General features: G+C 43.3%; 1 protein-coding gene and 1 long non-coding RNA gene across 17 annotated transcripts; one reads left to right on the top strand and one right to left on the bottom strand.

Moving 5' to 3' along the window:
- Positions 1-2,464: 2,464 nt before the first annotated feature.
- Positions 2,465-15,815, bottom strand: ATF3 (activating transcription factor 3). 2 transcript variants are annotated; one of them, XM_012459615.3, is made up of 4 exons: positions 15,714-15,815; positions 7,894-8,137; positions 5,024-5,131; positions 2,465-3,890 (listed from the first exon to the last, which is right to left on the bottom strand). In XM_012459615.3, the coding sequence occupies exons 2-4, from the start codon at positions 8,131-8,133 to the stop codon at positions 3,693-3,695; spliced, it is 546 nt and encodes a 181-aa protein (XP_012315038.1). In that variant the 5' UTR covers positions 8,134-8,137; positions 15,714-15,815; the 3' UTR covers positions 2,465-3,692. The 2 variants fall into 2 exon arrangements, with proteins under 2 accessions (XP_012315038.1, XP_012315037.1); XM_012459614.2 differs by lacking the exon at positions 15,714-15,815 and adding an exon at positions 14,040-14,056.
- Positions 15,816-60,640: 44,825 nt separating this feature from the next.
- LOC105722237 (uncharacterized) lies at positions 60,641-119,150 on the top strand. 15 transcript variants are annotated; one of them, XR_010345054.1, is made up of 12 exons: positions 60,641-60,760; positions 67,141-67,329; positions 71,888-71,996; positions 73,255-73,350; positions 75,180-75,307; positions 81,114-86,116; positions 92,750-92,956; positions 95,405-96,006; positions 97,062-97,179; positions 97,645-97,843; positions 109,777-109,895; positions 117,554-119,150. It is a non-coding gene; the product is annotated as an uncharacterized LOC105722237 (long non-coding RNA). The 15 variants fall into 15 exon arrangements; XR_010345055.1 differs by lacking the exon at positions 117,554-119,150 and adding an exon at positions 114,979-116,708; XR_010345052.1 differs by lacking the exon at positions 117,554-119,150 and having other exon boundaries at positions 109,777-114,381.
- The last annotated feature ends 3,387 nt before the right edge of the window (positions 119,151-122,537 follow it).

Raw genomic sequence — 122,537 nt, 5'->3', positions numbered from 1 at the left:
ATACACACACCTGTCCATCAAATGATGAATGGATAAACAAAATGTAGAGTATCCATACAACAGAATACTATTCAGCCATAAAGAGAAATAAGGTATTATTACATAATATGATAGGCTGACACTGAAAACATTATGCTAAGTGAAAGAAGCCAGCCATATTGTGTGAAAGGCCATATATTGTATGATTCTGTTTACATGAAATCCAGCATAGGCAAGTCCATAGAAACAGGAGACAGATAGTGGCTGCCAGAGGCTGGAAGGAGGGGGAATGAGGAGTGACTCCTTAATGGATCCAGGATTTCCTTTGGGGACAATGAAAAGGTTCTGGAACTAGATAGTAGTGGTTATACAGCATTGTGAATGTACTAATGTCACTGAACTGTATACTTCAAAATAGTTACAATGGCAAATTTTATGTATATTTTACCACACACACATACATACACACACAAATGTATATACTGTTGTTTGAAACCATTGTGGTTGAAAAAAATAATAGGCTTCAACTTTGGAAAGATCCATTGTGAGACCTCGAGCAAGCTAGTGAGCTCTCCACGCCCTCATCCGTAAAATGGGGATAGCAGTTGTTGAGGATTAAATGAGAAAACACATGTAAAGTGCTTAGCGTATTGTCCTACTCAATAAATGTTTCTGTTAGCATTAGTCCTCAACAGTCCTTTTAACCTCAGTGTAAATTCCTTTCTGAAAGCAGTGTTTGATGAGACCTTTGAAAGCTTCTGGAGTTAGAGCCACCACAAGAACACAGGATGCTCAGTAGGCAAATGTGACCTCCTTTCAGGTGGATTCTAATTGGAAACACGTTCACTCCAGTGAGAAACAGTACATGAACCCAACCAGAGGCTATGGAACAGGGAAGAGAGGAGAAAGCTCGATATGGGTTGGAGCGTTGAGGGTTTATTCAAAGCCCATGGGAGAAATTAGGATACAAATGGAAAATAGTATTTTAGTTAACAGACAGTGGAAAGATTCAATTCCAGAACTCATCCTGGGCCAGAACCCTTTAAAAGCTCTTGACTCTGAAACAGGTGTCCGGCAGCTCTCAGGGAAAGGCAAGAGGGCAGGAGGAAGGCAAGAGAGGGGAGAGAGGGTGGCTTTCCACACCCTGGTGGTGTGACATCACCACCGCCAGCAGGAGAGCTCGGTGCAAAGACACTGTCAAACAGGTGCTTGATATTGGTGGTGGTGCCATCTAAGCTGATTCCCTCAGATCCCCCCACCTTCCCTCTCCTTTAAATGTGAAACAAAAAAACTAAATGACTTGACAATAAATGCATAGTCATCCTTTTTAAAATTAAAATATCAGAACGTAAACTTGGCTACATAAAACAAAACTATTTTTAATGCATTTGTGATAGATCTTCATTTACACTTCCCATACATCTCAAGTTTTCTTGCTGTAACCACCATCCACCCCCAACTTCCTTCCTCTCTAATCCATTGTTGTCCTTGACAGCTTACAAATTGTCTTGAATTTCATAATGGCTGGTGGCTGGTGCCTCTACCCATAACTAGAAGGTAAATGCAAGGGATGTTTTCCCCTCCACCAAGATAAGGAACATAGATTATCTCCTGAAAGAAGTGGTGAATGGTATTAACACCAGATGGCTCTTGACAGATTAGGAAAGACCCCTGCTGTGCAATTAAAATAAAATGAGGACATCTGTGTCACAAATGATCATTTAAAGAAACCATACATGAGGTCAAAGAAGTAGGCACAAAATTCATGAATGAATCTGACATTTGAAGAGGGCAGTGTCTCTGAAGAATGGCACCCGTGGCGAGTGGCCAGTTTTTATGTCTAGCCTGTGACTGTTATAGAGAAGCACAAAGAGCGAGGGGGCCTGGCTCTCGCAGGCCTAAGGAATCATATGCTCTGGAAATTCCAGCAATTTCAGTGGAATACCGGTCTTTGAATTATCACACCCATGCTGTCTAAAGTTACTCTCTTCCTCTGGTCCCCCTTCCCATTCTTTTCTGACATATATTTCCAACAATGAGACACACATTTAGAAATGATAACAGATTTAACTCAAGTGAGTAACTGAGGAGTTCTGTGGCAGCAAGTTAGGGGTCAAAGGTTCAAGCTGAACAACAGGTGTAGATTTTAGGTGTTTGTACATTCAGAGAAAATGTAGTTAAGGTATCTAGCAATTCAGATTTTATATCAAAATTCTAAACACCAAACTGTTAATCTAAAGGATATATTTGGTACCTTGTTTCAGGGTTTGTCAATGAGAAATGGAGCATAAGGTACCCGGGACTGAGGAACAGGACTGGAAGTCAACTATCCCATCTAGTGATGCCCCAAAGAGCAAAGGATGATATCCGGAGAAATTTAAAGCCAGGCACCCCCCATAATAGAGAGGGAAGGGCAGGAATCACTGGATCTCAACAACCAACAGATTTAAATGAACAGAAACCAGCACAACACACGTTTACCATGTCTTGGTTCCAATATTTATTATTCTGACAGGGTAGGAATACTAGGATAAATAAGTAATATTTTCTCTTACAGAAAATTGTAATGATACTATTGAGTACAATTAAACACTCTGAGAATTTCACAGAAACATCAGAATTTTAACAGACAGTAGCCGCATCCTTGTGGCCAGTGTGAGTGACTTCTCACAGCTGCAAATGCCCTGGGCCAGATTTCTTAAAACAGCTACATGACAAAAACAATACTAGTGACATCCAATAATGCTAACGCCTGGGCACCACCTAGGCTTCACTAACTGTGGTATTCAAACATGTCTCCACCGACTGTGGTTTTCAACCACATCTCCACCGACTGTGGTTTTCAACCACAAGGAAAGGAAAATGGAATATTCTTTGGCTCTTCCAGCCTAGACACAACTCCTAAGTCATTGGGTGGAGAGTCCTAACCCTTTGGAAGTTGAACTTCCTGCTTTCTTCCTGTGACATTGGAACTGAGTTTGCAACAGAGGACCTGCCATTATGCCGCCCATGGATTTTGTGTTAACACTGGGAGAATTCTGTTCTTCAGGGGCAGACAAGCTCCTCCGGCCACCTGAACGTTTTGAGATACTGCACATGGTGACAGCCCTGCCCCCCCAAAAAACTCTTAGAAACCAGATCTAAGAAAAAGCATATAAAAGTCACAGCAGTGTGTGACACAAACATCAAAAGAGCACATTGCCTAGTTTTCTTGCACAGAATTTCTGGACATAGCATATTTGCTAGAAAGCACAACCCTGGCCATTGCACAACTTCACTAAATGCTGTTCTCACTCCACATCCCCTACGAGTGACAATGGTAGCCACGGTGAAGGAGATGGCCCCATACCTCCCACCCAAGGTACAGACACTTCTGCATGAATCCTAATGGTGGGCATCCTGGTTTTTTGTAGAATCCAGATGAAAGGCGGGCAGGACACTAGCTGGGGGCCATCTGGAACATAAGAATGGCCAGTGTGTTAAGGCCTAAATCCTGGAGTTGAGGCAAAGATGCACTTGTCCTGGTCCAAGACCCACTCTGGGGCAGAATGGAAAGGCCCCGCTGAGTCACCGCAGGCCCTCCAGCCTTGATGGTTCTCTGCTGCTGGGATTCTAGAGGTGCACAGGAAGTCAGCTCTCCAATGGCTTCAGGGTTTTGGGTATAAAAAGGAGGATTCAATGAGGACTCCCCAGTCGCCCCCATACCCGGCTGCTTAGCTCTGCAATGTTCCTTCTTTTATCTGTTGGATAAAGAGGTTTCTCTCATCTTCTGGAGTCCTCCCATTCTGAGCCCGGACAATACACGTGGGCCGATGAAGGTTGAGCATGTATATCAAATGCTGCTTCTCATTCTTGAGCTCCTCAATCTGAGCCTTCAGTTCAGCATTCACACTCTCCAGCTTCTCCGACTCCTGGGGGACAAGCAACAGAGACATCAAGAAAGGAGCCAAGGGTCAGTGAGGAGTGGGTGGCCTGGGGTGCTGCCTGGATGCGGGGTGTAATTGGGACACCTTGGGGCTCATCAAGTTGGGAGAGGGAAATAGGAGATGAGAGAGCAGCACTAGGTTTAGGAAAATGTCGACCCTGGAGAAGTCTTTGAACATGGAGGCTCCTTCAGAGAAGCCCTGGAGATGCCACAGATGTGGCCTGTGAGTCTATTAGTACTGAAGCTGCAGAGGAACCAACAGTTCAGATACCTCATTTGCATGAGTCAACAGCCCATGTGCAGGTCTGCTGGACCCAAAAGGGCCTTGGGAGATGGGGATGAAATCCAGACTCATGGTGGCTTAATCAGTTCTGAGTCACAGATCTCAATGAGAAGCTCACCTCCCCAGAAAAAATGTATATGGCAAAACACAAAATTCCTAATTTTCACTGACCCTCCTGAAGCAATCAACAGAACCTTTGGGGACCTGTGGGATCTGGGTTAAGACTGCCCTGGCCTGTCCACATTTGGAGGAGGGACACTGCCACTGAAAAGATTGCTGGGCACCACTGCCCACCCACAAAGGCCATTCCCCAAGGCGGGCCGGCTGAAGGCAGCCAGGGACTCAGCTTGCTGGATAAGCCACGGAGAAGGGCTGTAGAGTTAGGAACTAGACAAGAATGCAAAGAAAATGTAGCCACTGCTTGTGGATTAAGGAAATAACTTGTTTGAAGAGATTAATTAAAGGCTTTTCATAGTGAGCCAAATGAGAGCTGGCAGCTTCCTTTTCTCAGGAAAACAGTCAAGTGAAGCCTCTTTAACTGGGCTGGCATGTCCTACAGCCTGGAAGCTGCTGGACATGTATGAACCAGCCAAGGCTGCTGGGAGTTGGGCATCAGATGAATTCACACACCTGCTTTTATACATCTGTAGTCACATCCATTGTGTTAACTGCTTTGCCACCTCCTCATTCTGCAACTGGCATTTCTGCTACCAGCTACAGGCCCTTCTTGGGAAAATATGGCCAGGTAGGGAGTTTTCTAACTCCGCTTCTGATAGCAACATGAGGCTGGTAGGGACAGGCGTGAGCGGCGAAGGGGAAGGCTAGACGGCACTCACTTTCTGCAGGCATTCTGTCTTCTCCTTTTTCTTGTTTCGGCACTTGGCGGCTGCAATCTTATTTCTTTCTCGTCTCCTCTTTTTCCTTTCATCTTCTTCAGGGGCTACCTATAAGATCCAAAAGGTGCACATTTAAAGGGCAGTAAGAAATGCCACCTACCTCAAATACACTGCCTCTTACTGCCAGCAAAAACTGGCAGACAGGGGCAGTCCTAGCGCTAAAGAACCCCCCAAAAATAAAGCTCTAGACTTTTGTGTGAAACCCCTACACACACACACACACACACAGGCACACACATACATGCACGCACACATACACACACATATACACACACACATGAATGAACAACAAAAAGTTAAAATTATACTGGCAATATATTAATAAAAGTTGGCCAATTTTTAAAATGCATTTGGATTTTGAGTGAGGATGATATGCAAGTTGATAACTATTGGAACTCACTGTAATCATTTAAAGCTGAAACAGATTCTGTTTGGTAAATATGTCCTTTCTTTGAGAACCGGGAATGACCTCAGGATTATCACCTAGCCACCCTCTCCCAGCCTCTTTTTCGATTCAAGACCCAAGGGCAAACCCATTCACCAGCTTCCCAAATCTGGGAGAAGCCCATGATGCTCCTGCAGAAAAGACACCTAAGCCCATTCCAACCAAAGTGGCATTAATCGACCCATGCTGGGGTGACACCTGCAAGTGGTGAACTAGAACCATCTTTTGGGTCAGTTCCACTACTTTTTGCCTAGAGGCTGTAATCATGCCAGTTAACTAAGCTTGAAACACCCACTTGCCACTGTGAGGGAAAGGGTGGAACCTCAGCTCTGACATCTTTAAGCCACTAAGGCATTGCCAGAAGCTGCCTCCCAGACTTCTCACCATGTTGATTATTCCAGGGGTCTTCAGCAAGGTTGTCAAGTGTGGAACAATGCAAGTATGTGAGAGAGAAGTGAACCTGGAGCAACACCTCGTCCTAAGGCTGTGGTCATTGCTACAGGGAAGGGTGAGGCTGGCTGCCTGGTCCTTGCTCTACTGTCTGGGTGCTTGGGTCCTAGTAGTGATAAAAATGGGGACCACCACCCTCCATGCTTCTTCAGAACAACAGGACACAGAAGGTGACCTCATCCTGACTCACGGCTTTAAGTGCCATCTATATGCCAATAATTTCTAACTCTATTCTCTCTAGCCCAGACTCTCCTCTGAACTCCAGACCCACATATTCAACTGCCTGCTTGACATCTCCACAAGGGTTCAGAATAGGACAGACCTCCCACTCTTGCCACCACCCTATTCCCTACAGTTCCGAATCTCGGCAGCAAATGGATGCTCCATTCTTATAGCTGTGCTGGCAGAACACTCGGAGTCACCCTTGAGTCTTCCCTTTCTCTCACAACCCACATCCAATCTATCAGCAAATCAGCTTTACCTTCAAGTCAGAGCCAACGCCCAGCACTTCTCAGCACCTGCACTGCTCCCTCCTCGCACAGGCTCCTCCATTCACGTGGATTCCTGCCACGGCCTCCTTTCTGTGCACTCAGCTTGTTTTACCTCTACTGCCCATTTTGAACATGACAGCCAAGGTGATCATATAAAAATATAAGTCAAGGCTGGGGTGCGGTGGCTCATGCCTACGATCCCAGCACTTTGAGAGGCCGAGACAGGCAGATCACCTGAGATCAGGAGTTTGAGAACAGCCTGGCCAACATGGAGAAACCCCATCTCTACTAAAAGAAAACACAAAAAATAGCCAGGCGTGGCGGCGGGCACTTGTAATCCCAGCTACTCAGGAGGCTGAAGCATAAGAATTGCTTGAACATGGGAGGCAGAGGTTGCAGTGAGCCAAGATCATGCCACTGTACTCCAGCCTGGGTAACAGAACAAGACTCACTCTCTCTCAAAAAAAAAAAAAAAAAAATCTGTATCTATATCTATGTATATGTCAAATCTTGTTGCTTCTCTGCCCCAAAATCCTGTGGTTTCCCATCTCACTCTCAGCACAGGGGTGCATCTATACTATAACCGTCCATAAGACCCAATATGACCAGCCCCTATTTATCTCCTGCCCCTATACTCTGCCCCACTGCACAGCCCACCAGGCACCAATACTCCCACCTCAGTGCCCTTAATTTCTTTTACCAGATACCTACATGGCTTCTTCCCTCTCCTCTTTCCTTCTTCCTTTCCTTTTGACCTCTGCTCGAAAGTCACTATCAGTGAATCCTTCCCTGACTTCCTAATTTAAAACAGCAACCCCAGCTAGGTACGATGGCTCATACGTATAATCCCAGTGTTTGGGAGGCTGAAGCGGGAGGATCACTTGAGCCCAGGAGGCTGAGGCTGCAGTGAGCCATGATCACAATGAAGTGATCATGGCTCACTGCAGCCTCAGCCTCCTGGGCTCAAGCGGTCCTCCCACCTCAGCCTCCCAAGTAGATGAGACTACAGGCATGTACCACCATGCCCAGCTAATATTTTTATAGAGATTGGGTCTCTTTGTGTTGCTCAGGCAGGTCTCAAACTCCTGGACTCAAGTGATAATCCCACTTTGGCCTCCCAAAGTGCTGGGATTACAGGCGTGAGCCACCACACCCGGCCTGAAAATTTTTTAAATCCAGCAAGCCCACCCCTACCTGTCCTCTCTGCCCCGCTCCCTACTTTTTTCTCCTTTGCACCCATCTCTTACATATTATATTTACGTATGTGATGTATTGCCTGTCTCCTCCCAGTGGAAGGTAAGCTCCCTGAGGGCAGTAGTTTTGTTTCACTCTCAACAACTGCCCTCTGCCTAGAACACACCTAACACACAGTGCCTGTGAGAGAAACAACTGCTGAAAGAATAAACACCTGTGGTAGAACCCACCTCGGCTTTCGTGATGGAGACCCCAAGGGGTCTGTCGCTGACAGTGACTGACTCCAGCGCAGAGGACATCCGGTGGCAGAGGTGCTTGTTCTGGATGGCAAACCTCAGCTCTTCCTTGACAAAGGGCGTCAGGTTAGCAAAATCCTCAAACACCAGTGACCCAGGAGGAGACAGGCAGGGGACGATGGCAGAAGCACTCACTTCTGAGGCAGAGACCTGGCCTGGGTGTTGAAGCATCATTTTGCTGAAAGACACATTGAAACCCAAACTGTTTCAGGGGCTCTGGGGCACGGGATCAAGTCCCCCTCCTCAACCAGACCTGCAACACCAGAACCCCACCCTCAGAAAAAAGTCCCATAAGCCCTTAGGTTTCTGTTTTGTTTTCATTTCATGCCATCCTCATCTTGAGTAAAAGAGATTATTAAAATACACACAGCTCAGTGACGTGAACAAAATGCCTATTTGAAATTTATAAGGGTTGATGTTTCAGGCCACTCTGAACTCACAAGAGCTATGAGTTTTGGCTGGTGTGCCTATGTGCAAATGTGGCCTCAAACAGTCTTGAAAGAGGAAGAACTTTAAAAAAAAAAAAAAAAAATCAATGAGGCCATTCTGTAACCTCATTTTCGGCCTCTTTTGCAAAAAGGCTTGACATCAAGCTGAAACTGTCAGTGAGTGGAAGTAAAAGCAAAATGTAAGGAATCCTTGAATTTAGCAACTACATTGCTGAAGCTTCTCCCCCGGAAGTTGGACACAAGCAGTGGGAATGAGAAAGGTAACTACAGCCAGGTGCGTTTCTTCACCCCAGACTTTGGCAGGGCATGGGGAGACGGATTCTTAAGGTTAAGGTTGGTGAAGCAAAAGGCCTTAAAGAAAAGTGAGGTGCTAAGACATGGGTATTGTGGGGGAGTTGTTCAGGTCTGTGGTATAGGGATAGACTTAGGCAGGGTGTGGGGGCAGGGAGCCTGGGACTGGCTCTGGCACTGAGGAGCAGTAACTTGAGCCAGTCACGTCAGCTCTCTAGGACCCAGTCTGTGCCTGGTAAATGACTGAGAGCTCCTCAATGCAAGGACTGAGTCTCCACCATTGCTTTACTCAGAGCCTGGCCCAGCGCCTGCCTCGCAATGCCTCATTGGCCAATTGAATAAATGAAATGGGGATGGGGTCATCAAATCACATGGCCCCCATGGTCCAAGGTCCCATCTCCCTCTATTATTCTATAGCTCAGTGAGCCCAAACGGATGACAAAAGAAAAATAAAGAGTAGAAAGAGTGACAGTTCCATAGCCCCAATTTGGAAGAGTCCCCCATAAGTCTTGGCCTGCTGTGTACTCCCTCCAGCGGTGGCCATTCCCCCTCCTCCCTGCAGTTGGTTTCCAAGGAGCAATGAGTGTAGGATGAGTGTGATCTGGGCATTCTTCTCAACCAGGGATCTGTGGTCTTTAGCCCAGCCCAGACAGAGAGGAAGCCCTCTGGCAAGTCTTGACATTTAAGGAGTGCCTCCTTCAGACCAAAAACTTTATGGACACTATCTCATTTAATCCTTATGAGAACCCAGTGAGTTAGGACCTAGCCCCATTTTATAGATGAGATAACTGAGGTTTAGACAAACTAAGTCATTTGCCCAAAGTCACAGAATTAATGTAGGGCAGCATCAGGATTTGGAATTAAGTTAGTTTGGCTCCAGAACTCATGCCCTTAATTTATACATTGCAAAAATGAACAAATATTATTCAACATTACAAAAATAAGTATTATGTTATATTGCACAAATAAAAATCCAGAGCAAATTTTGCGGGGGCAGGCCTTGGGGTTGGTGGGGGGCCTGGAAATGAAGTGATGGAGAGGAGGCTAAGTAAAGATTCCTGGGGAAAACTTGAACTCTGTTTAATGAACTGCTAATCTTTATGTCAGGGTACCTACCCAGGCTGCTTGCTACCTGCCTTCTGGGAGGGTGAATAAGTGGGTCTCTTATTCACAAAATTTCCAGACCAGGGTCAGAAGACGAACATTTGAAGCCCACTTTGTTATGTATTATCATTATACCTCCCAGTGCCTTTTTCTTCTCTGTTAAAGAAGGCTTATAACAATGCCCTATTTTTCCGTAATATCCTATGAGGAATTGAGGAACTAATACATGAGTATGCCCTGGAAAATATTCTTCAGCCGGGAGCTCCATGATTACCAGGCCTCCCAGAGATCTCTCCAGCCCAGGGCTGGCTCTCTGACAGAGGCTCTGTGGGGTCCAGGTGGGAGGGCGGCTGGTCACCCTCTTTGATCTCAAAGGCTTCTGAATAGAACACCCTGCCTCAAACTCCCCCTGGAGATCTAACATACACCAATGGAGGCAAGAATTCCAGGCCAACGAATGCTGCTCTTGACTAGTCAAAGAAACCCAGGCTATGTATGTAATTCTTTTCCCAAAGCCCTGTGTCATGAGTCAGAACTGAAGTTCTTCTCTCAATTTAATCCTATAATCTTAGGATGCTGGGAGGATACTTGTAGCTGTCAGGTGATAAACTCTGAGAAACTAGCCTTCTAAAGCCAGAGGCTTAAGATTCTCCCATGCATTCATGTTTCCCTTCCCTTTCCAACTTTATTAAAAACCCAGTGATTCAGGGATGGCATTCAGAGCTACCACTGGGCTGGTCTTTGTTTGGAGGCCTGGATGGCTCTCTTCTACTTGGGTACTTTGAATTCCACTGCAGCAGAGTGTAGTTATATTTTGCCACCCAACTAAGTTTAATAAGCTCTCAGGGCTTGGGGTCTGCTGTTTGTGACTCCAATCCCCAACTCTTCCTCTTAATTGTAAAGTCAGCAGTCCCAATGAAAGAAGCTAAAGAATGTCAGTGGTATGGAATGCTTTTATGAAAAGCATTGGGTGGGCTTACTTGGGTACATAAATGGTTGTAAAAATGTTAAAAGCCTTTCAGAAAATAAAACAGATGTATCTGTAGAGATCTGGGTTTTCTCGGCACTAGGCTAAAGCTTAACTTATTGGGATATTTTCTAGTTACTCGTGTACTCAGTCTCTTGAGGTATGATTCAACCTAGACTCAGGCTGTGTCCCCACAAGGAAATGAAGTTAAATATTCAGACAATTTTTTTCAGAAAGTTGAGATCCTCAAACATCCTGGTCATTGAAAAAAGTTGTTTGGGGGCCTCAGATCAGAGTTCACTTTCTATGCTGATCATATAATTGCACAGACTTGCTACCAAGAACTTGCATTTTGTTTCTGCTTGATGATTTCCAATCATCAGAAATCACGTTGTATCATTGGTAGTTTCATCATTTTCAAAAAAGTGAAACTTTACTCATGTATTTCTTTAACTGGAAATTCAGCTCCCGGATTATTATTTCCTAGTAGCCACAGCTACATTGAATTTTCACTTTTAATTTTCATCTCTTTCCACTAAGCATTGCTCACTAACCATCTTATGTTATTAGGACGCCAATACTGGCCTTTCACTAACTTCATATCTTGATCTTCCTCCCAGACCTCTTAAAGATTGTAGGTGCAAAGCCGGGCTTCAAGGGCCAGAGACAATGTTTCCAAGCCTATCAGTGCCACCCACAAGCTGAGCACCCACCAACAAATCACTTAGGCCTTCTGGGCCTCTCAGTCTCTTGTCTGTAATATGACACCGAAACTGCCTGCCCCAAAGGGCTGTTGAGAAGGACATATGAGATTTACATACACACTGGGTAGTCATTATTACTGTGACTCCATCTTCTCCCTTTCAAGAGAAACTCATTCTGTTGTTATCAATTCAATTAAGCCCTATTAGGGAGGAATTAACTGGAAGCTTCAAGAAATTCAGGTCAGCGAGAGCCTCGTTTGTACTGATTGACCCCAGGCTCTTGACAGACCAGGTAGACTCCACCCCACTATTTGCTGACACCAGCATTTCTCCATTAACGTATTTGAAAGAGAACCAATTTTCACACATAAACCACTTATCCTTTGGAAAGCTTCTGCGGCATCATGGCTATGTCCTTCCTCCTCCTCTGGCTGGGTAACACTGGAAGCCACCAACCCTGTCCCATGCCCAGCCAATTTTAAAAAGAAAGGAATCATGAACTCTCTCCAATGGAAATCATACAACATTCAATATTAGAATCGTCTAGGTCAGATTCTCATTTTGTAATGAGTACATTGGCCCAGGGAGGTAAAAATGACTTGCCTAAGGTCATGAAGCTGGTGAGTGGCCCAGCCCGTGCCAAGCTGCTGACCACCCACCCACTGCTCATTTCGCTCTATCACCAATAGGGATCCATCGCCTCAAGGGATCAACCAACAAGGCAACCAGAGAACAGAGCCATTAGCCAGGCAGATGAGGGGTCAAGAGTCCTGGCACCTGGTACCAACCACAGAGGAGACTTTGACAGGACTGAGACAGGGAGGGGCTATAGCAGAAAAGGGCCATGGAGAGAAAGGAATTCGATAATAGCTAAAGGGCAAGGAGGAAGAGAGAGAGAAAGAGAAGGTGATGGGTGCTGTACCTTCTCCACACTGTGGGCGTGGAGTGCTGCCTGCTTTGCTGTCTCTGAAACCATTCAGACAGTAAGTGCAATCCCCACCACACCCCATCTTTGTCCAGGATATCCTCAAAGCAGAAGCCTGGATGTTATAGCATTATTCTACAACCAATGCTAACTGCAAAACAACGGGGACAGTTAAAACCAATCTTTTGCCTTCACTTTAAGTTGCAGAGACAAACTTCAAACAGGAGATATGACTGTCATCTACACCAAAAGGGGTACATTGAGAGAACATCCAGATTTTCTGGCTCTCCTTTTTTTTCTGGCGTCATCAAGGATTTAGTAACAATTTTATGTGTAAAGAAAGCATATGTGACCTATGCAATGAAATTAGGGAAAAGAAAATGTTTAGGAGGAAAGGAAGTAGATGAGAGACGAAAATGAAGGGGGCGGGGTGGGGAGCAGAGAAGGAGAACGAATCCAGTGGAAAGAAAGCTGGGGAGGAAGAGATGCCCCGCAGAAAAGTCCCCTTTCCCCCACTGTGTGGACACTGGTGAATGACATTAGATAGAGACCCACCCCATTCAAGTCCCCTCACTGGCTCCTTTTCTTTCCACCACTCTGAAAGATTTTCCAGATCTGAAAATCTCCAGACAGAAAGGACCTTAGCAGTCAGCATTGTGCCCTCCAACACGCAGAGAGGGCCGGCACTGCCCATGTGCCCTTATTTCCCGGCTGGACATACTGAAGCTCAACGACATCGACTGCAGTGCAGGCGCTCAGAATCCTGGCACTAGACCGCAAAGCCATTCTCTCAAGTATCTCCACAACTGGCTCCACACACACCCTCGCTTCCCCGCCACGGTGGGTCTCCATGGATGCAAAGCCAAGAAATCGGAGGACCCGCCGAAGGAAAAGCCAGAGAGTCCCAGGTATGCAGGAGTCCCGGGCTCGGGATCTCGACCCCAGCCGGCGCCGGGAGCCCTCCCCGTCTTCCACCCTGGGACAGCGCGGCACCAGCGCTCGCCACTTCCAAACTTATCCAGCTAACTTTTTCTCGGGGCAGACTTCGCGGTCCTGCAGCCAGCGCTCCGGGGTGCCCAGGGCGACCCCCAGCGGCCGCGCCCACCACGCCGCCCTCCTGCCCGCCCCCTTCCCCATTCATTCCTCTCGGTGCGTGGGGCAGCGCTCCCGCGAGCCTCCAGCCTTCGCGCCCCTCTGCCGACCCCGGGAAGGATCGGCTCCGGCAGTGCCGGGTCTCGAAGCGAGGGATGGAACGCGACGACGAGCCAGACAGCCTCGGACACCCCTGCGCACCCACCCACCTCACGCCCTCTCCCAGCCGGGCAAGCCAGCTCCGTCGGCGGAGAAGCGGCACTGGAGGCGGGCGGCAGAGCGGACGCCAGACCGCCGTCACCAGGAACCTTTCGCTCCCCAAGTCAAAAGAGAAAGTTAGTTCTTGCGCTTTGCGAGAAACTTTCCGAAGAGCCGAGGAGCAGCCGTGGCTTAGAAGAAGTTCAAGCCAGAGCTATTTCCAAATTGGAGGCTAGGGGCGAGGGTCGGGGGTGAGTCAGGGGTCGGCGGACTGGTTACTTAGAGGCGCGCGAAGGGAACGAAGGCGAGCCACCCTCGTCGCGCTCAGTCCCTCGGCTTCCAGCGCTCACCTCCAGGCTCCGCTCGGGGCGGCCAGGGTCCGGAGGACGGGCACGGTCGGGACGGGGTCGGGCTGGCTGTTGGTCTGGCCGGCGGGCGAGCACCAACGACTCACGGCCGGCGCGCGGGCTGGCGGGCGCGCTCGGGCGGCGGCGAGGGAAGAGCTCTGTGCAGTGCGCGCCTGGCTGCGTGCGACTGTGGCTTGGAGCTCGTTGCATCACCCCTTTTATAGCTCTCTGCCGGCGGCGCGGTCGATTACTTCGGGTTGCCAGTCCCAGGCTGACGTAATGCTATTAATAGCTTCCCGGGAGAACCGGCCGAACCGAGCAGAGGAAGGAGGGATGGGGGAGGGGTCAAGGCGGGGCGAAAGGCGGGTGCGGGGGGGCACTGGTGATGCAAGTTCGGGGAGGAGCCAGCCGAGGCGCGTTCCCCCAGCCTCGCTCACTGAGACGCTCACCCTCCCGCCCTCTCTCTCCATATCAGGACTGGAGCCGCCCGGGATAGCCGCCAGATGTGCGTACTCGCTGCTGCGTGTTCCAGGCATGACCAATGGTGCCCAAGCCAGCCGCATGACTCCACCGCGCTGGCATCTCTCCCTGCGCTAGGTTGAGGAGCGGGGGGGCGGGGAAGGTGGGGAGGCGGATCCCGGCCCCAGCCCAGACTAGGTGAGGCTGGGAAGCGGGCACGACCTTTCTCTAAAATGCGTGGTCATTTTCTGGAGCTTCAGAAAAATACCTCCTCCCCCACTGACCTCCCACTTCTCTAGCAAGGGGCGGAGTAGGGCAGAAGCGTTAGTCTGGTGTGGGGAAGGTGTCCAAAGTCACCCTTCGGTGTTTCCACGCCGTTACCCGCCGGGTGTGACCTCCGCGTTGGAGACCGCGAGAAGCCGGCCGGTTAACACAAAAGCGGAGGGCAGCCCTTGGCTGGCACCGTGCGCCCGAGCCCGCAGCCCCTGACACTCCACATGGGCACACACGCGGGACGGCTCCGGGCTCCAAGGCTAGGGAGAGTGGTGGGACCGTAGCGGTTCGATTTTTGTTTTTGTTTTTTTTTTTAATAATCACAAAGCGTTTGAAATTGACAAGAACGTCTCAGTAAAACCAGTAAGAGAGTGAAAAGATAGAGTCCAAGAGGAGACAGAGACAACCCGGTGGGAGGGTAGGAGGGGGCTGAAGCCAGAGGCCAGGAGGAGCGGGAAAGAGAAGGTGCTTTGGTGTCGGTGAACCTGCCCAGGCCTGGGGGTCGCCCCGCTCTCAGGCAATATTTAGGGAAAACCCATCCTCAACTTTTCACGTGCTCTTCTGCGTCCAGAGCCGATTGGGCTGAGACCGGACGGCCGGGAATGGGGACCCACTGACCACAGGCGGAACCCGCAGCAGAAATCCCCTCTGCCCTCAAGCCAGGGTGGCGGGAAAGGCGGGGCCCCATGGCCTGAGATTCGGTCTGAGACCTCAGCAGCACTGGGTTTAAACCTTAAAAACTATTTCCTGGTTCCTATTTCCCTACCCCAACAATTTCTGCTCAGAGAGCAGCAGAACCAGGAACCTTCTTGACTGCCCGAGGATGACTATTTGCGGACACAAGTGTGTCCCGGGACTTTCGCACCTGCCTAGGAGGGACACCTGCGCGGCCGCAGGGTGTGGGGGCACAGCCAAGGGCAGAAACACCTGCTCATTTCCACCTACCTCTGGGAGAGAGGCGGCCGAAGATCATAGTTTAGTAATTTGTGGTAGAAACTAAAGGTGTCTAGAGTCCGGGTCTCACTTGAAGTCCCCAGTTCCCCGCATCGGGGTTCCTCGCCGCCAAGCCAGACCTCACTCAGAGCACCCCCTTCCCCATGGGCCTGGGACCACGCGGAGAGCTGCCTCCGAAGTCTTTGCGCCCCGGCGGGCCCAGGACCCCTGGGGTTCCACGCGGGATCATTGGCGATCCTGCTCTGGACCTGACCCGATTTCCAGCAGCGTCGCGCGGGAAGTGCAGGGCAGGTGTTTTCGCTTTGCTTTTCGCCCTGGTAACGGCTCTCCCGGTCCCACCCTCCGCTCCCACGCCCTCACCCCCGCGCTCCGCGCTGCACACCTCCACAATCCGCCCTCCCGCTGGAGTGCGCTCAGGTAAACCTCGGGCAAGCCGGAGCAACCCTGGGGAACGCCGGGCGGGAGTAGATGGAGGAGTGTTTTTGCATTTGAATGAAGTTATTTGGAATCTCTACTTGGTTATTTTATCTACTTATAGACTGCCCTGGAATAAATAGCACCATTATAAAGTGAAGCAAGGAAAGGAGGGAGAACACGTGAAGCTTTTTACTCTTTTTCGGCTGTGAAACAGAAATTTTTGACCAGTTTACAGATTGAACTGTGATTCCATTAATGTACCCAAGCCAGATCTGTGGAGATCTAGTCCTGTTCTTAAGGGGAAATTCAACTTGTTTGTAAACAAACAAACAGACTGGCCTCCACAAAACAATTGCAAAGGAAGGGTAATTGGGGCAGGGGAAGCCCCCGCACCCTGGTCAGGTTATTTTTATCACCATTGTGCCTCCAGTTCCTTTTATCAATCTTGCTTCATTCTAATTAGTCTGAGTTTGGAATCTCCAAGTCACACCTGGTTAGAAATGCTGTCAGCTGTTCACAGAAGTCTGATCCTGACATTCTAAACCCTAAAAGTGATACGAATCTTGACAGAGAACTAAGTCCACCCCCACTTGAATGAAGCTCTTATCCAAGGAAAACAAAAACTACTCCTGCCTGCCTCCCTCCCCTCAGCCCCTATGAGAACCCGTGAAATGCCTGCTGAATTGAGAGACTGAAAAAGAACAGAGCAAGGCAGAGCCCCTGAGGTCTTTGCCACAGGAGAGTCGTTTGCGTCTTCATTTTACCCTGACTTAGGTTAATGCCACCAATGTCCAGTGTGCCCACTCTCAGCACACACACAGGCAGTGCCATACAGAGGAGGGGACAGAAAAGCTTTCCACACCAAAACATTTCTTGACACAAGCCAAAGAATGGCTCTCCCGCCTTAGAAGGAAGCCCTGGCTAGGGTGATTTCAGGGGTTAATCCTCAATGAAAGGGCATTAAGCAGAGACTTGAAGATTGCTGAGGTTTTATGCTGGTGAACTGCCTGGGGAATCCACATTCAGATCGGCTTTGGTATGTTTTGCTGAGTGAGATAAGAACTGGAGGCTTCATGCTGGGACATGTGCAAAAGGAAGGGGAAAAAATTAAAAAGGGAGGGGAAGGAACTAGGCAACTAAAAACAGCCCACTCGTGGCAACCAAATCTAAACATAAAAACATTACATGGAGCCAAATGCAAAAAACAAAACAACAAAAAAATTCAAGATATTTAAAGGTTCTAGCAGTTTCTTAGTTCAGTACACAGTCTCTTCCCACATTCCTCTGCCCCATTACTCTGTTCTCCAAACCCTAAGACTGTGTTCGTGCCCAGAACTCTAGAAACACAAGATAAAATCCAGCAGAGAGGCAGCCCTGTCTGCCGGGCTCAACCTACGTCTTCACCGTGGAACGGGAGTAGGGTCGATTTTCTTATACTTTATTCTGTTTCTGAAGCCCACTCTTTCTACAAAGTCAGTTTGAATGTAGGGATTGCTAGTTTAATAGTGTCCAAAATAGGTATTGTCAGGAAACAGGGGCAGCATCACCCAGTAGGCACCGAAGTGTGGAAGGTACTTGGATTCTGGATTCAGCACTTAGATGCTGTGTCACCTTAAGTAAGGCATTTCCTCAAATGAAAAATGACAATAACAACACCTACTGCCTAAGGTTGTTGTGACATTTCTCCGAGGATCAGCCACCCAGTCAGCCCTCAGTGGTGGTATCATTAATTATGAATCAGGAAGAGCTCTCTGAGGTACCCCTAAATCTCTCCAGGAGCTCATTCAGTCCCCCTTGTCAGTGGCAAATAGTGGATAAAGTCAAGCGATTTCCAGGAATGACAATGTGGGAATGAGAGCCCAGGCAGACGATGAGAACGGTCCTCGTTCTCCATCACGGCAACTCCACCACACACCTGGGGCTTTCCTTAATGCTGTGTGGCCCTGCAAAGTATCCTGGGCTGGGAGCCGGGGATTTGGGTTCGGGTATGGTTCTGCCTTTGGTATTCTTGAGCAAGGCACTCCCCCTTTCTAAGGCTCCCAACTTTTCTGAAGTGAGGAATCTTGGGCTGAGCTCTGACAGTCCTGAATGGAGACCCTCTGCCAAAGCCACCCAGTGAGCCTCTGGCAACTTCCCCTAAAAGAGATGGGAGAGAGAAGACATCATAGGCAAGGCACTGAATAGCACAAGGACAGACCCATTTCTGCAACCTTTCTTCCCCTCCAAAATCTAGAATTAAGAAATGTTGTCCAACTTGAATCTCAAACACAGCCTGTCCTTCTCCCACCTCCAATATTTCCAAGAGTTTTCACCCCCATGGACTAGGTGCCTTGTGAGAGAGGGACGTGGGAGAGCACCCCAGGCATGGATTGCATCTTTAGGGACTTCTAGTGTGTAGTCCATCATCGACAGCCATGGACCTCTACCTTGGTCCGCTGGGCCAAAACCCAGGTAGCAGATATTCCCATTTGAGAGATTGAATCCTGGAGACCCCAGAATCCAAGAGGGAGTCCTGGAAATCAGGGGATTAGCAGGACTCAGGAGACCTGGGATCCATCCACAGGTTTACTTTCAGTCAACTAAGTGAGTATACAAGTCATAACCACAATGTCTCGGTTTCCCAGTCTATAAAACAGAACTACTTAGCATTAACTCCCTCTAGATCATTGTAAGAATCAAATGAGATCGTAGATGTGAAAGTGATTTGAAAATAATTAAAAGATTCATAGTTCTAAAGATTTCTTTGGGGAAAGTTTTACTATAATTTTTTTGTCATTATGAAAATTTGGGAAACAGACAATAGAAAAATATTACCCACAATTTCAACACTATTAGCACTATGGTGTGTTCCCCTCCAATCTTTTTTCATGTATATTATTTTAAAATATAGTTATGATTTTAGATTGCACACACCTTTGAAATTTGCTCTTTTGCTTATTACCCCAAAATGGTATATGGTCTTTCTTCTTAAAAATATGTTTGATTAAAAATATAGCGTATATACAAAAGATTACATAGAACATACACACACACACACACACACACACACACACACACACACACACACATACATATATACACATTTTAATAATAAAGCACATTGGGAACCCACTCAAGTTAAGAAGTAGTCCTCTTTGCCTCCCAGAAGTAACCACTATCTTGATTCTTATTACCATAACTTGCCAGTGGATGTTGTATGATTTACTTAATCATTTCCCTACTTTTAGCATTTAGAGTGTTGCTAATATTTTGCTTGAATGCTATACAAATTTAAATCTTTGCATAAGGGAAGGGGCATTAAATACCATCATTGCTCAGGATGCTTAAATGGGGTTAAAGAATGAGTCTTGATGTCTTCCTTCAAAATGCTACACAGGGGTATATATGGTGGAAGATGAAAGGACCCCCAAAGATTGTGATTACCTGTACATTTTCCTTGTTGTCTAACATCCAGACAAAAGACCCTACAGGCGCGTTTTCCCATGGAGCATCTCCTTTAATCCCCACCCCTCTCTACTTTCCCATCCTCCTGTATTTTCTCTTCATCCACCTTGGAACAGAAAATGCAGTCTGCAGCATGGGCTAGTGGTACAGAGGCAGAACAGCCAGGCTGTGCTTCTCCCTGTGCCTTCAGGCAAAATTCTCACTGTAGCTCAGGCAGCTCTGGAATCTCTATGCCACTTTGGTGACGTGAGTGGCTACCATGTATCTGGTCACCTCAATCTCTCCTGAGCAGGTGCAGATGTTTGGCAGTGATTCTTAGAACTAAAAACACCATAGCCAAAAGGACCCTAGAATTATTCACTTCCGTCTTTCTCAAACTGGACATGAGCAGACATGGTGTACCAGGGCCATTAGATAAACAGAGGGGATCTTAATGGAGTGTCTGCCTTAAATAAAAAATCCTGCTGGGTGTGGTGGCTCACGTCTGTAATCCCAGCACTTTGGGAGGCTGAGGCGAGGAGATCACAAGTTCAGGAGTTTGAGACCAGCCTGACCAACAAGGTGAAACCCCGTCTCTACTAAAAATACAAAAATTAGCTGGGCGTGGTGGCACGTGCCTGTAATCCCAGCTGCTCAGGAAGCTGAGGCAGGAGAATCACTTGAACCTGGGAGGCGGAGGTTGCAGTGAGCCGAGATCATTCCACTGCACTCCAGCCTGGGTGACAGAGCGAGACTCCAAATCAAAAAAAGAAATAAAAAATCATTAAAATATTGTGTTATATTAAACATATATAGATATGTGGAATTTGAATGTAAGTCATACAAGGATTTCTAAGGAAAGAGAGATGTCAAATACATTTTGGGTTTAGCATAAGCCGCTAAAAGTCATATTCCTGGGACCTTGAGAGGATTAGTTCCCTCCATTCTTCCTAAGTGTAAAATGCTACTATGTAGCATTCAGGGTGTGCCAGCCTATGTACTAAGCCCTTTACATACAGTTAATGCTTTTAATTATTGTAACCACCCTTTAATGGACTGTAAACATCTTTATTTTATAGATGAAGAAACTGAGGCATAGACAGGGTAAATAACTTGCCAGAAGTTACCTTGTTAGTGAACAGTAGAGCAGGATTCAACCCAGGCAGTCTGACTCCCGAATCTGAGTGCATAACCATGATACATACTACCTCCTGGCAAGTGCTCATGGGAAATTTGGGATGCTCTGATGCAGTTCAGGGCCCTCATTTGATTGATGAGGAAGCCGAGCTCACAGAGGAAATGTGGCTTTCCATGGTGTCAGAATCATAAATTCTCACACCAAAAGGTACCTTAGCAGCCACTGAGACTCCTAAACTCCTTTTTTACCCTCTGCCCGGGGAGATGCTGCATTTGCTAAGATTAGGGCCAAGGTGAAAAAAAGAGCTGACTGTAAGAAGAGCACCCTAAAACATTTCGGGGGCATCCTCAGCTAGTGGCTGGCCAGGCATACTATCCTTGGGGCTGAAAAGAAGATGCTGCAGGGTAGAAGCCAGGAATGGCAGAAAGAACCTGTGGTCAGATAGAACTGAGTTCAAGTCCTCCTTCTGCCACCTCTTATTTGGTTTTGAGTAGGTCCTATAACCTCAATTTCTCCTGTAAAATGAGGATAATATCTATTTCACAAGGTAATATTGAGGATTAAGGAACAATACACCCTTATTATACGTTGTATGCCTGTATCAAAATATCTCACATACCCAATAAATATATATACCTACTATATACCCCCCAAATTAAAAAACAATGCACCCTCAAAAGTGACATTCAATAAATTTTACTTTTTCCCTCTTCATGCCTTTCTCTTGAAGCTACCAAGTCATATGGAAACCGCAGACACCAAAGTGTCTAGACCCTCATGGAAAGTTCCATCCTTCAGGCTGACTTACTGACTGATTTGAAAATAAATTTTTAAAAACTTGATGTGTGGCCAGGTCATATTTAGTAATTACTATTTACTGAGCACATACTACATGCCAGGCACAATGGTAAGCACTTTTAAAAATACCCAATATCTTATTTCATCCCTATAATAACCTGCGAGGTAGGTTTTTTTTAATCTCGGTTTTACAGATGAGGAAACCAAAGCGCAGAAAGGTTAAGAAAGTTGCTCGTAGGCACTTGATTTCAAGACCGATCTAACTTATTTCAAAACTTATATTAAGCAATACTATCCTCAAAATCTTAGACCGCATGATGTGTTTTCTTTAGCCTCGCCTCCCTTGTTGAAAACGGGCACCCTCGCTTTACCAAAGTCTTACTGAATGCACAGATGCTTCTAGAGTTGACCTTACCAGAAAATTCTTTCTCCTGATGTCCCAGAAGATTTGTGCTTAACAAATTCCAGATTCCTGTGCCCTCAGGGATACTTTCTCCTCTGCCAAATTTGCAATTATTTGATAATTTGCTTTAACCACAAACATAAGCCCTGTTATTGACTGAGTAAACTGAGTAGGGCTTTTTGGACTTTTATTCTTTTCTCAAAATATGACGAACTTGAATCATCGGATGATGAACTTGTACTTGAAACTAGAGTGGCCGAGGGCAAAGTGAGTCACTCCAGTGAGTTTATGCCTATCAATCAAGGCATCAAATTGTGCCCTATTGCCAGACACTGCTCTCAGCAGTCTACTTAGACACCTTGGGGTTACAAGGGCAATATAAGAGCATTTCTTGACCTGAGGAGTTTAAATATTGTTGAGGTGGCAAGTTAATATACATGAAGCAGATGTCCAGCAATATAGGAGGCACTCAATGTATGTATATACATCTATGTTTAGTCCTCCAACATTTTAATGAGCACCTACTATGTGCTGAATATCGTGTCAGAAGCTGCAGGTACAGAGTGATGCATATCTGCCTTCCAGGTGCTCATAGCTCATGGGGAAACAGACTTGACAACAAATAGTTACAGCCCGATGCAGCGAAGGCTAAAGTGGGACAGGACAGCTCTGCCCAGGAGAGCTGGCAAGAATTGATGGCAGAGATGACTTTCGAGCTGGATGTTGAGCTGAACATTTTCTAGGCAGGGGAAGTGGACAGGCATTCCAGGCATAGAGAAAGTCATGTGAAGAGGCTGTGAGTGCCAGGAAGGGGCTGTGCCCTGCTCATCTCTGTGCTTATTTCCAGCTCTCTGCACAGTTTCAGGGACATACCAGACTCACAGTGAATATGCATTCAGTGAATGAAAAGATGGAATGGAGAGAACATGCAGCATGTTTGGAGAACAGGGAGGCAATTGCTGAGCAGGAATATTGGTGGAAGGGAGGGGAAGTTAGGGAGGCAAGTCGGGGAAGAACCAGACTGTGATAGGCTTTGAAGATGTAATAATCATTTTGGACTGTGTCCCCAGGGACAAAGGGAGGGGATCACAGGGTCTGTCAGTGGCAGATGGATACAAGCAGATGTTTTTTGGGAAGACTGTTGGTAAGGGGCTGAGGGTGGGCTGAATAGGAGAGGAAGATGCCCATGGAGGGGCATCAGGGGGCTGCAACACCAGTCAGGTGAGGCCATCAGAGGCCAGATAAACTGAGAAGATGGTGGTATCCCCACTCTCATATGTTGTTCATTCAAAATAAAAATTGTCCACGAAATGCAATTCTCATGTGTACTGAAATTAAAACAGCCTTTTCCCCCTGGATCTTTTAATTGCAAAATTCAGAATTTCTTCATTAAAGCTGAGCTTCCCTCACTTTTGGGGACCCCCCCCATTACAAATACCCTAAGCAGGTGCCTGGTCAGTCTTGGGAGTGCAGCAGTGTTGCCTCACCTGAGGCAGGACTGGTGAGGGGAACAGGAGGGGATTATTTGGGAAAACTTCCAGGGAGACATCTTTGGATTTTGGCACCAGCTTGGTGTTAGGACAGATGGAGAGGGGAGGAATCCCCCTATCTCAGATGTTATAGAGCATAGCATTGGGGTGGGAAGTAACTGATTGGGTATTGTAGGGAGTAGAAGTGGGAAGAGACTAATAAGTACATTTTGGGACAAAATGCTTAGCAGTGGGATGTCAAAGAAGGGAATGGCCCCTAGGTATCAGCATGTTGGGGATATCAAAGTAATAGACTCAGAGGAGAGGAGAGAGGGAGGAAGGAGAGCCAGGTTGGGCCTTAAGGCTCAATGTAGGAGTCAGTGTGGACTATTGGAAAATTACTAATAATTACCAAGTACCATGAAAATCTACCTCACTGGTTCATAGCTGGAATCTGTGCTTTCCCTCAGGCTTTGGATAACAATATTTACCACAGCCAGCTTTCTGATAAAGTAATTAATGAGGACCAGGAGTGGTCCCTCAAGAACCAGGAAAAGCCAATGATCCTCAGCCTGACATAATTGAGACTGACATAATTGAGAATTGACAAACTAGACAATTAATTAAATCTTCTTTTTTATTTAATTAAGACACTTAATTAAATAAGTCTTTTTTTCAATGCTATGCCACTTTAAATGATATTCACAAAGAGGTTACAACTTAGGGAATGCTGTAGAGATAATGCAAGTTTTAGGTGCAAGTTACATATTATCTCACCCCAGTTAAAATGGTTTTATCCCAAAGACAGACAATAACAAATGCTGGTGAGGATGTGGAGAAAAGAGAACCCTCGTACAACCGTTGGTGAGAATGTAAATTAGTACAGCCATTATGGAAAACAATTTGGAGGTTCCTCAAAAAACTAAAAGTAGAGCTACCATATGATCCAGCAATCCCACTGCTGGGTATATACCCAAAGGAAAGGAAGTCAGCACATCAAAGAGATATCTGCATTCCCATGTTTGTTGCAGCTCTGTTCACAATAGCCAAGATTTGGAGGGAAACTAAATGTCCATCAACAGATGAATGGATAGAGAAAGCATGGTACTTATATACAGTGGAGTACTATTCAGTTATAAAAAAAGAATGAGCTCCTGTCATTTGCAACAACATGGATGAAACTGAAGGTCTTTATGTTAGGTGAAGTAAGCCAGGCACAGAAAGACAAACATCACATATTCTCACTTATTTGTGGGATCTACAAATAAAACAATTGAACCCGTGGACATAGAGAGTAGGATGGTTACCAGAGGCTGGGAAGGGTAGTGGGGTGGGGGAAGGTGAGGATTGTTAATGGGTTACAAAAAAATAGTTCAAATGAATAAGGCCTACTATTGATAGCACCACAAGGTGACTGTAGTCAAAATAATTTGCTTGTACATTTAGAAATAACTAGAAGAGTATAATTGGATTGTGACCCAGAGAATAAATGCTTAAGGGGATGGATACCCCATTTCCCAAGATGTGATTTTTCCACCTTGTATGCCTGTATCAAAACATCTCATGTACCCCATACACACCTACTGTGTACCCATAAAAATTAAAAATAAAATTTAGAAAGATATATATAAACACAAAACACTCACAACTCAATAAAAGCTATAAACAACAAAATATATAGGGTAGAGGAAATAAATTTTCACAAAATATTAAAAGTATTTCATTGTTGGAAGTACGGTGGGTAACTTTTTCTCTCTTTTACTTATACATTTCTGAATTTTCCAATTGTTCTGTAGTGGCTATGTGTTAATTCTTAAAAGATGAAAGTGTAAGTTTTTATGAAGGCAAAAACTAATATTACTGTGTGTCTTTCAAAGGGTATATTTGCCTACTTTTTTCCAGTCCTGCCATTAAGGGGTACTTAAGACTGAGATTCCATCCAAATCAAATCCTGGCTTAATTAAATGTATCAAGCACTCCTTGAAAGCCTACCATGTGCCAGGGGACGAAATGGAATCCAGGAAAGAATAAAATCATTTATAAGGTAGGAGATAGAATGATTAATTAATCTTCAATAAGCTCAGTTTTTGTCCTGCTAAACCTCACAGTGACTTAGATAAGCAAAACAGAAAGAAATCCAAAGTGTCCTCATCTAGACTGAGAACACCGTGTGAAGTGGAAACAACGCCGGGCTAAGGTTCAAGATCTGCTTCTGCACTAGCTGAGCAACCCGAGGTAACTCTCTACGGGTCAAATTCCTCCTGTGTTAGTCAAGGAGGCTGTGCTAAGGGAAGGGCTCCAGAAGGCAGCAACAGTCTCAACCTCTGCCACTTGCTGGCCTTGGACATTGAACATAAAGCTAGTGTGACCCACCTTGCAGGGCTGATATGGGGCAGGGGGTAAAAAGATAGATGATTGCTAGATAGATGAATGGATGGATAGCTAGCTAGCTAGAGATAGATTAGATAGATAGATAGATAGATAGATAGATAGGTAGATAGATAGATAGCTCAATACCCAGAATATAACAACACATTAGTAAATGGGAGCTTCTATTATTATAAATTCTGAAATTCCTTACAGTTCCTCAATTCTGTGATTTTAAGCTTTGTGTCTACAGTCAATGATGATGATCACAATGGTGACATTATTTTCAAAGGGCCCCTTTTTTCTTGTTGTCATTCCCTATTGACCAAGGTTCTACAGAAGAGATATGTACCTGGCCACATAAAAGTGAGTCACCGAGGAGGCCCCATATTGTCTCCCTCTGTGTTGGACGTGACTTGCTGGACACACCACCTCTGTCCCTCAATTTCCAGCATTTAGTCTCTGTTTTCTTATCTGAAATGTTGCCCCCGCAACTTCCTCACATAGAAGTGCTGTGAGGAATAAATTCATACAGCTATTCATGTATTGAGTGCCTGCTGCATGCTGGTGTTGTTCAAAGAGCTAGAAATCCAAGAACGAACAAGACAGAGCCTTCACACGGGGCACGTAGCAGACACCCCAACATTAATTTCTCCTCTAAGGTTAATTTAAATAGAAATAAGGTAGCAGTGGAAATTCAAAGAGATTCTCAATTCAGAGGAACCAATATTATCCCTTCAGCATTCCTTTAAAGAATTCGGGAACAAAACACTGACTGCTACTAGCTCACCATTTATGTGCTAGAGGGAAGCCGCCATCATTTTTCCCCCTTCGCATTGGCCTTGAAAGGGGAACCAGTGGGTGAGAGGGGACCTTGTCCTTTCTTTCCGATATATAGAGCCTTAGCTTTAACTTTCACATTCTCCACAGCACTCTTCTGCCTTGGCTCTATTACATGCCCTGACATGTAGAACCAAAGGCAACACAAAATGAAAATGAAACAAATGTTCCACCTGAGTCACTGTCTGTGTTTCTCTTTATCACCAAAGCAATGAACTCCCACGCAACTGAGGCTTGTTCTATTTAGGTTGTAAAACGTCATCTTTGCAATTAAAGCACACTATTATTGTTATAAAGTAAACAATTGGAAAACATGTTCTTAGAAACATCTCTCTGATTCATAAATATTTGGGTGGTGAGATCACAGAAGTGGAATGCTAACTTTGCTCTCAGGCTGGTGATAAAGATCGGTAGGCACTTCAGTTACACAGGGAAAAGTTAGCCTTAGTGTGCAGTGGAAGAGTGAGATGGAAAACAGGAGTTACCTTGTAATGGCCATTTGGAATCATGGAGATTTAAAAAATATAAACTCTTTTTCTCATGTTAAATTTCACTTCACTTGTGTTTATTAATTCGTTGAAGGAATATTTTGTTGAGAGCTTCTCTACCTCTGTCCTTCCCACTCCGCTGGGGCCACACCCCACAGGCACTTTAAGCCCCAACCACTTGAGGCGCTAGTGGTTTTATTTTTTCTCATCAAGCCTCTTTTATCCAACATTCTTGCCTATGACAGAATTTCCTCCTCCACCTGCCACCCAACCCTTCCCATTTGCAAAACTGCGATTTCATTTTATCTTTCAAAATCCAGTTTGAAAGTCACTTCCTCCTGTAGATAATATAATGTTAGTCACATCCAGGACTAGCCATACAGTTAGCGGGGCCTATTACAAAATGCAAATGTGGAGCCCCTTGTTCAGAAATTATTAAGAATGTCAGGTCAGTGACAGCAGAGCATTAAGCCATGTGAATCCTGTTAAAGGTGGGATGGAACAGGCCTTCTGGCTTATGAAGCTAGCGTGGACACACCTTTTCTGTGTCCCCATAGCTCTTAGTGGATATTTTTGTTTCTTCATTTAGCATCTAACATCTCAATTCAAGTAATGGTTTCCCAGTTTTCCTCTGAGAAAGCCGCTCCCCTCACATTCCTGGTCCTTATGCATTGGGTGATCAGTCAGAGCAAACCAGGCCAAGGACCACTGTGGTTGGTCCAGGAAGGGGCTCAGGATCCATTTAGAGCCAATGCGCTGCTGGAGCACTGAGCTGGGGCTGCTGGAGGCAACTCACTAGCTGAACTTGAAGGCAGGGGGCTGTAGCCTGGGACTGCTGAGGTTGCCACGTGCAACTGTGAAAAAGGACAGAGCCAAAAGGCTCTACATCAAGCTGAGTGGCAGTCACATATTCTGTTGAGTTTTCAGTTATATGAACCAGCAAATCCCCACTTTGTGTTTAAGCCATTTGGTACTGTTTTTTTTAACAAGCGAGATTCCTAGGGGCTACACATCTATTTGGTCTTTATATACATATTTTTATACATGTGTTTCCCTACAGTTTTATGAACTCCTTGGGGGTGAATATCCTATTTTGCTCATCTTACCATCCTCAGTGGTTGAGATTAAAATATTCTTTCACTTTTTAAAAAGATAGAATTGTAATAGTAGATGGCAAAACAATAATTGACAACTCTGCAATTCTCCCCAATATTTGTTGTGAAACTTAACCAGTCTGTAGAATCGGAATGGCTGTGAGCCCCTGCACATGTATTCAGTTCAATACATGCTAAGTCCAGGTGGCTAGGCAATCAACCACTGGGTTAATGCTGCTCACAGGCGCTGGCAACACTCTCTTCTTTCCCCTGACTTGGAGGCCTGTAAGGGTCCCAGTAGCTTCAACCAACAAAACACGTTCACACCCATTAGCTCCTCTGCATCTCCCACAACCCTAAAAAGGGATCAGGTAGGGTGCATCATCTCCATTTCACAAACTGGAGATTGAAATGAAGAGTCTGGGCAGTTTCAGCAACATCTGGAGCAGTGCTAGCCCCCTTGCCGCTGTGATAGCCCTTTGCACGTGTGGCCGCCAAGGCCTTGAAATGTGGCTCAGCCAAACTGAGATGTGCTGTCAGTGTAAAATACACACTAAATTTTGAAGACTTCACTGTGAAAAAAGAACATAAAACATCACATTTGTAATTTCTATGTTAATTACATGTTGAAATGACATTTTAAGTATATTGAATTAAATAAAATGTTATTAAAATGAATTTCCAGCTGGGCACAGTGGCTCACGCCTGTAATCCCAGTACTTTAGGAGGCCAAGGTGTGAGGATCATGAGGTCAGGAGTTCAAGACCAGCCTGGCCAACTTGGTGAAACCTCGTCTCTACTAAAAATACAAAAATTAGCCAGGAGTGGTGGCGGGCTCCTATAACCCCAGCTACTCAGGAGAATTGAGGCAAAAGAATTGCTTGAACCTGGGAGGCAAAGGTTGCAGTCAGCCAAGATCACGCCATTGCACTCCAGCCTGGGCAACAAGAGCAAAAACTCCATCTCAAAAATAAAATAAAATGCATTTCCCCTGTTTATTTTTACTTGTATTAATGTGGCTACTAGAATATTAAACATTAAATATGTGGCTCCCATTTGTGGACTCACATTTTATTGCTGTTGGATAGCTGATCTAGAGTCTAGCTAGCATCCTGGCTCATGCTCTGTTTCTGTCTGTAGACCCAGGCTCTCCTGCACCTTCTGATACCCTCAGTGTGGACCCTCAAGTGGTCCTCCAGCCTCAGCCTCCCAAAGAGCTGAGACTACAGGCACATGCCACCATGCCTGGATAATTTTTTAATTTTTTTTTTTTTTTTGGTACAGATGGGATCTCGCTTTGTTGCCCAGGCTGGTCTTGAACACCTAGGCTCAAGCCATCCTCCCACTTCAGCCTCTTAAAGCACTATGGTTACAGCTGTGAGCCACCATACCCAAGAACACTTATTTTTAAATGCCATATTATCAATGGATGCATCAGGCTGGCAGCACCCAAACCCATAGATCTGTTTTAATATCTCAAGAAATGAGACCACCAGATGCAAGGGCCTCTTGCTGGATGTAATAGAAAGAGCACAGCCCACCAAAGGGGTTGAACCTGAATGAAATCCGGCCCCTAGATCTGACCATTTGTTTATGTGAAATTCAGAGGTTAGAGGAAATGGTTAAACAATGCAGAGGACATAATCAGCCAAATCCAGAATGAGGGAAATTCTACAGGACAAATTACCTCATTTCTTCAACAAATAAATAGCATGAAAAATTAGGAGGAAGAATATGATGCATTGAAATAGTCTTAAGAGACATATCAACCAAATATAGCGTGTGGAACCCTGTTAAGATCTTAATTCTGTCAAACTAACTATAAAATGACATTTAAAGACATACTTTTGGAAATGTGAACATAGATTAGCTAATTAGATGACATTAGGAAATTATTATTAAATTTGTTAGGTATGTTGTGATTAATATCTTATAAACCCTTATCAGTCTTTAAAAGGAACAAAATTCTTAGATAAACGTTGAAAACGTAGGTCAAATAAACCAGGTGTTTTAAAATGCTGTATGATTTCACTTAGATGAGGTGTCCAAAAGGGTCAAATTCAGAGACAGAAAGTAAAATAGTGGTTACAAGGGGCTAGGTTGAGGGAGAAGTGGGGAGTTATTGTTTAATGGGTACAGAGTTTCGGTTTAGATGCAAAAGTTCTGGAGACATATGGTGGTGACGGCGGCACACAATGTGAAGGTACTTAATGCCGCTGCATTGTACACTTAAAAATGGTAAAATCGAACATTTTATATTATGCGTATTTTACCGAAATTTTTTTTTTTTTTTTTTTGAGACAGAATCTCGCTCTGTCTCCAGGCTGGAGTGCAGTGGCACAATCTCGGCTCAGTGCAACCTCCGCCTCCCAGGTTCAAGTGATTCTCCTGCCTCAGCCTCCAGAGTAGCTGGTATACAGGTGCACGCCGCCATGCCCAGCTAATTTTTGTATTTTTAGTAGAGACGTGGTTTCACCATGTTAGCCAGGGTTGTCTTGATCTCTTGACCTCGTGATCCACTCGCCTAGGCCTCCCAAAGTGCTGGGATTACAGGCGTGGGTCACCCTGCTGGGCTGTACTGCCTTTTTTTTTTTTTTTTTTTTTGAGACAGAGTCTTGCTCTATCGCCAGGCTGGAGTGCAGTGGGGCGATCCTGGCTCAATGCAACTTTCGTTTTCCGGTTTTAAGCAATTCTCCTGCCTCAGTCTCCCGAGTAGCTGGGACTACAGGCGCACATCACCACGCCCGGCTAATTTTTTTGTATTTTTAGTAGAGACGGGGTTTCACCATGTTGGCCAGGATGGTCTCGATCTCTTGACCTTGTGATCCACCCACCTCAGCCTCCCAATGTACTGCCATTTTAAAAGAAGTCCTTATCTGTTAGAAACATACTCTGAGATGCCTATGATTTGCTTTAAAATACTCCCACCCAGCAGAGGTTGCAGTGACTCAAGACCACACCACTGTACTCCAGTCTGGGCAACAGAATGAGACCCTTTCTCAAAAATAAAAAATAAAAAAAAACTCCCACCCTACCCCACCACCCCATAAAAGAAAAGTGTGCAGAAGGGGAGATGAAATGGATTGGCAAAGTATTGATCATCGTTAAAGCTGGATTTCGGGTATATGAGGATTTATATGTGCATGTTTGCAAATTCCCATGATGAAAACGTTTAAAAATGATGACTGCAGAAGGCCTTACTATCAAGGATAAATGAATATAGTGCAAATCTGCCCCCAAACATAGCAGAGCCCAGCTGATTGGAAGAGTACACACAATGGGCTGGGGCAGGGGATGGAGGGCATTCCCCGTGGCCAGTCCTTGGCCATCAGTGTCTAAAGGGCACATACGTTTTCAAAACTGCATCCTGACCTCTGCCCTTGCTGCAACATCCCAATGACCTTCTCAACTGGTTTTCTGAGCTTCTGGATTATATTTTTTCCACAGATATAAGCCAAGATATCACTTTAGATTTTCCCCCTTAAGAGGAGCCTGGTGGCAACTGTTGAATATAATTGAGGAACAGAATGGCACAGGCTGGTGGGAAACACTCAGGAGGGGTCTCTCTGTCTAAGGAGCCTGGCGAGACTGCGGTGCAAGAGGCTCCATTGGAAGATGGGTCTTGACACATGCACTTAAGAAGGTGGGGGAAAGCATTCCAAGTAGATGAATCAGAATATGCAAAGACATGGAAGTATAATGGAGTGTGGCTCCCTCCAGAAAGGGCGAGCCGCCACATGTCCCTGGTACCGGATACAGGGGAAGAGGCAGCTGGGAAAGTTGGGATCAGATGATAGATGGTCTTGTTTGTCTTGCTATGAATTGTATTATTTCAACAAACTGAGAGCCTACCAAGGGCCATGTTCTTTGCAAAGATGTACAAGAAATCAGGCCCGTCAGAGAGGAATGTTTTTCCTTTCTGTGCAGTCTTTCCTCTTCATCTAAGTGGTTGACGCACTTACCTTATAGTAAGAGCCATGAAAGTACATTATCCTGCTCCCCTAATTCTGCCCATATCCAATGCTAACTTTGTAAGTGTTTTGACAGGAGACTCATTAAGCTTATATTACCATTCAAAGTGGTGCCGGGGAAATGTGCAATTTCTGATGGCATAATAACACAGATGGCCACTGCAAAATGAATATCTGCATTTATGGCTCCTGTGTTCACACTGAATTCAACTTTTCAGTATTTCCACCTGCTACATTTTAAAAATTGAAGTAATAGGCCGGGCGCGGTGGCTCACGCCTGTAATCCCACCACTTTGGGAGGCTGAGATGGGTGGATCACAAGATCAGGAGTTCGAGACCAGCCTGGCCGATATGGTGACACTCTGTCTCTACTAAAAATGCAAAAATTAGCCTGGGGTGGTGGCACATGCTCCTAGCTACTCAGGAGACTGAGGCAAGAGAATCACTTGAACCCGGAAAGTGGAGGTTGCAGTGAGCCAAAATTATGCCACTGCACTCCAGCCTGGGCAATAGAGCAAGACTCCGGCTCCAAAAAAAAATTTAAAAATTGAAGTAATATATGCACAAGATAAAAGAAATTGGATAGTAAGGAACTGTTTATATTGAAAACTAGCAGGGCTCACCCCACACGCATGCCACCTTCCAGAGACTACTACCTTCAACGGCCTCATTTAAAAATTATTTCAATGGTGAACTTCCTAACTCCAAAAAATATGTTTATGTGACTTTTTAAAAACAGTTTCTTGATCAGTTTAAGACATTCTTTTTTTTTTTTTTTTTTTTTTTTTTTTTGAGACAGAGTCTCACTCTTGTTGCCCAGGCTGGAATGCGGTGGTGCAATCTCAGCTTACTGCAACCTCCGCCTTCCCTAGTTCAAGTGATTCTCCTGCGTCAGCCTCCTGAGTAGCTGGGATTACAGGCGCTCTTTGGACTCACCTCTGTAAAATAGGACATAACTTCCTATTCCCTTCCCCAGCTTTTTGAATTTGGTTCTTCTATGGGTTCCCTCTGTACACTAATATGATATACTTAATCTTCTATTTCTTCCTCCATCTAGAAAGTAACTTTTGACTCGCTAGTACATTAGCTGAGGATATTAGCACAGTGCCCTTCTTTCTGTCTCTCCCCTGCTCCCATTATCTCCTATTGTACCTTTAATTTTGCATCAAGAATGAAAACATTTACAATCAGCTCTGTTTCCCTTCTCATGTCTTCCTTGCTTTGTGGGGAGGTTGATTTTAAGAGTGGAGAGCTAGCAGACAAGGTTTGCATTATTATGACTATGTAAGCTCAGGATTGCTATGATGCCCAGGAGTATGCTGGGATCACATTTCTCTACCCGGCCATAGTCACCACTCATGGCCACTTCAAAAAAATGTGCCTAGTTAAAGCAGAAAAACAGACTCGCTCTTATGACATGGGCTCAAAGGTTCAAAGTGATGCTATATTTTAGATGGCTTCAGATTGGGAGAATAATTTTGTTTTAAAAATAAAAATATGTCTTCGTATTCACAGAAAAAAATGTATATGCATGTATTACTTATATTTTTGAAAAGGAACTTATTGCCAAGTATGAAGGCGACTAAAATATGGCATCATTCTGAGCATTTGAAGGAGTGATTATGTGGATGGTGGAGAAAGAAAGCAAAATTCAAAATGTCCAAAATGAGAAATAAATAGATAATGTCCAAACGGAAAAATCAGGAAGTGAGCAGTATACACACATGATTTACAAATATGGAGAAGAAATAGTGAAACGAATTGAAAACAATTGCCTTCAGGGAGTGGGAATCAGGTGTGGAATTGCATGGGCTGGGAGACTGTTGTGTTTTTCATTATAAGCCTTATAGTATTTCTTCAGTTTTTAAACTTTGTACATGTATTACTTTGATAAAAATGAAATTTAAATTTAAAAAGAGAGCAATTGTCCTTCTCATCCCACCCACAAGGCAATTACTGCTGCCCCAACCTGATAGGAATGAGGTGCTAAAAAGAGAATTGGAAGCTCTTTGTGTGAAGTGAATCGTGTCTCCTGGTGGTGACACCCTAGGGTGATGAGATGCGATTCTTTACTGGTAGACACAATGTCAGCAATCCTGTCTTTGCTCTATGAGCCAACGGGTTTCTACGTCCCTGGTGGGGGCTGGTGGAAACATGCCGGGTTAGGGCTGTTTATGAGCAGGGTGGGGAGTCAAGAACTTGCAGTTTCACTTAATCCTCTTGTTTTCATCCAATCCACACCCTGCCTGGAGTCCCCTAGTCCTAAGCGTCTTCTCTCGGGTTTCAATTTCTCTTAAAAACAACCTTCTCAAGGTGAAAGGGATAGACACCTGGTTGCAGTAGAGGAGGCTACTGAGGACCGTCCTCTTGATTTAGACTTAATGGCTAATCTCCCTGGTCTCAATGTCTCCCCTCTCGCTCACCTCCCACGATCACCTTCACCCCACATGCTAAGCCTCACTGGGGTCTGCAGAGGGACTGCATCCCCCCAGCAGGCTCCTTGCTTGGACTGCTGCTTTGCTAAACTAATTACAGGCACCCTACCCCACACGCCCCATTTTCCACAATTCTGTTGATATCTCTTGTCTGCTGTTATCTGTCTTCCTATCCTGTTTGTCCTTATAAGATCATTTATTTTTTTAAATCCCTTCAGTGTTATTTTCAGGGGACCTGGGAGGAAAGAGAGGAGATACGCATATATGTATGAGTGAGTGAGTGGATGGTTAATGCTTCATTTGAACTGAGGTTACAACTGACTTTAAAATGGAAAGGCTGGATTGTGTTAGCTGTTTTCTGCCCTCTGTTTTGAGTTCATATTCTGGGGTATTTCCGTGTTAGCAAAACTTTGTCCCTTGACCAATGGCAGCTTCCCTGTGTCCAGCCTGTGGGCTTCTAACCATGTGGGTTGGTCACAAGAGGTACAGACTAGAGATTGTGGTTTGCGTCACATAACCCACCCCCATGCCAGCAACCCTGACTTCTGCAAAAGCCCATTCGCAATTCAGTTGTTTGGAATGCAAAACATATTTTCCCATAGAAACAATATCATAAAGGAATATTTTAGTTCTCAGGTCAGCTTTCCAAAAAGTCTGTCTAATGCAGATAAAAACTCATAGGTACAAGTATTCTCCATTTATTAATGTATTCATCCCAAGCATGTATAAGTTAAGCATTATATTATGATTGTAGAATCCTATCAATCTTTTAAATATACCACTTTCCTCCATTTTTTAGCTTTTATTGTTTTTAACTTCCAAATGGTCAGCTCTTTTCCAAAATATAATCTTCTTCTCCCACCTTCCCTCTAATTCACCCATTCCACTTTAAGAGAAAAAGGCAAAACTTGTGTCAGAGTTGGTGAAAACATTCATTTGTCAGAGACAGAAAGTCCCCAGAGCTTCTCTGCACCCAAAGGGCTCCTCTGCGCTGCGGAGGGCCCAGCCCAGGGTCACTTTCACAGTAAGAAGCTGCTCATTGTGCTTTCCCCAGGGCCCCGCAGTGACTTGGGTGAAATTGGCAATTGGCTCCCTATCAATTATCTCTGGGATTCCTAAGGTTGTAGCACTGACCTGAACAAAAAGTCACTTTTTAAGGCTTAACATGATAACTGTTGGTTATTTTTTGCCTTCCCATAAAATTTAAATGTAACTGGAGCATGTTGCCAGCTCAGCGCTTCACATGTTCATTTTCTCCCAAGTCAATTCACGTCTGGCTTCCAGAGAGCTCATGCTGTCACTCATAGGCACAGGGGACAGCTACTTTGTGGTGAGATTGAAAACTCTCACCAAATTAGGTTCTTTGGCACTTTCTCCAAAGTTATTCAGGACAGAAATATCATTCAAGATGGGAAACTTATACTGATGTAGTCATTCATTCATTCACCAAATACTCCTTTAGTGCATACTGCGTGCCAGGCATTGCGCTTGGTGCGGAAGATGCCCCGTGGAGTCACTGCTACATCATTAACTCTACACTTTGAGCAGCAAAGAGGAAGAAAGCGCCATGTCTTAAGAAGAATATTCCCTCCCACTGACTTGCCCCAAATAAAAATTTTTCAGCTTAGGAGAAAAGGAAGAAAACGGAGAGGGAGAAATAGGGGAGCTACCTGTGTGGGTCCCCCTTTCCCAGTTAAACTCTGTGTCAAGAGATAACAGAAACTTCACCACAAATTAGGGAACCCCAGGATGGAGGTGACCTGAGCCCCTTTCCACAGGTAACTTCCCCAAGAAGCCTGTGCATGAGGGTAAAAGAGGCATGGCTGAGGGAGGCATCCAGGCGGATGGGCTGAGGACAGACTCACAGTGGGGTGCAAAAAGAGGAGCCAGGACCTCCCCTGCCCACAGGCAGGACCCAGAGGGTAGAGAGAGGCTGGAGGACCCAACAATTGTGGGAAAAGGAGAATGCCAAGGCTATTGGAGATCGCAACAGATCCTAGGTCACTTGGGAGGAAGTCAGGAGGATGGTTGCCAAAGACTAAAGACCAAGGGGACCCCACCTCTCACCAAAGCCACTGTGGACAAAGAGCAACAACCATGGAGCAGGTGCCTCTCTCTTGGCACCGGGGCAAAAGTAACCCCCTGTTTTACACACACACACACACACACACACACACACACACACCCATAGAACTGACAGCGCCCCCAAACCAGGAAGAATGGGAGAAAATCTGCCTAGGTGGATAATCAGAAATGACCCTGTAACTGAAGAAGATTCTGTTTTCTGTGACAGAGGGAGAGTTCAGAAACTAAGAATTACAAAATATAATCTATTTCAGTTTTGTACACACAAGTGTGTGGCTTATGAAACTGGCTTCTGCTTCACATACCAATAAATCTTTAAAACCACACATCTTCATAAATTCTCCAGGAAGGCAAACAGGTAGTGAAACAGAGGGAAGCCCCTACATAGGATGGGATGGTAAGAGGCAGCAAAAAAAACTTATAATCCCAGCTCAAAGACAGACAGGCAGGAGGAGTTACCTTTTACTCAGCCTCTTCGCTGTCTTCAGGACTTCAGCCAACTGGATGAGGCCTACCTGCACGTGAGGGCAATCTGCTTCACTCACTCCATCAGTTTAAATGCTAAGGTCATCCAAAATACCCATCAGCTCCTCCTGTGTCTCGAGCCTCCCGGCCTCAGACTGGAACCTCACCATTGGCTCCCCAAGCTTGCTGACTACAGATCTCATGGCCCATCAGCCTCCATAATTGCATGAGCCAAGTCCCTTACAATAAATCACTTATATACATGCGTCTTATTGGTTCTGTTTCCCTGGAGAACCCCAGGAGTAACAGCTGTTTTCTGTTTTCAGGACTCTCAGAACTTTGTATTCCAGTGGCAGAAAATCTGTCCTGATGGCAAAGGTTGTTAATAAATACATACTGGTATAAGAAATCAAGAAGTGGTATGCAGCATAGGTCTCTTTGGGGGACTTTAAGAAATAATTATGGCTACTGTTTATAAGTACTGTGAGTACCCTATGTGTGAGAGGTGATATCTTATCTCCTCCCTCTTGTAAATGCTTATGTAACGTCTGGCTTTCTTGTGTTTCACCTACCATGAGGGCAGAGATACGGGCTGTTTTGGTCATCACTGTATCTGTGGGAGAGAGCCCAGCATATGGTAGGTACTTGGTAAATACCTGTTGAATGCGTCAGTCGTGTATTTCTAATCTTTACAACAATGCCACAAGGTAGATACTATGATTCCCATTTAAAAAAAATGAAACTGATGCCCAGTGGGAGTGTTATTATTCTCCGATTACTACGCCCCACCCCTTCCATCCACTTCCTGCCCTCCTCTGTGCCCTGAGGGGTAAACTCTACAGACTTATAACCTGAGCTCCCAGCTAGGGAAAGAGAGAGGTCAAGGTTAGGACATCTGTTCCAGGGTGTGGTTCCGACAGTGGCAGTGTTTCTCCAGGACTGTGGCCCCTGTCAGATGGCCCTTGTCCATGATGCCGGCTTTCAACAGGATCCAGTAAAATATTCCCTCCTCGGGGAATATCACACACTGGGGTCTGCAGGGGGTTGGGAGCAGAATGACTCAGAATCATGCTTGACCAAGTATCCCTAGGGGAGGGATAGTGGGGGCGGGAGATTGGGAAGGGATAACATTGGGAGAAATGCCTGATGTAGGTGATGGGGGACCGGGGAGGGGGCTGGAGACAGCAAACCACCATTTTGTTACACCTCATGTTCTCTCAAAAACTGGTTAGGAATGAGCCTGCCCCATGACAGTCTATGCTCTCCTCTAGAACATTCCACAACCCTGGCATCCTTTGCACTCTCCCTTTTCCTAGAGAGATGAAGGGTGGTAGCATGGAAATAGGGCTCAGCCTTTCGCAGCCCAGGAGACCTGGATTGGAATCCAAGTTCTGCTACTGGCTCTGGGACTCGGGAAGGGCTTGACTTCTCTGAGCCTTTGTTTCTCAGTGTGTAGACCGAGAGTCATACTTCAGCGGGAGTGAATGAGTATTACATAAGCAAATGTATTTCTATCAAGAGCTCAGTAAAGTTGGCATTTCCCCTCTTTTCTCCTAAATTCAGGTCTGATGGAAAGGCTGGAATATCTACCTGAAATCACTCAGTCTCTGGTTAAAAAGTGCAGCTCAATCTCTCTGCAGGGAGAGATGTCAGGAACTTTGTTGAAAAAAAAACGCACAGACATGTTTCAAAAGGCGGCTTCCAGAGCGCTCAGCGCACGGCATGGAAGCCCAAGCCTTCTTTCAGGCATTGTTTTACTGACTTTCTTGTGACATGGCAAAAGGTGAATCTCATGACCAGTGTGTGTTTTCTCCAGCACTAATGACTATGACTAAAATAGAGCTTTGTGGGGGAGAACCCACACAGCCCTCCCCTTGGAGAAGTTCTGGAGGCTGCCCTGCTTTGCTTTGCAAGGGGGCAATGGGTTTGAGAGCCAGTGGTTGGTGACTTCAGTCGCATTACAAGCCTCAAAATGTGCAAAAGAAAATGCATTAATACGAGCTCACCAATACAGAATTTACAGGGTGTTGGGCAGAGGCCGACTGGTTCCTTTCTAAAGGGTGATGCACAATGAAGATTAACATCTGAGGTGAGAAGGGTTGCCAGATAAAGTACAGGGTGCCCAGGCAAATGTGAATTCCAGATAAACCACAAATATAAGTCTGTCCCATGCAATGTTTGGGATATAGTACACTAAAGAGTCTTCGTTTCTATTTGAAAATTCACATTTACCTGGTCCCAGTGTATTTTCATTTGCTAAATCTGGCAATCATGTAAGCAAGGGGAAGGGAGATGTTTCACTGGCTTACAAAACATTGTTTTCAAGCATCCTTCACACATTTCAGAAGCTTTATTTCACTCACAAACCAATGTGCTTGTTATACATTGCTTTTTTACATTCATTGAAAGAGGGCTTTAAATAACATCCTATTAACTGAGTTCTAACATCTATGTCCTCAAAAATAATAAAACTGTATTTCATTAAGAATATGCAATTATATCCTTTATCTAGAAGCCATGTAGCTGAAACTTCAAATATCAAAATGCTGCCAAGCTTTTATTATGTCTGTGTGTAACATATTTCATATGTATATATTAAGTATGTCTCTGGGGACTGAGTAATATTATTTTATTATTTTAATTTGTATGGTTTGCATTTTCATAGTTTGGGCCTTATTTTGTTTATGCTGTTTATTTCTCTTCAAACCATTAATAATTATGTGATAAAGTATAATTTTTATTGCAGCGCAAGTGTCTAAGGAACCACAAATATTTTTTGTATTTTAAATATCATGAAACGACGACAACAAAATAAAACTCCTACGACACCCATGAGAAATGCCATGGGATTCATGCAATTCACTCAGGGCACTGCTGAGCTGTTCTTAGATATCTACTCAAAAAGTTCTTGATGTTTGGACTTTCCACCTCAAGCAGGTAGAGGGGCGCAAACGAGGCAGGTGGCTAGGACTTCCACTAGAGTCAGGTGCACCGAGAGCATAAGAGCAGAAGCCGCACTGAGACACAGGACCCAGAACTCCAAGAGGCATGTAGGGCCGGCAACCTGCGCATGCGCACACCCTCGTGCCGCACTGTGGAACTGAGGCACGTAAGCATGTTGCATGTCCTCATGAAAAATTTAAACTATATCCAAGTCAAAAGCTTTGTCTTCCCATCTCTCTCTGGAAAAGGTACCATAGCACTTTAAAGATACTATTATATGGCCCAGGGCGGTGGCTCATGCCTGTAATCCCAGCACTTTAGGAGGCCAAGTTCGGCGGATCACTTGAGGCCAGGAGTCCAAGACCAGCCTGTCCAACATGGCAAAACCCCTTCTCTACTAAAACTACAAAAATTAGCTGTGCGTGGTCGCGCACAGGCCTGTAATCCCAGCTACTCAGAAGGCTGGGGCGGGTGAATCACTTGAGCCCGTGAGCCTGGGAGGCAGAGATTGCAATGAGCTGATACTGTGCCACTGTACTACAACCCGGACAAGACAGTGAGACCCTGTCTCAAAATAAACAAACAAGCAAACAAACCAAATATATTACCATAGTTTTGAGAATCCTAGACAATGTCACAATTCTCTCAGAAAACTGGAGTGCTGCAAATATAGAATAATTACTGGATTTTAATATATTTGTGCTTAGTAGTGAACATAGAGTGAAGAATGATTATCATATATTACATAAGAAAGCGAAGGCTGGATATGGTGGCTCATGCCTGTAATCCCAGTGCTTTGGGAGCTGAAGGTGGGTGGATCACTTGAACTCAGGAGTTCAAAACCAGCCTGGTCAACATGGTTAAATTCAGTCTCTACTAAAAATACAAAAATTAGCCTGGTGTGGTGGTATACACCTGCAGTGCCAGCTACTCGGGAGGCTAAGGTGGGAGGATCACTTGAGCCTTGGAGGCAGAGGTTGCAGAGAGCGTAGATTATGCCACTGCATGGGCAACAGAACAAGACACCACCTCAAAAAAAGAAGTGGGAATTTGAATGAACACAGTGGTGAAAAAGACAGCATTCTTCCCCCAATAGAGCTCACACTCTATAGAGAGGAAGGATACAAGTAAGTAATTTTATCCATCAAGATAGCTTAAATTATGCTCTAGTAACAAATGACTCTACAAATCTGTTTCTTAACCAAGGTAGTTTATTTCTCATTCACCCTGCTCCATATTGGCTGGGATCCGCTGTTTTTCTGGGAGCCCAGGCTGATGAAGCAGCCATCACATCTGGATACAGCATTGCTATTCTACCATGAGATGCTCATTTTATAGAAGAGGAATCTTGGGTTTTGGATGATTAGGTGACTTAACTAAGCAAGGGCAGAGTCAGCCCTGAAACCCAGGTCTTTTAACTCTTACACCAGTGCTTATTCTCTTCTACAGATGAAAGTTGTGCTGTACTAGGCTGACTGTTCCCCAGAGGGGCTGGGAGTAAAGAAAGCTTCATGTTAAACTCCAAAGGTCCAGTCCTTCAGTTTTTGACATGTTCGCCATCATTCTTTCACTCAGTTTACCACGTGTTGACACTATTTTATGCACTGGGGATACGTTGGTGACAAAAATATATACAGCCCCTCTCCTTGTGGTGCTTAGAGTTTTATGATGGGGGAGGTGTATGGAATTGAGTTTCCCAAGTTTGGGAAGGAAGGCTAAAAAAAAAAAATGGCTCCAGAAGGCTGAGCTCAGTGGCTCACACCTGTAATCCCAGTACTTTGGGAGGCCGAGGTGGGTGGATCACCTGAGGTCAGGAGTTCGAGACCAGCCTGGCCAACATGGTGAAACTTCATCTCTACTAAAAATACAAAAATTGGCCAGGCATGGTGGTGCATGCCTGTAATCCCAACTACTTGGGAGGCTGAGGCAGAAGAATCGCTTGAACCTGGGAGGCGGAGGTTGCAGTGGCTGAAATTGCGTCACAGCACGCCAGCCTGGGTGACAGAGCAAGATACCTTCTCAAAAAAGAAAAAAAAAATGGCTCCAGAGAGTTGCCTGGGGCTCTAGCTCCTAGAAGTTGCATGCCTAGGGGTGTGGGAGGACACAGACACAGCCTGGTGGTTGGGAATGAGCCCGTGACTGAGTCTGCTCTGTGCCTATCATCCCAGCAGTAACCCTGAAATGCCCCCAGAAACTCTGGTTCTGGGTTGGCGAGCTGGAGGGCTGAGTGGACCACTACAATAGTGGAGAACAGGGAGGGATGAGCACAGAGTGAGGGAGAAAGACAGAAAACAAAACAAAACAAACATCACTTTCACCTGAAATGAGCCTGCAAACCCAGCTTCCAAAACACATGAAGAAATCTAATGCTAAGAAAGACAGCCAACAAAGTGAATCGTCAGGACAGGATTCTACTCCAGGTTAAAAGTAGAAAAAAGGGCCAACTAAAAACTTCAGAAATGATTAGTATAAACATGGAAATTTTAAATGCACCAGACAGAAAATTTCTGGCCTGGACAAAATTGAAGAAGGCATTAGTGAAGTGGAAAAGGGTGTGGAAGGACACACCCAGAATACAGGCAAAGAAGAGAAAGTAAAGAACACACACACAATACAGGCAGAGAGGGGACATGGAAGATTGATTGATAGATACCAACCGTCATGTAATAAAAATTCTGAAAGAAGAGAAAGGAGGAAATGACAGTGATGCAATATTTAAAGAGATAATGGCTGAGAATTTCCTAGAAGTGAAATACATTGCAACTGAATGGCAGAACACTATGGATAAAGAGATAATCGTAAGTTAACAGGTACCACCTCACACGTCAGAATGACTATTAGCAACAAAAGATAACAAATGTCCGTGAGGATGTGGAGAAAAGGAACCCCTTTCACACTGTTGGTAGAAATGTAAATTGGAACAGCTATTATGAAAAACAGTATGGAGATTCCTCAAAAAATTAAAAATAGAATTACCATATGATCCAGCAATCCAACTACTGAGTAATATATTCAAAGGAAATGAAAACAGTATTCAAAGAGCTAGCTGCACTTCATGTTCATTGCAGCATTATTCAGAATAACCAAGATATGGAATTAATCTAAGTGGCCATCAACAGATGAATGAATAGAGAAAATGTGGTATATGTACACAATAAAATACTATTCTGCTGTAAAAAAAAGAAACAAATCCTGTCATTTGCCACAACATGATGAATCTGGAAGACATTAAGTTACGTGACCTATGCCAGGCACAGAAAAACAAATACCACGTGACCTCACTCGTATGTGGGAACTGAAAAAAGTTGATCTTCCAGAAGTAGAGAGTGGAAGGTGGTTACCAAGGGCTGAGGCTTTCGTGGGGGTGGCATGGGAGTGGTGCTGGTGAGTTGGGCAGATGTTGGTCAAAGGTTATAAAATTTCAGTTAGGAGGAATAAGTCTGAGATCTACTGTACCACACAGTGACTATAGTTAATAACAATACATTATATTCTTGAAAAATGCTTAACAGAGTGAATGCTAAGTGTTCCCAGCACAAAAATGATAACTATGTGAGGTAATGTACATGTTAATTAGCTAGATTTAGTCATTCCATGTTATAATTTTACTTTAAAATGTCACATTGTACACTATAAATACATATCATTTTATCTGTCAGTTAAAAAAAGATTAAAGAGATAAATGAATTTATCTACAAAGGAATAAAAATTAGTCTGACAGCAGCCTTCTCGGAGACATCAATAGATTCTAGAAGATAATAAAGGTAATATGTTCAAAGTGCAGGGAGAAAATAAAAATCCGTCTAGAATTTTATACCCTGAAAAATAAAGAATTTCAGGTATCCAAAGATGAGAGTTTACCAGCCACAGACTGTTACTTAAAGAACTATGAAAGAATATTTTATTTTGATAAACATAATTACATGATTGTAAAAAGTAATTTTTTTATCTTTAAAAACTATAACTCTGGAATAAAAATAAGATGGGGAACAGGGTCCACGTGTAATTTTAAAGTGCTGAGATCCTTGCTGTGGTCAAAAGGACAAGTAAAATTCTACTTAAGAAAAAAAATCAGTAAAAACAAAATGAAAAACAAATAAAAACAGCACGATAAATAAGTAAACTATCAACTTAAGAAACTAGGCAAAAAACAACAGAGAAATCTAAACTAGAAATAAGAAAATTATATGAGAGAAGAATGAAAGAAATTTTATGTAGGTAAGATGAATAAAACACAAAGTTTTTCAAAACAACTTACAGAAAATAGTAAAAAGAGAAAAAGACAAACATCAAGTAGGAATAAAAAGGGATAGAAACAGATACAGTGGCGATTTTAAACTACATAAAAGAATACTATTAACTGCATCTGAATAAATATAGAAATTTAGAAGAAATGGATAATTTTCAAGAAAAAAATAAAATTTGGTAATTTATTCAGATAAAACCAGAATAAAGCCTTAGCCACTAAAGAAATTAAATTATTAATCAAAAGTTCTTCCATCTCCAAAGACACGAGGCCCAAATGTTTACCAGATTTTTAAGAAATAGATAAGCCCTGCTTAAAAGACAAAAACTCTCAGAGGATGAAAGGAATAAGGAAGAGAATTTCCTAACTTATTTTTTGAGATACTAAAGTCAGACAAGGACAGTCCAAATAAGGAAAATTATAACTTAATCTCATTTTTCACGTAGATACAAAATCTTAAAGAAAATAAATATCATGACCAAGTGGAATTTCACCTCAAGAATGAAAGAATAATTCAAGATTTGAAAACCTACTAAATTAACAGATTAAAAACAAAAGCCTTTTTCCTTTATCTTTTTAGTATCTCAATAAATTCAGAAAAGACATTGACAGAATGTAACATTCATTCATGGTTTTAAAAATCTAAGTAAACTAGGTATAGAAGGCAACTTTCCTTACCTGACAAAGGCTATATATCAAAACTCTACAAGCAAATATTATATTAACTGGTACTACTTTAGAGACATTTTCATTAAAGTCAGAAATTACACGAGGATATAAATTATAAGCCTCTATTCAGCATTACACTGAAGTTCTTAACTGATGTAATATAAAAGAATGGAAAAAGAGAAAGATAAGAAACTGTTCTTGTTTGCTGAAAATGTGATTGTCTACATAAAGAACTCAAGAACATTCACATACTTTTAGAACTAAAAACTGTTCATCAAGGGTTGCTAGATACAAAAAATGCAAAAATCAAAGCATTCTTAATAGTAATAACCAATTAGAAAATATAATTTTAAAAATCCCCTTTATAATAGTAACAGAAATTATGTGGCACCTAGAAATAAATTTGTTCAAAGGTATGAAAGACCTCTAAGACGAAAACTGTGAAAATATTATTGAATAAAATAAAAGAAGACCTAAATAAATGGAGAGAATTACTATGTTTATTGATTAGAGTACTCAGTAACATAAAAATGATAGCCATCTTGGTGGCACCCCTGGTGTAGTGGTATCATGCAAGATTTCCATAGAAATATTAGCCATCTCCATATTTATTCATAGATTTAATGAAATCTTAATATTGAAAATCCCCAAAATATGTGTGTGTGTGTGTGTGTGTGCGCGCGCGCACAATTCTTAAGAAGCTAATTCTAAAATTCATGTGAATAGGCCAAGAAGAGCCAAGAAAATTTAGAAGAAAAAGAAAAGAAAGTAGCAGGGCTTGTCTTGTTAGATATTTAGACTTATTGAAAAGATTGTGGTAGTATTGGCATAGTGAATAGAAGTAGATTCATGGAACTGAACAAAAGTCCAAAAACAAGCTATACACAGGAGGAAGCTCTGTACACGACTGAAATAGCCTCACAAAGCAATGGGGGGAAATTGTGGGACTGGGACAACTGGTTATCCTATATGGGAGTAAGTGAAATTAGATTCTCACTCACATCAGCCACAAAGATTATAAGACACAGATGTGAAAAGCAAAACTTTGCAACTGTGAGAAAAAACAGTATCTAGGAAGACACATTCATTATCATCAAATACATAAATATTTTTATATAAGATACAAACATACAAACAATAAAATAAGAGGGATATATTTGATTACATTAAGACAAAAAACTATATGTTAAAAAAGACAATATAAACAAAATGAAAAGATATAGGAGAAAGTAGTGCTCGCTTTGGTAGCACATATAGAACAGAAAAAAGTATTTGCAATGAATATAACCAAATGGGAGATATTTTAAGAAACAAATATTATATAAGCATGATTATTTGATCACAGTGCAGCTATTAATAATAGAAATGAAAGTAAAAATAATTAAAGTATAAGGACAGAACAAAACTTAAACCAAAAATTAAAGTATAAAAACATAGCAGTTAAAAGATAATTAAAATAAGAGCACAATATATCAGAAGGGGTGAAATATTACAAAGTTGTACTAAAAGTTGAAGTTAAAATCTTATTTGTTTTTATAATTTTCAAGGAAAGAAAAAATTAAAGTATTCAACCCAAGGATTTATAAAAACAATGACAACAAAATCATTGAGAAATCAGTAGACAGAAAAGACTAAAGGTAAAACCAAAACTAACTGAATGAGGATATAGGAAAACTAATAGAATTAATTCAAGAGCACTGTTTTTAAAAAGCAATAAAATAGACAACTATTAGAGAAACTGAAGAACACACACACACACAAAAAAACCCCTATGAGTAATAAAATTAGAAATAAAAAGGGGAGGTTCAGCACCAGATAAGGAGGAGATATTTTAAGTATAAGACAATACTTTGCAAAATTATAAATCATAAATCTGAAAACCTGGATAAAATGAATAGTCTGAAAATATATACATTATCAAAATTGGAATATGTATAAAACCTACATATGCCAATCACAGCTGAAGAACCTAAAAAAGAAAAAAAGGAAAGATTTCCCTTCAGGAAAAAAAATGTGTCTAGGCCTAGAAAACTTTATAGGAAAAAAATTCTTTCAATTCTGAAGAAATACATAATCACTATGTTTCAGTCATTTCAAACATTGAAAAATATGGAAAATTTATCTAATTTACTTAACAGAGATAACCCTGATGTAAAATCCTGAAAAAGACAGCTCAAAAAAAGAAAATAATAGATTTATCTAAATTATGAACATAAAAAAGAAATCCAAATTCAGATAACAGTATCAAAATAACCCAAGGACAGTTTAATCTAGAATAAAAAGATTTTATGTTTTAATATTTTTAAAATCCAATAGTATAATATATTACATCCACAGGCTAAAAAAGAAAATCCAAATAAGATTCTCAATTGATGCAGGAAATACATTAGAATTCAACAGCTCGTCCCTATTGAAAATAATTACAACTTTAAGAACTTTTATTAACATAACAACAAGTGTTTATTTCAAACAGTCAAAGTCATCTTTAAGAATGAAGTACTAAGTCAATATTATTAAAATAAGGACCAAAACAAAGATACAGTTTGTTGCCATTTTTACTTAATTTTGACCTGAAAGTTCTAACCAATGAAATAGGGCACTTATAAAAATAAGACGCACAAATACTGGAAGGGAGAAAACAGATTTGTAATTATTTGTACATGATATAATTACATTCCCAGAAATTCAAAGGAACAATTCATCTAAGAATTATTAGAATTGATATGAGAGCCCAAGAAAACTGCTAAATATAAAACAGATACAAAAGCCAGTATCTTTTGTGTATACAAATTTTCTGTATAAAAATTTGTATATAGAAATTTGCTACATTGCTTTTCTATATAGAACTACTATCCAATTAGAAAATATAACTTTTAGAAAAGATAAAATGACAATAGCAAAAATCAACAATGATGACGTTGGAAACTTCTGTGGAATGCCTTGGAAAAGCTATAAAGAGAATGTGAAGGACCCATATAAAAAAATTGTAAAATGCTATTAAGAAATGTAGAAGATTTGAATACTAAGCTTTATGGCAACAACATCAGTGTTTTGCAAATTAATTTATATGGCCAATATAATTTCAATAAAAATCTCAATAGTATTCTTTTCAGAATTTCACAAAATCATTCTAATGTTCAACCAAAAGAATAATTAAGTATGAACAGCAAAGAAAATGTTGAACATGAAAAGGAATGATGAGACAGTGACCTTGCCAGTTCTTAAATCATTTTAAAAAGCAAATATCAATAGGAGTATGGAACTGACAAAAGAACAAGTGTAAAAATGTACAGATCAAGACATAGAATAGATATTCTGAAACCACAGTACATATAGGAACTTAATCTATGATAAATAAAGCATTACAAATTAGTGGAGAATAAAAGTATTGGCCGGGCACGGTGGCTCATGCCTGGAATCCCAGCAGTTTGGGAGGCTGAGGCGGGCAGATTACCTGAGGTCAGGAGTTCAAGACCAGCCTGGCCAACATGATGAGACCCTGTCTCTAGTAAAAAATACAAAAATTAGCTGGGAGTGGTGGAGATCACCTGTAATCCCAGCTACTTAGGAGGATGAAGCAGGAGAATTGCTTGAACCCAGGAGGCAGAGGTTGCAGTCAGCCAAGATCATATCACTGCACTCCAGCCTCGGTGACAGAGTGAGACTCCAGTATCAAAAGAAAAAAAAAGAATAAAAATATTATTTAATAATTTTTTCTGGGTTAATTTATTATTTAGAAAAAAATTAATGTAGAGATTTACCTAGACTTATAATCAAAATAACTTTTGATGGATAAAGAGATACAGTTAGATATAAAATACACAAATATTAAAATAAAATAAAAACTAGAAGCACATGGAAAAAATGCTCACTTTATCAAGGGAATGCAAATTAAAACTACGATAAGCTACCACTGCACACCCAACAGAATGGCTAAAATAAAAAAGTCTGACAACATCAAATGTTGACAAGAATTTGGAGCAACTGAATTCTCATGCATTGTTGGTGGGAGTGTAAAATGGTATCACTCCTTTGGAGAAAAGTCTGGTAGTTTCTTATCAAATGAAATATACCTCTATCCTATGCCCAGCAATTCCACCCATAGGTGTTTATCCAACAGAAATGAAAGTATATGTCTATAAAAGGGCATTTACAAGAATGTTCATAGTTTCATTATTCATGATGGCCCCAAACTGGGGACAGCCTAGGTGTCTACAATAGAGTAATGAATAAATAAACTGTCATATAGACATACTATAATGAAAGCTTACTTTTAGTAACAAAAAGACACAAATTCCTGAAGCTCACCAACACAGATGAATTTCACAAACATTATGCTGTGAAAGAAACCTTATGCAAAAGAGTTCATGCTCTATGATTCCATTCCATATGAAGGTCAAAAACAGACCAAACTAATGATGAAAAAACTAAAACCTGTGGTTGCCTGTGAGTAGAGTGGGAGTGAGGACCAGCTGGAAGAGAACACAAGGAAGCTTTCTGGGGTGATGGTAATTTTCATTTTTTTAAAAGGTCTATAGATACAATTTATATAGAACACTTATTTAAAGTAAAGTTTACCTTTAAAAGGCTTTTTTTATTAGAAGAAAATATGAAATAATTTTAAAAGTTCTATATGGGAAAAAAGTCATTCTCCAGGAAAAAAATAGACAGATTCAGTTACTTTAAATCTTAAAAATCTCTCCGTGCCAAAATATATAAATATAACTAACATTCAAATGTAAACATCAAGCCAGGGAATGATTATTATTTTTCAAAAAATAGATAAGTTGATATATTTTATATATGCATAAAACATTTTAAATCATTGCAGATATTAAGATTCCAACAGATGTATAGGCAAAGGCTCTAAGCAGAAGATTCAACAGAAAATAAACTTGTTAACAAACATGGGAAAATGTCTTTGCATTTATAGAAATTAAAATTACATCAAGAGCAACATATATCAAAGACTCTACGATTCGTGTATTATTTAGTTTATTTGTTTTTGAGAAATATGTCAATTCTTTTTGAGGAAATGTATTTAAAGTGAATAAGAATTACCATGAACACAGCTTTAGCTACAAGAATGTTTATTACAGTACTATTTACAATTTTGATGAATCAGATATTACCCAAATGTTTAACATAAAGTATCAATAAGGTAAACTACAGTACAAAAATAGTACATTAACTTGGGGCCCCTGTACAATCATTAAAAATCATGTTGTCGAAGAAGAATAATTCTTATGAGGTAGAAAGAATGAGGTGGAAAGATGTTTACATTTTGAGTGAAAAAAGAAAGCCCCCTCAAAAAAATCTTTGGTTCTGTCACACTAGCTCTTTCCTCTGCGTCTCCACTGTGGACACACAGGCACTCAGCTTCTGTCGACTCCCTCCCTTCTCTTCTCCCCATTTCCCTTTGGAAGCCATTCCTGTCGTTCATCTTAGTCAGGAGGAAATAGGCTTGCATTATAAGTGGAAAAATGAAAACAAGAAGGGTGTACAACTTTGTTCCAGTTAACTTTTTCATTGGGGGAAAAATATTGCCATGATCACAAATTCAAAGTCAGAAAGTGCATATGATGAAAAGTCTTTCCACCTCATCCTAGGCTTTTTAATCAGTTCTCTTTTCTCCTTCCATACATACTTTTTAGAAAGACATTTACCAAAAGCAACAAACAAATGAAACACAAGAAAATAAAAAGAAGGCAGGGAGGAAAAAGATGGAGAGAGAGATGGAAAAAGGGGAAGGAAGAAAGAGCAGAAGAAATTAAGAAAAGGGTACCAGGGGAAAAATTCAAATAAGTTTATTCTGTGACGGCTCTAAACAGCCAATGTTTATTTTAGAATATATGTTAAACATTTGGAACCTTCAACAACCTGCTACTAACTTAATAACACTATTAATATTAAATTGTTTCTAAGTATATTCAAAATAAATAAACCAGGATCAGAAGTGAGGAGCCTTTTGACTTGAGATGCTTTAAGGAATAGTCATCCACACTCAGATTAGGATGCCCAGTCCAACACACATTAATGAACCTACAGTAACGATGGAGTTGGGGAGGTAAAATTACCACTGTGTTGGACATGCAGTATTGAGAGAAAGAGAGCAGTGGAGGTTTAGATGTTAGAAATGCCAGAGCCTGTATTCCCCCCATTGGAAAGTCTGCCTAGGACAGAAATACCAAATGACAGTCACCAGGAGAACACACTAAATTTGCTTTCTGGAATCATCTTCAAATATTTGGGGCGGGACTACAGATCCTGATTCTCCTTGATGGCCGTTTTGGATTGATTTGCCATGAACAGACTGGATTAGATTTACTGCTTGAAATAAGCCAAACAATAATTATTAATGGGTCCAGGAGGAAGTGATTACTCAATACAGGAGTCCACAAAGACACCCAAGCCCCTTCAGGGTAGGTTGACATTTTTGGTGTGCTCTTTCTCTGGGGCTCCTTCTTTCTCCATGATGCAAATGTGGAGCATGCAAAGGTTGTATACTCACGGGACAAGGCTTAATAAAATTAATTTGCGTTGCTTCATCAGACATTCTTAAGCAAACAGGAATATTTTTGTGTGTAATTCAGCTTGGTAACCTCAAAATAATAATCAATTTGTTCATAAATAACTTATGTATAAGTGAATGTATAATTAGTTTGTGATTTGTTTATTAACACATTAAAAAATTATTGACCCCTCTCCATGTGAATGACACCTTGCTAGATGCAATAATAAACCACAAGAGCAGAGGTCTGGCATTTATAGCTTTATCTCATTCATTAATTCTGCAAATACTTACTGAGCATCTCTCAGTAAGTAAGTAAATAAGGGCAGGCTCTAAGTTAGACACTGGAGCTACAGTAGTGGGCAGACACTGTCTCTGTCCTACAAAAGTTCAAGGCTAGCCGGGCGTGGTGGCACATACCTGTAATCTAGCTACTCAGGAGGCTGAGGTAGGAGAATCACTTGAACCCAGGAGGCAGAGGTTGCCATGAGCCAAGATCGTGCCACTGCACTCTAGCCTGGGCAACAAGAGTGAAACTCCATCTCAAAAAAAAAAAAAGTTCAAGGCTCTTCCTCTGACATAGGCAGAGCAAGTATTACCAATATTCTCGTTGTGAGATTAAAAAATCGAGGCATTTCCATTCCAATATTCAGTTCTGGAACAGGACTGGAGCCCAGTTTTTCTCTCCTGAGGTCTAAATACTTGGCACACTCCACTTGATGGCTCTCATAACTTTTCCCATCTTAATGAGACAAAGGAGCTTTAAGAAGGCATTCCCCAGTCCCCCTCCCCATGGGCTTCTGCCCCCATCTTTAAAACTGGGGGAAATGATTTTTGTCCTTGTTCCAGTCTTAGAAGCAGCAGCACATTTCTTCACACAACCTTAGACTATTATGATCATTAATACTCGTAACATTATAAAACATAAATAATTTGCTAAAGTCTTTAAATCCACCTTTCCCTAGAGTTGGGTAAATGAAATATAAGCTATAAAAACATTTTTTTCCTATGAAAAGATCAGACATCAAGGCATTCAGATAACAATGCTAGATCTGGAATGGTCCCTGGGGAACTCTAAGTTAACCTGCCTTTCATGGCACCTGAATCCTTTGCACAGAAACGGAGACGAGAGAGAAGGGTTGTTTTTCTTGAGAGTATTTTTTTATTCCTTCACTCATTGCAGCTGTTAGCAGCAGCTGGTTACTTCAGTGTGCTGAAATGCCCACTGCCGTGTAAACATTCTCGCTAACCCCCTGCATTACTCATAGTTTGAAAATCACTTTGACTCCTGAAACATAATTATGTTAATGTCAGATGAGTCAGCAGGGGGACAGCATGCTGCTCCTATGGCAGCTGCAGCTCCTGCCAACCTCTGAACGTCTCAGTGCCTGGAGCCTCAAAAAAAAAAAAAAAGAAGAAGAAGAAGAAAGAAAGAAAAAGAAAACCCCTTTCTGTGGGCGGGAAGAGAAATTATACTTATGGTTCAAAGAACAGCTTCAAAGACGTGGCCAATTTCACTTTCACTGCAACATGAAAGGAAGAGTTGAAGTAAAATCGCTACCCCTAGGTTAATCTGTTTATGTGAAGAATAAACAGGAATTTGGAGAGTTTCTCTAGGGAATCTGTGACTTTCACTCAGAGATGGCTCGAGACGGGTCACTCTGGTCACTGTTAGGGCATGATCCATTAGTCACCGTACTAGGCGTTTTTACTTTCCTAGGAAGTGATGCCAAGCAATGCAGGAGGTGCATCCTCGTGGGCACCGATAGGAAGCAGGAGGCTGCTCAATGTGCAGGGGTCCTCAGACCCAGGATGTGCTTCCCAGCGCATGCTTTGCTCCCCAGTCATGACCCCCTCAGACAGTTTGCGGCCACTTTTGTGAGCTGTTTTCAGCATCGTTTATAACCTCTCAACTGATTCCCCTCCCTTAGCTGCTGGGAAAGGAACAGGAACTGAGCAGGACAGGGCCGGAGGTTTCTATGGCCTGGGTGGCCGTGTCCTCCACCCCCTTTACGCCCTGGTCACAGTTCAGCCTGCCAGTAACCCCAAACATCGCCCCTCAGCCTGCCTTACCCCACCTGCCCCGTCCAAACTCAGGGTGTTGCTTTATATCCACATCGTGCCTCCGAAAAGGCTCTCAGCTTCATTACCTCACTGATGTCTCACAATAACCCATATTCTATAAATGGGAAAACTGAGTTTCAGAGAAGGGGTTGTCCCTGTCCAAGGTCGCACAGCAAATGGCAGAGCCAGACACTCAAACTTGTGCCCTTTCTGGTCTGCCAACAACAGAACCACAGGTCCACACTTAAAGGACGGAAGAGAACCAGTGCGGCTGGAAGAACCCCAAGTGCACACGGTTTTACAGATGAGATGAGTAACCAAAATCTAAAGAGAAACAATGGCTTGTCCAAGGACACCAGCTGTCAAATAAGATCTCCTGACCCCCGACTCCGGGTCTCTTCCTCTCTAACCTCTTTATTTCCTCACTCTGGACTTATTCCAGTTTAAACACAGGAAGAGCCAGCTCTCCCCATATCCAGTCCGTATCCAGTTGATCTATCCATGAAACACTGTGATACAAAGCATTCCATTCCCAAAACACAAGGGCCCCAGAAGAGGTAGGAATGTTAAGGAGGAGAACACACTAGAAGGAAGGGGTTAACCAACTCCAGTGGCTTCCCATTATGAGTAATCAATACCCCACACTGACCACAGCACTGACTAGTGGTATCCCCAAACCACGATTTCATCCAGGATGAGACCGAGACGACACCACAGCCTCGCTGAGATGCTGATACGGTCCCACAGGTGTTATGCAACCTGCAGAGGGGTCAGTACAAAGCTTAATCCAACCTGGAGATTCTGCAGCACCTGAACTCCAGAACTTTTCAATCCCTACCCCTCAGATCACTTCACTGGGTGCCTGCCATATGCACCGAACTGCTCACTTTCCCACCTCTCTTCCGGGTGGCGCCCACCCAGCAGAGCCACAACAGGTACTCCCCCAGCTGGAGGCTTTCTGACCAAACATCTTTCTCCTGTAACATTTTCCCTGTTCTTCCCCAAAAGCCAGAGAAAAGTCAAGACTCACATTTTGGGGCGAGGTGCTGAAAATCCTCAGGAAATTGCAGAGCATCCTATTTAGAGGAGGATTTCTCTTCTTGTCACATCTTCCCGTCTGATCCTATCCAATTTATCCTCAAGGCATGGCTGGTCAACTAAAGCTAACCCCACCTCTGCCCCCCAGAGCAACCAACAGCTGTTACTATATTGAGTGGCAATATGATGTCATATCATAGGTGACTAACCCACCGAGGCTTCCCTGCGAGCCATCATCTAAATATGACAGCCTTCCATCATCCTGACCTTTTCACGGGAGAAAGCCGAGTGAGGGGCTCAACACTGATCTGGGGCTCCAGTGTACCTCTGGCCTTCTGTAGACAGCACCTCTGAGGACACACACGAATGACTGAGGACACAAATGCCCCGCATATACAGATTCCTTTCCTAGTAGAAGACACTTTCACCTAAGGCAGCTTTCCTCCCCTGGCCTGACTTCAAAAATAGGAACCATCAGAATATACAAGAATCACAGTCATTGGGGAGGAACAGGGAGGCCTGCGTGTATTTACCATGCTCTATATGCCAGGTGCTGGATTCGATTCTTTACATACAGTTTTGCATTTAGTTCTCAAAACACTCTAAAGAAGGCATTACAATCTCTGTGGAGTTAGAGAAACTAAGACTAGAGGGGTAAGTAACTTTCCCCAGGTTATAGAGCTTGGCTCAGATTCCAACCCAAATCTGTGTGACCCTACAGTGGAATGAACTCTACAGAAAGCTGCTACCACTTTACTTGGCTTTTTTAAACATCAACTGTACTGTGTAGACCAGTTTTAGATTGACAGCAAAATTGAGTGGAAATACTCAATTTCCCATATACTTCCTCTTCCCACACTTGTGTAGCCACCTCCTTTATCAATATCCCCCATCAGACTGGTACGTTTGTTATGATCAATTAACCTAATTAACAAATTATTAATACCTGAAATCCATAGTTTACACTGGGGTTCACTCTTGGTGTTGTACATTCTATGGGTTTGGGCAGACTTGACAATACATGTATCTACCATTATCGTATCATACAGAACAGTTTCACTGCCCTAAAAATCCTCTGTGCTCCATGTGCATCATCCCCACTCCTCAATCCCTGGTAACCACTGATCTTTTAGTCTCCATAGTTTTACCTTTTCCAGAATGTCATATACAGTCATGCGTCACTTAGCAGCAAGAGTATGTTCTAAGAAATGTATCGTTAGGTGATTTCATTGTTGTGCCAACATCATAGGGTGTACTTACACAAACCTAGGTAGTATAGCCTACTACACACCTAGTAGGATACATAACGCAGCAGAAGGCTGTATGGTATAGCCTATTGCTCCTCGGCTACAAACCTGTACGATATGTTACTGTATTGAATAATATAGGCAATTGTAACACAATGGTAAGTATTTATGTATCTCAACATATCTAAACATAAAAAAGTTAGTATGTTGCACTACTATGACAACTATATCACTAGATGACAGGATTATTTGAGCTCTATCATATCTTTTTTGTTGTTTGTTTGTTTGTTGTTTTGACACAGAGTCTTTCTCTGTCACCCAGGCTACAGTGCAATGGTGCAATCTAAGCTCACCGCAACCTCCACCTCCCGGGTTCAAGCAATTGTCCTGCCTCAGTCTCCCAAGTAGCTTGGATTACAGGCACGTGCCACTGCACCCAGCTAATTTTTGTATTTTTAGTAGAGACAGGGTTTCACTATGTTGGCCAGGCTGGTCTTGAACTCCTGACCTCAAGTGATCTGCCTGCCTGGGCCTCCCAAAGTGTGCTGGGATTATAGGGGTGAGCCACCACTCCAGCCCATTATATCTTATGGGACTACTGTTGTATATGCTGTTCATTATTGACTGAAGCGTCATGCGGCGCTTGACTGTATGTCCATGTGTTTTCTATCCAATTACCACACGGGTTTATCTTTTTTTATTCCATCCATTCATACATCCAGTATTTATTGAGCAATGAATAAATGGGCTGAATGTTTGTGTCTCCTCCGAAATTGTATGTTGAAGCCCTAACCCCAAGTGTAATGGTATTTGGAGGTGTGGCCTTTGGAAGATCATTAGGTTTAGATTAGGTCATAAGGATGGTTCCCTCATGATGGAATTAGTGCCCTTAGAAAAGGAGGAAGAGACAAGAGAGCTCTCTCTCTTCACAGGCACAATACCAAGGAAAGGCCAAGTGAGGACACAGCAAGAAGGCAGCTGTCTGCAACCCAGGGAGCCGGTCCTCACCAGACACTAATCTGCTAGCACCTTGATCTTGAACTCCCCAGCTCCAGAACTCTAAGAAATAAGTATCTGTTGTTTACACCACCCAGTCTTTGGTATTCTGTTATAGCAGCCCAAATTGACTCACACAAGCACCTGCCTTATATTGATCTTAGATAACAAGTCCTTAGAGGACATTGAATCTGTTCAGTGTCCTCTTTCTGGGCAGAGGTGCACCCATTATAGCACCTCATTCCGTTAATAAATGCTTCCCCCGCCCCTTATCTTCACTGTGACACTTTTTTAAAAATTCTTTAAAAATTGAGATGAGGTCTCACTGTGTTGCCGAGGCTGGTCTCAAACTCCTGAGCTCAAGCAATCCTGCTTCGGCCTCCCAAAGTGCTGGGATTACAGGCGCAAGCTGCTGCACTCAGCCAAAAGAGTCTTTGATTGGGGTTGGAGAGAGGAGGGCGGAGGGATAAACACAAAGACAGTGAGTGACTGAAAATATGAAGCCTGTGAGGCCATCTGCATGATAATTATCATCATCAAACTTTCACATAATATTTGTTATGTATAACATTATAGATATCAAATTATCGTGATTATTCTCATAACAAACCATTATGCAACACTTCCTGTGTTTTAGAACTCAAATGTTTTTACATAAATGGTAAATCTACTTGTTGCCTGAAAAGGCTGTATGGGCCGAAATATAAATAGAATAAAGAAAGTTTCAAATAAATTCCTGGAGGGCAGATCCAGAACAAGTTATTAAAGTGGAGTTAGAAATAATCAGGGTGCATTCCTAACCTATGAGAATGATGTCACTAAGGGCAAGTGCCATAATCCAGCCCAAGCCATCGTAGTGTCTCCATCGGAGGCAGAGCTCATGGCCATTGCTAAGGAGTTACTATGGAACTGGACTCCACCAGGGACCCCTGAGCTTCCAGCACTCAGGGAAACCCCTCCACCTCTGTCAGGGCACAGACCATGTGTATCTCACTGCTCCACAGCTCTCCCTTCGCGAAAGTGGAGCTTTGCTTTGTGTCACACTGTGAGTCACAGGCACAGTTGGAAGCTGACCCAGGATTCCTGCTCTTTTGCTTGACGGGGCTGTTTGCCGGAGATCACAATCCTTCCACATTAGTGGCCAGTTACATTTATGGTTCTTAATGATATTTAATGGGGCTTCTGGGATAAAGGAATGATGGAGAGTAAAGACTGGAAGATAAAAAATTAAAATTGAAATGACACGCAAGATCTTTATTACTGAAGGTTTACAAATGGCAATCCACTTCACTGTGTCATTCCACTGGGAGATGATTCTTAGGTCCGAGGACGACCAACTCCTCACCTGTCTTCAAACAAGGTGGGAGGCAGAAGGAAAGGGGAAGCGGGAATAGGCAGTGGTCATCAGAAATCATGTTCTCCACACATGGACTCAGGGAGAGGAGCATCACACACTGGGGGCAGTTGAGGGGGGTAGGGGAGAGACAGCGGGGGGTTGGGAGGAAAGGGAGGGCGGGGAGGGATAACATGGGGAGAAATGCCAGATATAGTATGCACCTAAAGTAAAATAAATAAATTAAAAAAAAAAAAAAGAAATCGTGTTCTCCAATTCTTCCCTAGGATTTCATGTCTATATTTACTTCGTGTCATGGTCTGTCTTCCCTTCCATCGTAAATATGACCAATGTTCCAGTTTGCCATGCAAGTTCACGCCCTTTGTCCTACCTGAGTCTTATAACAGTGATGTGTGTTATCCATGGAAATGAAGCAGGCTGGAAGTCAGGTGACTAAGAATCTCTACTCCTAACAGGTCATGGGACCCCGAGCAGGCCACCTCACCTAGACCTTGGTTATAAAACAGGGGCTTGCCTGGTTGGCCTGAAGGTAGCATACAGCTGTAAGTTTCCACATCTGTGTGTCCAGCCCCAGTACAGAGGAAGAAGCTCCTGTTCCCACAGAATACCCCTCCCCCTCAACAGTACCTAAGGCTACTAGTGGTTTTCTCTCCTGGAGAGCACACACAAGGTGTTTGGCCACAGGCACTAGAAAACCTGTAAGAACAGGAAGAGCAGTGGGCAATGCTTCTATCAGCATGAGGGGCAGGAGCTGGGGACAGCAAGGGAGAGCCTGCTGGTGGCTGGAGACTCGAAGGGGAGAAGAGTTAGCTTTAAACATCTCCCAGGAGTGAGCTGGAGGCAGAAGGTGCTTCTGGTACACCTGGTGTGTGTAGCCCGAGGATGAGGCTGCAATACTTAGCCAAGGACCAATAGTGACTGTCAGAAGGGAATAGTGACAGCGGCTCACTTACTTGGCTCCATTTCCAGGACACAGTCACCATCATTTTGCTTAAATTTTTGAGAAGTTGTTGTTGTTGTTTCTAATTTGTTTTTGGCACAAGCATGCTGTTCCGATAGGAAACTTTCTGTTTTATGCTTGAGAGGGGATGATGATAGAGGAAATATAAAGTGCTTCTTCTGCACTTGGGCAGATCTGGTCGCTGAGTAGAATGGCCTCTGGAGTTTCTGGAAAGGAAACACAGAGTCAAGAGTGGGCCTGGCAGGACTGGGACGAAGGGGAGCCAAGTGAGGTGCCTAAGGTGCAAAGCTGAAGGCAGCACCCATGGTCAGGCGCTGTAAGCACAGGGTGGGCACCTGATGCGATGCCTCCTCATTCACCTTCCTGTGTCTGGGACCTGAGGCCGGCCACCTCCATCTCTGGACATCTGGCCTGGCATGGGTTACCTGCTGAAAGGCACTGAGACTGTGTTCAAAGTGGAAAAGCTGGTTCTAGGAGACTCACATGCACAGAATAAGACACACATTTCACAGCCCACCTTCATCACCAAAATCAGGGACTTTGGAGTCTGTCTGACCTGGGACTGACTACCAGCTCGCCATTCATTAGCTGTGTGACCCAGGGAAACATGCTGAATCGTGTGCCTCGATTTCCGTCCTCATCAGTAAAATGGGAAGGACAGCACCTACCTCAAAGAAGAGGATTAAACGACGGCGGGGGGAGGGAGGATCATGAAAACACCTGGCACAGAGCAAACCTCGGTATATTGGGAGTTCCCTGCAAGGCCGTGATGTTGTTTACCATCACATGTTGGCCAGGGATCCTGCCCTCTGGAAACTTCAATCAGCAACATTAGTTAGTAGGAGGGTTTGGAGATCAGTCCACGATTTTACCACCCAGAGACATTAATTGGTTTCTGGTCACACCACTAATGACAGTTTAGACACAGTCGAAATAGTGATAAATGGGCCTAGTTGGTCCAAGTTGATGGATTCATAAATAAATATTTAAACTACAGCCTTTCTCTGCCAGCAGAGGCATCAGACAGCTGAGATGCTATAAGCGAAGGGCTAGGGAGTCAAGGGCCATAGAAAATTCTTCCTGACACTTGGTTCAGGCTCAGAAAGCAACTGAGATGTCCATCTGGTTAACCAAGGAGGGCTTCCTGGAAGAGGTTCTGGGACTTCAAAGAGCCTCCAACTAGGCTCAGTTGTTCTCCGGTTTTCATCACCACCTCAACAGTCAGCTCTCTTAAGTACAAAGGGGTACAAGATGGTCTGCAGGTGGGTGAGTGGAGTCTTCTCCCCAGATCTTTCACGATCCCAAGCCTGGTCCCTTTAAGGCATCGAAACTCCGAGCATTCTATCAGCAGCCTCGGCCTCCCCTTGGCGCGTTTACGTCACCCTTCGGGGAAGCGGCTGACGTCAGCGCGTTCTTGGCGAGTGGGGCGGGGCCGGTGACTCATCCGGACCGCGCCCCTTGCTCCCCGCCCCTGCCCGGACGCGCGCTCACGTGCGCGCGCGGCGCGCTGCTAATTTTAGTTCCGGCGGCTTCCTTGGGGTCCCGTGAGGTGAAGGCGGGTGGAGGGGACGAGGCAGGCTAGGAGTGCGGCTCTCCTCGTCCCTTCCTGCCCCGCCGTAAGTCTTCCTTGAGGACCGGGCCCGGTCCGAGGGGTGGGGGCCCGCGGGCGACTGGAAGTGCTGGAACGCGGGTGTTTCCCGAGGCGGGAACCGAGGGTCTCTCCGCGTGGAAACCCTGCCCCTCGCTCGGCCCTGGACACAGTGGGCCTTAAGTAAATGAATCGAAGTTTCTTCCTGGACGGCGACCCTGGGCTTTCGGGAGAAAGCCAGAGGGGCAGGGTTCTGGAAGGTTCCTTGGCAGCCGGGGTGTGGTGCGGGCTGAAATCCGAGCAAGAGCGGGGCGCGGCCCTCGGGCACCGACTGTGGGGCCAACGCCGCGGGTGTGGGGCAAGGGCAGGCCTGGACCCTTGGGACCACCGCGTCCGCAGTCCGCGGGGCCGAGGGAGGGACAGTGCCCGCCCGCTGTGAAGGGCGGTGGCCTTTTTAGGGTCAGGCCCGGCGCGGAGGCCTTGAAGGTCACCGGGTGAGAAGCCAGCGCTGCTGCGCGCCAGGTCCCGAGCCATGCGCGAACCAGGGTGATCTTCCAGGAAGCAAATGAGAGCTGCGTTTTCAAGAAAGCAGTGCCAGACATCTTGGGACATCGGCACGCTCCTGATCTCGGGTGGGGGTGGGAGTCCTGGAAAGAAGCTCTGTTAGCGTAAAGTGAACTGCAGTTTTGACTTTGCAGAGGGATCCGCTGTGTCACAGTGACCCGCATTCCTGTGGTTGGTGTGTGCCTCCCTAGGTAGACTGTAAAACGGCGTTGGTAGGACCTTTGACGTCGTTAAATTATGTTGGAAATGACACGATAGTTAACATAATGATAAACAGGGAATGTTAAATGGTAGTATGGGAACATTTTCTAATGGTTATATCCTTAAAATCTTCTATTTCAAGTTTTTGAAGGCTATAACCTTAAAAGAAAAAGCTGACCGTAGGAAAATGGTGGAAAGAGTTGTGGAGTAAAGGTAACTTTGAGGATTATGACATTAATAAATGACAGAAATTGGTGTTTTCCAAAAATACCACATTTGTTTTCCAAAAATACCACATTGGCCTTCGTAAATTGGAAGTTTTTCAGATGTGAATGTGGAACCTGCAAGCTTTTTAGGGCTTTATATCCATCTTAAACCTGGTTTTAAAGGATTGGCAGTTACAGTCTCATACTGGTATTTGTAACAAATACATCCAGAGGTATGCATACTTTTTTTTGTATTGTTCATATATCAGCAAAGGTTTATTTGTCCTAATGTCACCATAAGCATCACATTGAGGAAAAAAACGTATTTTCCTCAATGTGATGCTTATGGAGAGGGTCTTAAACTGAGCAGGTATGAGGATGCCGAATCGAGTTCTCAAACAGCGAATTTCTCTTCCTGTAGGTTATTGTGCGCATATAATGTGCAAGAACCTAAGCATGTAAGTTCTCATGTTCAGAAAGGAAAGCTTTTAGTCCAAAAACTTGAGTTTTTTAAATTGAAAAATACTTAACCTTGGTGGGGGCCACCAGCATCCTGCAGGCAGCCCGTTAGCATTTCTGCAGAGCCTTCCCTTCCCCGCAGTTCTACCTGCTTGCTTTGAGCATAGATCTTTTTCAATTATTGGTTATTATGTTGGGATTGTTTGTTTACATGTTTATTTCTCCCACTACACTAATGGACTAGTGTCTTTATCGTTGTATCTCTTACTTCCACAACAGTGCTATCATGTACTAACAGCTACATTTTTTAAAAATTTTTAATTAGTGCTTTGATTCATTGAATAAATGTGGGTTTCCAGAACCAGATTGCACATTTGGAGAAGGGGGAGTTTAGTTTTTGTTTTTTAATAGTTGAGAGGGTTAGCACTGCACACCTGTGTCGATACCATAGAGGATACAATTCTTTTCCACATCCACCTTAACTCCTCCCCAACTCCACCACCGCCATTTATGAGGAAGAAACAAAGGAAATAAACCAACAACCAAACTCAAAATTATATTGGGATCGAAATAGTATGCTATACTTTTAGATTCAAGATGGTGGAAGTTTGTCTAGCTCTCCAGGGGGTGACTACAGTCCACACACGGGCATTATCAGTCAAGTTTTTGTCAAAGGAGAGTTAGTCTTTACTTTTAAAAAAAAATTTTGAAATTGAAATTTCAAGACCACTGCTGCTTCTGTGTGCTCGTTGCTAAATAGGGTGTTTACATTTGAAATAGAAGTCATTTATGCACAGTGATACCTCATGGCCTATGCCCTAAGATTTAAAGATATAAAATGAAAATGAAGAGATTGTATTTACTCTCTTTCTTAGATGTTACCATTGTTAAAGAGAGGAAGATCTTTATAGTAAAGCTTTAAGGAATTTTCAGCAAACTGGAATTGATGCCACAGTCAGTTTTATGAAAGGCTAATGACAGCATAAGAAGTTATCAGAGATTTAGTTTTAAAAATAAATCTGTAGTATGTTACAGTGATTAATATCTTCATTGATAAACTGGTGCCTCTGCAAAATTTTAAAGCAGAAAACTCATATTTTTATATCCACTGTGCTTAATTAAGCAAGTAGTGATCTGCATTTGAAAGATTTTTAACCAGATTTTAATTAGGATTTTAGACAGTGGTACAGTTGAAATATCCCATACAAAGAGTTATGTTAGGGATGAAACACAGAAAGTAACTTTAATGGGGATAAGAAAGAAGAGCAGAAGGAAAGGAGAAACATGGGACATTTTTGCTGTTGGCTAAGATAAACTTTGACAATTCCTACTCACTTTGATATCAGCTTCCTCACCAAGAATACATATTTAGGCCCTATTTCATCTGGATTTTTTTCTCAAAATAGAGCTGTCTATAATAATAGCAATGTCCATTTATTGAGTACTATGTGCAAGCCTCTGTGCTCAATGCTTTATGAAATTATTTCAGTCAATCTTTGTTACAATGCTATGCTGAATGAAATATTTCCATTTTACAGGCTCAGAGACATTAAGGGACTTGGTTAAGGTCACACAGCTATTAAGAAACAGAGCCATGATTTGAAAGCAGGTTGTATTAGGGTTCACCAGAGAAACAGAACCAATAGGATATGCGGGGATACCTCATTTTATTGTGTCTTACTTTATTGCACTTCGCAGATAACGCATTATTTACAAATTGGTACCATTTTTTTCAACAGCATGTGCTCACTTTATGTCTGTCAGCATTCTTTTTTAGCAAGAAATTATATTTAAATGAAGGTATGTACTTTTTTAAAGACAATGCTGTTGCACACTTAAGACTACAGTGTAGTGTAAACATAACATGTATGCACTGAGAAACCAAAAAATGTGTGTGGAGTCCTTTATTGTGATATTTATTTTACTGCAGTGGTCTTGAACCAAACCTGCAATATCTCTGAGGCATGCCTGTGTGTGTATAGATATGATTTATTATAAGGAATTGACTTATGCAATGGTGGAGGCTGGCAAGTCCCAAGATCTGCAGGGTGAGTAAGCAAGCTTGAGACCTAGGAGAGCTGATGATGTAGTTCTAGTTCAAGTCCAAAGGCAGGAAGAAGCCCTTGTCACAGTTCAAAGGTAGTCAGAAAGAATTCTCTCACTCTGGGGAGGGCTAACCTTTTTAGTCTATTCAGGCCTTTAAATGATTGGATAAAGCCCACCTACATTATAGAAGGCACTCTGCTTCATTCTATCAATAAAAATGTTAATCTCATCCCAAAACACCCTTACAAAGATATCCCAGAATAATGTTTGACCAGAATATCTGGGCACCCCATAATCCAGTCAAGTTTGACACAGAATTAACCGTCACACTGCCCTATCTGATTTCTAAAGATCTTGGTCTTAAAATTATGTCACAATGTCTCCCTCCTCTCCACTTTAGGATTCACAACCCCAAGTCTTTTACTCCCTCGCCTGGAATGTTTGTCAAACCCCACCCCATTCATACCTGAAGAACACAGTTAATTAGTGCAGGTGTTTAAATATAAGTAACTCGGAATTCCCTTTCCCAATAGCACAATTACCCAGCCATTTCCTTTCTGAGAATAACTTCCCAGCTTTCTAATTACACTCCAAGTTTTCTTTTTATTCATGTTACTCTTTGAACATATTCCTCCCATACCTGCAATTTTTACATAACTCTTTGTTCCAGTCCCTTCCATTGACCTCTTTGAAGGGGATTGAGCCCAGGTGATACAGCTCAGTGAGTCCATGAGATTTCCATCTCTCAGCTGCCTCCTTAGGACCAACCTTTCTTACTGTTTCCTCTTGACTCACTCCTGCCATCATTCTTGCTGTCATTTTAGAACTCTAACCTCTCAACCTGCTACCCCACAACAGAAGCACTGTCACTTCAGGAACTTCACTTGGTTGCATTCAGACTTGTGAACCCACATCACAGAGATTGCCTATTTCAAAATACTTCCATGATCTATGTGCTCTTAATAAATATTGTTTATTAAATATACTTACTTGATTGCAATTTTAGAAATAATTCTTAGAATAATGTTTACCTAGTGGATACTGTTCTGTTATGACACATTATATAGATGTCTCGGGTGTCATGATACCACCCTCTTCAGCATTTTTTTCACGAAGAGCCTCAGAGCATTTGTTCTTTCCAAGTTAATTTTCCTTGAATATCCAGAACATAGTCACTCCCAATGAAGTGATTCTTTAAACACTTTCTCTTCTTTTCAACTTTTTAATGCTATTGTTCATTGTTGCATGTTATTAAATAAATTAAAAAAAATTAGGGAGCATTTAAAGAATACATGGATGAACAAAATCAGATTTTATTGGCATTCAAAATATATGGGTTAGCCTGTCTAGCTTTGAAAAATGAAAATTTTAATATGGATTTTGGAAGATGGGCTTCATTAAGGGAAGGTAATTGTTGCAGTTGTCCATATTGAGTTGTCATTTAAGGTATTTTTCATCCTTCTAAAAGTTAATTTGTCAACCATAACACTGAACAGTATTTTTATTAAAACCACAGATAAAAATACACTTCACTCTTTCCATATTAGAAAAAAAATCAGGCGTATATTTTTTGATTGACAAATGACATCTGCCACGATTACATTGCTCTAATTAAGGCAGGAGAGACCATCCTGTTGTATAGTACATTTGTTCCACCGTTTTCTGGGCCTGGAATTACATTACCTCTTACATTACATTACAATAAATTGGCTTGGTTGATTTCGATACATCTGGGTGGAATAAAACAGAGGGTAGAAAATAAGGATGCATGGAAATCTTTTTTTTTTTTTTTAAAGATGGGGTTTCACCATGATGGCCAGGCTGGTCTTGAACTCCTGACCTCAGGTGATCCACCCACCTCAGCCTCCCAACGTGTTAGGATTACAGGCATGAACCACCTTACCCGGCAAGGATGCATGGGAATCTAAGTTGAAAGAAGTTTGATGTATAATTTGATACTGCTTTTACAAGCCAGGCAGTGACTTTGGTCTCGAAGGCGATTATGAGAGTGAGTTCTTTGTAAATGGTTTCTTGGTTGTATTTGCTTCTATTGAAATCTTAGTAAAGAGGACCCATCATTTAATTACCTCTTTCTATGTTCTTGATAGTCTTTGTAAAATCTAGTTCAGTTGAATATAATAATTTCTTTCACCTTTTTTAGAAGCTGAGCTATAATTATGTTTTAGGAAGCTAGTTAATCTGTCAAGTAATCTATTAAGTTATGGTGACACATGCTTGTAATCCCAGCTATTTGGAAGGCCAAGGTGGGAGGATTGCTTGAACCAGGAAGGCAGAAGTTGCAGTGACCTGAGATGGAAACACTACACTCCAGCCTGGGCAATGGTGAGAGATTTCATATCAAATAAATAAATAAGCTTGCATGGTGGGCATGCAACTGTAGTCCCAGCCACTTGGAAGGCTGAGGCTGGAGGATTATTTGAGCCCAATTCGAGGCTACAGTGAGCTATGATGGCAACATTGCACTCCAACCTAGGTGACGGAGTGAGACCGTATCTACAAAAATAAAAAGTAAAAGAAAAAAGGGAAAAGATTAAGAAAAATTAACAAACAACACAGAAGAAATCTATATCTAAATGCTTGAAAAAAATTAAGTGAGAATGCAAACGTTTACTTGTATAGAGTGTTAATCAGATTATTACATACTAATAAGGTTTGATAAACAATGGCTCAAAGTTATACATCTGCTCTGATTTTCTAAAGTTGCTAAGTAATTTGACCAGTACTATGGTATTAGAGCAGCTAAATTATGAACATAATGAAACAAAGAGTGCCACTTTTTCTTGCCCAATGCACACAGAAAAGAGAATTTTCTATGTATGCCTAGCCAAACTGTCAAGAGTGAGGGTAGAATAAATAAAATTTTAAATATGCCGGGTGTCAAAAAAATCACTTCTTTTTTGTCCTTTCTCAGGAAGCTGTTGGGTCGGGGATGGGGAGATATTCTATCAAAATGAAGAAATAAACCAAGAAAGAGGAAGGCAAAGGATGCTGGAACCAGGGGCTTCAACTAGTGCTATCGAAGAACAGAGAATAACCAAAAATACTTGTCATGTGGAAGAGTGAAATAAAAAGTTGGAGATGGTGAAAGAAAAAAGAATAGGTAAGAGAATGGAAGCTAGAGATAAGAGGAAAATAAATGCATACTCTGAGCCTACACAGTTTCAAAAATTGGATGGCAAATCTGTCTCTCAAGCTTCCTAACATCCAAAGCCAAGAGGAAAATATGCCCAGTTGCAAGTTGTATGATGTTCTTCAAGTTGATTCCCAAAAGACCTCCTCTGGATCTTATGAAAAAGATCCTTTGCTCTTAACCTTATCTCTACAATCAACTATTATGTTTCATTGTACTGCTTCTTGTAGCATACCATATAGCCCCCAAAGCATTGTTAAGTAAAGGCAATTCTATAAGGACTCAATAGTGATCTCAGAGGCGGACCAAGGACATGTGAATGGCTGGTTAGGTCATTTTGATTTGCCACCCAATAGACTTCATGGGAGGCTAGCAGGAGGATGGCTGTGGCAGGTAAGGCTCTCTCGTATCCTGAACAATTTCATTCTTGCCACAAACTAGACCCCGTAAGCAAAACAAAGTGTCCTTCATTGTACTTGTCTTCCTTAGGGCACAGTTTAGCAGCTGTCTGGTTACTGGAGCATGTTCATTTGGGTTCTCATGCCTCACCCCGTCCCACCCTGTCCCACCCCAAATGGTTAACTGAAGTATATATTCCTACTGTAATTTCTTTCTTTCTTTCTTTTTTTTCTGAGATGGATTGTCACTCTGTTGCCCAGGCTGGAGTGCAGTGGCGTGATCTTGGCTCACTGCAACCTCCACCTCCCAGGTTCAGGTGATTCTCCTGCCTCAGCCTCCTGAGTAGCCGAGATTACAGGCATGCACCACCACACCTGGCTAATTTTTGTATTTTTAGTAGAGATGGGATTTCACCATGTTGGCCAGGCTGGTCTCGAACTCCTGACCTCAAGTGATCCTCCCACCTCAGCCTCCCAAAGTTCTGGGATTACAGGCATGAGCCACCACACCCAGCCACCTTCCTACTTTAATTTCTAAGAGAAATTTTGGTAAATAAAATTTATTCATGTATTACATTTCCAATAATGTTTTAGTACTTTCAGATTAGATTACCTGGCCCTCCCATTAATCCAATTCTGAATACAATCTAAATGGAACGCTTTCTGATGACCCTTTTCCTTCTACAGGTAACATTCAGCCTATCATGTCCTCAAGTAATCTGCCATAGCATTTATTTCCTGCAACCAGACTTCTATTTATAAGTGACGTTGCATTTAGTTAAACGCTATAAAGTTTAAACAACTAATCAGAATTTTCAGTTGTAGGTCACATATCATCTCCCTAACAAATGATGAAAATTTACTGTACAGCTTTGAAAAAGTCAACCCCTTTCATTTGATATACTTTCCATTAATAATTTTTGAAAAATCAAGTATAATTTTTCTGACTCATTCAGTGTTGGATGTTGTTTAACCTATAGTTCACTAGTTATTAAATAAGCATTGGAAAGAAATATATTATTTCTTTGACATTGCAAATATTATTATATTATTTCTTTGCCATTGAAAGTAATGGCAAAAACTGCAATAACCTTTGCATCAACCTAATACTTTTTAAGTCGCTTTAGAACTAATCTCTAGGAAGATAAAATTGTGTGCCATTAATGCTTTTGTGCTTAGTAGTTTATGTTTATTCACACATAGATAGCTAAGTCTCCTGACATCCTAAAATTCAAAACCTTGAAAGATTTATGTTTGTAGAGTATTAACTTCTCTTTGCCAGGAAACTTATTAATTATTTTTCAGAGTAACAAACTACCTGCCTGGCAATAACGGTCCACTTATATTACTGTGCTAGAATTTCTATTGTCTTTAATAAATGCTTGATATCCAAGACTAGAAAATGCTATGGTAGTCCAATAGAGTTCACGGTAACAATTTTATTCTGACCTGCAATAAATTACCATGTATTAAATGAAATAAAGATTCAGTAAAAATATTTCTTCACAGCTAAATCTACATTTAGTGTTGCTATAAAAATATATGTAACCAGTTCTTTTATTTTTCATAACTACTGTTAATTTTTAGCTCTTTAACAGAAAAATGTGTTTCTCAAACTTGGTAAGATTATAAATACTGATCCATGAAGTACTAACTGATGTGTTCCTGTAAATAGAACCATCATAAATTTTGAAATAATTTTTGTAAGTGAGAATATATCACAAATGTTGACATTTTTTCTTTATAAGTTTTTTTTCCCCAAATTTAACAGACGATTTTGACTTTGGAAAAATCTATACAATAAGAATATAATTTTCAGTTGTTTGAAACTTGTATTTTCTTCATCCAGAAGCTCTCAAATTCTGTGCTATGTAAAAAATTCCACTTAAATCAATAGAGAAACTAGTTAACTTGTGTGTAAATCTATAGCCATAGGATCTTAATAGCGAAGAACAGACTCACTGCCTTCCACAATTCCATCAATATTCAAAAGCATATACTAATACTTTTAACTTCAATTTAACTGGCGAAAGACTCTTGTATATATTTACATCATCTAATTATGGGGAGAACCAATATTATTCCTTGTTCGACTAACTTAGTTTCTCAGTGTTAAATTCATTTTGTGGATGGAATAGAAACAAAATATTCTTAAACAGTTTAGAAACTGGAAATTTGAAGAACTGCTAAGTACAATGTTTAAAAAATTTTTGCTTTCTAAAAATCAACCGTCCAGTTAACTGTACTTTTAGCATGTGCCACCAAATCTGCTTGTGCCTGACTAACTTATAGCTTCCTCCAGACTGTGAGCTCCTCGAGTGGGAAATTGTGTCTTTTCATATTTGAATCCTTAGTGCTTAGGAAGCAAAAAGCACTCAGTAAATTCTTGTTGAGTGAATCTGACTAGCAAATCACTACAAAAGGTGAATTATAATCAGCAGAATTTTGAAATGAATCAAATAAGGCTCTCTACTCTTATCCTTTCTCCTACAGTCTCCATCTTATACCCAATAGGCGTGGTCTGTTTTTATCTATATGCTTGGTGTGTGTGTGTGTGTGAGAGAGATATGTGAATGTTTCAATGCCACCCTTATAGTCTTGGATCAGAAAGATTTAAAGGACTGCCATAATTTCCCCACTTCTAAAGGAAGTGTTTTCACATAATTTAGATCTCCATTAAACACCTTTCCAAGGTAAAGATATATGATTTTGATTCCTTTGTGTTAGATGTGCAATTTCATACAATTAGAAGAGAGAAAAGATGAACATAAAGTCATTTTTTGAAAGAGAGTGTTGCCATGGGATAGAGTAAACATCAGACCACTACAAATAAATACCCCATAGGGGAAGGCTCGGTAGCACAACCCAGGCACTGACTGGGGAGATCTGGATTCTAGTCCCATGGTCCTCTGTCTGACTTGCTGTGAGAGCTAGAATAGCCTCTGGGTCCCTGTTTGTTTCCTCATCTGTAAAATGAAGATGCTTCATGACCTTTAAGATTCCTTCCAATTCTATAGTTCTAAGCTTTGAATGGCTTTTAAATAACAGAACACTTGAATTGCGAAAATTTAGCCCTTAAACCTTTTTTGTTTTTGCTTTGCTCTATTGTGCCTTCAGTAAATTATTATGATGCAAACATGAGTTTTTCAGAATTTCCGTTTTTCAGATGGGAGTCTGAGCGTGTGACTTTGGGTCATGTGATAGATTGCCTAATCACATCTTAGGCAGCTAGCTCCCTTGGAGGAGGAAAACAAGCTAGACTCCTCAGGACAAAATAGCTTATTCTATGTCACTGCAATGTTGGCTTAATCTGTTATTTACTAATTTTTTTAGATCAAATTGAGTAATCTCACTTTTCAGATTTTCCCCCTGCCTGTCTTATATGCAAATAAACCAACGTTTTTTTGGAACAAATGCAATGTAAAAATCACTGTTCACGCTTCATGGTATTCCAAAGTCATTCTATAATTCCTTTATCCTCCCCAAGTAGTTCCCAACTTTTGTTCCCTTTCCAATATTAGAGCATTCTCCTGGATTCTTGATGTTTACCCACCTCTTTTCTACCCTGAAAGCTAGATCTCCACTCCTTCCACCAGGATTTTAAAGGTTTTGAGATGCAGACCTCTTAGGTAAAACACAAGGACACCAAACATTGCATAACAACATAGATACTTTTTTCCTTCTCTAAAGGAAAATTAAAAACTTGTCTCCTTTGCGCAGTATATACTACCTGATTTATAACCATCATTTAACACCATTACATGCTGCGCTTTAATTTTTAAGATAAACAGTAAATACAAGTCAGAATTGTATTAGAAACAAAAAGGATTAAAGGAGTACCAAATTGAAAGCAAAGATTTGATTTTGGTACAGGCTCTGCCACTTGAACCAAGCAATCTGTAAGAGCCATCCCCTCAGAAAGTCTGTGACTCTGTGACTTTCTACATCTATGTCTATGCATGGATGATAGAATCCTCCAGAATCACAATACAAATCCAGGTGACTCTTCCATTCAAGAAAGGAAGGAAGAAAACTAATATTTTTTGAGAGCAGAATGTACCCCATATCTGGTGTTGAATCATGATACAGAATTATCTCATTTAGGTGTTTGCTTTGTTTTGTTTTTTGAGACGTCCCCTGGGCTGGAGTACAGTGGCACAATCTCAGCTCACTGCAACCTCCGCCTCCTGGGTTCAAGCAATTCTCCTGCCTTAGCCTCCCGTGTAGCTGGAATTACAGGTACGTGCCACCACGCCAGGTTAATTTTTGTATTTTTTTGTAGATATGGGGTTTCACCATGTTGGCTAGGCTGGTGTTGAACTCCTGACCTCAACTGATCTGCCTTCCTCAGTCTCCCAAAGTGCTGAGATTACAGATGTGAGCTACTATGGCCATCCTCATTAGTTTTTTAAGAACTTTAGCAGATGAGCCGAAATATCTTCAAGATGAATGTTTTTAAAAATGGTAAGATACAGATGAGCATGCATGGCATAATCTCATTAATGACAAAAAAAAGTAGGTCCTGCATATGCCTAGAATATTCTGGAAAACTACACAAGAAAATATTAATAGTAGTTAACTCTGATAAATATTGTTGGAAGTTTGGAATAAAGAGAAGATTTTTACTTTTTCATTTTAAATTCTTTTGCACTTTTTAGAAAAACCCAGGGCAGGTACTAACCCTGTTCTTGTATCTGCTTTTCCTTCTCAGTAAAATACTCTTAATACATTACAGCACTTAGATCAGAAAATTCTTTTTGAAGTCTAACTAGCGGACTCCAAAGGAAACCCCTTTCAGATAAGTATATATGCATCAAGAGAATGCTACAGGAAAACTAGAAAATTTTCAGTGAAAAAAAGAGATGTCAATCATAGAAGGTAACTTCATTTGACTTCGTGCAGACTGCATAAGGAACCGAAACACAGAGGAAAAGGCACAAAAACTGGAACTTAGGTCAAATCCACCAAGAAGAGGAATGAAGCAGGGCAGAACAGAAGGTTCCGTGTGAGAGAAGCAGAAAACCCAAAATAGGAAATGAAAGTCAAATGACAAAAGACAAAGGGAAATTAAGCATTCTTTACATAAGGAACTAGAGGAAGAAAAAGGAAAATATTGCCTTATTAGGTGTTGGAGGAGGACGTACATACTCAACAGCCTGGTCAACACAGATTCAGAGAGAGTCACTGCTCCATGGGAACAGGTGGACTGCCTGTATCCCAAGAGGACTTCCGGCCTGCCATTTGTTACTCTTGGAGAATTAACTCAAAAAGCCCCAGTTTCCTGAACTTTAAGTTGAAGGTAGTAATTGTGCCTTCCTACTAGTTTATTCTAAAGTGCCAATCATACAATGTTTATAAAGCACTTAGAACAATGCTTGGCACATAATAAATGGAGGGTAAATAAAAACTGTTCTTAATAGCATTACAAACTTGTTAATCCAAATTTTTAGTTTTTCCTTATGCTAGTATTTTTACTTTTTTTTTTTTTTTGAGACAGGGTCTCTCTCTGTTGCACAAGCTGAAGTGCTGTAGCATGATTACGGCTCACCTCCAACTCCCAGGCTCAAGCGATCCTCCTATCTCAGCCTTCTAGGTAGGTGGGACTACAAATGCATGCCACCACACTCGGCTAAGTTTTGTATTTTTTGTAGAGACAGGGTCTCAGCATGTTACTTATGCTGGTCTTGAATTCAGGAGCTCAAGCAGTCCTCCCACCTCAGCCTCCCAAAGTACTAGGATTACAGGTGTGAGCCACTGGGCCCAAACTTCCTTGTGCTATTATTTATTATAGACACGGTCTGGTAGATGTATAACCTTTAACTACACTGGTAACTGCCTTCCCAGTATATAAGGCCATTGTTTCTAATAATCTGTTTTAATTAACACGCTGATGATGGGCCATTAGTGACAAATTTTACTACCTCAAATTCATAAACAGGGAACAGAGGTGGCTTAAGGAATTTCTCAATGAGATACAGCAAAGCAGTGTCTTAGCCAAATAGAAGACCTGCATCTCAGAGTCCTATACTGTGGCCAGGAAGTCCTGCTAAGACAAAAATAGCCACTTTGTTATTTTACATTCGTATTTACCATCTGTGTCATGTAAGCAGTAATTTAGACTGATTTAATTATAGAAAATCTACATTTGCCCTATGGAAGTAAATATTTTTTGAAAGGAATGTCTAAAGTGCCACTTATGTTTGCAAACTAAGGGCAGCAAAAGTTGAAGGAACAGAAGCATGCAATTTTTAAAATTTGTTCATATTATCACAAAACAAATCACTCACAAGTTGATATACTTATTAGAAAAACTTGCTTCTATATTTATCATTACTGTATCTTTTATTTGACCTTATTTTCTGCCCCTCGGTAATACCAATAAAAATGCTAGTGATGTTAATAGTAGTAGCCGACTGGGCACAGTGGCTCACACCTGTGATCCCAGCACTTTGGGAGCCTGAGGTGGGCAGATCTCCTGAAGTCAGGAGTTCGAGACCAGCCTGGCCTGCATGGCAAAATCCTGTCTGTACTAAAAATACAAAAATTAGCTGGGCACGATGGTGCATGCCTGTAATCCCAGCTACTTGGGAGGCTGAGGTAGGAGAATTGCTTAAACCTGGGAGGTAGAGGTTGCAGAGAGCAGAACTAGTACCACTGAACTCCAGCTGTGGCAACAGTGCAAGACTCCATCTCAAAAAATAAACAAATAAAAATAAACTACAATAAAAAATGAATAATAAAATAAATAATAGCCATTATTTATTCCTGCTTCCTTAGCGCGCCCCTTCTCTCTCTTTCAGGTCTCCAGCTTTCAGTTGTAAGATACTACATAGAAAAAGGATGTAAACTGCTAAATAAACTACAGAGTTATCATTTACCCATCCCATATGCTACAATAGGGACCAGAAAGGCCAGAAAACTAGAGACTGAAACCATCTAGATTAGGTGTTTCCAGATTCAGTGTGCTGGGCTCAGTCACATTTCAAAAAATTGGGGGGGGATTGTCATTGAGATAATTAGAAAAGCTTCCTTGCATATTTTGCCCTTACTTTTGCCATGTAAGGATTTTAAACCAACAATTGCTACCATATATTGACAACATTCTTTATTAAAAGACAGAGTGTGTCAACTTTAAGAAAAACCTGGTAGGCAGGACAAAAATATCAGAGTCAAGGCAGTTCACAAGAAGTGACCAGTGATCACTTTAAACCATCTCACATGTATGAGGAGTGTTTACTCAATTATTAAAAAAAAATAGTCTCTTCTCATTTTGCTGGAGACCAGTGAAAATGGACAGGCCTAATTCTGTGGACTGCTGTTTGGGAGCTCTGCAGACCACTGATGAATCCATTTGGGGGTTAGATAAATGTGAAATCCAAAATCAAGCAGGTGACATTCATTGAGAGGTTACTCTAATTCCAGGCCCTGTGCCCAGTGCTTTGCCGGCCTGAGGAGGGTTGAGGTCCTCGTGTGTGAGTAGAGGAGCCTGCGCCTGCCTTTGTCTGAGTCTGATCACCACAACAACTGCCATAACCCAGAAAAGCTCACTGGTGAGTTGCTCTTTCCAAAAACACGGTCACTATGTGAAATTTTAAAACTCCAATGTAACAAAGCCACGAGCAGCCTTTTGGAGGCTGCCGCAGCAGAATCTAACCACACTGGGATTCGATGTTCTGCTTTCACAAAGGGACAAAAAGTTGCCAGGTTTTTGGGTACAAACTTCTGTGCCATGACAAAGCACTGCTTTGACCAGTGTGCTGGGCCTGATCTGAAACCACAACAACCAACCAGTTAAGAAAAACCAAAAATAGCCCCATCTTCTAAATCAAGACAGACGGAGAGTGACCACCCTGAGTCACCCAAGTTACACATTTTATTTTTGGATAGCTTTACTGGGCACCAAAAGTGTTTCATTTGCTGCTTCTCTCCAATAAAAGTACAAAGAAAGGAACTAAGTCTTGTGGTTCTGTTTGACTTACCATGAAGGTTGCAGCTAGTATAGATGATGTGATTCCTTATCTTTGGAAAACCCACACTAATTGTTTGGGACGGTATGTCTCTCTAATAGATTAAACTGTTAAAAAGATCTTGGCTCACAATCTGTTGCATAAGCAGTTTTGCCCCCAGGAATGCATGCATGTTATCATTTCAAGATCTTTGCTGCCATTCAAAATGACAAAACATAAATATATGAGAGGTGTAATAAAGAGCTTACTTGTCTTATTTAGACATTTTTCCTATTTAATATATTCAATTAATTTTATGTGTTTATAATTTGCATTGTAAATCTTCTAAATGTCTTTCATCTTATCAAATATAATACTGTCCTTAAAAATGATTTTCATGCGTACATGTAATCCAGATTCTTCACTGTCATCTGGTCCTCTTACCACTCCACCCTTATATTTCATTGTTCTCCTTCCAGTCACTGATCCTCATCATTCTCTTTGTTCTTGCAAAATGCCAAGCTCATTTTCACCTCAGTGTCTCTGCATTTGCTATTTCCTCTGCCTGCAGTGCCTCTCATCTTTACATAGCTGGCTTCTTCTTGCCACTTAGGTCTCTGTTTAAATACCATTTCATGGAGAAGCCTTCTCTGACCACTTTGGCTGAAGTATCCCATTTCCATAAGTCACTCTCTAACATATCATTTTATTTTATTATCTTTCTAGCATTTATGAATAGCTCTTTTTTTTTTTAAGATGGAGTTTCACTCTTGTTGACCAGGCTGGAGTGCAATGCCATGATCTTGGCTCACTGCAACCTCTGCCTCCTGAGTTCAAGCAATTCTCCTGCCTCAGCCTCCCAAGTAGCTGGGATTATAGGCACCCACCACCACACCCGACTAATTTTTGTGTTTTTAGTAGAGACGGGGTTTCACCATGTTGGCCAGGCTGGTCTCAAACTCCTGACCTCGGGTGATCCACCCACCTGGGCCTCCCAAAGTGCTGAGATTACAGGTGTGAACCACTATTATGAGTATCTTTTTATAAAAATCTTGTTCACTTGTTTGTTAACTTGTTATTTGTTTGCTCTCTTTAGACAGAAAGCTCCACAAGAATAGGGACTTCGTCTTGTTTATTCATGCTAGGACTAGTGTTTGGCACATAGCAGTACTTAATAAATATTTGTCAAATGAATGAATAGATGATGAATGGAAGAATAGAAAAACTCATGAGCATTTTCATATTTGTCACCTTTATCCCAGAGATTTCATGCCAAATGGCACAAAGGCGAATGTAGGTTCACCAGTTCTCTTGATAATTTTATCAGTAAACATAGGCCAAATGAGTCATGATTTAAGTTATCTGGCTGGCACTCTATAACTGATCCTGTCACTAAATTGCCAGATCTCCATTTCACTTAAGTTATGCAGCTCAGTTTGACAGAGCAATCTAATAAGTGTGCAAATAAAGTTTTAATATAAAAATGAAAGATTAGACGTGATTTTGTGATTTAGAATAGACAAATCCTTTTCAAAAGTATTTATTTCAAGCCAATAGCTAATATGATAATTGCTAGCAGGAAAATTTAAAAAAAAACAAAACACTAAGAAGGCCGATTCTTCCCATTTTAAAAATACTGATTTGAAAGTTCTAACCAATGCAATAAGATAAGAAAAAGAAAGAAATGATACAACTATTTTAAAGTAGAGACAAAATTCTCTTTGTAGATAATGATAATCTATCAGGAAAACTTAAGATAACTTTTTTAATGGACTAAGGATGGAATTAAACAAGGTACAGTTATAAAATAAACAGATAAAAAATGATAGTTTGTAGAGCAGCAGTAGTTGCTTAGGAAACACAAAGGCCAAAATATAGCTAAAGAATTATAGGGAGGCCAGGCACAGTGGCTCATGTATGTAATCCCAACACTTTGGGAGGCCAAAGTGTTGGGATTAACTTTGAGCAGATCACTTGAGGTCAGGAGTTCAAGACCAGTCTGGTCAACATGGTGAAACCCCATCTCTACTAAAAATACAAAAATTAGCCAGGCATGGTGGTGTGTAGCTGTAATCTCAGCTGCTTAGGAGGCTGAGGCAGGAGAATCTCCTGAACCTGGGAGGCAGAGGTTGCAGTGAGCCAAGATTGCACCACTGCACTACAGCCTGGGCAACAGAGCAAGACTACGTCTCAAAAAAAGAAAGAAAGAAAAGAAAAGAAATTTATGAATGTTCCTATACCAGCTATAGGTTTTTCTTTTCCTAAGATCCAAACATGGCATTAATCTTAAACTGAGGAATATAGCTATGGATTTTAATTTAATATTTATTTTCCTTTGAAAAAGCCGATCTTATCACTTGTTCATTCAGCTAATATTTATACTCCTCCTCTATTTATAGTTCGGTACTAAGAACTACAGAGAAAACAAAGAGAAAAGAAGAAAACATTGTCTCTGCTTTTAAAGATTTTACAATCCAGGCTGGGTATGGTGGCTCACGCCTGAAAATCCCAACACTTTGGGAGGCCGATGCAGACAGATCACTTGAGCTCACAAGTTTGAGACCAGCTTGGGCAACATGGTGAAACCCTGTCACTACTAAAAATTAAAAAATTAGCCGGGCCTGGTGGTGGGCACCTGTGATCCCAGCTACTCGGGAGGCTGAGGCAGGAGAATTGTGTGAGCCCAGGAGGTGGAGGTTGCAGTGAGCTAAGATCATGCCACTGCACTCCAGCCTGGTCAACAGAGCGAGACTCAATCCAAAATAAAAAAAAAAAAAAATTACAATCCTGTTGGAAAGAGAAATTGTAATATATGCATGAGAAATGACTAGAAAAACATTTCTGACAACAATTATTTGTCTGCAATATGCATTACTTATTACTGACAAAAATAAGAAAATACTTATTAAGCATCTGTAATGAGAAGGTTCCTTTGCAAGTTGTATGTGGAGTGGTGAGTGGACTTACCATAAATATAATTAGAACCCAGTCCTTGCCATTAGTGCAAGATATTAGGGAGAATAAGACACAAATATTTGAATTATTAAGTCATTAAGCTGAACTTTGAAAGAAGAAAGAAGGCTGTCAATGAACAGATCTCATGGGATTCCAAGTGACTTTGGGTAAGAGAGCATGGGACGTGTTTGTGAACACAGAGTAATCCTGTTTGGCTGGAAGACAGGTAAAGATGAAAGGGGATTAGGAGGTAAGACCAGAAGGAAAGATGGGAGGTCAGGCCTCAGATGTGGTCTTGAATTCTTTACTGCAACTAATATAATCCTATAGTAGTTGTTGTCAGAGAGCTCTCAAACATTTCCAAACAACAAAGTGTTATAGGAATATTTGTCTGATAGCAGTATTTGGGCTGAGTTGAAATGTGGAGAGACTGTTAGGAGGGTCTGTTAGGAAGCTTGAAAGACAGGGAATAGGGACCGGCACTGTGCTGGAGAAGCCTTGAGAGGCACTGAGGGGTGGGCTTGATACTTTGGCACCCAGACAGTGCTTGGCTGGTAGGTAGTCAATAAATATTGGTAGGTAGTCAATAAATATTTATCAAGTGAATGAATAATTTTTCTGTCCTCCCTGTAAAGTAAGTTCTGAGAGCAGCATCTAGCTGTCTTTCAAGCACTATTTACATTTGTGATCGTAAACTTATTAGTGAGATTGTTTGCTGAATGTCTTTTTCTCCCGTTAGACCATAAGCTCACCAGGGGAAAGAACTTGTCTCTCTCTCCTCTCTTTCTCTCACTCTCACTCTTGTTCTTTTTCTCTCTTCGCTTTATTTTTTCCACACTATATCCCCTGAATCAGGCATATAGTAGGCATTCAGTGAATGCATGTTGAATCTATAATTAGTCAACTCATTAGATATGGGCTTGAGAGAGATGGAGGAGTGAAAGATGATTCCGTTTTAAACCTTATTTCAATGTTAGTGGCTTGTGTTCTTTTACAAATATTAATAGGGAAGTTAGGAGGAGGAGCTGGACAAGATTATTTGTTCTCATTTTAACTGCTGCATTTGAAAGACTAGGAGAATTATCTAGATGAAGCCATCCAGGAGACAATTGAAAATATGAGCCTGAGCAATATGGCAGCCCCATCTCTACAAAAAAAGAAAAAAGAAAAACAAAATAGCTGGGCATGGTGGTATATACCTATAGTCCCAGCTACTTGGGAGGCAAGGTTGAAGGATCACTTGAGCCTGGGTCGTTGAGGCTGCAGTGAGCTATATTGTGCCACTGCACTCCAGCCTGGGCAACAGAGCAAGACCCTGACTGTAAAAGAAAAGAAAATATGGGCTGGATGAGGTGGCTTACGCCTGTAATCTCAGCACTTTGGGAGGCAGAGGTGGGCAGATCACCTGAGGTCAGGAGTTCGAGACCAGCCTGGCCAATATGGTAAAACCTCATCTCTATTAAAAAGACAAAAATTGGCCAGGCGTGGTGGCTCACGCCTGTAATCCAAGCACTTTGGAGGCCAAGGCGGGTGGATCACCTGAGGTCGGGAATTCAAGACCAGCCTGACCAACATGGTGAAACCCCATCTTTAAAAAGAAAAAAAAAAAAAATACAAAACAGCCAGGTGTGGTGGTGTGTGCCTGTAATCCCAGCTACTCGGGAATCTGAGGCAGGAGAATGGCTTGAACCCAGGAGGCAGAGGTTGTAGTGAGCCAAAATCACACCATTATACTCCAGCCTGGGTGACAGAGTGAGATCCTTTCTGGAAAAAAAAAAAAAAAAGAAAGAAAAGACAATATGAAACTCTAGAACTCTGTAGAAGATTTGGTCTGGGGTAAAGATCTGGACTAGGATAACATCTGCATGGAGGTGTTAATTGAAACAGTAGGGGTACTTGAGATCATCAGAAAGGAAATACAGAAAATGAAGAAAAACTGGGTTGAGGACAAAGCTTGGGACACACCTGTGTTTTCAGTAAGGCACAGATGAGCCAACAAGGAGAGAGAAGTAAGTTAGTGAAAGGGGAGAGGCAAACTGTATTCCACTTGCTCCAAAGATAAGGGAAGAAAATTTTCAAGGAAGTAGTGAACAGCTGCATCAAACTCATTAGAAAGATTAGCAAGGATAAAATTCAGGAAAAGCTATTACACAGGGGTGAGCAATTTCAGAGTATGTATAAGTGTGGAGGGAGCATGTGAAGTGAAATCAGATTTAAATGGATAAGGTATGAGATAAAGGCAGTAGATACAGATTACTCTCTCAGATTACTTCCCTTTGGTGGGAAGGGGTGGGAGGAGAAAAAAACAATAGCGTTGTCTGACTTGTTGTTTTTGTAAACACCCATTATTAAGTAAATAATTTGCCCAAAGTATTGAAACTACATAGATCCAAATTAGGATCTATGTGTCACATAACTTCTCATGATATGTGTATGTTCCGTTCTCCACGGCCAGTCAACAAACACTTGCTAATGACCTCCTAAAGCAGCAGTGGAGACTGGGAGCTATGGAAGGAGTTGCAGAGGTGTAGACATAAAGGGTAAGAAAACACTACATATGTAACACTCACCTTTTTGGAACAGGAGGAAGGAAAAGAACTGTGCCAAGGGCAGAGCGAGAAGTAATTAACTGGGTTCACCAACATCATCGACCATTGTTCTGTGCCAGGTTTGGTATCTGGGTAAAGGAAGAATTGCTGGGAGGGATGAATCAGGTCTCTGCCTAATGGTGGGATCAGTCTACTTCTTACCAGTGGAGGGTGTCCAGGTTCTTGGTGTTTTGAACAAAGAATTGGACAAAACTCACAAACAAAGCAAGGAAAGAATAAAGCAACAAAAACAGAGATTTACTGAAAATGAAAGTACACTCTACAGGGTGGGAATGGGCCCAAGCTTAGTGGCTCAAGAGCCCTATTACGGAATTTTGGGGGGTTTAAATACCCTCTAGAGGTTTCCATTGGTTACTTGGTGTACACCCTATGTAAATGAAGAGGATGAAGTTATAAAGTTATTTACTCGGCATATGTCCTATGTAAATGGAGAGGATATTTCCTGTCAGAGCTGAAGTGTTTCCATTTGATTTAGTTCTAGGAATTCCTTATGTACCCTGTCTCCAAATGCCGCTCTACTGCCTCAGACTGACAGGTTCTAAACTGGAATAATGAGGGGCTGGAATAAAAAGGGAGGTGTCCATTCCTAAGCTGAATTTGAAGGTTGACTCGAAAGAGTCAGAGTGAGAAAGAGAAGGCAACCTTCAGCCTGGGGACAGACTTGAAGACAGCGTCAGCATGAGGACTGCGTTCTGTGGGCAGTGAAATTGCCTGACTGCAGAGCCCTAAGGGCAAAGGAGGTTACGAAAGTGATCCTGAAAGCCATTCACTGACCTGCGGAGGGAGCTACCCATCCTTAAAGCCTGAAGAAAAAGTTTATTTCCTGCTCCTTTTCTGTTGCTCCCACATTATTTCTCTGAGCTGGAGGTGGAAATAGACTTCTGTGTCATGATCACACTACTAGTTAGGAAAACATTTTCCACCAAAATAAAAAAAATAAATACAATCTTCATAAGATCCAATCTTCATAGATCTTTACAATGTATGATATTCATGTGAAGGGCACTTTCTAGACCAGGCAATATCCAGCCACTCACCTTTTTAGAACAGGAGGAAGGAAAAGCTCACCATAGTCATCAGAATCAACCCACTCTCGCACCCACTGACTGCAAGACGGATGCAAACAGCTTTCCCAGATGCCCTGTCATCTTGTGTCATCTTTGTCATGAGACCAAGGACAGTGTCCCTCAAAGACGCGTGTGACTTCAGACCTTCTCCTGCCACGAGCCCTCATTATCACAGTTGTAGTTTTAAAGAAACTGGTTGAACTTTACCCTTCTTAATACCACTTTATGTCAGACCCTTTTCTTAAGAGCCACTTAATTTCTAATACTCAGCCTGTTTACTCCATGATGAAAAGCCTGAAGATGATATAAGGAAAATAGACCTTCCAAAACTTAAGGAGAGCACAGTTAGAAAGAGTGACTTTATAATTCTACAGAGGGCTGTTATTTCCTCAGGGCAAAACAAAGGGAAGCAGAAAAAAGAGATCCACTGAGGCTGAGGTCTGTAGGTGCAGACAGCAATTTAGAGGACCAGTGGGAATTCAACTATGATATTCCAGAATGATTATCCTTGGGTTTAATGCAGTATTTTGCACATCTTCCCTGAATAAAAATTTACTAATAAGTACAAATTTGCAGAAAAGTCCTGAGGGCTTAGAAACTGTGGAATCGGTATGAGATATTCACAGAGGAATGGGAAAGGATCCTATCATCCAAGGAGTCTGTAATATCCATGAAATGGATGAGCTAACAGCTGCTCTCTGGAAATGACTGGAGAACAAATGGTGTAGTTGTGCTATGGTGGTAAGTCCTCTGGAGAGAGATGCAAAGAACAATGTCTTTTGTCATAGTTGTTTTTGGCAACTGTAGCCCAGGTATACAGGTTGCTGGGAATGAGACAAATGATACACTTTGTTAAAATTAGCCACTGTTCCCAGGCAGAGTTTAACAGAGACTGAAACCAGGAAGAATTCTCTTTCATTTACAACATGGCGTTTCCTGATTCCTTTACTTTATTTTTTTCTCCTTTGAGTGTACAACAAAATACAGTCATGTTTTGGTATTTGTCAGGGAGTGGTTCCAGGACCTCTGCAGATAACAGAATCCTCAGACATAAAACGCACATCCTTCTGTATACTTTTTAAGTCATGTCTGGATTATTTGTAATACCTAATACAATGTAAGTGCTAAGAAAATAGTTCTTATGCTGTATTGTTTAGGAAATAATGACAAGAAGAAGGTCTGTACATATTCTGTACATGTGTGCTTTTTTTTTCCTGAATTTTTTTTTTTTATCTGGGGCTGCTTGAATCCACAGATGCAGAACCCATGGGTAAGGAGGTCAGACTTATTTGGGATAGTCAACCATAGAGACTCAGGGTTCTTCCTCACTTTGTGTTATGAGCTTTTCACAGGCGCTGCATGTTTTCCAGAGGAAGCAGGACCAGAGAGAAGACTATATATATGTATGTTAATCCCTCAGTCATTCACCCTACCCAATCACCACTAACCTCTCCATTCCACAGGCTACACAATGACCTTGTGTTATTTATTTTCTCCCCAAAATTGGTGCTTGAAGTTTATCTTAACCCAATTTCACCTAGATACAAGTGTTTTTGAGAAGAAAGCCCATTTCTAAACATAAAAACTTGGATTTTTCTTTAATGACTCAAAATTTATCATCATTTATTCAATACATTTGCTTTTTCTCTATGTACATTGTTAAAACAATGATTAAAGTTAAATGTGAACACATTCCCCCTTTTAAAAAGTATTAGAACATTACAGATAAAGCTAAGTGCTCCTTTCCTATAATACCATTATTACTCCTACCTCCACCCACCTCCTTTCTACTTCTTTCTCTCCCTCTCTCCAAATGCCACGTATAATCAGCTTTATACATAGTCTTACAGTCCTTTAAGAAATGTTTTTACATCTGTGTATGTCCAAAGGAAATATGCATTACTGATTTTTATTTTTCAAGAAATTGAATTTTTCGTACTGTGTAAATCTAGATTTTTTTTATTGCATTTTAGGTTCTGGGGTACATGTGCAGAACATGCAGGATTGTTGCATAGGTACATACATGGCAATGTAGTTTGCTGCCTCCATCCCCCGTCACCTATATCTGGCATTTCTCCCCCTGTTATTCCTCCCCAACCTACCCCTGCCATCCCTCCCCTTTCCCCCACAACAGACCCCAGTGTGTGATGCTCCCCTCCCTGTGTCCATGAGTTCTCATTGTTCAACACCCGCCTATGAGTGAGAACATGCAGTGTTTTTTAAATCTAGAATTTAGGAACCAATGGAGATGTAGAAGGGGACAGGTTTGCTCTGAGTGAAGCTTTCCCCATTCTCAAAAAAATAAAAAGGGGGCAACTCTTGGGTTTGCTTCAACCATGGGGTCAAGTTTGGAGTCCTGGAGCTTTACCTTACCACTCACTTCAGTGGGAGCTTGATAAATCCACAGTAGGAATCTCTGAGAGATTACTGAGGTTCTCAGCTGCTCAGTTTCCACCAGCATAAAAGTGGATGTTTTATATAACATAAAAGCCATGTTCCTCCTCTCTTGGGGTTATTATGAGAATCGTGAGCCAAGGTGTTTGGCAGTGCCTGCCACAGTGCTTCTTGAGAGTTTTCTTGGTCTGAGAGCCTTGGTAATCTCTCAGAGATTCCTATTGAGGATTTATCAAGCTCACACTGAAGTGGGTGGTAAGGTAGAGCCCCAGGACTCCAGACTTGACCCAGTGGCTGAAGCAAATCCAAGAGTCGCCCTATTTTTATGTTTTTTGAGAGTGGGGAAAGTCAGAGCAAACTTGTGCCCTTCTACACCTCCATTGGTTCCTATAATCTAGATCTGGACAGTAAGAAAAATTCAACTGTTTGTCAGCTTCTCCTTGAGCTGCTGAAGGCACTCTTTCTCCTGAAAAGTGCTTGTGATGCTGCAAGTGCAGAGTGACACATTGTCTTAGTATCCCGAGGAGTACAGCTAATGGGAAATGACTTCAGTTTACTGCATCTTCTAGTAATCCTGTGATGCCATCGCAAAACAAAAAGCACATGACTACTCGTAAGCCCACTGCACCTGAAAAAGAAATTGGATTCTACTCGGAAAAATAGGCTGTAAAGCTAATCGCTCTGATCCAATAACGTGGCCCTGCAGAGTGGCATCATCAGCCCAGAGACGCAGAGAGGAGGAGGGAGGGCAAGGAGGAAGGGAGAGCACTTGGGCAGGCAGCTGCCCAGCTCTCCAGACACTCAAGCCAATAAAAAATTCATAAGGAGATGTTTTATAGCCAATGTCTAATACCCCTGCTGGGTCACAAGCTGATCTGAGCCAATCAATAGTATTCATCATCCTGAAAGGAACTAGTGATTGCATGTTGATGAGAACTGGGAGGTTTTCCAAGCCAATGCCAGTTTCTGGTTACTTGGTATGTGTCACCCTTAAAAATATAGAACTTATTTTGAAAATGGAACCCAAGACCTTTTAAAAATTACAGAGCAGAGAGAAGGAGAGATACTTTTTAAATCTAGGGGGAGGGGATGTTTGAATTATTATTATTTTTTTCCCCCTCCTTTTGCCTTCAGTCTAGTTACTAAGGGCAGTATTAGCCATTCAGCTGCATAAGTGAGGGAGCCTGCAGCCTCCTGCCCAGGCCTGACATGTGTCAGGCTGTACAATAGCTCATTAAAACATTGGTCAATGTTTTAATAATTGTTTCCTTGTGCTTCACCATCAGCCTGTGAACCCTGTGGGGACAGGAATCGTGTCTCACTCATCTTTACAGCTCCAGAACATCCTATCCCGCAGCACAGTACCCAATAACCTCATCACTGAATTGGTAAATATGGAGCAACTATTTAATGTGCTTTGGTCTGGAATAGGGAGAAAAGCAATGATCACACTCATAAAAATTTATACCTAGGAGAGCAAGTCTAGTAAATATCAGATGCCTGTAGGACAGCTCGAAAGAATGTCTCGAGTTTTCAACAAAGAAAGGGATAGCTCATCATAAGGAACAAGCAAGTTTATGGACCTAAAATTTTGCCTCTGGAGAAAATAACACAGATGTGTTCAGTTAGCGAGGGCTGGGTGAATGCTTCACACAGTGATTTCAGCTTTTTTTTTTTTTTTTAATCTGCCTACCTACACCTCCCAAAGTGCTGGGATTACAGGCATGAGCCACTATGCCTAGCCTGTTTTTTGTTTTTGTTTTTAAGGAAAAAAAAGGAAGAAAGAAAGAAAGAGGAAAAAAAAGAATGAAGAAGAGGAAGAAAAAGGAAGAGAAAGAGGGAGAGAGAACGGGAATATTGTTTTATTGCCCAGGCTAGAATGCAGTCTAAAAATGGGAATTGAAAACCTCTTTTATGCCAATAATTGTGCTTAACAATGGAGACAGGAAGGAATAAGGGAAGAAAATAACAAACAAGTAGCCAACCAATATTTCATTTAAACCTATGAAATGCTATGCAGTTATTGAGGAGTGATTTACTTCAAATTATGTAGTCACTTTTGGAATAGGTGTGATATGGTACTGATAAGAATCTATGTTTTGTATATTTGAAGTGGAGAGTTCTATAAATGTTTATTAAGTTTACTTGTTCCGGGTCTGAGTTCAAGTCCTGGATATCCTTGTTAATTTTCTATCTCGTTGATCTGTGTAATATTGACAATGTGATGTTACAGTCTCCCACTATTACTGTGTGGGAGGCGAAGTCTCTTTATAAGTCATTAAGAACTTGTCTTATGTATCTGGGTGCTCCTGTATTGGGTGCGTGTATATTTAGGATCGTTAGCTCTTCTTGTTGCATTGATCCTTTTACCATTATGTAATGTCCTTCTTTGCCTCTTTTGATCTTTGTTGCTTTAAAGTCTATTTGATCAGAGGTGAGAATTGCAACTCCTGCTTTTTATTTATTTCTTTATTTTTGCTCTCCGTTTGGTTGGTAAATCTTCCTCCGTCCCTTTGTTTTGAGTCTTTGTGTATCGTTGCATGTGAGATGGGTCTGGATACAGCATACCGATGGGTTTTGGCTTTTTATCCAGTTAATAATATGTATGAGTTTAATACTGCCATTTTATGCTAGCTGGCTGTTTTGCCCATTAGTTGATGTAAGTGCTTCATTATGTTAATGCTCTTTACTTTTTGATATATTTTTGGAAAGGCTGATACTGGTTGTTCCTTTATATGTGTAGTGCTTCTTTCAGAAGCTCTTGTAAAGCAGGCTGGTGATGGTGAAATCTCTAAGTACTTGCTTGTTCACAAAAGATTTTATTTCTCCTTCGCTTGTGAAGCTCAGTTTGGCTGGATATGAAATTCTGGGTTGAAAGTTCTTTTCTTTAAGGATGTTGAATATTGGCCCCCACTCTTTTCTGGCTTGTAGGGTTTCTGCTGAGAGATCTGCTGTAAGTCTGATAGGCTTCCCTTTGTGGGTAACCTGACCTTTCTCTCTGGCTGCCCTTAGTATTTTCTCCTTCATTTCAACCCTAATGAATCTGACGATTATCTGCCTTGGGGTTGGTCTTCTTGAAGAATATCTTTGTGGTGTTCTCTGTATTACCTGGAGTTGAATATTGTCCTGCCTTACTAGGTTGGGAAAGTTTTCCTGAATAATATCCTGAAGAGTATTTTCCAACTTGGATTCATTCTCTTCGTCACATTCAGGTACACCTATCAAACGTAGATTAGGTCTTTTCACATAGTCCCATATTTCTTGGAGACTTTGCTCATTCCTTTTTATCCTTTTTTCTCTAATCTTGACTCCTCGTTTTATTTCATTAAGTTGGTCTTCGACCTCTGATATCCTTCCTTCTGCTTGATCGATTCGACTATTAAAACTTGTGCATACTTCACGAAGTTCTCGTGTTGTTTTTCAGCTCCATTAATGCACTTATATTCCTCTCTAAATTGTCTATTCTCGTTAGCGTTTCGTCAAACCTTTTTTCAAAGTTCTTAGTTTCTTTGCATTGGGTTAGAACAAGTTCTTTTAATTCACAGAAGTTTCTTATCACCCACCTTCTGAAGCCTACTTCTGATACTAGAATGCACTCGTTCTCCATCAGGCCTTGTTCCGTTGCTGATGAGGAACCGTGATCCCCTGTAGAGGGAGAGGCATTCTGATTTTGGGTATTCTCAGCCTTTTTACGCTGGTTTCTTCCCATCATTGTAAATTTATCTGCCTGTCGTCTCTGTGATTACCGACTTTCAAATTAGGTCTCTGAGTGGACGTCCAACTTGCTGATTTCCAGCACCGAAATCTGAGCAATCCACTGCGCCGGCCAAAACAGCAGTGTTAAGATTGATGGTGCTTTTCTGCCTGGGAATCTCTGGTCTAGCTCCCTTCTTGAGTCCATCCTTCAATCAGCTGAATAGGTGGCTCTGTCTTCCCGGAGCTCCAAACAACGTCAGCCAAAAGGGGATCCAGTCCTGCTCACTGCACCAAGAACTGCTGCGCTGAGGTGCCGGCGGCCACAAGAGTCGTGCTGGCGACCCATGGGGCTCCTCCGCTGGGAATCTCCTGGTCTGTGAGCAACAAAAATTTGTCTGAAAGTGTGGCGTCCTCTCATTCTCTGCACTTTCACTGGGAGCTACAATCCTGAGCTGCTAGTGATCAGCCATCTTGGATCTCTCTCGTTTGAATTCTTTTTAAAGTAAACCCAAGAACTACTTTTTAAACTGGAACAACTTTTTTGTTTCAATCAGGTGACCATTCCTTGCATATGATTTCTTTTTCCTTAGCTCCAGAATTTTTTTAAAAATAAGAATTAAATAACAGCATCTGAGATAAACTCCTTCAAATACAAATGGGAATGTATGACAATGAAGTCATAACAGTGAAAGTAAATAGAGTCAGCTTTATCATTACATACCACTACATTCCAGGTTTGTTTTTTGTTTTTTGGTGGTTTTTTTTTTTTTTTTTTTGTATCTTTATTTGAGATGGAGTTTCACATTTGTTGCCCAGCCTGGAGTGCAATGACGTGATCTCAGCTCACCCCAACCTCTGCCTCCTGTGTTCCAGCGATTCTCTTACCTCTGCCTCCCGAGTTAGCTGGGATTACAGGCACACGCCACCATGCTCTGCTAATTTTGTATTTTTAGTAGATACGGGGTTTCTCCATGTTGGTCAGGCTGGTCTCGAACTCCCAACCTCAGGTGGTCCACCCACCTCAGCCTCCCAAAATGTTGGGATTATAGATGTGAGCCACTGCAACCAGCCACTTTTATTTTTAAAATAAAAGGATGAACAAGAGAGGAGGAGGGTCAATGGGATAAGGAGAGGTTCATCCTTTCCCTGGCAATGGTATCAGGAAAAAGCGATGCCTGCATCTTTGTAAGCAAATAAGATCTCTTTTCATAGCTGTAAAGGTACCATTCAATGTGTTTGAAATACAGAAAAGTAAAACAAGAAATGAAAATCATTCGTGAGCCTCATATCCTGAAAAATCCACTTAAGATGGTGAATTTTACTCTAGTCACACACACACAAACACACACACACACACACCTCTTTACCAAATTGGCATCTTGGTATATACAGTTTTATATTCTGAGTTCAATGTATATTTATTTTGTAATCATTTTCACAGCTCAAAATAGTCAAATGTGGCATTTTATTGTCCAGTTAGAACTGTATTAATGGAATGTGTCATTAGGTGCCATTCCTCTATTGACAGACAGACCATGCATTTTCAAGCCCCAGGACTTTGTGGATGCAGGCCTATGTCATGGCCTGCCGGCCCTCCCACCTCTGTCCACTGAACTCTGCTTGACGTTTCATTCCAATGCCAACTATGCTGAAGCCTGCTCCATTTTCCTAGTTGGAAATCATTGGGGAATCAGAGAGGTGGAGTCAGGGGGTTGTGGGCCTTGGAAGCTGACAAGCTTGGGCTCCATACCTGGAGCAATGCTTGCCAGCCGTGTGGCCTTGGGACGCTTTTTAACTAAGCTTCAGTTTGCTCACTTGGAAAGTGGGGTAAGACTCCCTAACTTCAAGTGTTAATATAATGATTGAGAAGAACGTATGTGTTTGTTTTCTCCCCTCCACCCTTTTTTGGTTTTCTGGTTTCTCTCCAGAGCAACTATAGAGTAGTGGTTAAGAGTTTAGGTGAACTTGAGCAAATAACCTAGTCTCTCTGTGTCTCAATTTCTTCATCTCTATTATGAGGATAATAGTACCCATCTCTGCAGGTTTTTAGGGAAAATTAAATCAGATGATCAACATAAAACTTCTTTAACTGAAAATGTTTAAATAGAGGTTTCTTCACAGTATGCAATGTGAAGACACAGAGACCAGCAAGTGCACACACAGTGAGACACGGCCCCAGGGAACAGCTGTGAGTGAACGAAGAGTTCGCACCGCTTCCATCCTTTGCCGAGTAATAGAAAGCTGTTACTCCTCAAACCATCCCTCCTCAGCTGTGGCATCCTGGTACCACTGGTGCCTGGCATAAGTAGGAGCACAGTCAGTGTTGGTTCTTCTTCTCTTACAGTCTTACAGGCTCTCACAGGGGTGTTCTTTTATTGTCATCAGAATGTGGCTTCCCAGTGGACAATAAGGTCTTCCCTGCTGGCTGCCTCTTGGGGTCTCTGTCTGGTGAGCTTCTGAGCAACCCAATGCCTGGGACCCGGCCCTTCTTCCCTGCTGGCCATACTTTGCAGAGGACTCTGGTCACCCAGACGCCCTTGCAATCTCTGCTTGATGGGTACCCTGGAATGGAGGAGCCCTTCTGAACTAGTGGCCTGAAATGGGAAGAGACTTCTAACCACTGCCCAGCAGCTAGGTATCAAACCAAAGAGAAACGTCTAGCTGTGAGATAACTGCCTGAGAATTGATTCTGTCCCCAGAAGAAGGCCCTGAGAAGAAGGCCCTCTCCAAAAGTGCCACATACGATCAGCTTTTTACATAGTCTCACAGTCCTTTAAAAAAAATGCTTTTACAGCCGGGCACAGTGGCTCACGCCTGTAATCCCAGCACTTCGGGAGGCTGAGGCAGGCGGATCACAAGGTCAGGAGTTTGAGACCAGCCTGACCAACATGGGGAAACCCCATCTCCATTTAAAATATAAAACTAGCCAGGTGTGGTGGCACATGCCTATAATCCCAGTTACTTGGGAGGCTGAGGCAGGAGAATTACTTGAACCTGGGAGGCGGAGGTTGCAGTGAGCCGAGATTGCACCACTGTACTCCAGCCTAGGCAACCAGGTGAGACTCCATCTTAAAAAAAAAAAAATGCTTTTACATTCATGTATGTCCAAAGGAAATATGCATTGATTTTTATTTTTCAAGAGCTTGCATTTTTCATACTGTCCAGATCTAGAATTTAGGAACCAATGGAGATGTAGAAGGGGACAAGTTTGCTCTGAGTAAAGCTTTCCCCATTCTCAAAAAAAAATAAATAAATAAAGCAACTCGAGTTTGCTTTAACCACAGGGTCAAGTCTGGAGTCCTGGGGCTTTACCTTACCCACCTTAACCCCTGAGTGTCCAGGTAACTTCTAGCCGCTCACCTGGCCTCCTTGGGCCTCATTTCCTCATGAGCAACATGAGAGTAACTATCTCACTTGCAGGATTTTTTTTTCTGCTTCTGTGAGTTTGCATGAAGCATCTGCAGGACAATTCCAGGTCTGCTCCCGAGGCTCTAAGGCTGCTGGGAGGGGGTTAGAGCTGCAGCTGTGCTGTGACCTGGCCAGTACCAGTGCAGGGGAGGCAGAGCATGCTACCGCTCGCTTAGGAACCCAGGCAGGTCGCTGGCATCAGGCACCAACCCTGGCTGGCAACTGAGGCTTCTGCCTCTGGCCTGCCTGACTCAGAGGCTGGCCAGACCTGGGCCTGGCAGTGGATTTAGCAACTGAGCTGGGGAAGTAGAGAGAGGTTGAAAAGCGAGGAGGCGGCTGGTGTCAGAGGCCAAAAGGATAGGAAACCAGGCCGAGTGAGGCTTGAGCTCTCAGCAGGATCCTCAGGCAGGGTATAAAGGTTTGGTCTTCTTTTTCTCAAGGGCAAGTTTGGACTCTTCATTTGTGTGTGGTGACTCATCTCCACAAGGAGTTCTTGCGGCTCTTTGCTGGGGTGCTCCACAGTCACTCAGATCTCCATTCTCACTCTGTTGTCTTCACAATGGCTCCCTAATGCCATGGCAGGCCCCTCAGCCTGGTCATTTTCAGGAGTGAGAGGTGCTTACCCCTATGCACGCATTCCTTCTTCTCACACCCACCTGGCTGTTCTCTCCGGAGCTTTCTCATTGCCAAGTCCTGTCCTCAAATCTTGGGGTTCATCTTTACTTGGAAAGTACGTCATGTTCATTATTATCCAGCTAATCCTCCAAGCCTGTATTCACACTTGTATCTCAAGGAGATTTGGCAGCACAGCACCTCCCACCCTCTCCCAGCTGCCCTCTGACACAGTCACCTCTGTACCAAGCCGTGTGCTTACTTGGGCTGGGGGTTGCATTTATTCGTCTTTCTGTCCATCACAGATTCTAGCTTGGTGCCTGTCCCATAGTGGGTGCTCAGCACACTGTGGCAGGGGCAAGAAAGAGGAGGAGCTGAGCCAGACACTGCAGAGGGGCCACCCAAAAGCGTCTCCCAGACTTCTTGCCTAGACTTCTTCTACCGGCGTGGACACAAAACCTCGATTTCTCAGCTTCTCTTGCAGCTAATGAGAAAGTTCTGGCCAATAAGCTGTAAGTGCAAGTCTTCAAGGAACACTTTCTTTCCAGAATAAGAGGTAAACTTCTCTAAGAGAACACCTTGGACGTCTTTGCCATCCCCCTTCCTCCCACCTGGAATGCACACGTGATGCTGGAAGGTGCAACAGCCATCTTGAAACCACGAGGCAGCAAGCCACACTCAGACTGGTCCAGGGAGAAAGAAGAAAGTACCTTGGTTCCTGATGGTGAACTGATGACCGTTACTACTAGGCTGACTGACCATGTGGAGGTTTCCCAAGATGCTAAAACAAAAATGGTCCTGGGCAAATCTGGATATTGGTCACCCTACCCAGCCCTGGGCTTACTGACTCCAGAAACATGTCATACAGGGAGAAAAATAAGCCCCTATTTATCACAGCCATCTAGTCAGGTTTCTTCATTATTCGTAGTCAAAAGAATTCCTGCACATGAAAGTTGGTATTTCTGAGATTCAACAAAACAGACCCATAGAGAGTTGTAGGTCACAGGTGCCAGCTGCCTTTTCAGAGGTTAGCCCGGCTGAGTCCAATAATGATTCTTTATACAAGTTTCATTATACTCATTTTGCAGGTGAAAATAACTGAGACACCAAGATGGTTAGCCCAACTGGAATCTAAATCCCATACGTTTTATGCCATGCCCTCTCCCTCTGCAAAGCCACTCTGACTCATGTAGTTTTAGTGTAATATGTGATCATCTAATGTTATCCTAGGCATGGGCCTCATGCTTTTCTATTGAGTAAAGTTAATGTGAGACACAATTACGATTTTTTATGATTTCTTGATGCCAAAAATTCCTGGTGATCTGACTTGTCTTTATAAGATTGGATAATAATGCCTAAGTGCATATAAGAACTGGTTTACATAAATTTACAGAATTTTAAAATATATACATATATAGTTATGGCCAGGAGCAGTGGCTTACCCCTATAATCCCAGCACTTTGGGAGATGGAAGTGGGCAGATCTCTTGAGGCCACAAGTTCAAGATCACCTAGCCAACATGGTGAAACCCCGACTCTACTAAAAACACAAAAAATAGCTAGGCGTGGTGGCACACACCTGTTCCAGCTACTCCGGAGGCTGAGGTGGGTGGATGGCTTGAACCCAGGAGGTGGAGATTGCAGTGAGCTGAGATTGGGCCACTGCACTCTAGTAACCTGGGCAACAGAGTGAAACTCTGTTCAAAAAAATATATTTTTTGAATAATTCAAAAGGTACAAAGGAGAAGGTAGTAAAAAAAATCTCCTTCACAATGCCTGTTGTTTTATAGATGAATGCTGGGAAAACTTGCATCAGTTTTAAATGGATAGTTTTGATTGTGGATAACAGTGATAATTCCTTAAATTTGTATTCCATTTTTGAGATTACAGAATACTTTCAAAGACACTGTCATTTCTCTCGCCAGTTGGTTGGGGAAGTTTTCTTCAGATCCCCTTCAGAGTCACAGATCTTCCCCTGAGCCCCTTCGTCCCTCACTCCCGAGGTTCACTTCCCCCGGGTCCCCTGTCCCTTTTGTAGTGATGCTCCTGGGGCTTCTTGGGTACAGCTGTAGGCTTTTCCCACTCACTGCACTGAGAACAGGCCTCTCCCAGGAGATGCTGAGGGTGAGTTGCTGAGGCTGCTCTGCTCTTATAGGAGGGCAGCGGGGTAACTCCTTCAATCAGCATACCTGACCCGAATTTTCTCTTACAGTTTACATATTTATTTACATTTTGCCCTTTAATGTTTGTGAAGATTCTATAATAGCATATAATTTATAATAGCATGGAAAGATAGTTGTTACATTAATTGAAAAAGCATACTATTTCAATTGTATTAAGTAACCAAATTACTTAATTGTATTCCTGCAATTATACTAATTGGAAAAGACTCTAGATGTGTGTATATATATATATATATATATATATATATAATTAAGACCTCAACAGAACCTATGTGTAGACAAATTCCTGGAAATAATTTATTCTTTCCTCCCTCCCAGCCCAACTGTACCTCTTACCACAGATTCCCTCGTCTCAGTTGAAATCTGCCCAGTTTCCCAAACTAGAGCCCTTAGCATTATCATCGTCGACTCCTTTCCTTAGACTCCCAGCACCAGCACCTCTCACCACCCACCAATCCTGTCACTAAGGCGTGTCCATTCTACCTCCTTAACCTCTCTCCATCCCCACAGCTGCCACCCTAGTCCAGCCCCCACCATCCCACACCCAAGTTTCTGCAACAGCCTTAAAACCAGTCTCCCAGCCTCAAGTATTATTCTGTCCAACCATTCTTTACATTTCAGTCAAGGTTCTCTTTCTTTAAAGAAACAAAAAGTCTTGCAACATACTCTGCTTAAATTGAAAGTTCTAACTACATCCTACTGTACTCAGGAAGCAGTTAAACTTGCTTAGAGTTTTGGCCTCTGCTCACTTCCCTGACCTCCTCTCTCACCTTTTCAGATTCTGCTCATGGCCTGTGAGCTGCTGCTGAACCACTTGCATTGAGCCCACGCTCTCTCCTCCAGGCCCTGCACAGGCCGTTCAGCATGCTCTGCACCCTACCCTCGATGAACTCCTCCTGATCCTCCAGGTCTCAGCCTCACCGACTTCAAGGAAAAAGGCTAAAACAAAATGTCAGCCAAGTCAGCTGAATAGCAATGCTGTGTTTTCACTCTTATGTATATATAACTCAGTCAACTCATCAATATTTCATTGCAGAATCATTAACTTTGTTCAGATTTATTAGGCATACTTTATCCAGTGGCCCAAGGCACCACTGGTTCTAGGTAAACCTACAATGGGAGTATCTTTTTGCAGACTCGTTCATTCATTCAATATTTCCATCTTTTATTTATATTTATTCAACAAATGCCATACAAAAATTAACAGAAAGGAGTCCCTGTTCTCAAGGGCATGATCTGGTGGAGGACACAGGTTCATTAACGTAACGTCACACCACACGGTTAGTGCCACAAAGAGGAAGACAAAGCACCACAGGGATCAGAGACAGTCTCATCATGGTAGAACTGAAGTTGGAGTGGCAGGCGAGAGGTGTTTAACAGGTAAATGAGGCATGAGAGATGGGGGACAAAAACACAAGGGAGGGAAGCTCTTTCCAAAAGGAAATAGCAGATACAAAGGCTGAGAGTTAAAACCTGGCTTGTACAGGCACCCAGGTAATGTATGCAGAATGACCAGAGTGCCAGGAGTGTGGGCAGGATGGCACTGGGAGCCATGCATCCCCAACACCCTACTGCTGCTTGGTACCACAAGCTCCACCAGATTGGAAACACTTTCTCCTTCCTCTCCCTCCAAGTCTTCCCCATTCTCAAGACCTATTTCCTTCATGAAGCCTTCTCAGACTAGGTACCAAACTGGTGAGCATTCAATTCCATTCTGGTTTGTACATGACCATTCAAAGATTTCATAATAAATCTTACCTTCCTGCCAAACTGTAAACTCCTTAAAGGTGGTAATTTACGCTTATTCCTTTTTTTTTTCTTGCGACAGAATCTCGCTCTGTGACCAGGTTGGAGTGCAGTGGCACAATCTCAGCTCACTGCAGCCTCTGCATCCCAGGTTCAAGCAATTCTCCTGCCTTGTTGGGACTACAGGCGTGCGTCACCACGCCCAGTTAATTTTTGTATTTTTAGTAGAGACAGGGTTTCACCATGTTAGACAGATGGTCTCGATCTCTGGACCTCGTGATCTGCCCACCTCGGCCTCCCAAAGGGCTGGGATTATAGGCATGAGCCACTACGCCTGGCCGATTTACTCTTATTCTTAAATTCCTTTGGGTATCTGGGTAAGAAATGGAGTATTGCTCTGTAACTACTCATAGAGGCAACACCAGCCTGGAATCTGTTAAAGTCAAAGTCCTGGACAATGCCCATGGACCCAACATCAAGCAATGGCTGATGAGTCTGTTAATACATACTTCCTGTCCGTCTTCATGATATAATATGGATCATAGATTTGTGGTGAGCATCAGTTAGCCTGATTTTCTTATTCTTGGAGAAGAGATAAGTAATGATGTTATGGAATTTAAAGGAATTCTTATTAGAAGTCCTTACCTTTCATCAACCTTTGATTTTTGTCTTTTGTTTTTTTGTGACAGGGTCTCACTCTCTTGCTCAGGCTGGAGTGCAGTGGTGTGAATATGGCTTACTGCAACCTCGACTTCCTGGGTTCAAGTGATCCTCCTGCCTCAGCCTCCTGAGTAGCTGGGAACACAGGTATGCACCCAGCTAATTTTTTAATTTTTTGTAGAGATGGGGTCACACTATGTTGCCCAGACTGGTCTTGAACTCCTGGGATCGGCCTTGCAAAGTGCTGGGATTACAGGCTTGAACCACCGCACCCCACCTGAATTTACTGTTGATTTAACTTTTCACCCAGGGAAAGTTAACAGCTGTTGCCATCTGTGAAGCCTTGGACCCTTAGAAGAACCAAGAGTCTTTGTTCCATCTCTATTGTGTGTCAGCCTTGTGACCTTGGACAAGTCATCTGTGATCTTTTAAACCAAAGTTTCCCCTATCTTTCAAATTGGGCTGATAATACCTCACAGGGCTGTTGTAAGGAATAAATGTAGTAATGGATGTGAAATTAATTGGTAGCATATGAAGTGTTATTTTAAACATCAGAGAGTATTTTAATTTTCATTGTAAACTAATGTTCTCTTTTCTTTGTTTTATTCCTAGCATTTAGAATCCCAGTGCAAAATTCCCTTTCTACAGCGAAGTGAGTGAACTGTACTTATTTTAAGGAGGGAGAGTGTTCATCATCTCCTATCTGGCAGATCTCAGAAATCACCTTCTCAGGAGATCTATACATGTTAGAATGATTATGTCTGCCTTACTGAGGATTGCAGCTCCTCTGGACAGGTGGAGCACAGACTAGGTAAGGAGCCCTGCCAGGCGCACTACCCTAAGGGCATGGCACCGGCTGAGCAAGCTGCCCAGGCTAAGCTCTTGGAACGGTAGCCTGTCCCAGAGAGAATTCTGTATTCCAGGCTGTCCTCATCAGAAAGAGGGTTCTACTTAGATTTGTCAGGGGAGGGTGGTTAAACAACACAAATAAAAGAGTGGGCCCCAAACCAAAGACTCTAAAAAAGAGAGGTGAGGAGGGAGCTATGGAAGGAGAGAACAGTCTAATATACACAGCAAACACCAAGCCAACCTACAGTCAGAGGCCTGGATTCAAAGCCTGTCTCCAGTACTAACTGGCTATGTGACTTTGGGAAATTCACCCATCCTTTCTGAGCCTCTGTAAAACTGTGCTCTGTAAAATGAGCATAATAATTCCTAGCTTTTGGTGTTAAGAATTACATTTGTAGAAAAGAGTTTGACAAATTGAAAGTGCTATATGGCTATAGGCTGACTATAAATTATATACTATTTAATAAATTACTTTACTATAATAATGCAATCATTCAGACAGCCCATATGACCTGGGTATCTTTGGACCTCCATGGAGTTGTTCATTAAGAGGCCTTAAGTGGAATTCCAACAACCCCAGGGACTGAGAAGTTATCTTCTGCAGATGAAGAGTGTGCATGAAAGCCAGCTGGTTTCCACCGATAACTCAAAGGCCACCCCCGGGGAGCTTGCCATTGTTTCTGATGCACATCCCTGTCCTGGGGGGCACCACTGCATCCCCACATTCCTACCTACACCTCACACTTTAGAGTTTAAGGCCCTTCCTCTTGCTCTATCTTTTTTCCAATTTATTTTTATTTATGTTCGATTTTTGTTTTTTAATTCTGGGGACAGGGTCTTACTCTGCCCAGGCTGGAGTGCAGTGGTGATCGTGGCTCACTGTAACCTCAAACTCCTAGGCTCAGGTGATCTTCCCACCTCAGCCTCCCAAGTAGCTGGGACCACAGGCATGTGCCACCGTGCCTGGTTAATATTTTCATGTATTGTACAGATCAGGGGGTCTTGCTATGTCACCCAGGCTAGTTTTGAACTCCTGGCCTCAAGCGATCCTCCCACCTTGGCCTTCCCAGGTGCTGGAATTATAGATGTGAGCCATCACACCCACCCTTCCTTATCTTTTTGATCCTCCCAATAAACCTGTAGTTTAGCAGAGAAGATAGCAAGCTCTGCCTTCATCTACACAGACTTTGTATAGATGATTTTCCACAAAGCTCAAAAGGGCAGCTCGACATCTTTAGCCTCCGCAGCTTGGAACCCACAGTTTGGAGGGTCAGCTGAGATTTGAACCCAGATTTCTAACAGCCTGGCTCCGCTCATAGCCCAAGCTGCTGCCTTAGGGGTAAACAGAACCCCTATTAGCACAAAATTCCCTGGCAACCCTGATTAGGCCTGGACACCTGCTTCTACCCACATGTGTTTATTGTCTTGTGTTGTTTCCAAGAGAACCAGTAGGCACTTGCTCTCCCGCTTTGGTCCTCACTTCCCGTGTGTAACTGGGAAGCCCTGCTGGCCCCCATGGTGATGCATGGGCTTCCTCAGGCGAGCAGGCAGTGACTGAAGCCCTGCCAGCCGCGTGGGCCACTCCTCTGCAGCGCCGCACTCGTGCTATTAGGCCTGTGTGTCACAATGCTTGGCAACAGTTCCGGGAGGCAGGAGACCTTTGCTCATGCCATTGTCCTGTCAAGTGACTACGGCTAGCTTGGCCTTTTGCATCATCCTGTCCTGCCCCCTCCTCCCTCAGCTAATGGTTAGTCCATCATTCCAGACTGCTGAGGGGCACCCTGGGTGGAAGTATGAAGTTCCCACGTCTTCCCCCTAAAGCAATTTCAGAATGATCACTCCAGATAATGAAAAAGTGCTACATGTTTTCCGCAAAGCTAGGCAGGAGACTTCTTGGGAATTTTCTGTTCCTGCCATGGTTGACTTTTAACCCTAGCACCAGGCACTCTGAGCTAGCTGTAGAGCAGGATAGGGATTCAGACATTTGTTCATTCAACCACGTTTATTTTTATTTTTTGAGACAGAATCTTGCTCTGTCACCCAGGCTGGAGCGCAGTGGTACAATCATAGCTCACTATAATCTCTGCCTCCTCGGCTCAAGAGATTGTCTCACCTTAGCCTCCCAAGTAGGTAGGACCACAGGCATGCACCACCATGCCCAACTAATTTTTAAATTTTTCATAGAGACAGAGTCTCACTATGTTGCCCAGGCTAGTCTCAAACTCCTAGCCTCAAGTGAGTCTCCCTCCTTGGCCTCTCAGAGTGCTGAGATTACACGTATGAGTCACTGTGCTTGGTCCATTCAACAAATTTTAGTTGAGCACAATCTACATGACAGGCACTGCTCTAGACACTGGGAATACTGCCGTGAACAAAAAATTAAAAGCCTTGCCCTCATGGGGCTGACATTTGGCGGTGGGGAGGGGAGTAAAGAGAAGAGACACTCAAACCAACTAAAAGATTAGGTACATTACAAGATTCTGGGAAGAAAAATTAAACAGAAGAGAACCTGGCCATAGAGGATGGTCTTCCAAGCACCCACACAGTGCCCAGAACAGAGCAGGTCCCTGACTCTAACTGACCTGGCCAGCTCCTCAGGGTCAGGTCTAATTTCCCCACACCCCAGGCACAGCTGGTGAAGGACTGTTAGGATGGAAAGAGCCCCAGAATAAACCACCAACACTGATGGCAGGAGTATCCCCAAAGAGCCAGATTCCACCCAGTATAGCCTCCTCCATCCAACCCTGCCAGGATGTCCTCTCTCCCACATGTCCTCCGCCCTCCTCCAAATCCTGGCTATCTGAACCCAGCCATTAGGACCTGCACAGTCCAGCAGGGAGACCAGTCAGTGAAAAGACCATGACAGTACAGGGACAAACAACCTGCAGGGCCTGTGCAGGGGCTGTGGGAGCCCTGAGGAGGCGGAAGCAGTTTCTGTAGGGTTCTACCCTGTGCATTGTAGGATGATAACCAGCATCCCTGGTCTCTTCCCAGTGGATGCCAATAGCACCCACCCCCAAATTGTAGCAACCAAAAATATCGCCAGACAATGCCAAATGTCCCCTGGGTTGGGTGAGGGCAGGAAGCAAAATCAGCCCTGAGCTGAGAACCACTGGTTTAACTCAAGGTCAATTCAACTTATTTTACCAAGAAGCACCTTTTATTTATTTTGGAAACTTTATTAACACTGATGTAACTTATGTTATACTCAACACTGGGAAGTGCTGGCTTCCAGAGAAAGCCCATGTTCCCTATCCCAGGGTGCAAAACCTTGGGATCTGGGCCCTGCCTGGCCCTCTGGCCACACCCTGAACCACACTTTTGCTTCTCTACTTTTGGCTTCAGTAAAGGCCAACCGTAGTTGCCTCCAAACACTGCATTTAGCGTTCTGGGCTCAGGCGGCTTCTGCTGTCTGGAATGCTCTTCCCACCTGTCCTCACCTGGCTCCCAGATTCATTCTTCAAGTCTCCACTTGGGCATCATCTCATCAAATTCCCCTGAAGCCCAGACAGGGCTGAGCAGCCCACACTTCTCAAGAGCTCCCACAGCACCTGAAGCACTACAGTCCTACAGTATGAGGAGTTTGAGGTTATGGACTTATTTCTCTACTTGACCAGCAAGGCAGAGATCCTGTCTTTTCATCGTTTTTCATCGTTATCTCCAAAATCCCGCAAAGCATCTGGCACAGAGTAGATCCTCCCTAAGGTCAAAATGAATTGAAAAGTAAATAGAACTTTGGGAGGCCAAGGCAGGAGGATCACCTGAGGCCAGGAGTTGAAGACCAGCCTGGGCAACACAGCAAGACCCTATGTCCTCTAAAAATTTAAAAATTAGCCAGGTGTGGTGGCACATGCCCATGGTCTTCACTATTCAAAAGGCTAAGGTCAGATCACTTGAGCCCAGGAGTTGGAGGCAGCAGTGATGGTCATGCCACTGCACTCCAGCCTAGGAGAGTGAGATCTGGTCTTGGAAAAAAACAAAAACAAAAACAAAAACAAAGGCAGGACACGGTGGCCCATGCCTGTATTCCCAGCACTTTGGGAGGCCAAGGCGGGCGGATCACAAGGTCAGGAGTTTGAGACCAGCCTGACCAACATGGTGAAACCACGTCTCTACTAGAAATACAAAAATTAGCCGAGCATGGTGGCTCGTGCCTGTAATCCCAGCTACTTGGGAGGCTGAGTCAGGAGAATCACTTGAACTAGAAAGTCAGAGGTTGCAGTGAGCCCAGATCGAGACACTGCACTCCAGCCTGGGCGACAGTGCAACACTCTGTCTCAAAAAAAAAAGAAAAGAAGAAAAAACAAAAAAAAGTAAATAGAACACAAAGATGCATGAGATAAAGATACAGGGAGTGAGGGTGGGAGAGCACAGCCTCGGGAGGGAAGCAGAGGGGTATCTTCTTCATGAAACATGGAAAGAGATGATTAAGTTGCCCGATCCTCATTCTTTCCTCCTTCCGGCTAAACACTCCTAGTTACTTAACCTTTAATCTCACATCCGTCTCATTTTCCAACCCTCTAATCATCTTTGTCATTGGCATCGCTCCCCGCCTTCTCCGCATTTTCTAGAGCTGCTTTTGTGTGTAAGACGATGGGTTCGGAGCCGCAGGAACACACGATGCCCCAGGAGCATCGCTTCCACTTAATTAGCTTGATTCCACAATTCCCTGAGGCTCATGTCTCCGGACCTGTTGGCTGTTTAGAGGAGCCCTGCCTCCGGGCACCTGCAAATTATTTTCACAGGGAAGCTAGTGGAGAGAGTGTAATTGGTAATTATGCTAATTCCTTCCTTTTCTGTGTCAGGGACTGCCCCGAAGGAAGGCCAGGCTCCCAGGCTGGGCCCGTGTGCGTGAAGGCCTAGCAAGTTCTAGGCTCCTTCCTCCACAGCAGCCCTGGGAAGGGGACATGGCCTCCATGTCACAGGCCCTGAAGCTGTAGGGAGACAGCCCACAGGTGAAAGGACCTCCCCAGGGTCACCCTTGGCAGCCCGCGCTGCCAGTCGCTCCACAGTGCTGCCTGCTGGGGGTGAGGTGCCAGGGTCTGTCCCAGCTGGGCCTCAGGGGCTGAGTTACTAATTCTTCCCATATGATCTCCCTGGGACTCCACTCCGTCATCTGTAAAGTGGGCATGATCATGCAAGCTCCAAATGGATGTTGTGACATTGACTTGGTGGTCCTCAGCCCTCTGCAGCGCTCGGCAGGAGACACTTTATAAACAGAGGATTACCTCTGCTGCCTTGAGCCAAATGGCTTGCCCTGCCAAATTGTTGGAATGGTTCAGTGACAAGTGTGCTATTAGGAAGAAATTTATGATGCTTCATTCAGAGTGAGTCACTGAATCCCTGCGGTGAGGGGCACCGGCTAACTGGGGAACCCTGGCCCCAGCTGCCTTGGGTCTGGTTACTTTCCCACCAGAGGGTCAGCAGTGGCCAGTGACATGAGTAGGTGAGGACAGTTGGGGAGGGCAGGCAGCCTCCAGTAGGGGAGGAGGTAGTGCCTGTGGTGAATCTGCTTAGACCTCACACAGCGCGCCGCAGCCACCAGAATTACCTTTCTGCTTGCCACCAAGTGTCCCAGGATGCTCAAGTGAGGCTCCAGGCCACTCTTCTGCCCCTTTCCACCGCATATTCTCAGCCCTCCCTAGGACTGGGTCAGCCAACAGATATTTCAAAGTATTTGAGTGAACCCTCTTCTTTCTGCCTTTGAGTCACAAAAAAAGGATGATGATAAAGAGCTAAACTTCAGGGGCAAGAAGATTTAGCTTACATGTTGCAGTTCTGCTAGGACTGGTTTTTTTTTTTTCCTTAAAAACTATAGAACACTATGTTCATGAGAAAATCTCCAGCCTTAGAAGTGGGTCATAAATGTGACTGTATGAGAAGAACCAGTGTAAGAAAACGCCTTCCGGAATTGCAGGTGATCTCCTTAGACAGATGTCACTGCAACTTGTCAAACAAATACAATCCTTCCCCATCTGCTCCCGGGGACAGTATGAGGGATTTCTTTGATATACCCAAACCCAGAGGTTAAGATGCAGCAATTCACATGGGGCTCAGGACACACAGACTGCCAGATAGACATTTCAATATCTATAGCATGGACAAGGTGAGAACCAGCTCTCTTCACTGGTGGTTGCCATTCTAGGCTGCAAAAGCAGGTGGCTAGGCAGTAAAATGGGGTCCATCATGTCATTCACTGTGAAGCACACCCATCTCCCTGGCAGGAGAGCCCCTCTGGCTTTCTCAGATCCTATTGACTCCTGCTTGAATCTTAGCCCCATGAGGCTCACCCATGGGACACAGGTTAAGAACCAGAGCTGTAGATGTAGAGAGACAGGCACACCTGGGAGCTGACCGCCCGACAGTGTGAGAAAGGATAGAAGAACCCTAGAGAAGAGACAAAATGGTTTTTCACACTGCGGCCGGTCCCTGTGGGCCATAACTGACAGGTGCTATTCACCACAATGACCCTGTTGGAGCCGAGCTCATGCTTGGTACCATGACCTGAGAAATCAAGGATGCACACAAAGCACGCCCCGAGCATTTGTGATGTGCCAGGCATGCTTCTGGGTGCGTTTTCTGCTTGAATTCATTTGATCCTCACAGCAGTCCTGTAAGGTATTATGTGGCGGAGCCTGGATTTAAATTAGACTCTTTCTCAAATTCCATCTCCAGTGGTTACATTATTAGAGATGTGAATTTTCCCCCCATAAAACACTTAATGGTACTATTATTTGTTCCCTTTCCCTGTGCCAGTGTGCTAAGTATGAGTTTTACATATGTTAATTCATTTATTATATGCAAAACCACTTTTTTTTTTGAGACAGGGCTTCCCTCTGTCACCCAGGATAGAGATAGTGGCTTGATGGCAGCTCACTGCAGCCTCAACCTCCTAGGCTCAATCAATCCTTACATCTGAGCCTCCTGAGTAGCTAGGACACCACCACACCCAGCTAAATTTTTGTATTTTTAGAAGAGATGGGGTTTTGCCATGTTTCCCAGGCTGGTCTCAAACTCCTGGTCTCAAGCATTCCACCTACCTCAGCCTCCCAAAGTGCTGGGATTACAGGCGTGAGCCACTGTGCCCAGCTGCAAAAACACATTTTATAGCTAAGACAGTTGAAGCTCAGAGAGACTACTTATCCAAGGTAATAGGGCTAATAAGTAGTGAAACTGGGAGGTGAACCCAAGTTTCTCCAATTCCAAATCCTTTAATGAGAATTAATGTGCTCTGCTTCTTTCTCCAGTATGAGGTTATGGTATATGTGCTTGTAACTACCTAAAGCCATGAGGGTTTGGTTAACAAAATTCTAGAAAAGGTCTTATATGAATGTCCAGGACACAGACCCTGGTGGTGTGGGGGGGCAATACAAAGACCCTGGGAAGACCTCCTGCTAAACATGGGGAATTAGCATTCTGCATTTATTTTTTCTCACTTTTTTTTTTTTTCTTTTTTGAGATGCAGTTTTGCTCTTGTTGCCCAGGCTGGAGTGCAATGGCACGATCTCGGCTCACCACAACCTCCGCCTCCCAGGTTCAAGTGATTCTCCTGCCTTAGCCTCCCCAGTAGCTGGGATTACAGTTATGTGCCGCAACACGCAGCTAATTTTTGTATATTTAGTAGAGATGGGGTTTCTCTATGTTGGTCAGTCTGGTCTCGAACTCCCGACCTCAGGTGATCCACCCGCCTGGGCCACCCAAAGTGCTGGGATTACAGGCATGAGCCACCACGCCTGGCCATTTTTTCTCATTTTCTTATACATTTTTCATAAAGATAACTGCAATCATTTCTCCTATTCCTGAAACAAGCCTCTTTACAATGTGATTTTGTCAGTCCTCTCATTAAGAGAAAAAGTCTCGAATCTGATCTGACTTGCTTTGACAAACAGAATTCAGTGGAAGTAATGTTGCTTTTAACTTTCTGGAACACTGCCCTGAGACCACCCTTTAAATAAGCTAGTCTAGCATATTAGAAGATGAGGGGCCAAGGGAGGAGAGCTGAGGAACCCAAACAACAGCCAGCACCAATCACCAGTCATGTGAACAAGACCAGCTTGTATTTTCCAGGCCAGCCAATGCTAACTGAATGCAACTGCATGAGTGAACTCAGGTGAAAACAGCAAAAGTCACCCAGTCAGTTCCCAGAATCATGAGAAATCATAAATCATTGTTGCTTTAAGCCACTAAGTTTGGCATGATATATTATGTAACAATGAATAACATTTTTGCAAATCCCAACTCACTCACCCTCCTGGAAAAAAAAAAAAAAACACTAATAATGGAATTACAAAGCTGTTGAGTCAAAAGGATAAGAAGACAACCACTGGGGAGGAAAGACTTCCAAACATTTTTATAGATGGGCAGGTAGGTAGAGGAGCAGTCTCTGCACAGAGCTGAGGAAGTCACACCCCACATGCGTACAAGAGAACTGTATGATGAGAAGTGAGAACCAAGGTGCTCCATGGAATCTCCAAAAAAGTAATGCTTAAAGGCACCAGGTAACACAGAAAGCAGAACTGAGACCCAGGGCTAAGCAATAGGAGGCCACCCAATCCTCTCTTTTTGCATGGAAGAGGCCAGAAATTTATTATCTGGAGAAGTTGACCTGGAGATGCTCTGAGTCAGGTCTGGAACTCCAGGATACTAGTCACAGCACAGCAATGACAGTGAGGCAGGGTTTGAAAAATGGGAGAGTAACTTTAAAATTATAAACTATGGACTCTCAGATTCTTTGGCTGCTCCCAGAACACTAGCAGCTGGGTGTCACTGCCTTTCCAGGCAGGTAATTGGAAGATTCTTCTCTAGAGAGATTGAGCTTCTTCCTCACCCACATCCTCCACTCCTAGGAAAAGATCTCCACAAAATCTTACTTGAAGATTCTCAGTAAAACAGCCTTCTAGCCATCTAGTCACCCTGCTATAATGCTGACTAACCTATAAGACTTCCTTGCTGTTAAATATGGAGGATCATCAGATATTTGAAATGAAAGAGACAGGTCAAAACAAACAGAAAAAAAAAAAAGACTCAGAGGAATCAGACACCGACAATATACAGCAAGTAGAAGAACATTTAAAAAAACAAAAAAGCTATAAATGGTAATCTTGGGACAATATGACAGAAAAAAAGAACAGTCAGAGAAGAAAGTGCTTCAAAGCTTAAAATATAACTAAAGCAAAAAATTTTAATAGAAGCTGCCCAGCACAAGGAGTTAAAAAAAAAAAGGTTCATGCCAGAGCACATCAGTATCAAATTTTAGAACCAAATGATCAAGAGAACATTCAGAAAGTCCTAGAAAGAGAAACACACCTGATAGACAAAGGAATGAAAAGCAAGAAGGGCATTGGACTTCTCATCAGAAGCGACTGAATAGAACACAGTGGAGAAATGCCTTCAAAATTCTGAAGGAAAACAATTTTCAACTCGTAATTTTATACTCAGCCAAATGATCAGTCACATGTGAAGGGAAAATAAAAACATTTCTGGCATACAGGACTCAAAAATTCAAAATCGTGAAAGAGAAAGGCAAGGCATCAAGGAGCATGGGCAGCAAAAGATAAGTGAAATCTCAGGGCAGGGAGAGGGTAGCCAGCTCAGCCTGAAACAGTAGGACAGAGCACCAGGGAGGGAGGTCTCGCCGAGTGCCTGGGAGATGGGAAGAACTGGTAAATCATATGGCATGCATAAGCACTGGGACATTTTATTGCTATACCTTTGAAAGATCCAATAAAGGAATGGAGGAAATTGCAATCAGTAAGAAATGGGAAAGGAGGTGATCATGGCTTACTTATTCCAGAAAAATATTGTCTGAGAAATGGCACTCAGCTGAACATTTTGAAATCTAAAGTAGGGCCAGGTGTGGTGGCTTACATCTCTAATCCCAGCACTTTGGGAGGCCAAGACAGGTGGATCACCTGAGGTCAGGAGTTCAAGACCAGCCTGGCCAACATGGTGAAACCCCGTCTCTACTAAAAGTACGAAAATCAGCTGGGCATGGTGGCTTGCACCTGTAATCCTAGCTACTCATCAGGCTGAGGCAGGAGAATCACTTGAACCCAGGAGGCAGAGGTTGCAGTGAGCCAAGATTGTGCCACTGCACTCCAGCCTGGGTGACAGAGTGAGACTCCATCTAAAAAAAAAAAAAAGAAGAAATCTAAAGACAAGACAGAAAAAGGCATCTACCTAGTGGAAAGTGGAAAGTGGCTGATTCAGAGGAGCAGGGCAGAGGAGAGAAAGAGTCGGGGCTGTCAGCTGCCGGGTTTTTTTTTTTGCTCTGCCTTTTAGCTCTGTTTGATTTTTAACTATGGGCATGGGTCACCTTAATAAAATATAACATTAATTTTTATGCAAAAATAAAAAGCATGGACCCTGAGAGTCACTGCCTGGATTCAAGTCCCACTCTGCAACCCTTATTGGTGGCAGAGCCTGGATCAAGCCACTGGTCTTGCTGAGCTTCATTTTCTTTATCTGCCTTGCAAAATGGAGGTGAAGATGAAATATAAGTAAAATATAAGGTGAAGATGAAATATAATTAACACAATGACTGTTAAGGGCCTAGAGCGTGATATGGGTTTAGTAAATTATAGTCATCATGATTTTTAAGATTTCTAAGAAATTCCAGGGTATAAAATGAAGGCAAAATTTCACTGTCCAGGGTTTAGGAGGAGCTGAGAAAGCCTGGCTGAATGTCGCCCTTGCATTTGACAGTAAGTTGAGCATCAGATGGTCTGCAGCCTCCCACCCAGCCCCTCCATACCAGTTAATAGTGTGTCTCAGTCAGCTTTCAGGGTGGGTTATGAGGAGCTGGGATTCGGCAGAGACTGGTTTTTCACATAAAGGCCCAATTCATGCCCAGGGACACGCTGGGGGGTTTTCCTTCTGACACAATCATCCCATACAATAAGCAGCTTGGGGAGGGGGGGGGAATCAAAAGCAGCTCCAAGATGGGCATTTCGTGCAAAGCTGGAGGAAGGCAGCCCCAGGCCCAGCTGGGAGCTGGGGAGCACAGTGGAGTCAGGCAGAAAGGTCCTGCCCCTGACCTTCCAAGGTCCTGTGCTCAGAGCAGCCAACAGTGGTTGTATGCCCCACCCACGGACAGTCCTCTAATGAAGGCCTAAGGCTGAGAGTGCTGACCCTTTGACCTTAATATATGTACATAGTTATTTAAACAAATGTATTGAATGGGAAAATGTCTAGAAAGAGATATACTCTAAAATGTTAACCATAGTTCTTTCCGGATGTTGGTATTTGGGCTGGCTTTAATTTCTTTTTATTAATCTGTATGTTTCCATTTTTGTACCATGATTATACATTCCCTTTGAAGTTTTGATTAATAATAGCAATAATAAAGAAGGAGGTGCTGAATCCCTGCGAGTGGGGAAGGTAGGAGGGAAAGTTCCAGAGCCCCTAAAAGGAACAAATGACAGGCAACCTGGGAGATTCCTTAACAGCAGGGAACATGTCACTCCTCTTCCAGACAGAATTCTTAGAATTCAGAGAGGCTGAGGGTTGGAGTGTGCGGCAAGGCAGAATAATAGAAAACAGCTAATGCCTCAATAACAATGCATACAATGTGCTGTTCTAGTGTTTAACTCAGTTAATCCTCTTAATGACCTCATGAGACAGGGTCAATTATTCTCCCCACTTGGTAGATGAGAAACTGGGGTCCAGAGAAGCTAAGCACTTGCCCAAGGTCCCTGATGAAACTAGAACCCAAGCATCCCACTGTAGGATCTGGGCTGGTAACTGCTAAGCTTTAATGGCAGGAGCATGATTATAATTAGACAGAGTGAGAGAAATGCTTAAATCACAGGGGTTATCACTCTTTTCCTAAAGAAAAGCTACTTTTTATTTTCTGGAGGTCTTTACTAGTACCCCTTTTTCTGTTTCACTCCCTAGGCCTCCAGAAAGTAGAGCAAGGTACAGCCATGAACTTACAAATCAGCCACCATAATATAAAGGAATGAATTAATGGTGCTTGCAGCAACATAGATGAGATTGGAGACTATTATTCTAACGTAAGTAACTCAGGAAAGAAAAACCAAACATATATTCTTAATCATATGTGGGAGCTAAGCTATGATGGTGCAAAGCCATAAGAATGACACAACAGACTTTGGGAACTCGGGGGGAAAGGGTGGGAAGGGGGTGAGGGATAAAAGACTACAGATTGGAGGCTGGGTGCAGTGGCTCACACCTGTAATCCCAGCACTTTGGGAGGCTGAGACAAGCGAATCGCCTGATTCCCCAAGGTCCACCCAGCTAGTAACTGACAAAGGCTTTTATGGTCAAAATCTCTCTAGTGCTCAATTGTTCTTTCCTTGGGGGAAGATGGGGATTCTGAAACAGGGGCCTGAGCAGAAACTACTTGGGGAGTTTGAGACAGCCTGGCCAGTATGGTGAAACCTTGTCTCTACTAAAAATACAAAAATTAGCCAGGTGTGGGTGGTGCACGCCTGTAATCCCAGCTACTCGGGAGGCTGAGGCAGAAGAATCACTTGAATCTGGGAGGCAGAGGTTGCAGTGAGCCGAGATGGTGCCACTGCACTCCAGCCTGGGAGAGAGAGCTAGACTCCATCTCCAAAAAAATTTAAAAATATTAAAAACTTACGTAACCAAACACCACCTGTTCCGCAGTAACCTGTGGAAATAAAAAATTGTTTTAAGAAATTTTACATATGAACACTTAAAAAGAGAGAGAGAGAGATCAATCACTGCAGCCTGGAATTTACATTCCACTGATATCTTCCAAGAAGCACACCTCACTGGACAATTTTTAAATGCATTCACGATCGCTATCTATTTAATCCTTACACACACCCTGTGGGTGGACCTTGACACTTGGTTGGCCCCATATCACTCTTCTTGTGCTGGTTTCATGTTTCCCTTCCCCATCAGACCATAAGTTCCCTGAGGGCAGGGATTGGTGCCCCTTGTTTGCTTTGTATCACAGGTGTCTAGGACTTTGTCCTGTGTTACCCTGATTGTAAACACTGATGATCTGGCCCCATTTTTCGAGCAAGGAAACTCAGGCTCAGAGACATTAAGGATCTTGCTCATTAAGCATCTTTGTTTTTTATCTCATTAAGTATCTTTGCCACTGCTGCAGCACAAGATCCCACAGTGAATAGCACTGGAGCTGGGCTTCCGGGCTGGAGTCCGACCCTGTGAACCATGGCTCACACTCAACCCTTCTACATAGTGCTGTTTCACTCTCAGTGTGGGCACACTGAGAAACAATTCAAAGTTCCATCTGGGATCAGGTCAGGCTCAGACCCTGGCAGGGCCAAGCTGGCACTCTCAGTCCTGGAATCCTGCAGGCCTGACGCTCCAGCTGTTTCCAGGGCTGGTTCCGATCTGCCTATGATTAGATCTTCGAGGTCCTAAGGAACACCTTGACTTGGGCATAATATCTGGGCAGGCAGAGAAGAAAGGTTTTCCAAATTCTCAAGGTGTTAGGGGGAAGTGAATAGAGAAATCGGTTAGAGACCACTCTGCTCCTTTTTGTTAAAAATGCTCAGAACTATATTCGCGGTTGATAATCCAAGCAGTTATTCCTCTTTTGGTTTCTGTCACAAGAGAAAACCTAAGCTTCTCTTTGCCCAAGGGGGAAAGCAGTGTCAGGACAAAGCTGGCTCCTGCCTCTCCAGCCCTAGCAAAGCACACCCCTCATCCCACCAGCCTGGGATGGAGCAGGGCTGCCAGCCTCCTACTCCCCACACCCCTCATTGTGACCAGCTGTGGATGGCAGCACACCAAGGGACACCTTAAGGTAGGAGCCTGGGTCCCAGGAGTATCCCAGAGAAAAACTGGGAGGGGACCCTGAAAGACCCCTTTGTTACAGACAAACTGAAGCCCAGAATGGGCCATCCATGCTTCCCTGACTGATTCTTCTTGCCCTCTTTGCTGGTTTCTTCTCATTTCTTCACCTACTCTCTGAATGTTGATGTGTCCCAGAGCTAGTGCTTGGACACATACACCCCAACACACACACACACACACACACACACACACACACCATCTCAGCGATCTCACTCAGGCCTCTGGCTTTATGTAGCACGTATATGAACATGCAGATCACTTTCAAATGTTTATGTCCAGCCCAGACCCTCTCCCGAACTCCAAACTCATTCATCCAACTACCCACTCATGGCCTCCACAGGGAAGTCTAAGAGTTATCTCCCACCTCACAGGGCCAAAACAGAGTTCCTGATCTTTCTTCCTCCCACAGTCTTCTCTATTTGAATTCATGGCGTTTCCATCATTGCTCAGGCCAAACGCCTTGGAGTCATGCCTGGCTTCCGTTTTTCTCATCCCCACACCCAATTTATCAGCAAACCCTTCAGCCTGCAAACAGATTCTGACCACTTCTCCCCATCTCCCCCACCACCCCTGCCTGGTCTGCAATAGTCTCCTTATGAGTCTCCCAGCCTCCACGCTTGTGTTTCTGCAGACAGCTGTGAACTATCTCAGCAGCCAGACCACCCTGGGAAGGTGAAAGTCAGCAGAGGTCCCTCCTCAGCTCAAAGCCTTCCAGTGGTGTCCCCTTCCATTCAGAGTAAGACCTAATGTCATCACAGCAGCCCATGTTCCCTCTTTTCAGCATCTAGCACTGTCTCCTTGCTCACTCTGCTCCAGCCACAGTGGCCTCAGATCCACCAGGCGCACTCCTCCCTTGGGGCCCTTGGCATTGATGTCTCCTCTGCTTGGGACTCTTCCTCCAGGTGTTTGCGTGGTTTTCTGCCTGCACTACTGGAAACAGCTTCATTTCATGTCTTTAGTCAAATACCACCTTTTGGCTGGGCACAGTGGCTCATGCCTGTAATTCCAGCACTTTGGGAGGCCAAGGCAGGCAGATCACTTGAGGTCAGAAGTTCAAGACCAACCTGGCCAACATAGTAAAACCCTGTCTCTACTAAAACTACAAAATTTAGGTAGGCATGTTGGCATGTGCCTCTACTCCCAGCTATTTGGGATGCTGAGGCAGGGAAATCACTTGACCTGGGAGGTACAGGTTGCAGTGAGCCAAGATCGCACCACTTCACTCCAGCCTGGGCAACAGAGCAAGACTCTGCCTCAAAAAAAAAAAAACAACAACACCTTTTTGGTGAGGTCTTCTCTAACCTCCTTAATTAAAATTTTGCCCTTCTTCTATAGCCCACTTTTGATTTTTGTCCATGGTATTTATCACAATCAAACATACTAAATGCTTACTGTATTTGGTTTATTGTTTGTCTCTTCTGACGTGAATGTAAGTTGCAGGTTATCTGAGAGTAGAGATTATTGTCTCACACATAGCAAGTGCTCAATAAATATTTGTTAAGTGAATGAATGAACAGAAATCAATGGCTCTGGTGTACCTGTGTCACTTTTCCTGTGAGCACAATTGCACTTAGCACGTCAAACTGGGTTGCTAATGAATAGAAGGACAAAAGAAACACCTTAGACTATCAAGATCAGTTGTTCCTTCGGTTGAGGGATGCTGGGGCCCAGCCAGGGGGAGCATATCCCAGAACATCACAGCAGGTTGCCTTTGGAGCTAGAACTGAGACCTAATCCCCGAGTTTCCCAGACAGCGCCTGTCCTCTGGTCCCCCTCCCACCTACAACTACAGAAAGATCACTGCTTTCTGACAACAATTTCCAGTCTCCTGAGCTGTAAATTTAGAATGAGGAACCTACAGAAAACAAATAAATGAGGTATGAGGAGGGGGTATTTTTAGCTTCTCTGGTTTCCAAGTGCATGCATCCAATCAAAGCTCTGTAAGTATGGCTATATATAGGCATTAAATCAGGAAGCCAGCTGAGTGAGTGGTGGGTCAGCTTTTCTGGAGGTGGCTGAGTGAGCCTGTTGCAACACAGACGGTTTTGAGCCAGAGTGGGTGATTCCAAGGAACTGGCCCTGCTTGAGTCATCTGGAAGCTCCACACCTCGCATTGGGAGTTCAAAAAGAGTCGGAGAAGTTAGGTCCTCTTTTTCCTTCTCAGTCAGCCAGAAGCACCAATGAAACCCCAAGGTCCACCCAGCTAGTAACTGACAAAGGCTTTTATGGTCAAAATCTCTCTAGTGCTCAATTGTTCTCTCCTTGGGGGAAGATGGGGATTCTGAAACAGGGGCCTGAGCAGAAACCTAGAGTTTCTGCATCCCCGATTGACCCGACAAGCCTCTGGGCTTTGGTTTCTTTGGCTACCAGGACATTTCTCAGACCTCAGACCAAGCCTGGGTGAGCATGGAGCACTACCTACCAGCCAGGCACTCTGTCTTCATATGTGATCTTGTTTCATACAACTTTACTAGGGAGATACTTTCATTACCGCCCCCATTTTACAGTTGGAGAAAGTGAGGCAAAGAGTAGATGAGTAATGTGTCCACATCTCACAGCACAAGGGCAGACCCAAGCAGTCTAGCTTGCTGCCCCTGACTGCAGGGCACACAACCTGAGTCAAAGTCCAAACTATATGCAGCCTTCATTCCTTCAGCGAGTATTTACTGAGCATCTACTATGTGCAGGGCATTTCTAAGGCTCTGAGATCCATGGCTGGATCCAGGGTTGGATGCTGCAAACCTTTGGCTGTACACTGAGCTAAGTAATGTGTGTGGAACAATCTCACTGGCTGCTTGAGGAAAATGAATGTGGGCAGGGCTAGTTCCTCACATTTGGGGCAGCCTGAGCAAGGTATCCGGACCCATGCAGTAGAAATAGAGGCCAGTTCCTCCTGTGCAGAGCAAAAGCACCAAGCACTGAGGTTGGAGGAGACTTGTGTCCTCATGTAGCTTGTTGTATATAGTGTGGGGACACAGGAAATGAACACAAATGAGTAAACAACATACTTTAAGATGGTTATAAAGGCTGTAAATTAAATGTAACAGGGAAATGAGATTGTTATGTGTTGAACTGTTTTCCCTAAAATTTATATGTTTGGTACCCTTATTTGGAGATAGGGTCTTTTTTTTTTTTTTTTTTTTCTGAGACCTAGTCTCACTCTGTCGCCCAGGATGGAGTGCAGTGGCATGAAAAGATAGGGTCTTTACAGAGGTAATCAAATTAAAATAAAGTCAGTAGGGTGGACCCTAATCCAATATGACTGGTGTCCTTTAAAAGGGAAATTTGGAAATAGACATGGGCACAAGAAGAATGCATGTGAAGATGAAGGCGGAGACTGATGCAATGTGTCTAACAGCCAAGGACCAGAGAGCGCCAGCAAACCACCAGAAGCCAGGAGAGAGGCCTGGGGCAGATTCTCCCCACAGCCCCCGCAGGGAACCAACCCTGACCTTGGACTGTATCCTCTGGAACTGTGAGACAGCACAGTAACTTAGTTAGTGGCACTTTGTTACAGCAGCCACAGCAAACTAATATAGGGTCAAAGAGTGTCAGGGGAAGAACGGGATTCTGGCTACCAGACTGGGTAAGGTCTATCTGAGGAGGTGACCCTGGGGTTGAGACCTGAATATTGAGAAGGAGATGGCCGTGAGAAGAGCCGGGGAAAATCCACACCCCAGAGACAGAAACAAACCTGCCCTGTCTGCAGCAAAGCTGGAAGGTGTGTGTCTGGAGCCAGGCCAGGGAGGGTGGACAGGTTCAAGGTGAGGGCAGAAGGAAGGCAGGACCCAGAGCAGGTAGGGACTTTCATGGGACGTGTTGGGAAACCAAGGCAGAGAGTGGTTTAAAGCAAAGAGAGTGATGTCAGACCCTACTTTCCCTTGAAAAGATCCCTCTGGCTGCCCATGGAAAGTGAACTTAAGGGTGAGGCAGGGGAAAGCCAGCTAGGAAGGTGAGGCTCAGGTTCAGCTGCAAAGTGATGGAGGCTCGGATGAGGGGTCTGGTGGAGGAGCAGGGAAATGGTCTGGTTGGTGGTAAACTCTGGAGGCAGAACTCCAACAGGACTCGCTGGTGGACCTACGGTGGGATGAGACAAAAAGAGAGGAGTCAACAATGGCCCCTAGGATTTTGGTCTCAGCAACTGGGTGGACAGCGCTGTTTTTTACAGTGGGATAAGGAAGGGGTAGAGTGGAGAGTTGTTCTGAAGCAGGAGAGCCGGCCTCCATCCAAACATGACTTCTAAAATGAGGCCAAATTGAAGATTGAAAAAACAGAGTCCCTGTCCTAGACCTCAAAGCCTGAGGGACGCAGATGTGTAAACAATAGCAATACAACGTGTGAAGTAGCTGGTGACATTCACAGCTGTGGGAGTGATTCTGGGGAAGTTGGACAAAAGAGGAAAGGTTTTTGTTTTGTTTTGTCAAAAACAATTTCCGAGTTACGGAAGTGTTGCAAAAATAGTACAAAGAATTCCCGATACCCTTCACCCACTTTCCCCAAATGTTAACATCTTACACGTTTATAGTGCATCATCAAAACCAGGAAATTGACATTAACTGCAAATCTCATTCGAATTTTATCAAGTGCCCCACTAATGTCCTTAACTGACCAGGAGCCAATCCAGGATCACACAGAGCCTTTAGTTGCCAAATTTCCTTGTCTCCTCTAGTCTGGGATAGTTTTTCAACTTACACTTTCATGACCTTCAAACGTTTGAAGAGTACTAGACACTTACTTTGTAGAATGTCCCTCAGTTTGGGCTTGGTTGGTATTTCCTCAGGTGGTGAATTATTTATTTATTTAGAGACAGGGTCTCACTCTGTCGCCCAGGCTGCACTGCACTGATGCGATCTTGGCCCACTGCAACCTCTGCCTCCCGGGCTCAGGTGATCCTCTCACTTCAGCCTCCTGAGTAGCTGGGACTACAGGTGCATTCCACAGCATTCTACAGCTAATTTTCTATAGAGACGGGGTCTCCCTATGTTGCCCAGGCTGATCTCAAACTCCAGGACTCAAACGATCCTCCTGCCTCCCCCTCCCCCTCCCAAAGTGCTGGGATTACAGGCATGAGCTACCATGCCCAGCCAGAATTTTTAAGAGCACCACAGAAGTTTATGCTGTGCCTTTCTTGGGGCATCATGTCAGATGGTACATGAGGTTGATAAGCTCTATTATTTATTATGTTAACTCTGATCACCTGGTTAAGGTGGAGTCTGCCACATTTTTTCTGCTATAAAGTGACTACTTTCCTCTTTTAATTACTAACCATCCTATGGCAAGATGCTTTAAGATAATGTAAGCATCTTGTTTCTTTTTATATTTTTGCTCATGAGTGTTTGTTTCCATTATAACGGTGTTTGCCAAATGGTGGTTTTCTGTTTCCATCATGCCTTCTAATTCTTACTAATTAGAATCCTACTATAAGGATGAACTGTCCCTTTCCCCCTGTTTATTTATTTACTCAAATATTTGCCTCTATTGGTATAGACTCATTATCTTTATGTTATCAGTTATAACCTATTGTGATCATTATTTACTTTGTGGCTCAAACTATGTCATTTTTAGCCATCAGGAGCCCCTTCAAGTTGGCTCCTGGGTTCAAGAGGAAAGTTTTGATCTGGGTCATCAAAGAGGCATGGGGGCTTGTTAGATAAGAGGGAGAGGAAAGGCTTTCAGGCCTATGGGAGCCTTGAGGACAGGCATGGGCTGTAGAGCTAGCACTCTCTGAGGATGCTGGCTGGCGTCTGAGCTGGCTGGTCCTCCCTACAAGAGCCAGGAGGATGCAGCCACACACCTTCTCAGGTGGATAGAGCTCCACAGAACACCATGTCCGTGTGTGCTTCGCCCCCAGCAGGACTTCCTCAAGGATCTTCTGGAGCTGCAGCCATTAGTTCCCAGCAGTCAGGGCATTAGTGCATCCACCTGGATTTGCTTAAGAGAAGCCCTCCACCATGTCCATGAACCCTTCCAGCCACCTCCTGCCTGCTGTTGCTTTGCCAGACTGGGTATCACTCAGGGCTATGGTGTCCCCACTGCTCTGCCTGTGACTGAAGGGTGTTTCCTAGACTTCTCTGCCTGAAGAACTTGTATCAGGGGAGGCTCTCAGAGCTATAGAGTGGCAGAACCACGTCTTCTACAGATCATTTAGCACATTGGCTGTTGTTTTGACTTGTATATTGTCAGTTTCTCAATCCAGGGCCTCTGTGAAGTCTTGAGTGGATGCCCAATAGGCCAAACAGAAGGGAGTGGGTGGAGTGGGTGGAGGAACGGCAGTTGCAGGACCATCGGTCTGGCGGAGGTCCTAGTTAGCAGGGATGGAGCTGGGCCCTGGAGGGAAAATGGCTTATCTAAGGTCGCAGGGACAGTTGGTGATTAAGCAGAACTAAAAGCCAGTGTCCATGTCCTTCTCCCCATTCCACATTCCCAATCCACTCTGCTCCTTGTTTATCAGCTACTGATGAGCCCACAGTCCGGTGTACTGGTCCATTCCCCTTGTTTCCCCTGCAGGCAGAGAGATGTGTCCTGGGTCACGTAGCAAGTGCAAGGCTGAGGGCAAGTCTGGGATCACCTTGCAGCCTCTCCACTGTAGGCCCATGACCTCACCCAGACCAGCACGAAGTCAGCCATTCCTTCTTCCTTCTCTTCTTCCTCTTCCTACAGTTGCAGAAGGGAAATGGGTCCCATTTTTTTTAAGTTTCAAATCAAGGTCTGGGTGCTGTGGCTCACAGCTATCATTGCAGGAATTTGGGAGACTGAGGCAGAAGGATCACTTGAAGAGTTTGAGAGCAGCCTGGGCAATACAGCAAGAACCCATCTCTATTTTTTTTTTTAATTTAAAAAATTAAAAATAAATAAATAGATTTCAAAGTAAGCTTAAAGTAAGTTAAACATTCACATGATTAAATATTCAAAACATACAAAAGTTATGCTGTAAGAAGTCTCCTTTCTGACCTTATCCTGTGGAAACTCCTTTTCCAGCCGTGATTAGCTTCTCCTGCAGCTTTCCAGAGATGTCTGCATAAGGCCTCACAAATGGTTTCTGTAAAGGGCCAGGCAGAAAATATGTTCAGCTTTGAGAGCTACAGGCCTCCTCTCACAACTGTTTAACTCTGCATGGTAGTGCAAAGGCAGCCGCAGATGATACCTAAACTAATGAATGTGGCTGTATTCCAGTGAAATTTTTTTATGGACACTGAAATTTGAATTTCATGTAATTTTCATGTATCACAAAACATTATTCTTGGCTGGGCACGGTGGCTCACACCTGTAGTCCCAGCACCTTGGGAGGCCGAGATGGGCAGGTCACCTGAGGTCAGGAGTTCCAGACCAGCCTGGCCAACATGGTGAAACCCCATCTCTACTAAAAATACAAAAATTGGCTGGGCATGATGGCGCATACCTCTATTCCCAGCTACTCAGGAAGGCTGAGGCAGGAGAATACCTTGGACTCAGAAGGCAGAGGTTGCAGTGAGCCTATATCAGCCACTGCACTTCGCAGCCTGGGTGACAGAGCAAGACTCCGTCTCAAAAAAAAAATTATATATATATAAAATTCTGAATTTTCCCTTAAACATTTAAAAATATAAAACCATGCTTAGCTCAAGAACTGTACAAAAATATAATATTTCAATGTATGGATAAACCATATGTATTTAAACAATGTCTCGTTGATGGACTTTTCGGCTGGTTCTAGTTTTTTGCTATCAATCACGTCTGAATGAATGAACTCACCCACACATAATGTTATGTGCAGGTAATTATCTATAGGATAAACTATGGGACATTTGATCAAATCTGAACAGCCTTCCAGGCTCCTCCAACTCCTTTCTCATCTCTAAGTCTTCATCTTGCTCCCTTCGTACCTGCCAGTTAACATCAAATATACTGAGAGCCTCACAAGTTCTAACCACCTTGCCAGGTGCTGACCACCAGCCAACAGCCCAGCAGGACCGGTTTCTTCTTTCCTCATGTCACATAAATCCTGAAGTCTGATGGACCAGAGCTTGCATTGCAGCCCCTCACCACACCTCAGCTTCCCAGGCTCCTACCTTTTGCTCTGTCATACTTAGGAGGTGATGTGACTTCCATCTTCAAGGTTACCATATGGTCATGACAGGGCCACTGTGGCTCCAGACATCATATTCTCATCCCATATAATAAAAGAGAAAAGAGGGCAAGAGGCAACAGAGCACACATCCGTTGAGTCAGCCTCCTTTAAAGGGCTTTCCAAGAAGTCATTCCCAGGTGCTTCCATTTTCATCTCATTGGCCCTACCTGTGACCCATGAGCCCCCGAACGCAAGGGAGCCTGGGAAGTTTATAGGCTAAGCACACTGCTCCCCAAAGCAAAATTTGGATTTTGTTAGTGAAGAAGTGGAGGGAGTAGATACAGGATGGTTAGTTAGCTGTCTCTACCACAGTTGGGATAATCTGGAAGACTTCATGGAAGAAATGGGCATCAGGAGAATTTAGGCAAGAATTTAGTAGATGCCAAGCCCTTTATTACATGCTGAATAGGTCGGGGAGGGGAGACTCCTGTGAAACTCACACGTGAGGGAACAGTTTCAGTTCCTATTTCAGATATAAGGAAAACAAAACCTAGTGCTGTCCACTCACTCACTCACTCACTCAGGGTCACACGGCTGGTAAATGGCAGAGTCCAGCTGCCAACTCCACAACCCAGCAGGCTCCCTTCTCTCTGCTAGGCTCACCTCCCCAGTCCAATGTGTGTGTGCAGGAAAAACATTCTGAGACAAGGAAGCTCGCTGTGTATTTCCAAGACACACTGACAGGCTCTAGGCCTCAGAAGGGAAAGGAAGAGCAGAGTCTCCGATTGCTCAAAGCAGGAATTTCTGAACACAGAGCCATATTATATTTACTCGTGGGTTAATTCCCAAAAGGATTTAGTCTTTTTTACATTTAAAAACTGGAAGTCCATAGTGAAGTGGAAAATGAAGGAGACATTTTGGTGGCGGGGCTGGGGGAGTTGAAAGCCTTCTGTTGGGGACCCCGGAGGCAGGGCAAGGCAGGGGGTGGGAGGCAGACCCCACGCTTGAAGGCCAGGACTGGGGAGCAGGGGGCGTCTCTGCCTAGGAACAGTGCCCTCCACCCTCAGGCAACAGCCAGCAGAGGCTGGCACCTGCCAGGAGCCAGGCAGACGCCACACTGGTAAGGAATATGGCCAGGCTGTTCTGAGTCCTGGGGACATCCCTGACCTTATCCTATGGAAACGCCTTTTCCAGCTATGGTTAGTTTCTCCTGCAACTTTCCAGAGATGTCTGCATAAGGCCTCACAAATGGTTTCTGTAAAGGGCCAGGTAGAAAATATGTTCAGCTTTGAGAGCCATAGGCCTCCTCTCACAACTGTTTAACTCAGCAAGTTCTTAGAACAGGTAACACACGGATTTGACAGACACAGCTCTCATCTTTGTTGTTAACATTTTGTTGTCTGGTAGATAATGCCCCATTAACTAAAATCTGGAACGTGGAAAGAACAGGTCGGTGGGGATGCCGGAGAGCCTGGAGACATTGGTTATTTCTGCTTCAAAGAGAAGATGGAGCCCATCCTTGACCTCAGTCAGTTAATGCTTACAGTGGTTGAAAATGGAAAACAGAACAAACCATATTCCAGTGCTATATGGATTCGTTAGTAAACAGGATTGGTTAAGACCTCCTGATGTGCCCAGCATGATCTCAGCTCTCTGTCAAATACAAGCAGAGAAAAACTCCAGCTAATGGATCTACTGGGAAATTGTGGAAGAATTTTCTGGGCACTTGAAAATGTACTATCCACACACACTTTAAGAGAATTTTTTAAATGTTACATATGTTGGATGAAAATACTTTAAAAATGTGCTACACTCATCCCTGGCACCTTAGAGGCTACTGGACATATTTGTTACAAACATCATCTATTCTGCTGTCTTGTAATGTGATGATGGCCTCGGAGGCTGTGGCTGTTTGCTGCCCAACTATGTATTCCCCAGGTGTTAGTTTGTCTTTGCATCTACTTTTATACTTGTTTCTAAGGATTCCCTCACCACCAGGCTTTCATGTGTAAGTTTTTCTTGCTGTTTTTGAGCTGCCCTTTCTAGTAATTTCACCTTTTTTTTTGAGACAGAGTCTCGCTCCATCACCCAGGCTAGAGTACAGTGGCACCATCTCTGCTCACTGCAACCTCCACCTACCAGGTTCAAGTGATTCTCCTGCCTCAGCCTCCCAAGTAGCTGGGATTACAGGTGCCCGCCACCACGTCAGACTAATTTTTGTATTTTTAATAGAGACAGGGTTTTACCATATTGGCCAGGCTGGTCTTGAACTCCTGACCTTGTGATCCACGCACCTCAGCCTCCCAAAGTGCTGGGATTACAGGTGTGAGCCACTGCACCTGGCCTCACTTTATTGCTTCTAATTTGCTCTGAGGTTAGAGACTAGATATAAATGATTCATCTATTGATAGCACATCTTGGAATTAAGGGGACTATTAAGATTTCCTAAGTCCCTACTATGTGCCAGGCATTTTGCCAGCTGTTTTGCAGTCATTATTTCATTTTTCACAACAGTCCTGAGTTGGGCATTTTTATCTCCATTTTAGAGATGTGTAGACTGAGGCTCAGAGAGTTTGAGCAACTTGCCAAGGTTGCACAGCTGCTAGTGAATGGCCGAGCTAGAATTCAGATGCACTGGGAACATCCATGCTTTTCCCAGTGTGTCATTGCTGCTCTGGTGTTAACCGTAGATTGCATGCTGTTCTCTATTGCTTGTTATTGCACTGGGCTGTGGCAGTTTTATTTTCCTAAGTAGAACATAAGCCCCTTGAGGACAGTGACTTGGCTGTCC

This window comes from Aotus nancymaae, unplaced genomic scaffold (genome assembly GCF_030222135.1).
Source record: "Aotus nancymaae isolate 86718 unplaced genomic scaffold, 86718_ANA_hifiasm-v0.15.2.pri h1tg000032l_0, whole genome shotgun sequence".
Taxonomy (NCBI): Eukaryota; Metazoa; Chordata; class Mammalia; order Primates; family Aotidae; genus Aotus; species Aotus nancymaae.
The sequence above is the reverse complement of the archived record's forward strand: the minus strand, read 5'-3'. Positions and strand labels throughout refer to the sequence as shown.

What these genes read in the sequence shown, in the direction of transcription:
- ATF3 (XM_012459615.3), bottom strand. Translation starts at nt 8,133, where the DNA reads ATGATGCTTCAACACCCAGGCCAGGTCTCTGCCTCAGAAGTGAGTGCT. An exon ending in TCTCCATCACGAAAGCCGAG is followed by an intron (nt 5,132 to 7,893) that starts GTGGGTTCTACC and finishes TGGATCTTATAG; the next exon opens with GTAGCCCCTGAAGAAGATGA. An exon ending in AGACAGAATGCCTGCAGAAA is followed by an intron (nt 3,891 to 5,023) that starts GTGAGTGCCGTC and finishes CTTGTCCCCCAG; the next exon opens with GAGTCGGAGAAGCTGGAGAG.